The sequence below is a fragment of the Cryptomeria japonica genome, chromosome 4 (genome assembly GCF_030272615.1).
Source record: "Cryptomeria japonica chromosome 4, Sugi_1.0, whole genome shotgun sequence".
NCBI lineage: Eukaryota > Viridiplantae > Streptophyta > Pinopsida > Cupressales > Cupressaceae > Cryptomeria > Cryptomeria japonica.
In genome coordinates this window covers 494761052-494905230 of record NC_081408.1, presented here as the reverse complement: position 1 = coordinate 494905230, position 144179 = coordinate 494761052, and the positions used below count along the sequence as shown (strand labels likewise).

At 36.7% G+C, this 144179-nt stretch overlaps 1 protein-coding gene across 1 annotated transcript; it reads right to left on the bottom strand.

The window, feature by feature from the left end:
- Positions 1-45116: 45116 nt before the first annotated feature.
- On the bottom strand, positions 45117-126285 carry LOC131060375 (uncharacterized). Its single transcript, XM_057993568.2, has 5 exons — positions 125930-126285; positions 125438-125510; positions 113475-113539; positions 82416-82525; positions 45117-45715 (listed from the first exon to the last, which is right to left on the bottom strand). Exons 1-5 carry the CDS (start codon positions 126044-126046, stop codon positions 45508-45510), a joined length of 573 nt encoding a protein of 190 aa, XP_057849551.2. The 5' UTR covers positions 126047-126285; the 3' UTR covers positions 45117-45507.
- Positions 126286-144179: the final 17894 nt, after the last annotated feature.

Genomic DNA, 144179 nt, shown 5'->3' with positions numbered 1-144179 from the left:
GGTGGAGGAGTCTAGAAGGAACTGTAAGATGCTTAAACAATTCAACACGACACACATTTGCTTGATCCCCAAGGTGGCGTGCCCTTACTCCTTTTTAGATTTTCGACCAATCTCACTTTGTAACATCATTTACAAAATTGTTGAAAAAGCAATAGCATTAAGATTGGCGAAGTTACTCCCCAAAATAATTTCTCAGCAACATGGGGGTTTTGTTTCAGAAAAGGAGACTTCAGAGGGTGCCTTGATTGCTCATGAGATCATTCATTCAGTATTAGCAGATGACCATGAAGCAATGATTATATAACTGGATATGATAAAAGCTTATGACAAAGTCAATTGGACTTTCCTTCATCATACACTCCTCAGATTTGGTTTTGCCAGGAGATGGTGCAATTGGATCCTATCTTGTATTTTAGGAGCAAAATTTTTAGTCCTAATTAATTGAACAACTGCTAGTTTTTTTTCCTCCTCTCAAGGTATCCATCAGGGTGATCCTTTATCCCCTCCCCTTTCCATAATAATGGCTGAAGCATTGAGTAGAATGATCACTTTTTATCACTCTTAAGATCTATGGAAGGGAATTTCCATCCCACAGACTCAAATTTTAGTCACCCATATTTTGTTTGTAGATGATACTCTCTTATTTGGAGACCCTTCAATTAAGGAAGCTAAATTGATCATAAAATTATTAGACATGTATTGCCTAGACTCTAGTCAAGAAGTTAGTGCCACAAAATCCAGAGTCTTCTTCCTTAATTGTCATCAATCATTGATCCATAAGCTATCTGGGGTGTTGGGGTTTAAACATGATTCCCTCCCCAGCATATATTTAGGCATCCCACTTTTTGCAGGTTGCATGGAAAAAAAGTATTGGGAAAATATCATCTAGTCAATTAGAAATAGAATGAATTCTTAGAAAAATACTTGGTTGTCACTCTTAGGCAGAATTCTTCTGATCATGGCAGTCTTATCCACAATACCCAATTATATCATGGCTATCATTCCCATGCCAAAATAAGTCAAATCAGACATTGAAACCATTCTCAGAAACTTCTTCTGGAAGGGAAGTAAAAACCCTAAAAAAAAATCCATTTGTTGGCTTGGGATAAAGTGTGCACTGCTAAAATTATTTTTTGGGGGGGCATGAATCCATAATATTGAACACATGAATCAAGCACTAGGAGAAAAACTGATTTGGAAACTCTACTCTTCACATGATTCACTCTGGGCTTCAATTATCAAAGAAAAATATCTGGACTCTGAAATTCCTGAAAGAATATTCACCACTTTGGATCCCCCTAAAGGCTCCCATATGTGGAATTTTATGGTATCATGTAGATTCATTTTCTTACCAAATCTACCTTGGTTTATTCACAATGGTCAAAAAGCATTATTTTGGGAGGACTCTTGGAATGGCTACCCCCCCATGATTAGTATAGATGGGCTTCAAGAAATTAAGAGATATCTCTCTAGTTCATGGGGCAAAAATATTTGTGATTATTTCCATTTGGTACAAGGTGATAGTGCTCTCAGACCAGTGTGGAAGGATGTTTTTGATAATATTGCACCCTTAAATAAAAAACAACTTCTCTTTGCAGAACTTAACAGGAGATCTATCTCCTTTCTTGATTCTCTAGACAAACTCATTTGGCTCCCCTCAAATTATGGAAATTACACAGTCAAACAAGGTTTTAGAACAGTGGAGCAAACAGAACAAGTGCCCCCTCTTATAAGATTTCAATTTTGTTGGCAAACAGAGGTCTCCAAAAAGAAAGAGTTTTTTCTTGGTTGGCACTTAAAGGTCGGATCTTAACAAGTGAGAGATTGTCAATGCTAAATCTAGCTCCTCCTTTCAACTATGTTTTTTGTAATGAGGTGACAAAATCTATGAATCATCTTCTACTTAATTGCATTATTGCACACTAATGTTGGTCCTGGCTTCAGGCAAAACTTAATTGGTCGACCCCCCTCCCAATAGATCTTACATCAATTTTTAAGTCGTGGCCCCTCCTTCACTTGGATTCTTTCCTCTCTTGTATCAGGTTAGTGGCTCCTACAATTCTGATTTTGAACCTCTGGTGGGAAAGAAACAAGAGAATTTTTTAGAAAGCAGTCCAATAATCTCTCAAACATTCTCAAGAGGCTGGAAGCATCGGTTTCAGAAATTGTCAATGCCCATGTAGTGAAAAAGAAAGGTTTGCATTCAATCTTCACTTCTTGGGATAATACAATTCTCTCAAACTAGAAAGCTATATTATCTCTACCTTTTAAAGGAAGTCTACTCATCAACACAACCAAGGTTTCTATCAGAAGAGAGATCAAGTGGAAACCTCCAGATCCGGGTCATTGCAAATTAAATTGATGGGGCCTCAAAAGGCAATCCTGGGGTTTCAAGTTTAGGTTATGTCTTAAGAAATCATTTAGGAATTATCTCTAGTTGTGGTATGGCCAAAATAGCAGATGGTTCAAATAATGTGGCTAAATCTCAGAATCTCTTGTTCAGGATTAGACTGGCCATCACCAATAAAGTTAAAAAGATCAATATTGAAGGAGATTCTATGAACACAACTTCGACCCTTTCAACCCTCTCAACAGTTAAATCAATTGGAAAATTGAATACATTATTCAAGAAGTTAAACAACTCCTTTTTCAATTTGATGAATATTCAGTCTCTCATTGTTATAGGGAGGCGAATGCTCTAGCAGACCTTCTAGCTAATCAAGGCTGCCTTCCCCCTCATGGAGAACAAATAATTTTAGGTTCTCAGTTAAAAATGTTGAAGGGCTCGAGCTCAGAGCTAATTTAGAGGTCGTTTAAATTAGTGTTGTTTCAAATCATTGATTTAGTTTTTCCACCTTTGCGGGGAGATTATTTGCATTTCAATTTTCTCATAAAGCATTTATGAGTTCAGACTGCCCTGACACATACCATATCAAGTTTTCTAGATTATTCACCTAGCAGCATGTGTGAAGATCGGACACGTTCCATTTTCTTGTAATTCATTGGAGTCCCTTGGCGGCACTCAGGTAACATTCTCTAGTGCATTCAATACTTCAACATGTGCATGTTTTTTCACATGTGCCTAGTTTACCATTCAATGCTTTGGTTTCCTACAAATTTTGAGGTTGGATATTCAATTTGCTCTGTTCATGGCTAACAAAATTGTCCTCCACGGCCTTGTTCACACTCTTTTTCCACAGGGTGTCAACCGAATTAATCTTCATACCCTGTTCATCATACTATGTTTGAAGGTGGAAAGAGCGATTATTTAAATCCTTGGTGCAGATTGGTTGGAAGCGAATCAATTCAGTCCTCCGTTGTGGGTGATTTCCAAGTTTTCATCTTTCATTATGGACCTTTCATGGTCAATAGAGTACACGAGATTTATTGTTGGTTCTGTTGTCCAACCTAGTTTTTTCACTTGGGAGGAATTGAACTTTCAAATTGCAAATTACAAGATTTTGGTTGGGGATTCGTGGGTAGGTGGTTTTTTTGACAAAGAGGAGATTCTATAGGAGTCTTTAGCCAGGGTAGTTTACATTTTTGTCATGAATTGTCTTATCTATGACTCCTCTGCCCATTTTTGCCACTGGCTGAAACATCATGTAGATATTTTGGGGGAAGATCTAGTTTCCCAACTTTACAACAAATTTCATGGGTTTCGAGTAATTTTCAAACATGCTGACATAGATGCCCATGGCTATGCAAGCTCCTTCCCCACTCTAATGGATTTAGAATCTTCAGCAGGCCCTTCAAATGGGAAATAGTTTTAGTACTTGACTTCCAATTTTGAAATTTTTGCATTAATTTTTTTACCCTAGTAGTAAAACTATGCGAAATTTCCACAGGGTCTCGAGCAGGTATGGGCAACACAGTCATAACCCTCGTACTATAAAAAGCGGACTTATTATAGTACCTCAAATAGTTATGCATGCCTCGATTAGAATTGAAGGCTTCCCGGTATGGTTTAGTGGAGATTTTTTGCTTTCTAGAGCTTGCTTAGCCCCACTCAGCCATCCAGACATGGTTTCATATTGGTTTCCTCTTGGTAGTATTTTTCAGAATGGGTTCTTTGTGCTCAGGACTGCGGCCTTCAAATCTTTCAAAATTGGGTCATCGTTTACTCTCTTCCTCTTCGGGGTCTTAGTCTCTCCTTTGTGTTTGTCTTCATAGTTTTTGATGGGTTGATCAGGGGTGCTCGATATTTCATGTCAACCTCACATGGGAACCATTTTCCAATCACACTTCTACGATTCTTTCATGGATGGGTTCCCCTTTTCCTTTTTTGGCAAGTTTAGGGTTCTACGATTCCACATCGACATACCAATCATTATATGATAGTTTTTGAGGCCCTTCTTGTATTTCTTCTTTGGGCATGCTCGGGCTGAGCCTGATGTAGTTTGTATTAGGCTTATTTTGAAATTTTAGTATAGGATGCTCTTTTATTTTTTATAAAAATCGAGCCATAACTAGAGGTTTTCTTACTGGCTCTTTCCTCCGGTTTGCTCTTTGAACAAGTTCTATGTATTCTTCATTATTTAATATTAATATATTATGATGGTTTGCCACCTTTGCCCAAAAAAAATAAAAAATGTTTTGCAAGAATCAATCACCCTAGCAGATATCCAAAAAACAATTCATACAAAGTTAACAAAGGATACAAGTATCTTATCAACAATCTACAATCAAACTGATCAAGTTGTCTTATTAATCATTTCAACCAACCATATCAAATGATCACCATCTTGTCTTAAATAGAGAAGGTTACACTCAAAATTAGACAGATTGGTCTTAAACGAGGTATTCATTTTATGAGATTAGACATTATCAACCATCACATCAAACAATCAAAGCAAAGGCACAAATCAATATGGTTATTGTATTTTTTCCTAGTTAGTCTTTATGTTTTATCATTTAGCGACAGGTCATGTTCCTATGCTACTCAAGGATGTCCATAAGAGACTAGAAGAGTCAGGATGGGCACAATCCTTTTCTTTGTTTGTTTTTTGTGGTGTGAACCAATGGAGTTCTAGGGCAATGGTACCTTGGGTGTTTGTGTTGGTACGTTGATTCGACAAATGAGATATATTTACACCTTGGTTCCTTATACCCTGGTGTGCAAATATCCATTGTTACATAATAAGGCCGAGTGATTAAAATATTGCGCTATGAATAAAGGCACACACATTCTTGGAATTATCTATCATCATCAATCATTTCATTTCATTTTCTCATCTTATTATGTTAATTCTTTCTCAAGACCATTCTCTCATCAAGCATCTCTTTTAGAATCAATTCCATCATTCATTTAAATATTTTAATTCTTATTAATATTTCTTCTTGGTTAATTGAGTCAAGTGGTAAAAACAATGTTTTGGCATATTTCAACAAAAAGGAATTCATGATCACATAAGTCAATTCATTTATTATAATTATTTCATTTCATATTCTTTAGTCATATAATTGCATTAGTTTAATTGGTGATATTATTTCATTGAGATTCATTATCATATAATAATCATCATTCAATTGCATTATCATATAGTTGCATGGACATTAGTTCATTTCAATTACTTGCATACATTTCCTTCATTTAGTTAATATAATACATCATAAAAAATCATATAGAAACACATCGTCATCATACATCATTCCATCATAAGAGAATAAGTAAAATACATGTAAATGCATCATAGGAAACACCATAAAAATCATACAGAATCACGCATCACATAAATATAACACACACATGTAGAATTGCCACCAAAACTGCATATTATATATATATTTAAAAAATGATGTATCAAAATATAAATGATTCTCGAAGGATCATGTAACATAATGAGTGTCAACTGACACTACCTCTATCAAGAGCTAAACCAGGAGCCTGTTCGCTCGATCCTACCTCAAGATGACCCAATGGTGCTTGAGGTGGACCCATAATACCCACACTACTCATCCCCAAAGTAGTCAGTTTGCTAGATCTTATACTAGACATGTAGGCACTATAGCTTTGTACTTGCTGTCTCTTGGGGTCAACCCTCTCGTACTCCCGTCACCAATATATACACTCTTGAGATAAATGTATGAGCTGATCATTGCATGTCCTCATACCTGGAGCAAGATAATGATCATAGGCATCCTGTACTAACTATGCTCTCTATGCAACATCATCTCTCTCCTTCCGGAGATAGTCCCTCTTTGCAGTCAATGCATCTCTCTCAGCTGTCCATGTCGTTGCTCTCACTGGACTAAGGCCTGGTCATCTCCATGTCCCTACCGCTTTGTAGCTAGAGCACCCTCTAGACTCTAGATCCGAGCCCTCGTCACCTATGGGTCATCATCACTTAGATCCTTTCCACCTACCTATACAACAGGTACATCCTTGAGCTCTGGCATATATATATCCCTCGAACTCTCCTCTCTCTCACTTCTTGATGATCATGATGAAGAATCATCATCCCCACTGGTCAACTCGGCGTCTCCACTAATGTCTATCTCTGTATCCTCCTCCTCCTCATCACCCTCCTCATCCTCCACCTCTCCTCCTGCTACAGTAATGGCCACAACTACACCCCTACCACCATCTCCTCCTCTCCCACCCCTACCACCTCTCTGTTTCCTAATCTGTTGAGTTGTAATTGGAATGATCAGATCTGTTAGAGGGTTAGGATGCTATCTCACCCACCATGCATCAAACTGAGGCGTAGTCCCTGGATTTGCAACCCCTATAGCCGAACCCCATTGTACTGCGTGTAATGTATCAAACTCTGAAAAAGCAACATGTAGCTGAATACATGCCCCCCAGTCAGAAACGTCTCAAGCAACCTTGAGAAAATAAGTTGTCACATTAGACACTCCCTATACCTCGCTAAACTATCTAAGAACTCACCTAGGGAGGTGTAGCTCAATAATCCGCCGAGTATCCACAATCCTGCCAATCAAATACCTCTGTTGTCTACAAAAAGGTAAATGTTGTGCATCATCTGCCCAACTAGGGAAATCTAGATATGGCTGCCATATGAAGTACTGTAGGACATCTATTTGATGTCTCAAGTATAGGATGTTCCCTGTACCCCTGTGTCTAATCCCTGTAGTGTATCTATAAGCATAAGGCTCCTCGGCTGGAAGCTGTACATGAACCACTGGTCTAAAAATCACAATGTGCTCCCAAGCCCACACTTGGAGCAGAGTCACACCACAATTGATCAAACGATATGTCAATTAAACTATCCCATGCATTTGATAATATAGTATGGCAAGTAGGCAAGGTCCCCATGCATATATACGTCTCTTAATGATCATATCACAAATCACTCTCCCCCAACCAATCCAGAATCCATGACATCTCCTATCTGGAATAAGAGGACCTTCTATAAAGCTATAGAGAAACACAATCAAATCATCATAATCACCCTTTAGCTGTCCCCAAGCTATCTCGTATCGACCGGTCATTTGAAGATCCTACTCCCCACACTCAAATAGCTGACATACTCCTACGAAACTTGCCCTATGATCATAGATAAACCTCTCTCTGTGGATCGAGATATGAAGTATGTGCCAAACATCCTCAAGTGTAATGGATGCCTCACCTGTCGGAAGATGGAATGAGCATGTCTTGGAGTGCCATCGCTCAACTAAAGAAATGATCAAGGCCTCGTTGGCCATCACCTTTGGCAAATGAAGAACATGATAAAGTCCAACCTCTGTAATCAATGCAATATCCTCAGGAAGTAACTGAGAACGAAGATCAAGCCCACTAGGCCTAGTACCTAGCACACCAAGTGTACCCTGCATAAAAAAAATGATAAATATGTCAGATATCATACTTGCATGACGCAAATTTCAAGCATAGGACATAAAAAATCAACTAAATCAATGAATGTAATAAGATTGTTACTTTTGCACAACACTTATGAATTATGCGATGCATTTAAAACGCTTGCACAAAAATTATAGTTTATGCGACATGATTACTACCAATGCAAAAATGACAGCCTTTTGCACAACATTTATGACCAATGTGACACACTAATATGAATGCGCAACATTTATCACTAAAGTGTGAAGTTTAAGACGCACGTGAAAAGAACAAAGTACGAATGTGAAACACATAAAATGGTTGAGCTCTGACAAAAAAATTCAAAAATTCAAAAAATAGCCATTTTTTTTTGGAAACTTACCATGCCTCCAGCGCCAAGTGGTCTTTGGTATGATCGAACCTGCTCAGACAGGTGAAATCGTTCTTTGTAGCTAGCCATCGTGCTCAAATACTCCTAGAAAGCTCGAAAATCACTAAAGGAATCTATGAACTCAAATGAAAGCAAATGAGCAAATCAAGGGGTAAATTTTCTATTTATAGCTCAAAATTAGGGTTTTTCTCTCTCTGATAACCATGGTCCCCTTGAATTTCAATGCACTTGTAGATTAGACAAACGTACTCGAAATCACATGAAACTGGAAACTATTGATCACTACTATGCTATCGTTAGATTGGTCTCAATTTCATAATTTTTTGACCACTTTTCTGAGGGGGGATATTTATACTCTAAGTGTCACCGGGGCAAACAAGGCAAGATTATTTTTCATTTTCTTTGAAACAACATCTTCCGACATTGTCTCAAAGAGGGGCAAATGTAGACACCTAAAAATGTCTCATTGATAGTGTACTAATTATTCATCTTATTAGTTAAATAATTCTTTAATCTTTTAATTAAGCTAATTATTATTTTTCTGAATTAATTCATATTTCTTCATCGTACTAATTATTCAATTTTCAATTCTATCATCATTTAATCATTTAATCTCCCATTTCTTATTATTAATTAAATATTTATTATTTAATTAATTATGATTTAATACCTTTAATTGAATAATCTTTATTATTTAATTAAATTCAATTTCTAAATAATTAAATAGTTTCTTTAAATTATTTAATTACTAATTTATTCTTCAATTCCAAATCCCCAAATTCTAATTCATCTAATTTCAATATTTTTGTAATTCAGATTCAAATTAAAATTCTAATTTCAACTAATTCAGATACATGTGCATTTCAATTTCACTTTTTGAAAATCTAAATTCAATAACATGCAAAATCAAATTGAATTTCTAAATCAAGCTTAACTTACATGCAAATGGAATTGAATTTCAACTAAAAATCAATTAGCACATGCTAAATTTATATCTAATTGATAAATTGAATTAATTGATTAATCAATTATGTTAACTCTTCAATCTCTATTTCTAACTTCCAATCAACTTTTTCTAAAAAGAATTCAATCAGTCATCTCCCTAAACAACTATTCAATCTATTCAATTAACTAGTCAATCTATCCATTCATCAATTCAATCAATTGAGTTCCACCTTTCAATCATTAGTTCAACTATCAATCAAATTTTTAGCTCATTTGAGTTCCACCTCTCAATCATTCTCCTCCTAAAATCTATAAATTCAACATCGATTTTTTATTTTCAACAATCACGAACTTCGAATCTTTGTGCCATTTTGCAAGTTAGCAGCGCAATATCTGAGAGCCAACATTACTCAAGGAAGCGAAGGATAATGGAAGCGACATGCAATTATGCGACAAGGGGTTTTACTTGATTTATTTTATAACCTTGTTATCATGTTTTCTTTCTTTCATTGATATTTATTTAGAATTCGTTAGCTAGAATAAGATTCATGATTTCCTATTATTCTAGTTAGCTATGGTGAATTTTACTGATAAACACATATACATACATATACATACATATATATACATACATACATACATACATACATACATACATACATACATATGTATATATATGTATATATATATATATATACATATATATATATATATATATGTATATATATATATATATGTATATATATATATATATGTATGTATATGTATATATATGTATATATATGCATGTACACACACACACACACACACATATATATGTGTGTGTATATATATATATATACACACACATACACGTGTGTGTAATTTAAGATAAAATAATATTATATATTTTTAAACATAATATTATTTAAAAACGAGAAAGAGAAGTAGATATATATAGGTTGATAGGCACATAGAAAGATAAACAAATAATAACTCTCCCATTCTCTCAACCATCTCCTTATTAAATAAATCTTAAAAGAAAGAAATTAAATTATTAATTTACTTGACCCAGATGTCATTATATGATTTACAATCAGAAATAAGGTATTTTTTTTGTTTCAATTTTCCTTTTTTGCAAAATACACATGCCCTCTCTTCTCCTACCTCTTTAGGCCTTTTTCATCCACCTATTTCAAACTAGAGACAATGAAAGTTATTCCTCAACTATGCAATGAGAATATTTTATATACATGGGGAGAAAGAGGGAGAATTGACTCATAGGGATAAATATATAGAGAGAGAAGGATAAAGGCAACATGATAAAGATAAGGAGAAATAGAGAAATATATATATATAGAGAGAGAGAGAAGGATAAAGGAAATGAGAGAAAGGGGTAGAGATAAGGAGAGATGAAGGTAAATAAATATATAGAGAGGAATACAAATTTATATAGATGTAGAGAGAGTGAGAGGTAGAGATAGCGAGGGAGGAGAGAGAGTAATACAAAGAGGACATTGATAGAGAGGAATAGAGAGAGATGGAATGAGAGATAGAGAGAGTAGAAATAGATAAAAATATATACATAGAGATAGAGGGAGGGAGAGAGAGAGAGAGAGAGAGAGAGAGAGAGAGAGAGAGAGAGAGAGAGAGAGAGAGAGAGAGAGAGAGAGAGAGAGAGAGAGAGAGAGAGAGAGAGAGAGAGAGAGAGAGAGAGAGAGAGAGGACACAAAGGCAGTGAGAGAGAGAGAGGGACATGTTGGCCCACATCATTTCATAGTGTCCAAATTATGCTTTAATCCTAGTCCCTTAGGCATTTTGGCCTTATTTTTCTCATCACATGTAATTTATCTAAGATGATTCCTAATGGGTCTCCCTTGGTCTAAGTTTTCATAATTTTTCCCCCTCTTCATCCCCCATGTGCCTGACAATGTGTTAAAATTTACAAAGGTCTCAAAATTTCTAAGTGTGGAGTTTTTATGTTCAAATTTCTAAGGATTGCACTAATTTCATAATCTTTAAAGTTTCTCTTTTGGTTTGTCTTTCCTCTAAACTCCACTCTTTCCCTAGTCTTCCTTGTTCCTTTATCCCTATTGAGATATTACACTTTCCCATCCCAACATATCTTTCATCATTCCTCGCCTTCACTAACTCTCTTGTTGGGCCTTTAGAGTTTTCCTTCTCAACATCCCTTCCCTCCAACCTCTATTCTTTCCCATTCCTTTGTAAAATTATTAGACTCTATATTACTAAAATGCTTTATATCTGAACTCCAACTCCCTAATCCTTTATACTAAGTTAACTTTTAAAGCAAGAGCTTTGATTAACACACTAACCAATGTATATTTTTATTGGTATCCCCATTCCATATTTTTTTAATTTTTATATTTTCTTCTATATGATTTATCAAATTCAAATACGTGAAAATGTTACTAATGCATACAACGTATAAAGTATCCCCAAACCTTAATTCTTGACACTTTTCACTATGTTACCTTATCAAAATTGTGAGTTCAAATTTATCCTTATTTGCATATAAGGAAAATTTATTGGTACCTTCAATCTTAGATTCCCTAATAATTTCCCTTTTGTATCCTCTCAGAGTCAAATATTTGGAGATACCTTTGTCTATTTGATTTAAGCATGAAGCATGCCTTACTCTTAATCCCCGACTCCCCAACAATAGTATGGCTCTAAGGTATCCCAAACCCCTAATTCTTAAAACATTAAAACTCCCATATTTTGTATTTTTTTACCACCTGCCTCTCTACATGACCCAAATCACCGTTATTGACATGATTTGATCCTACAACTATGTAAATAATTTTTTCTATTAAAAAATAAATATTCATTGCAAAGTGCCATGTACTTCTAGTCATAGAAAAGAAGGGTGATGACATGCTCCCATTAATGTGATGGTTGATTTTCTAACATAGCTAGTTCCAACACAAGATCTAGGTCACAATTTTAGTAGATTTTATGGGATATAAGATTGCCTTCATACCTCATTTATTGACTACCACTTATAGCTTGATTCCAAAAGTGGCAAGGAAATAAATAGAGTGCCATATGTGCTAGTTCATTTTTCAAAAAGACGATCAATCATTTCTCCCTTCCACACAACTAAAAGCCAATGGATATTTTACGGTTTCGACTCTTGCAAATCCAATCACCATTAGAAAAGAAAATATTTTTAAATCTCAAGGAGGTGAATATTATAAATGATTGTTATAGCTAAATGTCTCCATGGTTTCATCTGTGGAATTTTTGGGAAGTCCTAGCTTAGGATTTACTCATGTCAATTCATTGGTATGAATATAATGAATATATGATGAAGGGACAATATTCTAATGCATTAACATATTTTTGTATGGTAATTTCTTCATTGCATATGAATTCTATAGTTTTGGATAGATAACTAAGATTATTTAGTTATTTTTATCATTATTTGTGGTGTATAAGTATGCACAACTCACGATTTTTAATTATTGTTCCCTATGGTATGCTTAGAATTTGTAACCTAATGAATAGGCATTAATCATAGAACTAATGATCCACCATGCATTTAAACTAAAAACAACATTCATTAATAGAGGCTGAGTAGGAAGCATATTGTATGTACTTCACGATTCAACATTATAACCAGAAAAACATTTTCAATAATCCATACCATTTATCATCCTAGAGAATCATTTTGTGCATATCCACATCTTTTTTTTCTGGTAAATGATGTGGAGAATCCATAATTATATTAAATAAAAATATTGATATAATAAAAGAGAGTTTCAATAGCAACTTAGAAGACAAGAGGCCATTTAACTAGCTATCCAAGATATGATTTAGATAGTCTATTGGCAAAAGATCCAAAAATTAAAAAAATTACATAGAGGATTTTGAGAAACTATATAAAACCTTCAAAAAATAGGGAGAGAAGCAATTCAATTTATATCATGACTACTAGTAGTTAAAGAAGAGGAGAGGATTGGAGAGGTAGTAGCAACAAAGGCATTTATATGAGCTCCCATCCACATCAACAAATAAGTCATCAAGTTGGAAACCTACCTATGGCAACAACAACACTGTTATTAACATTTTGGTGTAAATTTTCTCCAACTGAAGGAGAAAGCATAGGGAACACATTATTAAAAAAATAGAAATCCACAACAACAACACCATTGTTAATATCATTTTATTGAATAATTTCTACGTTTGGGGAAATAGGCATAAGGAATTATGGACGATGCATTGATATTTGACAATGGAGGCCAAGGAGAACAACAACTTGAGACAGAAGAATAGGAGCAAGAGTGGATTTGAATTTAGCTCTCATACATTATTCAGGCAATTGATTATGGGAGTAGATTGCAACATTGAAGACTAGTTTGTAATTGTGCACCAAACCCTTAGGCATAACACCACAAACATAATCCAATCTCAAAGATACATTGAGCATTACATGAACAAACAAACCTCCCAAAGGATAAATTCCATATAAAGAGTTGTGAAGCTCAAGGGTGCAATTTGTTTTCTTTTCAAAGTAAAATTTGTCCCAAATGTATTTATTGCAGAGGTATCTTACCAAGATTTTTTTGTTAATGATGTTCATGGTATTAGAGAGGTTAAAACCTAAAAATAGATAGTTAAGATCAAGTAGGACATCTTCATTTATCACAAAATAAATTGCTCTTTCCACATGGCACCAATTGAAGTTGAAGATGTGGTGCAATCTTGTCAAAGTAAAAGGGGGATACTATGGGGGCCTTGTCACTTCATCACCTTAGAGAAGAAGCCTGGAGTTTAGCATCTTTGGATGTGACACTAGACCAAGTGAATCAAAATAGAGGAGGGAGTAGAGAATAAACCAGCCAAGAAGTGCATATGGAGGAGCTGAGGTGGAAGAATATATAACTATAAGAATAACTATTTTGAATCAGTATGACTCATGCTTGGCAATTAATTATTGCCATTAAATGGGATATTTACCACCAATATGCCACCTATCCAAAATCTAGACAAGATAATAAATATGCCATAGAGAAAAAACTCCCAAGATGGGTTGATTAATGGTTGTACTTGACAAGATGATCAACATCATTTTGGCAACAAGAGGAAAATATTTGTCATAGTGGTGTAGAGTCTCTAGTTTAATGGAAAATGACTATCTTTATCATCGCACGAATGAAACACCTGACATCAAGATCAATGCCAAAATGGTGTTAAGAGAGTGGATGTGTGTCAAAAAATCACACAATCTCTAAACAACAGGAAGTTGGCCTCCCTTTGCACAATTCCGAAAAGACACATGGAAACTTGGTACATTCCCAAGTAAAGTGGAAGAAATAAACACTAAAAGGAAGGACACCAAGGCATAGGAACTGTCCAAGAAGCACCATTCAAAAATCCTTTCACACAACCTCTCAAAAAATAGAATAGATTATTAAGAGCTTGAAAAAGAGTTGATTAAATAGTCATCATCAACCTAAAGGTTTTGTCAGTTATAATTGGTAACCAAATTAGAAAGACTATCTATAAATGAGCGCGCTTCTTTGTAGAAAGGAATTACTTCATAACTATTAAGGTTGCTGAATAATTTGATATGGGGGATGATAAGTATTCAGTTGATAAAGCATTTCCCAGCTATGAGATTGATTTGAAGCATAGAGCCACCTTCAATTTGTAGATCATAGATATTTTTTAAAGCTAGTTCTAACCCTAGGATCAAGCTGATAGGAAGCTTTCTAAATGTGGCTATATTTGTGTTTCCCATATGATCTATTTTAAATATGCTAAATAGCTCTATTGTGATTACCTTTTGAGGCCCCCTCAAAATTTAATTTAAATTTATTGAATAGGGAGAAATCCAATTAATAAGCTTTATGTTAACCTTTGTTGTCTAAGAATATGCGCCATCAAAAGGTAAAGGTTTGATTTGATGCCAATATTTTGGGATATTATCATCTTAAGAGGTGAAAGGTTTACGGAGAGACAAATTTGAGGAGATGCTTCATGACATTTTCTGATATGAAGCTTTATATCTTAAGAAGTAGTGCTTTTAGATAATTAAACCTTCTTCTAAATAACTCTATTATTCCTTTCCAACTAAATATTCCATATTAAAATTGACATATTGATTTCCCATAATATCACATAGATAGAGTTCTAAAATAGAAGGGGCCAAGAAGCAAAAAGATGAGGGAGTTTGTAAGGCAAAGAGCCATATTATCCCAACCTCTATTGTATCCATTTCTAGTAGTGCAAGGCAAACTTGCAATTGACCAATATATGATTTTCATCCTCATAAGATTTCCCACATAGAAAACAATAGAAGAGATGAGTGATGTCCAATATATCTAGTCTAAAATTAGTCAAAATCTTATATTTTAAGGCCAACCAAGTAAAGGTGCCAGCTTTAGGGAGGGAGAATAGACTCCAACATGAATGAGAAGTCCATTCAATTTTTTTATGGCCATTAGTGAGGATATTGTAACCATCCTTAACATTATATTCTCTAGACTTAGAGGCACTCCATAACAACACATAAAAAATAGTTTGAAGAGAGAATCTATCTTTTTGATGATTTTCAAAGAGGGACTTATCCTTTTGGTCACGGGTGAAGTCAAATGCATAAATTTTCTTCCAAATAATTTTTTGCATATTAAATGTGTTCTCAATAATAAAGTAATAAACTACTTTAACTCCACACACTTTAGTTAATATGATATTTAAAAGATTCAAGATATTTTGTAAGGGTTCAAAACCATTCCCAGATCCCTCCCAGAATAGAGTTTATTCCCTTTGTGGATTTCTCATGTTAAGTATGGAAGAATGCAATCTCTAGAAGAAATTAATAAATTCCACATTTTAGAACCTTTTAGGGGATTTGCAATGGTGAAAATTCTCTCTAGATCCTCATTGTTGAGGTATTTTCCTCATTAATTTACACCACTTGCTATCAATTTTTTTGTAAGTGTTGGTGTGAATGTAATTTTACTCCACTCACATACACTTAAGTTTACTTAGGTGGAATTATAGATTACCTTTATAATGGGTAAATGTCTCATGATTAGACTATAGTCACATAATATTTAATATTTTTCATAGTGCATTTTATTTTTGTTGTAGGTGGTTAGTTTGTTGAAACTCATACCTGATAATACATTTGTTATTTGTTTGAGGTGTTTGTACATTTTGTGTCATCTCAATTCAGTTATTCAGACATTGGTGAAATACCATCTATAGGTTGCTTTTCTTTGCATTGCGAAGTGTTCCTAGCTTGCAAGTTGTGTTCTTGGGTGCTTTAACAATAAATTCTCTAGACTAATTTGGAACCCGATGCAATGTTTTTTACTTCCAAGTTCTAAATGCCTTCAGCACCTTGAGCCTTGGATTGCTATAATTTTTCCTAATAAATGAGTGGAAGTTTATTCTTGCTATGAAGATTATTTGACCAAATGAAAACTCAAAAAACTTTGTGTAGATTAGAGAGGATATTTTTAAGAATTATTAACACATATATCATATATACTGGTATAAAATTTGGAATTGGTTTCAAGAGAGTGTGTTTTCTTGCCATGGTTAACCATTTACCTTTCGACGAGATAATTATGTGGCATATTGCAAAGGATACTTTCAGCCAAAAATGCTTTCTATCTTTGCCAGAGAAGAAAGGGATCCCTAAATAATTACAAGGAAAATTATCTTTAGGGAAGCCCAAGAGATGGTAAATTCTATTCTTTACTGAGATTGGTACATCATGGAAGAATATTTTTCTTTTGTCAACATTACTCTTTTGTCCTAAAACTTTGAATTATGATTCGGTCATATTATTTATTACTCTAGCTTCTTCCATGGATGTTAGACCAAAGAGAAAGGTGATATCAATAAAGAGGGAGTGTGTTAAAGAAGAGATTTTAACTGCAATGTATTTCTAAAGATGCTAAATTTTTAGGGCTCAAATGGTTCTGCTTAGGGCTTCTCCTATGATTATGAAAATAAACAGGGAGAGGGAGTCTTTGTGCCTTATATCTTGAGACGAATGAAAGAATCCACATGGAGAGACATTAATGAGGACAAAGAAGTTTGCACCTAAAATGGCCAAGAGAAGCCAATTACATCATCTTCTCTAGAAGCCAAACCTAAATGTAAGTCTACATGTGAAAAGTGCTAATTAACTTTGTCATAAGCTTTCAAGATGTCTAATTTGAAGTTCATAGAAACTTTTTTGACTTCTTGAATGAAATGTATAATCTCATGAGCCATGATAGACACATTTTAGGTTTCCCTTCTTGACACACAACATCCCTGTTCATCTGAAATGATAAAAGGGATAACAAAGGATAGTCTAGAAGTAATAGCTTTCGTGAATATTTTTGTTATCCTCAATTTTCACATTACGAAAAATATGAGGATACTCCCCAAATTTTTAGCCCATTTATGGTTTCAAATCTCTATGCATGCTTTACAAGACATTAATGTTGTCATAAGTGCGTTTTTTCCCCTTTGATTGTTCCTTATATACTTGTGTGTAGCCTAGGTGTAAATTGGGTTCACAACCCCGATTTACACTAAGTATACTTTTAAGGTGCAAATCAGGTATATAAACCTGATTTGCACATGTTTAATGCACTTCAGTTGTTAATTGCTCACTTGAAAAATTCGAATAGGAGTCTTTTTGTTTGATTTTTAAGTCTCCCTTTATCATTTTAATCAGCATTTGGTTCATTTTAATTTCACTTAAAGCTAGGAGAGGAAGATTTCAATGAATTCCTTATTAGGGTATGTATTTTCCCCTCAATTTCTAGGGTTTTCATAACCCTTCTTTAAATTTGAATGCATTCTTTTAAATTTGAATGAATTTGGTTATACCGCAAGGGATCATTGGCCCAAATGAAATTCTATTTGAGGTGTCATCTAGGTCAGGGGTCCCGAGCAATATCATTTTTTCTCTGGTTTTTGACATGCCAGAATGGTGCGTGGTAAGGTCGTAAGTCCATCACACACCACATAGTGATGTGTGGTGTGTTTGTGACTTCACCACACACTTTGTTTCTACCTTTCATACTATACTTTGTGAAACTATCATTGTGTTGTGTGTAGTGGGACCATAGGCCTGCCAGTAGGTCTGCGACCCCATCCACCACCACCACTATCATTCACTACTTTATTTCAAAGTATTGCCAAACATGGTGCACAACGGGTTGGTAACCCCGCTAAGCACTGATTCACTATAGCCCATACAGTGGGGAGCAAGCTCAAATGCGATAGATGCAGGTACCACAATGGAGTATGGTAGATGGTTTGTAGAGCATAGGCCTATAACACTGATAGATCTAGAGATACCAATTTCGATGGTGGCACCACGATAGGGTTAGAGGAGAGAGTAGGATGGGGCAGAGGAGGAGGCCGAGGAGGATGAGACAAAGGGAGAGGAGGAGGGAGATGATGAGGAGACAAAGGAAACTAATGAGGATGATGATGATGTCGATGATGATAATGATGAGATTCTTATGTTATGTGCATGTTTTATTTTCCTATATGATGATGTTTATATGTTGTCATGATATTATGATGTGTTGTTAGGATATTATGATGCAATGTATTTAATATGATGTGATTCTATGATATCATGCAATGATATTAACATGTGTATGTAGGATGAGTTGATTTATGTACTATATGTCATGACTATATTAGATGCATGATTATGATATGTTTATACCCTAACATGTTGTGAATGAAAGAGGCATATGTTTTTGTGTACTAGAGCATGAAACCAAGAAGACCATAAGGAATGACTAAAGAAGTGTTAGTAAGAATTAAAAATTAAACATAGAACAATTAGTGACAATGAAGACTTGCTTTCATTTAGTACACTTTACCTTTAGAGATATTTATTTAATGTAGCAAATGGATGTGTTGCATCATGATGTAGTGTCGTAAATTGTCACCGGACCAATTCACACCTTATATTTGTGCCCCTACTTTATCGTGTCCTATCATCATCACCTTTTTGGGTCTGTTTTGTGCCTATTCTCCAACTTTGAGGCAATGAACAACCTTTTGTGGGTCCTACTGTGGGACATCAACCTTACTTTAACATTGTTTGGGCCTTGATTAGAGAGGGACTAGGGTGTGGAGCACCCTGGTCTAGACCATGGTGCCCCAAAATGCCATGGTCCCTCTTAATTTGGCCCCAATTTAAAATGGGGTAGGTGCTATATCTCCTTGGTAAGATTTGGTCTTTGTGGCTCTTCATGACTGTTGGAGGTCGGCCTAATCGGTAATTTACCTAGAACCCCTATATAAAGAAATTTTATCAAGCTAATTTCATCTAGGCATTCTAAGTCTCCGTCTACATTCGACTTAGAAGTATTATTGCATCCGTGAAGCATTCATTATCAAGCATTTTCAAAGATCTTCAAGGCTGCATATTCATCATCCAACCATTCTGGAGCAAAATTACTTCATTCTTATGCAAACATGTGTGTGTGTACGTGATTAGGGTTTTATCATGTTCATGCCATTTCATATAACATATGATTACATTCAAAGAACAAAGAATCATCATTAGTAATTGCAGATCTGAGGTATATCTTTCTAGTATTTATTTGAGTATTTGCATTATTTCATTCAAAGGTTAATTCCTAAACCGAGGTTTGAGTTAGGCAAACCCCTATTCCTAATAATTTCCCCCTTCTTTGTATATGCAAGAAACAAAGTTGTGTTCGGGAGGATTGACAAGATTCATAGAGATGAATAGGCACACTTTTTGACGATGAGAAATTTGGAGGAGCAGAGTGAGGAGCAGCACGATCCTGAAAAATTAGGTTGAACTTCAAGGAACACATCCAAATCATCTTCTTTTGCTCAAATCCAAATTGGTGTCTTCATAAAATGAATGTAGCTCACTGTTTATGCTTGATCTATTCAAATTTTACTCATTTACCCTAATTTCAGCATTTTCACAATTCAACTTAGAAAGAGGGACTTAAAACCCTAACCCAGGTGGAACCTAATCAGAATTTTAGAGCTTTTTTACTTAGAGGGATCAAGCCTAGATATATTAAGTCCATCCCTCTTTCAATGTAATGGTCTTTTAAGAAAAATAGTGGTTTTGTTACCTTAATTCATGAAACCCTAATTTTCACCATTACACATGACATATGAAGCCAAAGCGATAATGCAATCCTTTTACAAAAAATAGACACATTACATACAAGGAATGCTTCAATCCATCCTGAAATAGTTGTATGTGAAAGGTTGAGGTATGTGCAACAATCACAAAGTGAACGTGCCAACACAGACACCCAAGACATACTTGCCCCAGAATGTCATGAAAACATACCACAAATAGATGACAAAACAAAAGAGCATGAACCATCCCGACCCCTCTCATCACTTGTGGATATCCTTGAGTAGCATAGGAACATGATCAAAGATAAATCAATAAAAGATAAGACTCCCTGGACCAAGTGACTCAACAACCATTTTGATCTTGTTGTCAAATTGATAGTTTGTGTTTGATAGGATGATTATGATGTCTGGTTTCAGGAATGAAGTACCCCATTTAAGACAAACACAATTTGGTTTAGAGTATACCACACCCTGTATAAGATAGATGATAGTTGATAGATGATTGATGATGTTGATTGTTTGACATGACAAATTTGATCTGTTTGATTACTGATTTGATCTAATAGTTTATTGTTGTGTGATTTATTAAGCACAATGTTTTGTGTGTTTCCTATTTGTGTCTTCTCAAATGTCCATCTTGGCAAGGGTCAATTTTATTGATGAAATAAAATGATTGCTATTTTTTGGTTTTTGATAGTTTTCAAAATTTTAGGGTTATTTGATTATGAATGTTTTTGGAAGTTTATTTTGGGACATTTTGCGAATGTTTTGTTCTTTTTTTTAAGACATTTTTGTGAATGTTATTGTTCTTTTCTTTAGGATATTTTTGCAAATTTGTTTTGTTCTTTTTAGGACTTTATGCAATTTTAAGGATTTTTTTGGATTACAAGTAAGATGTATTTGTTTTCCTCTAGTGTCTAGCAAGGCAAGGAATATTATGAATAGATGAATTACTTGCTAAGATGAAGATGGATAGGAGAAAGACGGAGGTAGCTTATTATGGAATCAAAACTGAGTTGGCTTCCAAAGACTATCTTGTTGCAAATGTGACGTTGATGATTGTGTTGGTTGTCATTGATGTCAACATATGGTTTTGGTATTGGTGATCCAGAAGTTGTGTTCCAGAATCGTTGGTGCTCCGGATGATGTGTTTCAGTTCAAATTGATTGAGTTGATGGTGATGCGAATTTCTGTGTTTATCGGATATGGTGTTGATCATTTGTATTCATGAGTATTTTGATTTCTTTCTTATTTTTGTTGTGTTGGTAGTGCTATTTTGGATCCAGATTAAGTCCGGAATTCGAAGATGAATAACTATTTTGATGTTTTCACACATTGCCCTATTGCATATGGGGACCCCACTTTTTTCTGCTTTCTAGGATAATTGTAGAGTCATGTAGCTATTAGCTTTTATTTGGAAGAAGTACAAAGTTGAAAATAAAAAAATTGGCTAAAAAATGATCTAGGCTTTTAATGCTTTCGCACCCCCCTTCCAGTTTCATTGACATCCTGTAGGAAGGAAAGCAAGAAATATGATTAAGTCAAGATTGGTTATGGAAGGAAAAGGTGTCAATGTTTTAAGATGCTAGATGCAATGAATAAGGAGCCACCATGCATGCGAAGCATTCAATGACGCTGAACTTGCACGATGAGATCTTATGCAAGTAGGATGAAGAATACAAATGATGATCAAAATTCATTAAATAAATGGTCACCCGAATGCAAATATTGGAAATCAATGCCTTGTGTTATTTAAAAATTCAATGTGCATCATTCAATATAAGGCGGCCAGCATTATCATGAATCGGAATTTTAAACTTCTAAGTTGGCGATTAATGTTTGAAGACAAAATTGATGTATTTCACAATGATCATTTAATGATATGCATTCGGTCTATTGGATTCAAGAGAGCTAAATTCGAAGTTAGTAGGATTGCATTTAAGAAGATCGCTGAACAAGAAGGTAATGAAAATGAACTGGTTTGATCAATGCAATTGAGCGATTGTTTTTAATGAGTGGGATGCAAAGTTTGAAACCTTTTATTTGCATCAAGGGTGGTCATCTAATACGTGTTTCAAGATATCTACAAACGCACCCCAATGCATTTGATGAAGGCAGAGTGATTAAGTTCCTTAGCAAGCTAGTGCGATTTTGGATAAAGCTCCATATTGCAAATCGAAGAAACCATTAAATGAAAGGCAACACAGATCACGATTTTGTAAATGTAATTCATTTAATGCAAGCCACTAGCTCCTTGTGATGAGGTATCGATTTCTTAAGGCTTCAAATTGATCATTTCATTTGATCAATTTGAATTCGATTTTTGCCTTCAACAAATGAACATCAACATACTTAGAAGGGTAGCGATTTGATCAGTTATCAATCAAGGCAAATCCTCATTGACAACAAATGAATATCAAGTTCGTTCTTCACCAACAGCGATCGCATTCAAGGCACAGTGAATTCCGCTGTGTGTAGCGATTCCAAAATTACCTCCATTTCCCACGATATCAAGGTCATTGTTTGATAGCAAATGTGCCTTCATAAGAAGCGATTACGTCTTGAGAGGGTGATTTCAAGTTTTGATCAGTGATTCACACCATTTGCAAATTGATTAAGAGATGATGGTAATGCAACTTTGGAGGGTGGCGATACTGTTCAAACTTTGTATGCTCAAATGATTTTGAAGGCCTCGTTTTGACAGCGAATTCGTCCCTGCAATCTGATCATCAGCGATCTCATTTTGACCAACAATTTGGTTAGGAACGGTTTGTGTGTAAAGCAGTTATTGAGTTTATGTGATCTCCAAAACAGTGAGCAATCGGTGAAGTGCGATTCAGATTTTACATCGGCAAACATCATTGTTGATGGATCAAAATTGCATTCAAATTGGTATTGGCACAACGAATTTCATCTAAGCAAGGTGGCAATTGTGATATCACAGCGAATTACACTATCTTGGCAGTGATTTGAATTCAGATCCGCACCGCGAATTTCAGTTTGTCATAAGGCATTTTTGCAGGTTTGAAGTGGAGCTTAGTTGGCAGCTTATATAAAATATTGTGTTCAAAATTGATCTGGCTGCCCATCAAAGTTGTGTGATATTGATTGAGGAGGGTTTTATCATCTTTAGATTTTCTTAGGAGCTTTATAAGGTGTTATCCTTGATTTTTTGCATTACGAAAATATGACGATACCTCCCTAATTTTTCATCCATTTATGGTTTTAAAGTTCTATGCATGCTTTACAAGACATTATTGTTGTCATACGTGCGCTTTTTCTCTTTTAATTGTTTCTTATACACTTGTGTGTAGCTTAGGTGCAAATCGAGTTCAAATCCCGATTTACACTAAGTATATATTTTAGGTGCAAATTGGGTTTGTAAACCCGATTTACACCTCGTTTCACTTGCTTTGCCCTTTAGGTGCAAATCAGCTTTGTAAACCCGATTTACACCTTGTAGGTGCAAATTGGGCTTATAACTTGATCTACACATGTTTAATGCACTTCACCTATTAATTGCTCATTTGAGAAATTCGAATAGGAGTCTTCTTATTTGATTGTTAAGTCTCCCTTTATCATTTTAATCTGCATTTGGTTCATTTTGATTTCGCTTAAAGCTGTCCACAAATTTCATATTCGGGTATGTATTTTTCCCCTAATTTTTATGGTTTTGGAAACCCTTCTTTAAATTTTGAATGCATTCTTTTAAATTTGAATGAATTCAGTGATACCACATGAGATCACCGATCCAAATGACATCTTATTTGAGGTGTCGTCCCGGTCAAGGCTCTTGGGTGGATATCGTTTGTTTTTTATCTCTTGTTTTTGACATGCCATAATGGTGTGTGGTGAGGCCGTAGGCTTGTCACACACCACATAGTGGTGCGTGGCGGGTCTACGACTTCACCATGCGCTTTGTTTCTACCCTACAACTATACTTTGTGAAACTATCATTGTGTTGTGTGTGGCAAGGCCATAGGCCTGTCACACACTACGTAATGGTGTGTGGCGGGTCTGCGACCCTGACCACCACCATCCTTATTTCCTTTTTGCTTTGCATTACTATTGTGGTGTTGGACAGGGTCGTAGGCCCGCCACATACCACAACGGTCCACCACCGCTACTATCATTCAGTATTTTCTTTAAGAGTATTGCCAAACATGGTGCGTGATGGCTTTGTAACCCCACCAAGCACCGATTTACCTACCTTTGTTTCTGAGCTGTGAAGCGGGTTTGTATCCCCACTCTTCACTTGAATCGCACTATTATTATTCCCTTAGGTGCTTGGCGGGTTAGTAGCCCCGCCCAACACCTACTTTGTATTTACACTTTTTCAAGTGCAATTCAGGTTTCTAACCTCGAATTACACCTAAGTTTGTTCTTCCCAAGTGTAATTAGGGTTTAGAAACCCGAATTACACCTTTGATCAACACTTTTTCATAAGCGAATTTTTCAAGCATATAAGCTTGAAATTCACTTATCACACACATGTAAATTGAGATTTTATATCCAATTTACTTTGGAGATCAAGTTATCAAAAAGGGTTTTGGAAACCCTAATGGCCTAAAATACATCATTTTTTTCAAGATTGTTCATTTCAAATGAACAAAATGGTTGATCATTTGTATCATTGTAATAATGATGATTTTCTTTTTTCTTAGTGTTATTATCATATCAATGACAAAATATTCTCCAAGCAAGAGGGCGATGAAGTTCAAAAAGCAAGACCCCCATCTAGTCTTTCCACCTTCTTCAGTCACCTCCAATATTGATCATATTAGAGATACAGAAATAGGTCATGTTGACCTATCCAAGTTTATAAAGAGGTTTGAGCATCCTTCTTCCCACCATCAAATAGAATCTATCATTAGCAGTAGTATCCATTTGGTAGCAACTTTCCCCATGTCTGCTCAGGACCCTGAGTTTGTGATGGCAGTTACGAATCATTTTGATCCAAACAGTAGAAGTGTACAGGATGAAGTTGAAAATAAATTGATTAGGCTTGACGAGGAATTCTTTGATTCTATCTTTAAGTGTCCTAGTATTGAGAAGTGTTTTAATAGCACAATGCAATCGGCCATAGCCTATTTTGGTAGAAATTCTGACAAATGCAAAATGAACATGAATGACAGTTGGCTGAAGACCATGAGACCTACCATTTAAAGGTGGGCAAAGACTCTTCCTAGATGTGACTTTATTGAAAAATTCAATGATTTGATAGCTCTTTTGAGCAGGGGGAAAGGTCTTCCCACCTCTAACACTTTCTATAAATGGATGTATCAATATATTCATGTGATTAGGCGAAATAAAGAGAAGATATTTTGGGGAAAATAAATTCGTGATGCTATTTGTGTGTAGCTCACCAAGGTACCTACCACACTCAAGTTATACATGATTTCATACTTGGTGTACGTTGTGTCTTCAATGAGACATTTTCTTGGTTTTTCTACAACTAGTGACAAGAGACAAATCGAGATACATAAATATTATTCCCATTTGGTTCTCCAGAATAGTCATAGTCATTTTCAGAGAGTAAATGATGCATTCTTTGATTATTATATGGTTAGGTTGAACAAGAACTTGTATAATAAAAGAGTATCTGATCATACCTCCGAGATGGTAAACCAACATGGATGCATGTTTCTTCAATTCCCAACTTTCACATACCTGGGGGTGTGTTGTTTCACTGATGAACCTTTCATGCTTCCTAGGTACCCTTATGATAAAATTGTGTTGATGGACCTAGCTCGTGAACTAAGCTGAAGAAGGCCTATATTCATGTGCATCGAATTGAAGATGTTTGGGCTGATTACAGATCTGAGCATGATATAAGAAAAGTTGACTATTGTTAGTTGACAGTTGATCAAATCCGGGAGTTCAACCTTGCTAGTGTTCCAAATGATTTAGAGGATGATGGTAATATCCTAGATTCTGCATATGTTGATAATAAAGTTTCCTCTACTCATTTGCCTCTCATTCAATGGTCGCAAAAAGAATGTACTTCCATCAAAGAGAATTTCAAAGTGTTCTTACGAATACAAATATGTGGCTTTCAAGAAGAGTTATTCCTTTGAAACCTCCTCTTCTGGTTCTAATGATGACACTGCTAGCCCAATGAGAAGAAGATCAAAAATTTGAACCAAGAACAAATAGGATTCCACCACTCTAGCCAAGGCTCCCAAACTAAAGTTAACAGTTGGAGCTAAGAGAGGGAAAGACCAAGGAGAGCCATCGACCCCTAATGTTCGAGAGACACATGAGTCAAAATTTTTTGGTGAACAAATTGAGGGTGAGTGTCTTGATAAAGAACCAATTGATGTTGACCAATTGGAAGAAGGGCAAGAAGAAGGTTATCAAGAACATGGTGAATTTGATGAAGAAGAATTGTCATAAGTAGATAAGTCCATACCCCAAGTAACTCATTCTTCATCTACATTGCAGGTTCCTATTTCTACTTCTAAGTCCAAACCTCCAGTGGTCACATGTATTTCCCCTTCATGTGTTATTAATGTATCTTCCACTAGTGCTAGTGAGTCCTCTCTAGATACACCTCATGACAACATTGAGAATGTATTCTTAGCTTTTCCCACGTTGTCTGAAGTGTCTGTAACCATGCTTGATGATTTTAACAAGTTCATGAATGAGCAGACTCCAAGGTCAAACAAATCATCTCTTGAAAATCCCAACAATTTTGTCACCATGACCTCTCCTATTGTAACCACCACCATTCAGGACTCTATCAATCCCTCTCAAGAGGTGGTAGCAGCTGAGGATGATGATTCAAACTTACCACCTTGGTTGATGTCCAATGCGTCCAAGAGAAAGAAGCAAGTTGTCTTTCCTGAAGACTTTGATTTTAATCAACTTGTTCCTATCAAACCCAATACTGTCAAGAAAGCTAAAACTTTGTCAAGGGTAAAGGTTGACAAGTATAATAACAAGTATATTGAGGTTGTTGTTACTCCTCCAGATGCAATTATTGGTCAAGTCCAAGATTTAGACTATTTCATTTAGAGGATTGAATTGGGGAAGCAAACCCATGATTCTGCTTCAAAAGATCCAATATCAACTTTGGATGCTCTTGTTGCTAGGTATTATGAAGATAAGGTAAAAAAGGATCAACTCAAGGCATGAATTGAGAAACTCACCTTAATTCTTATCAAAGTGACTAAGTCTTTAGAAGCTATTGAACCAATAGCCTCGTCATTGGATGAACAAGTTGTCAAAAGGGCTGGGCAAGTAGGGTTATAGAGAAGAGTTGTAGGGGAATGGATGGATCAGATGCCAAGTCAAGTTATATGACTCTTAAGTTTAGCTTGCACCATTGTCAATAATCTTGATGTTGTAAGGACAAAGGTTGATAACACTATAGAGATCTTCTCCCAGGAACTTGAAACACAAGAAAAGAATTTTGAAGTCTGGTTGAAATTTCAAGACTATGATCCAGATGATCTCATCCAAAATGTTGTGACCCCCTCACAATGCATGTACATTGAGCAACGAGAAACATTGGAGCACGAGATGAATATCCTAGAACACCTAGGAAGACTCAAAAATAATGTGCAGATAAGAAGAAAAAGTGTTTCAAAAATCTCTGAGATCCCATGTGCTTTCCTTGAGAATGAAAAGGTGCTTGATGTGGATGAAATCATCAAGGAATTCGGTTTGCTTGTAATTGTTGAAGTTGAAAGGGATGACTTATCTTTGTCCTCAGTAGATAGATTACTGGATCTTCAATTCATCTTGGATTTTTTGGATTCACTCTTGAAGAAACATAAGAAGTGTTGCACCGAATTAGAAGATTCCATCACCAAGGTCAAGGTCATCACCGACAACACTCAAGGACCTGATGGAGTTCAAATGAAGAATATATGCTCTACGAGAGTTTGAGGAGTTCCAGAAACAAGATTCTGCTTGAGGGAAATGACATTTAATCATTTTCATGTTTTTCCTAGTGGCATTTGATTATGTCAATTGAAACCTCAGGTGTCATTTTGTAGTTGCTCATGTGCACCTGTTGAGTGCACTAGTCCTAAGTCAAAACAAACTCTTCTTTTGACTTAGTCTTAGAATTAGTTATAATCTCCTATTTTCATGTTGCACCTCTCTTCTATATATCTGGGGGTTATTATTGTAATAAGGATCTTTTTTCTATCTTTGTTTATGCAACAAAACTCATCCAAAGTGAAGAGCAAATTGAGACTTGGTGTTCATTTTGTAAATTTGCAATTTAATCAAGAAAGAGAAGAGCTTGGCATTCAAACTTTTTTTTGAGTACAATCTTTTATGTGGTATGAATGTTCTTATGTCATTGGTATCATATGTTCTTGAATGATTAAAGTTGGATATAGTTATTGGTGTTGAATATTGAAGAGATTTTGAGTCTTTACAAGTAATCTTTGAGTTACTTTGGAAATTAAGAAATTGGAAATTAGTTGAGAGAAAATTGCTTTAAGTCTTTGAGCTTTTACAAATTATCTTTAGAAATTGTATTTTGAAGATAAAAAGTAGAGTCTTTGTGCCATATGGGCTATCTGGTTAGAGTAGAATATATTTTAATATATTTGTGAGTCTTTGAGCTGACAATACATTTGGATTATAGTGGTTGATAGGTGTTTAGTATACAAAAAGAATATTTGAGTTCTTGGGTGTATGTAATTCTCATCCCTAAGTCATTTTTCAAAAAAGGGGAAGTAATTGAAGACTTTGTTCTTTCATGAACACTTTACTTCCTAGGTAGATTAAATTAATATTACTGCAAGTTTCAAGTTGTTTAAGTTAAGGGAATAAGTTGTTATTGTACATTGGATTAGTGTAAAGTTAGCAAGTAGGTATAATATAAATTAATTGCATTAGAAAGGGGGAGCCTTCCCTTATAATTAGGAGGGGTTATATCTTGCCTTCTGAGAGATATCATCCCATGTGCCGTCGTGAAACACACATTTTGTGAACCTTCATCAATTTACAAAATTTTCACCCAACATAAGCAATCATATCCAATCAAGGGTTAGAAAAGTACCCTAGGGTTTCAAGGTTTTTTTGTTCCAAATTAGAATTTCTTTCCTTATATATGATCAATTCACATTTGCAATCAATTATCAGTTCATAAAATTAACTTAGTCAACTCTCACAGGTGCAAGATGGCTAGAGCAAGGTGAACTCTTATCTAGAAGGACATCACACTTCAAGTCTCTATAAGACGATTGATAGGATCATCATCGAAAGCAATTAGTGTAAAGAGTAACTCTCAACATCAAGTGTTCAAGGTGGAAATTTTCACTGTCTTCAATTTCCTTTGGAAATCCAAGAATCATTGTCAGTATAGCTAGATGAAAGATCCAGAATGTCAGTGATCAAGGCAAGAGATGGTTTCAAAAAAGTTAATTAAAGTTAGAAGATTGGCATGAGAAAAGCCATCATCACATTAGGAGCTTGGATATGTTGAGTATCAAGGTATATGCCTTATTCATTCAATTACACTTGAGATGAGTTACAAAGAGTGAGATGAGGTGGTGCCTAGTCATCATTTAACCAATCACATCATTTCAAGCTAAGGCGTCTAGATTCAATGCACCTAACTCATCTACAAAGAAGGTAATTACCACATGGGAAAAAGGTTCGATGTACCTACCATCACCACCTATTGGTCGTATTTTCTAAGAAGGATATGTGTCCCATCGAATGTAAATATATCATTGGTCAAGCATTAAATGCTTTGCAATGGGTGTAACAAACCCTAATTAGGGTTTTTATTTTTTGATATTGGCCATTGATTGTGAATTGATTTGAGCCACTGAATTGTAAACGAGAGCACTATAAAAGGCCTCACTTCTTCATTTGTGAAGTTAATAGTGAATAGCGAATAGATAGAAAATAGTTAGTAGTTTATAAAGTCAAATATATAGTAGCTTCAGTAGAGTAGGAAGAGAAGGCAAATATTGTTGCCAAGACATTGTTGCAAAAAACATGTAAACTTCATTGAAGAAATGGTGAATTATATGTGTTGATTCAACAATTTGCATTGTCTCTACTTCTCAATTAATTAATATTTTGTCTCTACTTTCCTATCCCTAACCATATTAGACATAAAGAATTCATTAATATTTCGCTTTTTCTATTCTCCTCTCCAAGTTCTAATGTAGAGATTAAGGGAGCCAACCCACCACTCCATCAAGGGTTAATCTTTTCCTTCTACAATTATATTTGTAGCCTCAATCCCAAAAGCAATTAGCTTCTCACCTACCCTGATAAACCTATTGTGGATCTCAACTCTATTAAGATTGAACTGATTGAGTCCAAGGTGCATACTCCATAAAAACCTACTTCTTCTGGGAGGAAAAAAGGAAAGAAGAATGTTGTCTAATACCAAGTTGGAGGAAGATGATTTTATTAAGCCAACCCTCGAAAAAAAAAATCTACAAGTTCTAGACCAAGGGGTCAAAAGTCAGAAAAATGGAAGCGGAGTCTCAAGCAAGCAATGTGATTATTGATCTAGATAATTTTGAGAAAGAGCTTATGAAAGAGGAGAGCTCCCAAAAAGATTGTCAAACAGGAGGAAGGAAAGGGGGGTCAAAGGTCTTCTCACCTAAAATAAAAAGGCACTAAAGGTAAAGAGAAACCCAAAGAAGATGAGGAACTCGGGTCACCTTCAAAAGAGGAATTTCTCCTAGAATTTAATGATGACATCAATGATCTAAGTTACAATGATGAGGAGATGGGTTTAGAGGAAATTGAGGAAACAATGGTGGTTTAGGGGGAAGAAGAGGAGTCCAAGGAGGATGTTGTGGTATAGGAGATGGGAATGTCGATTACATAGGGAATACATGAAATTTTTTTAGCTCAAGAGAACTCCCCTTTGGATGCTAATGATAGGGTGACTAATCTCAAAGTCCAGGTGAGACTGAGGAATATAAAATTTGTTGTAAAAGCCTAAGGGACGACAAAAAGTCCTTGATCAAAGCAATGAATTCCATCACTTCGCTAACGAATGGTATAATGAGGAAGGCAATGTTTAGCATGGTCTCCAGTCAAGGAAATCTGACAAGAAAGCAGAAGAAAGGGAAAGAGATTAAGGATTGTGACCTTGTTGTTGATGATTGGAAGTTGAACGTCTGCATTCTGGAACAAAATTGGGGTTTTATTGAAAACCGTAAGGATTAGGCTACAATCTCCTATTTTGATTGTCATGTTGGTTGCTTTAGTTATGAGTTTAATGTTTATGATGATAATTTTAAGATTTATGTTATTATTAATATCTAACTTGCATGCCACCTTTATGTTAGGAAGGTTAGTTAATGACTTTAGTAGTAATGGCTAGTTTATATGCTCTGTTATTTCATAATTATTTTTGATTACATAAGTCTAATGGTCGGTAGGGGCTACTAGTTGTTTGTTATAGTGGCTATTTTGTGGCTTGTTGTTTTGTGTTATACTTGTATGGGATCAGGGACTTCTTAATTAAAAAATCTTATATCATTATGAATGTAGTTAGAAACTAGCCACATTAACTCTCCCTTTCTTCAAGAAACCAACTACCTTGAGAGTTTTTGATGCGCTAAGGATAAATATTGCATGACAAGAAATAGTTGCTTGGACATCAAATGATTCCTCATTTTCCTGATTACCCCCTTTAATATTATTTTCTCACCTCTTCTTCCTCACTTGGTCCTTCAATGTAGAATAATTTATCTTAGAACATTTATGTTGTCAATTGTAATTGTTATTATAGTTCAAAAATAATTCTTTTACTTTCTTCTCTTTAGTTTGTTGTGGAGTTAATTTGGTAGGCTAAGGAAACGATCACATGTAGGGGTGATTCTATATTGTATGTTTACAAACCCTTACTATTTATTGGACAAAATATTTTCTTCTACTTACCTTGTCAAAATAATTTCTTGGTAGATCGAATTTTAATTGAACATGTGTATCTCATACTTGTCATGGTCATTTATACCCCCTAGAAATTATTCCTTCAAAGTTTCTATTATAATATGCCTTACTCTTGAATACAAAGTTTGGAATTGTTGAGTATAGTCCTTGATCATACTTGTTTGCTTTATTTTGGTAGGCTAATTGAAGTTTCTTTCCATCATATTGCAATCATGATGTGTAATGAGTTCCTCCTGAAAAATTGACCATGTGAAAACACATGCCTCCTTTCTCTTCTCTTCACATAACCAATGATATAACATGAATTGGTATGATTCCAATTATAAGGATGAAATTACAACCTTTTGTTGGAATCCAGGATGTGATGAACATCAAAGAATTATTTTATTTGGTGATGTCAATTGGCTAGATCCTTGCAATCAAACTTGTGCATGTGAATTGTAGGCACAAAGTATTTAACTATATTATTATTTGGGTGATGACCTATCTGTAGATCTATGATATGTTGGAAATGAGATCCTAGCATAAGAATGTAAAATAAGATCTCAAATCTCCAAGTGTGCATATCATTAGAAGCATAAACTAGGGTTCAACTATACTCCTCATAGGAGAGCTAAATGCTTGTGGGTTTATGACTCCTTTTTTATTGCTATAGATTTGTGATTGTGAAGTGCATGCAAATGAAATAGGTAAAATGATAGAAAATTGACAACTTTTAAAATAAATATTAAGATACAAAACTAGAAATCAACATAGTAGCACATATTTGGAAATAAAGTGTAGAGAACTTGTGACTGTGATATGGAGTAAAAAGTGCCAAACTATGGAGAAAGGTGCCCTATTCTTGAGGGTGTCCAAACTAATTTCGAAAGGTTAAGAAATGAAATTAGGAGGTCCTCTAAGCTTGGTTCCCAAAATCTTGGCCAAAAAGCGTCAAACACTAGAGTGATTCAGCATAGTCCAAGGGTTTTTGCCTTTCCAAAGTCTAAGACTACATGTCACTATCTGCCTTGTGCAATTATGTAACTTTCTATCATTGGATTTGTACTTTCACACAAAAAAGAGGAAAACAATGGTTGTGTTGGATATGGGCTTGTCTAAGTAAAACCTTATGTTGGTGTTCTCACCTCCACAACAACAATAATGATGTACAAAGAGAGCTTATCCCTAGTAGGGTAAAGGCTAAATCATAAATTAAATGCTAAATTGACAAGATTATACCTTAGGATTGATACTGATGGTGATGCGATTAGGAGATTCCTCCAAGTGTTGATGCAATAACATGACAAAAAATAATATAATCCATCATGAAATCATACTTGAAGATAGGTTGTTGCAGCTTGTTGCTCCTTGTACTCAGATCTACTCTTGATCGGAAGGAGATAAGAATGCTTGATAATTACAACTTTGAATAAATTAGGCTTTGTGAATGATAACAAATTGTTTTATATAGGATTCTAAAGGTATTTACAATTTTAGGTTGACTTTCAATGGTCAAATGAAAATATTGAGATTGGATCACAAATGGTAAGAACTAACACTTGCACATGTTTGAATTTTGGCTTCTTTTGGAGGGACTAAGGTGTTGGGCACCTTAGCCACTCAAAAAGAGACTAGAAAGAGTGGTGACGTTGTATAAAGGCCCAAGACATAGGATTTCTAGTATTAATCTTAGCATATGATGATAGTAGGATAGGATAAGGCCTGAAAAGGCTAGAAATGACCTAGGAGAAAGCACAATAAAGAAAGTGCCTAAATAGAGTGAGAAATTGTAAAGGGATACAATTTACTAAACTACATTTAACCCCCACTTTAAGTGGGGGTATGAATTTATGCTCATACCAATAGTAAAGTAGAGATAAAGAGATAGAATAGATGAGAGCAAGACAAACTAGGGATATGATGACACTTTGTTGAGAGAAGTAAGCCCCCAAGCTTAGGACCCTATCAATCCACACAAAACATCGAATATAAACATATATAATGGAAACACCATTAGTACTAAAGCAAACGAAAGTTTTGAAGTCAACTAGATAAACATATCTCAATGTTAAGGTTGTCTCAAGTACTAGAATCATTCTCAAAATGTTATCGCAAGAGCACAAGTGGACTTCTAGAAAGAGATGAGAGCTTACATAAATTGATGAGACAAGGATCCATGATTTGCCAACTATCAATTTGTGTCATGCTAGGGGTCCATGGAGATGGGATGAATTCCATCGACCAACAAATTGTGTTATGTTGGGTGATAAATATAGTGCAACAAAATGAGCATGCTAGTGAGCCACACTATACTAGGTAAACAATGATCATGCTAACAAGTTGTGTTATGTTAGATGACCAATTCTCAAGGAGTGTAAAATGATAAAACTAGCAACGCTCGCTATACTAGTTGGCCATTGCTTTAGGGAGCATAAAACATGTTTGCTAAAGGATCAAGCCAACAAGTTTTGTTATGCTAGAAGATCGAGATGAGTCATATGGATGCTACTAGCTAGCAAGTTGTGTTATGCTAGGTGATCCATAGAACATCGATGTTGTAAGAGATTAAAGTAGTAAGCCAACCTATGTTAGATGATTGAAACAAAGGTTAAATGCAATGCAAGTTTCTAGAGATAGATTGATAACCACACTTTAGAGAGCATTATGGAACACAACACCACTACTTCAAGAGTACATCAATGAATGACTACAAGAAAAAAGGAGGCATCATATGCCCCCCTATTAAGATGTCAACATGATACTATGTTGATATCTTAAGGAGGATTTAGAGATCCATATGAAGGATAAACACCTTCAACACCAAGGAGATATCCTTTTCAAAAAAGCATGTGTTCCAAGCTAGGAAGAAGATCCTTATAAAGGATGCAATTTTTTGAGTAAGGAAGAGATCATTGTAAAGGAAACATGTTGCAACACATGTAAAGGGATCCTTATCAAGGATACATAACTATAAAAGAGGCGAAGAAAGTGGAGGATCCTTGTCTAAGGTTATCATTCCGCAAAGGAAGGAGATCTTCAAACAAGAATGTACAAAATAGAAGAAGAGAGGATCCTCAAGAAATGATGCATGCATCAAAATAAGTTATTCATGCCCCCTAGTGTGTAGGCAAGGATAACCACACTAGATATTATTATGTTGTTGACCCTTGAAAAGGAATGGTTGCACTTGAGATTAGACCACCATGAATGACGATGAGCCCTCACATAGAGCTACAAATGTCACATAGTGAGGAGAAACATAATAGATATTATGAGTGTTATTTAGAAGGGAAAAGACAAAGGTTATACTCATTGTCACTTGTCATTTGAATGACACCAAATATAATAAGTTGTTGAATTTTACATTTCAAGGCTTGACATTCATTAGTGAAATGGCTATGCATTTGATGATACACACAAAAAGAAATATTTTCTTGATTATGATTACGAGTTCTCATTCATTTTGGAAAAGGGAGAGTGAGTTAGTCTACTTTAAGAAACAAAGAAAAAATACTCTCTTGTTTAGATGAAAAGTTAGGAGCAGGAAGCAATCCTTTCTCTTCATAAGAAGAATACATAGATGTATTATGCAATGGAGGAGGGGATGTACAAAGGAGGAAGTTGGAAAACTAAACCCTCTTTAGAAAAGTGTGATGTAGCTTTTGCATTAGCCTCAATGCTTTGTTCCATACATCCTAAATCATATTCATTGCATCCACGTTTAGAAAGAATTTTAAGACCAATACCATATTGTTTTTCAAATGAAATGCAAGATCTTTATTGGGTGTTGAAATGTCAGGATGAGAAGGTTCAATCTTAGATTTAACTGGACCATACAAATTTGTGTCTAAAGAGTTTCAATCATCATCAAGACATGTGTTTGAAGAAGCTAGGAGGGGATTTAGGAGTAGCTTGGATAAATGAAACCCAAGACTCCTTCAAAATTTTATATTTGAATTCAGGGACTTTATATTCTCCATTAAAGGAGGGTTTTAAGTCTAATGGACCCAAATATTTCTCCAAGGAAGCATCATTGATAGGAGATTATGTTGTGAATAGAACCATAGCATTAAATAAAGTTATCCATCCTACTTATTTTTCAACACCACTAGACAATTTTTATCAACATCTAGTGTGTACATCTCATTGTTTTAAATGAATTTTATCATGAACTGAAGGGTGGAAGGCACTTCTTTTTATAGCATGAATCTATGGTCTACCTAGATGAAAATGGTAGGTGAGATTATTGGGAATGACATGGATAGGCATGGGTAAAGTCATAGGTCCTACTATAATAGGTAATGTGATTGTACCTAACAACTGTTTACCAACATTATTAAAGCCATGAATAGAGATAATTAGGTTGAATGAGGGAGGTATTTATATTGAGTTGATGCAACAGGTTCATGCTACATACATTAAGACCCAATCCATTGTCAACTAAGGTACACCTTATCCTGATCTTACTAATGAGCACAATAATCATGAGGGGATCATACTAATTTTGAACTTACAAAGGTGACAACTCATGTCATGGATACACAATATCCATCTTTGTTTCATGCATACGATCAAAGAAGGTTGCCACATCATTTGATCTAGTAGAAGGTGAGACAACTACCTTCTATAAGGCTTCTTGGAGCATTTCATGGTATGTAGGTGGAGTTTGAATCAAATCCCAAAGGGAGATCTTATCTGGAGTAGAACGAAGTTGTTCAACAAGATCATACTCCTTAACAAGATGATTAAAAGGATAAGAAGTAGGAAGAACATTTGAATCTTGTTTATTGTTATAGGTGTTATATGTGTGAGCCACTTATTGATAATGTCGTTGTTGTGCCACTTGTTGATTCATCATATTTTTTTGTGTGAGTTTTTTTTGTAAAGTTTAAGTAGTAATTAGGAGGTCTAGTTGGGTCCTTACCACATTTAATAATAATCATCAATTCATTTTGTGGTGGGGGGTCTAGGATTCCTCTAATGGTAAGAATAGGTTTGACTTGAGGTTAAGGCGCATCGGGACGAAGATGAACAACAATTGGAGGTTTCACATGGTCAAAAATATGATTTGCATTGACTTTGATTGGGCTCTTTGTTCACTAAGCATTTATCTTTAAAAGGGAGAGAATTAAAAAAAGTGCTAATGCTATCATCCTCTTGCTCCAAAATATCCTTATGAGTTGGAAACTTTTGGGAGAGGTATTAGCAAGATTCATCAATATTTCATCTCTAGAAGAGATTTCATCTAAGTGCATGGAAGGTAAAGTGACATTAAGGAAAGTGTTTATAATATCATCCTTTTGTGCTAAAATATCCTCATAACAATTTTGGAATAGGGACAAACATGGTTCATTAATGCTTAATCTTTAGGAGGGAGAGCATTGATAAATGTGGTAGTGCTATTATCCTCTTGTGCCAAAATGATTTTATTGGCATGCATGCTTTTAGGAGAGAGATAGAGTGATATAAGGGAGACTAAGCTACTATCACCTTTATGAAATGTCTTCATAATGAAACTAACTAATTGGACACACAATGAGATATTCACTAAAATAAAATTGATTTGCAAATAATAATACATACCATATCAGTCAGTGAAGAATTAACAATGTTGTGATTAATTAACCAATGCAAGTACATAAGCAATAAATCTAAAAAATGATTGCATCTAAACATGAAAATACTCAATTCTGAAAATCCAAATCATAAATTATACAAAATGTAGGATGAGTTAGGTTCACCAAAATGATATGTTAGTGAGTTGGCTCCCTAAATGCATGTAATGTAGCACATAAGTGATATATTTCAAAAATGATTGTAAACATGAATCAATTAAATGCATATAAATCAGATCTGAAAATTAGAATTAGAAGTTAATGCAAGCATAAGATACGTTGGGATTAACAAAATGATATGTTGGAAATGAGATCCCAGCCTACTAGCCTAGGAATGCAAATTGAGATCTCAAATCTCCATGTGTGCATATCATTAGAAGCATAGATTAGGTTTAGCTATAGTCCTTCTAGAAGAGCTAAACGCTTGTGGGTTTATACCTCTTTTTTTATTGTTATGGATTTGAGATTGTGCAATGTATGAAAAAGAACTAGGTACAATGATAGGAAATTGGTAAATTTCATCATAAATAGTAACATACATAATTGGAAATCAATGCAATAGCACATATTCAAAAATTAGATGCAAAGAGGAACTTGTGACTGCAATACAAAGTAGAAAGTGATGTCATGTGGAGAAAGGCACCCTAATTCTGAGGGTGTCCAAACTAACATAAAGGTTCAAAGATGCAATTAGGATGTCATGAAAGCTTGTTTCCGAAAATCTTGGTCAAAAAGTGTCGAACATAAGCAATTTTGCATAGTCCATGGGTTTTTGCTTCTTCAAAGTTTGAGATTCTTTGTTGTTGTTTGCTCTGTGCAATTTTGTAACTCCTAGTCATCGGATTTGTATCTATACACACAAAAGAGGAAAAAATGGTTGTGTTGTATAGGGGCTTTCTTAAGTCAAACCCCATGTTGGTGTTCCCACCTCCACAATAGAAATGATGATGTAAAATTAGAACTTACCCCTAATAGGGCAGAGACTAAATCATAAATGAAATGTTGAATTAACAAGATTATACTTACGATTGACAATGGTGGTAATATAATGCTATATAAGTCCTCCAACTGTTGATGCAATGACATAACAAAACATACTATAGTCCAACATGAAATCATACTCAAAGATAGGTTGTTGTAGCTTGTGGCTCCTTAAACTCAAATCTGCTCTTGAATTGAAGGAACTAGGAATTCTTGATCATTAGAACTTTGAATGAATTAGGATTTGTGAATAATAAAAGATTTCTTTATAGAGGGTTCTCAAGGTAATAATGAATTTAGGTCAACTTCCAACAATCAAATGAAAATATCGGAGATCATATCACAAATGGCAGGAACTAACACTTGCATATGTTTGAATTTGGGACCCTTTTGGAGGGACTAGGGCTTTGGGCACCCTAGTCCACTCAAGAAAGGAGTAGAAAGGGCAATGGCAAAGTATCAAGACCCAAGACATAAGATTTGGTCCCAATCTTAGCATATGATGATAATAGGATAGGATAAGGCCCAATAGGTTTGAAATTACCCAGGACAAGACACAATAAAGAAAGGGTCCAAATAGAGTGTCAAATTGTAAAGGGATACAATTTACCACATTATAATATAATTCAAACCTTATAGCAACATGCTCCTTAGGAGACTAATCTTCTACCTAATTCTTATTATGTGAATATGCTCCCTTAGATAACATACAACTCATAAGAGGCTCAATTATGCTTGATAATGCATTGATTTCTCATCTTGTGTTTGCCATCTCTACCTTCAGTAGTATAACATCTTCCTTAACCTTGGTATTTTTTTCCCCTTGTAGATTTAATATTTATCGAACTCATCTCTTCACTTCCTCTATCATATTTATCAAGAGATTTTCCAGGTAACATGATTCCTTATTTTCCATGTGGTAGGGCTTACCATGATGAGGATTTTTTTATTTTTTTTTTACAGTAAATCAGACAAAATAAATCCAAATGATTTTAAAAATAGATCTCACTTGTTAGAAAAAATTCCCAAGAAATTTGTTTATTTAAAACCTTAAGAGTGAATTTGGTGGAAACCATATATTCACAATAATTTTCTCAAAGATACTCAAATGACCTTAAATACATATTATATCATCTTTAATGTGTCCTTGATCAACCCTCTAAAAAATTAAAAAAACACTAACTTGCAACCTTAACAAAGAATTTGCTGGAAATACTAATCTCATAATAACTCCAATTACCTATTTTGATCATAATAGATTCAATGTGGCATTTTAAACTACTCCAAAAAAAATATGTTTTTTGTTAAATTAAAAGAGATATTCACATCACAATTCGACCTATTGAGTGAAAAAAAATGCTTCAATTCTTACCCTTCAAGTGCCAACATCATGCTTTGATACCACTTATAATGAAATAACTTGCACGAGAGAATAATACATTATGAAATATGCTACAAATATTTAACAATACTTGATAATAATAAGCCACTTCAAGATGAAAAACTTTCAAATATCTTGAATGGGACTATATTCCACAATATGATGATAAATATAACCTCCAACTCCAATACACACCTAGCTTTACCATGGATGTCATCTAGGATGACTATTTACCTATATAAGACTATATTAATTAATGTATTAAAAGTTATTTTAGTGACAAGCTGACTACTCATATTCATATGCACACTATAGGTTAAAGGTGCAGTAGTAAGCTTGGGATCTCTTGGATCAAGATGCCAATATGTCACATTGTCATCCAATTTATGCATTATCATCCAATTCACGTGTTATCATTCCAAAATTACAGTAAAAACTAAAATTTTCTCCAATCTAATGTAATAAGCAAACCAGATAGCAAAGATAGAAAGAGGAGAGTACCAAATGTAACCAAAAAGGTATATCAATAGAGGAAAAAACTAAAAATTTACTAGTTTAAATGAAATATCAAATGTATAACAAGGAATATAAAAAAAATAAAACCTCCATGCATTTGTGAGACTCCAAATATTTATTCTAAGATGGAAGAAAAGGTTAAGACTACTTAGTATTGTGCTTTTAGGTCAAACTCTTATTTTGGTATTTCAACCTCCATGGGCAATCAATACAAGAGAGATATTTGAATAGTGTGCACACTTAAGCTTAACCTTAATTATATTGAGTAATAGTTTTGTTGTCTTGTATTGTTTAGGGTAAGTATTAGCTATTAATTACCATGAAAACCAAATATTTTGCTAATATAAGAGGAGTTAAATGATAAATAGATAGTGAATGAGAAACAACAAGAAGTGATGGAATTGTTTACCAATGTGAACAAGTGACTAAAATTACCATGTTGATAAGAATAAAAAGCAATAGAAAATAAGAAATTGCATACAAATTCAAATGTTAACTAAATAAAAAAAAATTGCTTTACATGAGATATTTTATTAGCAAGAGATAGTGTACATGATCAAAAATTTAAAATGTTCACAACAACGCATTAACAAAATTTGAATCTTTAATAATGAAGTGACCAATGAAGTTCAGCCAAGATAGAAGAGAAGAGTGCATGTGGATAGATTCTTTTCCAAAAGATAGTCTTTGAGAGGGAAGGAGAGGAAAGTGAAGGGTTGGATTTAAGAAAAAAAACATTTTTTCAATAAAAGGTCATTATAGTTGGTAAGAGTAGGCAACTAGGTACAAAGCCAACATCTTAAATTTCAAAAACTTGAGGGATAGTAATGCATTGTGTAAATGTTTGTGCATAATGTGTCGACTTGGAGAAAATATTTAAAATTTAAGATAAACAACTTAATGTCAACATCAAGTAGTAGAATTTGATATAGAAATTGGTCAATTGTGAATGAGAAAGGATGAGGCTTTTAACTTAGTGCGTCTTGTAAAATGCTAAGGGAGTGGACACTAAAGAATGTGCAAACCATAGTGCCATATTGTAAAGTACAATATATGACATTACATTTTTGCCCCACTTTGGTAGGATTATATCATTAAGTGATAAATTTATGAAAAGTACTTGTAGCATCATAAATTTTATCCTCACTTAGGCCTCACTTTGGCATTTTGGCCTTCCATGTTTTGACGATGTTTGATTCTTCTCACACCCCCTTCAAATTGCAATCTTCACCTAGCATCTAGTTTGTGGACCTTTGTTTAGCCTTGATAAGCTGGACAAAGGTACCCTGAGTGCCATAGTCGTTGTACAATGGCACCCTTGTCCTGCTTAAAGGGGCCCAATTTTGGTTGCAACAACAGTCATAAAAATTGGGTGAGAAATCCCTTACCGTGTCGGACTATCTCAAAATTTCACACACATTTTAATGTAGTGGGGTATAAAAGCAAGCCTTACCGAGATTTTTCTTTTTTGGCTGATCCAAACACTCAATATCTTTCTACCTCTCCCTCTTCATCATCTTATCTCTCTCTATTTTTATCTCCCCTTCTACCTCTATCTACTTGTCTCCCTCTTCCTCTCACTTTGTTTTCATCTATACCTCTATCTTTCTTTCTCCCCCTCTACCTCTACACATATCTCCCTCTCTCTATCCATCCATCTCTCTCCCCCTCCCTCTTCCTAGACCTCTATATCTATGGCATTTTCCCTCATCATCTCTATCTCTCTATATTTCTTCCTCCAATTGAGCTTCATCTTTCTACCTCTCTCAATATATCACTTCCTATCTCTATATTTATGTTTCCATATCTCTCCCCCCCCCCCTCCCCCCCCCCTCTCTCTCTCTCTATGTGTGTGTGTGTGTGTGTGTGTGTACCTTTCTCTAACTCTCTAAAAATCACTTCCTATTCCTATCTTTCTACCTCTCCCCATTCTCTCCCCTTCTATATATTTATCTCTTTCATCTCTATCTATCCCTCTCCTTCAGTCCATGTCCATCTCTATTTTCCTAGTCCTATGTATCTTTATACCCTTATTTGTATCTCCTTGCCCCTCACTTCTACCCCGCTCTATCCATCCCTCATTCAATCCCTATCTCTTCCTCTCTTTCCCTCTCTCCCTATTGATTGCAAACATAATATCAACCTATTGTTGATGGAGCCTAATTATCATCCTAATTTAAAGGCTTTGTCTCACTTGTGTTTGGATCTGGATAGTTGACCTCTCTCTCTCTCTCTCTCTCTCTCTGTATATATATATATATATATATATATATATATATATCTCCCTCTCCCTGAAGTGCTCTAAATATCCCTATCTCATTCTCTCTCTTTTCCCTATCTTTATCTTTATCCCCCCTCCTCCCTCTATATTCATCTCTACCTTTCTCTATCCACCCATCTCTCTCCCTCTCCCCCTTTATCTCTTTTTAGGCCATTATATCTATATATCTTTTCTCTTCTATCTCTATCTCTCCATGTTTCTTCTTCAATATCTCCCTCTATCTCTATCTCTATCTCATTATCTCTCCATCTCTCTCTACCTCTCTCTATATATCACTTCGTTGATGGAGCCTAATTATCATCCTAATTTAAAGGCTTTGTTTCACTCGTGTTTGGATCCCTATAAGTGGATGGATAGTGGATAGTTGACTTATCACCTCTCTCTCTCTCTCTCTCTCTCTCTCTCTCTCTCTCTCTCTCTCTCTATATATATATATATATATATCCTTATACCTCAATCTCATCATTTATATCAATCTCTATATATATCCTTATACCTCAATCTCTCTATCACTCTATCTCATCATTTATATCAATCTCTCCCTCTCCTTGAAGTGCTCTAAATATCTCTATCTCATTCTCTCTCTTTTCCCTATCTTTATCTTTATCCCTCCTTCTCCCTCTATATTCATCTCTACCTTTCTCTATCCACCCATCTCTCTCCCTCTCCCCCTTTCTCTCTTTTTAGGCCATTATATCTATATATCTTTTCTCTTCTATCTATATCTCTATCTCATTATCTCTCCATCTCTCTCTACCTCTCTCTATATATCACTTCCTATGCCTATCTTTATCTCTCTCCCTCCCTCCCCCATATATATTTTTTCTCTTCCAACTCTATTTGTCCCACTATCCTCTATCTCATCGATCTCCATATGTATCTATATCTTCCTCTCTATCTACATCTCCTTATCCCTCTCTCTCTCACACACACACACTCCCATCTCTCAGTATGCAAAATAATAGACCAAATTTTTTCATGATTGTCCTTCCAAACCTATTCAGCGTACCCATTCCACACCAAGGTGCCATTGCTAGTTAATAAAATATAACTTTATTACTGTCTGGGCCATGGGGACTTCTTGGCTATTCAAAGACAATAGAGGGACTTCTAGAAGTTCCTAGGCTATCTCAAGGACATCACGACAGGGTGGAGGGGGGCTGAAGGGTGGTCTTGAAGATGTCCCCTGCTTATGTAAGGCATCCCAGAAATGTTCCTGCTCTGTTGGTGGTGGTGGCAGGGAGGTAGCAAAGGGATGTCCCTATCCCCATCCCCTTCACCAAGTCTCTAAAACGACCTGCAATTAGAAACAAGGGTTTTTTAGGGGGATGCAGGTCCCCTTGGAACTGCGGTAATTAGTCAAATTAACACTTAAAACATGTAGTTTGCATATTTGAACATGGATAGATACTACAAAAGCTCACTGATTTGCCACTTAAGCTCACCCCAGTTGACAAATTTAGGTAAACTTGATCAACCAGATGTATCATCATCCTAATTTCTTTGCAGATCATGTTCTCAATCAGTCAAATTTGGAGAGAAGACATTAGCTAGGGAAAAAAAACTATATCATATTCATATACAAATAAATCAACATATCAAAGAGTACTTAGAACACACCTAAAATTGCCCCAATGTTTGGTTGTATTGAATGACAAAACCACCTCTAATTACTAAAAGTATAAGGTTGCCGGCAGATACCTAGTTTGTGAATCTGATATGACTTCTAAATTACAGGCTAAGAAATACCATCTCACTCTAAAAATTCCAAATTAACGAGATTTCTAAAAAATTGAGCAGAAATACCGAATCATATTCACTGGTTCAATGCAATCTAGAATGCATTGTTTCAATTTTCGAACAAGAACAAAAATATCCAATTTCAAGTTATCAGTGACATATATATTATTAAGTAGTAAACTTCAAAGAACCAATCATTTGAGAAGGCATTAATTGGATGAGTAGATATTAAATTGCAAATTTCTGACGTCTTGGTATACAAAATTAGTTTGCCAGTTAGTCCCTGCCCAGAAATGGTCTAAGTTGTTTCGATTATTAAAATATTTCACTCATTCAATTTAACATAACGTGTAAGCATTTCATGTCCGGAACTACTTCACATATCAATAAGATAGATTACCGTGCATTTATCTCTCTATTTAGAACTAATACCATGAATATCCCAACTCCCAAGGCACCGTAAGAACATTGAGATTCACTTGTCTATGAAAGGAGAAGAAAAATTGCATATTGAATGATTTTCTAAACAATTGCAAACCGAACAGCAAGTTGTTTCCCATGGAAGAACTTTTTATGTAAGAAACATATATATTTGAAACTTTGATATTACTATTGCACTGGAACAGCTAGTTCACGGGCTATGTTCTGACAAATTTACCTGATTGTCCTAACTTTTTGAGTGTGGCACTTTTTCAGAAGGAAATAAAAGGATAGGCCGGAGAGAAAATATTTGGAGCACTAACAAAATGACTTTCAAGGATCTATCTCTAATTCCGAAAATAGTCCCTCGTAGAAGTCTTAGGAGACATAAATGGAAGTAAAAAATAAAAATAAAGTTTTGCACTGACAGATTAGAAAGGAGATTCCCGATTAGGATAGTTGTGCCTTCCCAGAATTGGAAGCATTGACGCTTGTGACTCTGGACTCTACCTTAGATTCAGAATTTCTTAGCTGTAAAAAAGGTTTTCTCAAGAACCGCCACTTTTGAGGCTTGTTTGATCCCAGAAGCTTCTGCTGCTGCTGCTTACGGAATATTTTGTTGGCACGCCATTTACCACCTCGCCAACCAAGCCCATACCTGTCACGCAACAACCAAGATGAAAATTAATTCCATTCCATTGCACAACAGAAGTACAAAATGACAAGACATACATGAATAGAAGAAACCAGAAAAATTACAATCTAATAGTATACAGGGAGACAAGAGCTTGTCAGCTACAGTAGCAGAAGCACCAACCAAATTATAAATGTGTTCGAGAAAAGAAAGGGCTACTAAAGAATATGATTGTTTTGAATTTCCTATCAGATTATCTGATCTTTACTTTATACCTGTACCATCAGAAGCGATGATCCTATAGGCAAACACTATACAAGTAATCTTTTTGTATTATTTATTATCTAAGTAAAACTTTTAGCACATGAAAATCACTCGAAACAGGTTTTACTTTTAATGCACACCGTTTGATTAAAACAATATTTATTATAAAATCAAAAGTCAAAGTAGGGTCGATTAACAAAACAAATTTATCACACTGAATAGTCAAAAGATAACAAGAAAGGTGAATTATTTAAACAATGCTTTTGTTAATGAGTTGGAGGTATTTTTGTAATGAGATTTTTATGATTCAATTATGTGCTTTTTGAGTCAAATTCATTGATCCATATTTGATGAGTAGTAGTTCATATGAACCCATTTCTCATGAGTCATGACCATGAATGGTCCACTTAGCATTCATTGCATCTAGGTGATATTCATAGGGTTGAACCATCTAGATTTCCTAGCAAGTCACCTATACTCAAACATACTTGACCATGGAGTTTCCCCAAGGTCAAGCTCAAATAGGGTAGCAAGACAAGTGGGTTTGATATTGGGGAGAACTCCATGGTTAAGTGCATTTGAGTCAGATTAGCACTTAGATAGGTGACCTTCTAATAAGTCCTAATATATCACCCCTATGAGCATCACCTAGATGCAATGAGTGCTAAGCAAGCCATTTATGGTCATGAGAGGTTTGTCCATATCGTAGTTATAGACTTGGACTCACCTTGGACTTGGCAAGCTGATTTTTGACTTGGCACCCAAACTTAGCATATTGAAAAAACCATGAGATATATAGATTTCGAAGGATTTCAAACTTGTTTCATGCACCTTTTATTAAACAAACTTTAAAGATGCATAAATTCATCAAACAGAAGCTACTTTGACCATATACATGAGTATACATCAATCACAAGTCTAAAAATGAATTTAAATTTTTAGCTGAAGGAAACAATATTATTAGATGTATAAATTCAAAATTATAAACATTGTCAAATGTGTACAAATCTCATGGATTATGAAATCCATTGCATCAAAACAAAAATCAAAACTGAAAATATAAGTCTATGGCTCAAATAAGCCTGCATCACTTGTCTAACATCATGGAAATTCCTGCATTGGTATCTAATATAACAATTGGATGATGATGAAGCCATGATATATGCATGTCTCAGTGACAGCAAAACCCAAGGGGTCTCGTCATAATCAATCTATTCGTGCTCTATCCTCCTCTACCATGGATATTGCCTTTGCCTCTCAATCCACCTAATCAGCCCATGCAAGATCCTCATCACTGAAGACAGAATCATCAACCTCAGTGATCCAATCTGACTATGGATAAACCTCCTCTAGACTGATGGGAAATAACTCAACTCTCCCAAGAGTGATGGAGATGAAGTTTGTAATGAACATACACAGATCATTCAACCTTTGCCCTACCTCATTGCGCTTATTGGAGTCTATGTGCTCAAACATACTCCAATTGCGTTCACGTCCTGAAGCATTGCATGGTTGGCTCAAGACACAAAACTACCATCCTCTAAAGATTTGGCATATTAGCACCAAACCTTTCCAACAATAAATCTAAAATGAGAAGAAATACAAATCGATCTCCTTGTCTAACTTTGATTTTCACTTTCAATATTAACATAAAAGAGGGAAAAGTTTTTATTTTTAAACTTAAATTATGCCTTTAATAGATTTTTACATGCTGCAATGTCATCTGAGTTGCCATGTCCTTGCCGAAACAGATCATAATCTGTGTCATGCCCCTGCTTGTACGATAACAAAAATAAAATAACATATAATAATTGCAGCCTTCACAATTCTATGATTCCGAATTTACATTATATCCTGGATGGAAGAATATGGCCAATTTCCTTAAAGAATTCGATTAAGATTAATTGGGGAACGATTACCAAAGGTCTGAAATAATAATTAAAACAAACATAAAGCAGTGATAAGCATTGAGTTTCCTAAGGATGGTTAACAAAGGGACACCACCCTTGGTGAGAAGTCGATCCTGAAGCCTGAAATATACTGTGATATCTCTGTATCCTAAAAATTCCCTGGCTTATAGAATTATTTTTCCTTTCCAGAAATGTTATTACATTCAGACTTGAATAATAGATAGGTTTTGAACTACAAACAGATTCAACACCAAACAGTTTGGAAGGCAACTATCATTGATTCTTATTATCAGTGAATTCAGGAATACAGCTTTATAGCTTCAAACAGACTTACATCAACATAAAATCATAGCTCTTACAATGGTTCATGAGTCAAGGGCAGATAGGGGTAGATCGATTTATTGGCGTTGGGAGTCGCCAATCTTTTTGCCTCGCTCTGAAAACTATCTCGCGATAGATGTGTGTCCCCTGCGAACTGAAAGATATGCCGCCGCCGCCAATAGTCTGGTATTCTTCTCCTCAACTATCACTCCCGCAATAGCTACCGCCGTCAAGTATAACATATATAATTTCCAGCAAACGGACTTTGTGCTTTTTTATTATCTCAAACTTCTTCTATTGCCCGATGAAATATCGACCCTTTGCCACTATCACAGCTTCCAAATAAGGGTCAATGATAATAGCATTTAGAATAAAATAACTTTATTTCCCCAAACCACCTAGAGATATAGAAATCTGCAACTCAGTAAATATCCTTATTATTAGACCTTATCTCTGCAAATTTGTCTCCACAGGAGAGACTTCACAAATTTGTGCAAATGTGAACTCCGTCACGAATCCACTCTCAGGAAGAGTCGGGTTTTCGTCCAGCCCTTCTGTCAACTCCTGAATGTTATCATCACTAGAAATCACAAACCGTTTATCAAATCATAAGCATGCCTTACAACTCCCAGTAAGCCTCCTTATAAAGACCTCCAAGAACTTTCTAGAAGATAAGGCTGACTTGAACATTGGAAAACTTTATTTAATAAAGTGACATTATAATATTTTATTTTTTAATTAAATTAATTAATATTAAGTCATCATATGAATATTTTAATTATATTTTGATAACTTAATAAGAATCAAATTTATTAAATGTCACCTTAAAAATTGGGGACATTACAATACCTCCATTCATAAAGGTATACGATGTGATATTACAGGGAAATCCATTCATTGGAGGAGGACATCCATAAAGGATCAAAGAGAACATATCGAATGGGAAGCATCTGATTTGAATCAGAAAATAGCAATAAAGAACTGAAATTCTGATTTATTATCATCAGCCGAAGCTAGTAGCAGAATGAGCTCTTTTCTTTTAGAGCAATGATCACATTGTCAATCTGATAGCACAAGATCAATGAGATGGGATCTGATATATATATATATATATATAGGTATGCAATGTGATTGAGTTTATTATTTAATATTCTCTTATGTATTTTTAAATTAGTTATTAAGGGAATTGCTAATCTATTTAGAATCATAATTATTGGTTTAATGTATCTATTTTTCCTACAAACAATCGTATATGGATTAATAAAGAAACATTATAACGAGTGGCAGAGACTGGTTCCCCCAATATAAGTATACCACCCCAAATTAAATGGTATTGTCTTGGTTGGATGTTCCACGCCCTTGGGCTTAGTTGTGACGAACAATCTCTGGGCGCCCTATCATGTTTTCCCCTCTAATCCATAGTATGGTTGATTGTTGGAAGAGAAATTAGAATAGATCCAAATAGGTGATACTAATCATCATTTCATTAATGTCAATCATTATCTGCTTAAGTTCAATATTTATTATATGACTTGGTTATAGAACGCTGTTGTAAATATATCATATTATTGGTTTTTGTTACTTCTGCACAAAATTCATGTATAACCCATAAGGGGACATTACACTTGCATAAATTAATTATTTAATTAGTTCCATAATTTTGGAAAAGGGGATATGAGAAAATCCACTTTGATATCCTTCTACGTTACCTAGTCCACCACTTAGAACCCCCAAGTTCCAATGCGGTTCGAACCGTGTCCATGTTTGGATGTGGTTCACTGTGGATCCGAGCAGGGTCTGGCCCACTGACTGTAGGTTTGGTCCTGCCGAACCCACGCAGACCCAAGGAGAATTTCACGATCTGCTGGTGAACCCAAAGGCAAATTTGCCATTTTAAAAAAAAAATTGAAGTGTTTTTTTTTGCATCCTTTAAGAAGACTTAAACAAATTGAAACTTCAAGGAGTTATTATGAATGATTTAGCAATAGATAGCTCTTTTGGAAATGTTTTCTCAATAAAATATGCAGAAAGTAAATGGGAAAGGGTTTAGAGAGATTCTAATCTAATCTAAGGATTTCAAAAGATAACAAAGGCTCGGGTGAAATCGACCACACTTTACTTCGCCAACATCAAACAACTACACAAAAGGAGGTGCAATCTTCAAAGGTTGTGCAAAAGATTTTCATATTACCAATGAACACCATCAAAGAACAATGTTCAATCAATAATAGAAGTTAAAAATACACATTCAAGGCTCAGTCCAACCTTACACTGCAAATAAAAATCATCTACCTGCAAAAGGTATGAGCTAATGATCTCACTATGAAACAATGCTATCTATTTCATTCATCTAAGCTCAAAAACAAATCTAATCTAAGTGTGGAAGAGAAACCATGCAACTTCAAAATAACTCAAGTAATCACCAAAATCAATGAATCACTCTTATTATCTTGACAACTTAAAGAAAAAATTTCTTACAAATTCTCCCTCTTTTACAAATGAAGGGGTGAACCCTTTTTATAGGCCCCAAAATGAAAATGGACTGCCCAAATTACAATAAGATCAATGGCTAAGATTTGCCCATACATAACCCTAATTAGGGTTTGACCAAGAGTGACCACATGTGGCGCCAAGTAGTGGGCATGGTCATAAATAAGGAATCATGCCCATTTGCTTTTAATAACCCATCACTCCTAAATTTGGCGTCCACCCTGCATTAAATGACCCTCTAATCCATCAAAGCGCCCACTATGCAATAAATGACCCATTTCTCCATGCATTTAATAGATTCTCGTCCAAAATAGGACAACCATTATTTCTCTCCTTGACGGCAAATGCGATGAATCTAGTCATAATGGCCTCAAGCTCTCCTACGGAGACACTTGGCAAAGTCTCCAATTTGAATTCCAACATAGCAGTATCCTTTTCACAATTAGAGAAAAACTTCTCCCATCTTGGCACAGTCTCCTGAGTCTTGCGCATTGTGCTTGAGAACAAGGAAACATTCTCCAAATGTTCCTTCGAGAAGGATTCCACGAAGAAGAATTCATGCAATCTGTCTTTCAAGTTGTCCACTATCAACTCCTCGTCAGTTAGTCTTTTTGCAAACAATGCTTCGACAATATTGAGGATTTCTTTTTGAACCTTCTTGACCGTTGTCCTCAATAGAGTTGACTCCATATTAGATCTTTCGAAGAATTCCTTCCCAGTACTTATTGCATAGAACCACCGAGGGAAGTCATATGCCTAATTTTCCCTGATGACCTTTCCATCTATTAGCACCTGCCTAGGAATCTCCATGAGTGCCTCAAGACATGGAATAGTCAAGTCTTGATAAAGATGTTTATCCTCCCATGAATTGTCCACGCTTTCCAATCTACCAAAGATAGCCAGGATCCTTCAGTAGAAATGGGCCAAATCCTCAATGAATTTGTAAGTTGTAGTGAAGATGTCTTCTACCCATTCCTTAGAACATTGAGCCATTTTCCTTATTTCTTCAAGTCCATCCATTGACTCCTTCGGAAGAGAAGAGGGAGGAACAAAAATCTGATCTTCCTCTCTAAATGGACACATCAAATGTCGTACATACTCACATAAGGCTTTGTTTTCACTCTTCAACTTCTTATTTTTCTCTTCCACTTTCTTCATCCGCTCCTTGAAGGCTAAGGAAGAATCATCAAATTCTTCTACCACTTGTGCCTTGGTAGCACGCCCCAAGTAAATTGTTGTAACATCATACTCATCTAGAGTAATCTCATTTCTATCCATGTCGACTTTGGGCACAGCCACATGCAAAGTCCTGCATCCTGATTCATCTCTTGTAACGTTAGAGAATTTCTTCGCCACCTTCTTCTCTACTAGCTTGCTTATTCTGTTCAGAAATTCAACAATCTCAAGTGTGGGATCCATTTCTTCCTCTGGCTCCTTCCTCATTCTTTCTTTCAACCAATTTGGAGTGGTTTCCTACTAATCCTATTCTTGTGTAACTTCCTCAAAAGGTCCTACGTCTCCAATTGTTGTTTCCTTGAAACAGTCTTGAACATGTTGTTTTGTATCCAGAGGAAGTTCTTGTCCTTCATTCCTTTGCTCAACAGGCTATCGGGAGGCACTGATACTGAGAATATCTCGTGCTTGTGAAATGTCTTGGTCTTCTTCCTACGACTGATTTCTTGTTACTTCCCTTGTGAAGATGTCGACATACTGCACACTTGAAGAGCTATCAGGCGACTTTGCTTCCTCCAACCTTGGCCTCTTCTATTGTGGTTCCTCCATTTGAACCTCCTCCCTTTTCCTTGCCTGTGAATTCCCAAGAACACTTTTCTCCTTTCCACGTTCTATCCTTTCCTATGGAATTGCTTCTTCTTGGGCCTGAGCTCCTAATGATCCTTCAATGGACTCATCTTGGGATTCCAAGTCTCCCATCAAATTGTAAGTTAGGCAGGCATTCTTTGCCTTCAACTTAGCAATGAGACGTTCAACCCAGTGCCTTGTGAATTTCATAACTGGTCAACTTAAGATATCCAGATCATCAATTTCTGATTCTAACCAGTTAGGTGCTTGAATTGGCTTATCTTTTTCCTTTTCATAATTTGGCTGAACAGTATTCACATCTTCTTCTATCTGGTCTAGCACTTGAATGATTTCACATATTCTTATCAACTTAAGAGGCAATCTGGAAAACACCCCTTTTCTGATTTCATAGTCATCCTTGGTGTTAGCCCAATAATCCTCCAGTTGCATCCTATGCCCGTGCTTCATGCCAGCTATCATCCTTATCATACGAATTGAAATCCGTCCTTGTAGTGTGATGTGCAAGGTGGTAGAACAACAATTCATTCGCTAACTTCTCTATTGCTGCCAATGATGGGCACATTTCATCATAATCTCCCATGATGATCGGAAATACGAGCCCAATCTTCTTCTTCTTCTTAATTTTGTCATAAGCAGTCAACTATCTTGTTACTTCCAACAACACCATTTTATCTATTGGATATCTCAGGAGTCTATAGAGTTGGGCAAAGAATCCTTGGACCTAGATGTAAGTAAATTTTGGAAATTGAATGTACAAGGCCCCATACTTCTTTACCAACTTCCTTGCTTCTTGTGACAACCTTATGTGAACAGCTCCTTGCAAAGATCTGGCAATGTGCATGGTAAAGGTATCACTAGCTTTCTTGAAAGTAGTGTCATACAAGTGCAATTATGGATAGCACTTGTAGACTTTCAGCTATCTTGGACCGCATCCCATGGGTCCTTTGCCTGATAATCTACTGAACTTGCCCATTCTAGACAACATGTAGACAATATAAGAGCTCATGTAGAAGGACTGAGACTGCTTCAAATTCCTCAGCTACTCGTCCAGGTTGTTGCTAATTATTCTTCTCCAATCTACCACCTTTATGGCATCCATTACTTCCTCAACGAAGTAAAACATCTAAGACTCGAAGATGTAAGCCTGTGGACATCCCATAACCTGGCTCATCATCAACACAAGATCACCATATTCTTGCTTGAAGTCCATGACAATGAGCTGCTTGGGCATCTTTGAAATGCAAGGCTTCAAATTTTGCATCCATTTTTAGTTGACAATTCCAATTGCGAGAGATAGACTTTCCAAAACTAGATTTAACTAAAACTAGTAAGTTCTTCCAAACTCCAAATTAGGGCAACTCGGGACACAATGACACTAAAAATAGACACTGCTAAATATAGTAAGTTTGTTTAAATGCAAAACTAGGCCAATCCAGGCGGCAATGAAACTTACTAAAAATAGTAAGTCCTCAGAATTCACTCAAAATTCATTGGTAGCTCCTTTAAGGGTTCTCATTTCAATGCTTTGCTCAAATTTCACAATGCCCTAGGCTACTGACCTCATTTCTAAGTTTGAAGGATAAAACCCCAAAATAGACAATACATGCTTCCAGACTAAGCCAAATTTCTCAAAAACACTTGCAGACTTGGCCAAAATTTCACCAAAACACTTGGGGACTTTGCCAAATTTCATCAAAACACTTGGGGACTCAAGGAGATCGAAGAAAACTGTTGCCAAACCCAAAAGACCAAGTGGACCAAAATGTAGGGGGTCCCCATTTGGAATGGGGTGATGTGTGATTAGGTCACAATAGGACCCTTGGAAACGACATTTCACAATGAGAGTAGAGAAATTGTCGAGCACAACATAGCTAGATGTATCTATGCTAATGGATTGGCATTTAATGTTGTTCGCTCACCTTATTGGCAAAAAATGGTGAGATCAATTGATGAGGCTTCAAAGAGGTTTAAGGGCCTAGGTTATGAGACTGTGTGTACTTCCTTACTGGCAGGGAAATGAAACATGTAGAGGACTGCTTGAAGCTCATCAAGGATTCATGGATTGAAATAGGGGTGTCAATCATATTTGATGGATGTTAAGATGCAAGAAATCACCCACTGATCAATGTTATTGCAGTGTCTCTTGAAGAGGCAATGTATTTTAGAGTAGTGGATTGTGAAGGGCAGGTGAAGGACAGTCCATTTATTGCTAACATTTTTTGCCAAGTTATTCAGGAAGTTGGCCCTCAAAACACTGTTCAAGTTGTAACAGACAATGCCAAAAACTGTAGGGCTGTTGGGTTGTTTGTTGAGGAGTGCTATTCACACATTTTTTGGACACCTTGTGCTGTCCACTAACTCAACCTAATGCTGCAAAAAATTGGCAACAAAGTTGAATGGATCAAATAGGTATATGCTAATGCCGAGAAGATCCAAATGTTCATCACCAACCACCACATGTCACAAGGCATATTTAGACAATTCTGAAGATTGGAGCTGTTGAAGGTAAGTTAAATAGCAAATATGTTTTACTTTAGTTTAACTTTTTAATTTAATTTTAATTTTAATTTTTTATTATTTTGATTTTGAAATAATTTGTTGAGACTTGTTTTGCCTCCAACACACTTGTGTTGAGACAACTTGTTAAGGTTTGTGAGGCACTATCTAGCATGGCAATCAACACTAATTGGAGCATATGGAGGCAATCTAGCACTACAAGGTCAGCAAACATTAGGAGAACGATACTAGATGACACTAGGTGGGATCGTGCTAAGTACCTCCTGAGTATCATAGAGCCTATATCTAGCATGATCCGTTATATTGACATGAATACACCTTGTTTGGATGATGTAGATGATGGCATTGACTCAATGATTGAGAAGATGAAAGTCATCATAAATGAGGAAAAGCAAGATCCCGAAGAAACATTCATCAAAGAACTAAAACAAATCATGGTGGAGAGATGGAACAAAATGACCATTCCATTGCATCTTGTTACCTTTGCATTGAGTGCCAAGTATTATTGTCAACAACTTCTTACTAGCACAAGAGTTGCCCCATATAGAGATCCTGAAGTTGCTCCATATAGAGATCCTGAAGTTGCTCAAGGGTACAATGCAGCACTTTGCAGACTCTTTCATCGTAACATGTGGCCTGTAGTGAGGGCTGAATTCATGAGTTTTGCAAGAAGCACACATGATTGTGGTCTTGAAGCTCTTTGGGACTAGTAGAGGGTTGATGCTCACAGTTGGTGGTACTTCCATGGAGAATCATACCAGCACCTACTATAAATGATATTCAATTCTAAATTCAAGATGCAAGTTATATTCAAGGTTATCTTTTCTTTTAACTATGTATTATATATTTAATATGATAAATCTGATTATCTTCTTTTATATTGCAGGTGAGAGGAGCATGTATTGATTTCGATGTCCTTCTCACAAATGTCGATTGATATTTATATGTAAGCAGGGAGGATCAAGCAATGCCTTGACCGGTCATGTCTTTTAGACATGATCGATCAAGACATTACTTGATCGCACCCTTTGGCTTATCGTAGCATTTACCAATCGATGTATACTTAACTAACCACCCGATACTTAATCGGCGTGTCTATTATATGCAAGACAACCGATACTAATCGGTATGTATTAGTTAATCTCGATAACCATCAATGTTCACGGTTTAATATATCAATCGATATTAATCAGTATTCTATGCTATGAGATTTGCAATCGATGATTATCGATAGTTAAGCATTGATCGAACTTTACAAGTAGATTGAACATATACAAATGAAGAATGATCATCAAATGAAGGAATAATAGCTTGAAGTTTTTCATCATAGTTTATCGATAGGATAAATGATTGAATGAGAGACTTCATTTATCTCTCATTCAATCATTTATCTTACCGAAGCTATCATGCATTAACACTCCCTCTTAGCTAGGTAAGATAAATGAAAACAATATATCAAGCATCACAATTCAAATGATGGTTAGTATTCTTTACACAATTTGACTCTTCAGAAAATCATATCACCTAATCACATGACATGAAAGATAACCTAAACACATGATACAAATGTTCATCACATCAATTTTGTGATGACAGGATATCACCTAAGCATGTGATATCAGTATTGCCTAAACATGCAATACTTAAGGATAAGCATATGAGGATGACTAAATTCTCATCTTATCCAAGTTGTGGTATGTGCACTAACATCTTAGACAAATGTTTTACCACAACACAATCATGGCACATCCATGACATACCAGAGATCCAACATGATAACTGGTTTGGACATCATAAGATCGTCACCTTATAATGTTTACATACAAGTGTTCATTATCTTGAGAGATCATCACCTCTTAGATATGAACCCAAGGGATAAAATCCAAAATGTCCCATCATGACAAAGAAGTTTACACATTAAACATCTTATTGATATGTAAATACAGATTACAAAGCAAATTACCTTTCTATCATACCTAAACCTTTTCTGAAGTGATCAACCTTCACTCTGGAAAGTGGTTTGGTCAGAATATCTGCAATCTGATCTCCTGTACAAACATATTCTAATTGGATCACATTCCTGTCTACCATATCTCGCACATAGTGTTATGGAATCTCAATATGCTTGGATCTATCATGGAACACTGGATTTACTAAAAGCTTTATGCAGCTCTGATTGTCACAATGTATGATAGTAGGTTTCATACGCTCTCCAAACAATCCCACAAGCAACTTCCTAAGCCATACTGCCTCTCGAGCAGCCATGGAAGCTGCAATGTATTCGGCTTCGGTGGAACTCTGAGCCACAAAAGATTGCTTTCTGCTGATCCAGGATATCATGGCTGAGCCTAAACTGAAGCAACACCTTGAAGTGCTTTTCCTGTCAGTCACACTTCTAGCCCAATTTGAGTCTGTAAATCCGTGTAGGTCTAGATCAACTTTCTCATATTTGAGACCAAGGTTTAGAGTACCTTGTAAGTATCTCATAATGCGTTTTACTGCAATCAGGTGGATCTCCTTAGGCTCACACATAAACTGACTCAAGGCATTAACTGCATAACATATATCTGGTCTTATATTTACAAGATACATCAGAGACCCAATCATTTGCCTATATAGAGTAGGATCTGATGGTTGTCATTTTGTTGCTGCTTCCTTAAGTTTATGAAGGTTTGTTTCCATTGGAGAGGTCATGGGTCTACAGTTTAGCATTCCAAATCTCTTCAAAATGTCCAAGGTATATTTACCCTGGTTTAGTATAATGCCATCAGTATTCTACCATACTTCCAACCCTAGGAAGTAATGAAGGAGTCCCAAGGTCTTTCTTACACTTATCTATAAGGTGATCTTTTCCTGTGATTAACAAATCATCAACATATAGAATTAATATTAGCATATCACCTTTGTTTTGCTTATAGTGGAGATTAGGATCTGCATCATTCTCGGAGAAGCCTAATTTTGAGAGATAGATATCAATTCTTTCATACCAGGCCCTGGGAGCCTGTTTAAGCCCATAGAGAGCTTTCTTGAGTCTACACACATGTGACTCTGCATCATGAATCTCAAACCCTTCAGGTTGCTCTACGTATACCTCCTCTGAGATCTCACCATTAAGAAATCCTGTCTTAACATCCATCTGATGAACTTTCCATCCCTTTGATGTTGCAATGGCTAAGACTGCTCTTATTGAAGTTTATTTGGCTACAGGTGCAAATGTTTCCTCATAATCAATTCCTTCCTTTTGAGAAAACCCTCTGGCTACAAATCTAGCCTTATGTTTCTCAATGCTGCCATCTGCAACGTGTTTGATTTTAAAGAGTCATTTGGAGGTGACAACAGATTTCCCAGTCGGCCTAGGAACAATTTCCCAAACATCATTTTTCATAATGGATTGGTATTCTTCAGACATGGCATTCTTCCATACTTGATGTTTAAGTGCATCTCTGCTCTTGAGAGATTATTCAGGAGAGCGACATAGTTGGTCAGTTTGTTAGGCCTTTTGCTTTCTCTGAAAGTCCCTAAAGGGGCAGCATACTTCTGAGCTTCTTCTATAGTTTTGGTGGCCCATAGTGGTCTTTTCTTGAAATTTTCTCTAGGTGGGTTTTGAGTTTCATTTTCATTTTCCTCAAGACTCTCCCTCTGAAGCTCAAGAGCAAGGTCTTCATCTATGCTAGGGGTAGGGATATAGACTTCAGGTTCTAGTGAGCTTTGGGCTCTTTTGAAGGCTAAGTCTTCTTCAAAGATTACATCCCTACTTAGTTCAATATTCTTTTGACTAGGTATATAGATCCTGTAGGCCTTGGAGGTTTCACTATATCCTACAAGTATTCCCCTTTTTCCAGAAGGCTCTAATTTAAATCTTTTCTCCTTAGGTACATGAATATAGACAGGGCACCCAAATATCCTAAGGTGGCTGATATCTGGTTTTGATTTAGTAAAGACTTCCTCAGGGGTTTTATCTTCAAGATGGGAGTGAGGGCATCTGTTTTGAATATATACAGCAGTGCTAGTCGCTTCTGCCCAGAGATTTACATTTAGATTCTGATCAAGAATCATAGCTTTGGCAGCTTCTAAGATTGTCCTATTTTTCCTCTCACCTACCCCATTTTGTTGAGGATTATAAGGTATTGTTAACTCCCTCTTAATCCCTGAATTTTTACAAAAATCTTTAAATAATTATGATGTGTATTCCCCCCCATTATCAGTTCTTAGGGTTTTAATTTTATTTCCTGAGTAGTTCTCTGTTAGTGATTTGAATTCTTTAAACCTATTGAGGATCTCTTCTGATTCTTTACATTTCAGAAAGTAGATCCAAGTTTTCCTAAGTAGTCATCAACAAATATTACACAATACAAAAATCCCCCTAAGGAAGGTACGGACATAGGTCCACATACATCAGAATGAACTAACCCTAAAATTTTACTTGTTTTCCTAGTACTATTTTGAAAAACACCCTTAGTATTTTTACCTAGGGCACATCCTTTGCATGCCCCTGAATGATATTGCTTTAACTTAGGCAGGCCTGTGACAAGGTTTCCCATTGATGATAAAACTCTAAAATTTAGGTGACCTAGTCTTCTATGCCAGACTTCATTAGCATCTGTAGTTTCATGGATTAGGGCTAAGTTGGGCTCTGTGCACAGCTCATACAAGTAGCCTTGTCTTTGACCAATGGTTTTAGCTTTCTTGATGGATGAATTCTTTGGCCAAGCCAACACTCTGTTGTCCATGAAGGTCACTCTGTATCCATTATCCTCTAGTGCTGATATGGAGACTATGTTTCTCTTGATGCCTGGGACATATAGTACTCCTTTAAGTTGTAATGATACACCTGACTTTAGTTTGATGGTGCAGGTTCCAACTCCTCTGACTGGATGTGTGGAGTCATCTCCGATAGTCACTTCCTCATTATTCTCCTCTACAATGGAGTCTAGCACTTCTCTGAATCCTGTAATGTGTCTGGATGAGCCACTGTCGATCACCCAGGAGTTAACTTTGTTTGATGCTTGGTTTGTAAGTGCTGAATAGAGTACATACTTCTCGAAGTCTTCTTCCCTTTTAGATTTTCCTGTTTTGGCAAATGTGGCTTGTTGTTTGGCTCTTTCTGGACATTTGGCAACATAGTGCCCAAATTTGTCACATCTGTAACATTGAATTTGTGAAAGGTCCTTCTTGAAGGTGTTATTGCCATGACGACCTTTTCTCTTCCTAAATTGTTTCTGCTTGCTTTTCTTGTTTGAGTTTGTATTCATTTAGAACTTGAAGATCTTCATCTATATTCTTTTGCTTGATCCCTTTCTTATTTAACCTTGATTCTTCTTGGAGACAGTCTGCCTTTAGCCTATCGAATTTTGGAAATTCATCCCTTGCACTGATGCTTTGGACGAATGTTTCCCATATACTAGGCAACCCATCTAGAGCAATGAGTGTTAATTCTTTGCTTTGGATCTCATATCCAAGAGTTGCTAGTTCATCCCTTAGGGCTGATATTCGCATGAAGTAGGCATTGACTGATTCTCCTTTGATCATGGCTATGTGATTTATTTCTCTTTTTAAAGCCAAGGTTCTACTGGCATTGGATATCTCAAATGCATCTTCAAGTGCTTTGAACATGTTGTAGGTCGTTTCATGTTTCCTTATAATGGGCATAATATTATTTTTCACCCCATCAATTATGATTTTGATGGCCTTTTCATTTCCCTCTCTCCAGGTTGTTTTGTCAGGTTCAGTATCAAATTCTGCAGTTTCAGTTTTTACAAATGATTTGACTTTATTTTCTTTTACAATCATCTGAATTCTGAACTTCCATGCTGAGAAGTCATCACCTCCTCCGAGTCTATCTTCAAATCTGATAGCGCTAGCCATTAGAAGAATTGTGATGTTGAATATATGCTTGTTTTGAATTTTTCACAAAATTGAACAGCCTCAGGTTTGATTTAACCTGGCTCTGATACCATGTAAATGATATTCAATTCTCAATTCAAGATGCAAGTTATATTCAAGGTTATCTTTTCTTTTAACTATGTATTATATATTTAATATGATAAATCTGATTATCTTCTTTTATATTGCAGGTGATAGGAGCATTTATTGATTTCGATGTCCTTCTCACAAATGTCGATTGATATTTATATGTAAGCAGGGAGGATCAAGCAATGCCTTGACCGGTCATGTCTTTTAGACATGATCGATCAAGACATTACTTGATCGCACCCTTTGGCTTATCGTAGCATTTACCAATTGGTGTATACTTAACTAACCACCCGATACTTAATCGGCGTGTCTATTATATGCAAGACAACCGATATTAACCGGTATGTATTAGTTAATCTTGACAACCATCAATGTTCACGTTTTAATATATCAACCGATATTAATCAGTATTCTGTGCTATGAGATTTGTAATCGATGATTATCGATAGTTAAGCATTGATCGAACTTTACAAGTAGATTGAACATATACAAATGAAGAATGATCATCAAATGAAGGCACAATAGCTTGAAGTTTTTCATCATAGTTTATCGATAGGATAAATGGTTGAATGAAAGACTTCATTTATCTCTCATTCAATCATTTATCTTACTGAAGCTATCATGCATTAACACCTACAATCTCTTGCCGTCAAAATTTTATCGCAAGTTCTTAGTTTTATTTTAAAAAAATTATGTTGTGCTTTTAAGTTTACTGTTTTATTTATATTATAGTTGTATTTATAACTCTTATGTCTCTAATTTCAAAATCTTGATAGGTTGCTAGTTCATCTTCATCTGAAATGAATTGAAGCACATACTCCTTCATCCACTAAATAAAGTGCAATAGACTACACTCCAAAAAGGCAAAGTACTTGGTGTTTGTACCTTCAGCTCCTCATACACAGAAAAATCCTACAAACAAGGGGAGACAAAGCAGTGGATATTGATTCAGAGCATGCTGAGTTGGATGATTCAGTTTCCTGCCTTGCTGCACTTGGAGGTGGCGATGACCATGAGCTACCTAGTGGTCATGAGTCTACGAATGTTAGTACTACTGCCGATGCTAGTGTGAGTGCCAATGCCACTATTTGCGATTCTTCTAATTTACCACTGCATATGGAGGATGATGATATTTTTGATGACCCATATGATATTTGATCAGTGATGGCTGATTTTTTACGCTTGATGTTATTATTTTTGAGCTAAAACATTAACATGGTGGTGTATTTCGCTATGTTATTTGAACTAAAACTTTAACATATATCATGATAGTAGAATTTTGACTATTAATATGGTGGTGTATTTTGCTATGTTATTTGACTATTAGCATAGTGGTGTATTTTGAACTTAATTACTGCTGCATATATGTACATAGTTTTTATTTTTATATGTTTTTGTAGAGTCGAACCCAGAATGTATCCAACCTCCCAAAAAAATTTTTGGCCAAACCCGTGAACTGAACCCAAGCCCAAAACAGAACCGGCAACTTAGATATCCTTCATTAATTGTTTGAGGACCCAATTATAAAGAAGCCGAAGCGACAATCCAGAATTACAATGACCACAAAAAAGAATTTGATCATTGAAACAGCCATTCCATCAGAATAAATCCATTCAAGTTTCAAAGCCCACCAATTTTCAAATTATCAAGATAAATTTGGGGCCAAGTACTTGTCATGGAGATGTGAATATGTTAGAGGTGGTCACGAGGAACATTAAGGAGAAGGCTATTTAAGATGGAGAGGATAAAGCAGCCTTCAAGGATGAAGTTAAGCATCTCAAAATGTATATCACTCATCTTTTGCAATCCACTTAGAAGCCCACAATGTTTGTGCCCCAGGTTATGAACTCTACCAAAGATCAAAAGTGGCTAGATCATCTAGTTGTGTACAATAAGAATTTGAAGAACTAGCTTGAAACATTTGTCGTTAAGGTACAAAAGTGTTGTAAAATTTGTACCAATTGATAGTAAGTACAAAAAGGTTATTCAAGGGATTGAGGATAGTGAAAAGTGCATAATAGAGACACTTCCATTATGAGAAAATTGCCAATAAAACTTAAGCAAAGCTAGGCTTTGAAATTGAATAAAGAGAAAATAGATAAGGTATTTATAGAGAAAGGGTTATTGAAAAAAGGCAGGTTATTCCAAGTAGAAAAAAATATTTATGGAGTTGCAATTCAAATTCCATCTAAATGTGTTGTTGAGTCATCCACAACATAGATCAAGTGCAAGGAGAATCCCAACAATTTTTTAGAGAAAAGTTTCGCAAGGATTGGCATGTGGACAAATTGTATATTTTAAGTATTAAAATTCACTTCCAAAAGGCAGAGAAAAAATTAAAGACTTTGAAAAATAAATTTTTGAAGCTGAGTTTATTCTTCAAACTCAGATTGTGCAAGTAGATTCGATGTTAATTTTGGGAGAAGCCAAGGTGGATCAATTCCTTCAAAATTTGCAAAATCTTTTAGTACCAAAGAATTCCAATGGGGATGTTGGGTAGCTATTTTTGGCTATCCTTATTTTTAGCACGATTGGCTATTTCAAAGGAAATCCATTTTTGGGAGAGATTTATGTTTTTGAGGAAAATCTATTCCTAGATTTCTTATCACGCAAATGGCATTAACTTTGGGTGATATTTTATTAGTTTTTGTAATAATCTCAACTATCAGTTTAATTGATATGTTACATGCTTTAGAATTAATTTTAGTGGCTAAGATTAATTTATAATTAAGCTTGCATTTATGCAAAGCAATTCCTAGGATAGAAAAAGCAGTAAAATTCTCTTAATTAATTCTCATGCAATACTTTGTTAACAATATAACTAAGTACCTTTTAGCAATTGGTTAATGGCAATTTTCTAACCTGCTTATTGCTGAAATTGTTGTTTACAAAGTTATTAGCCTTGCAGTTGTTCAAGTTGTGATTTTAAGTGTTTTCTATAATTTAACAAGCTTTATATCACTAAAGTTATTGGAAAGAGTATTGTGGCTTTGTACACAATCCTTCATATTTAATTCATTAACTGTGTTTATGTTTGTGTATTTGTTCATCAAATCCAATTTTTTGCAATTTATGGTTTATATCTCTACAATAGATAGAAGTATATAAAAGGAAATTCTTATCTAGTGCAAATGTGTTGAAAATGCTTTGCACTCTAAATTAAGAATACAAAAGGACAAATTTGTAATTGCGTTTGTTTGTATTGAATACCTCTAAAATCCTTAGATTTTAGTACACAAGGAGCTGCCCCTTACAAATAGAAGAACAGTTTGCCATACATGCTATTCCATTCTGTATTGTATTGATACATGTGAAATAAAATGCAACACTCTGCATCTTGCTGACTTGCTCTATACCAAAATAGCTTTGTTTGCTTTATGCTTGTTTGATTTAGTGCACTTTAGGCTAAGATCGCTAAGAAGAAATTTGCAGAGCTTTCCAAACCAAATTTTGATCTCCTTGAATCGCTCAAAATCCATTTTTTAAGAAATGATTGTTGTTCCATTTCTATATTCAAGTCAACAAAGATTAGGGTAAAAAATTGATGATATTTGTTGGTGTTGGAAATAAGCCACACCCGGACCGACGATGGACTGGTCCAAGAGGGGCCAGTAGCTTAGTGGTAGAGCACTCCAACAGCGTATGGAAGGTCCTAGGTTCGAGTCCTAGTTGGTCCATGTCTCAACATGATATCGGAGCAACGCTGATCGAACCTAAGGCATTCAAATTTGAGAAGTTCAAATCGAAGATATAAACATCACATTTTCCATGGCTAATGCTATCAGATTTGAGGACAGACTTGAAGGAGGCAATAATTTCTCAGCATGGAAATTCAGAATTAAGATGATTCTAAAAGAGAATAAAGTTGAATCATTTGTAAGAGTTGAATCTAAAGAACCAGAGAATGAACCTGACAAATCGACATGGATTGAGGAAAATGAAAAAGCCATGAAGATCATAGTCGATGGAGTGAGAAATCACATTATGCCAATAATAACAAAGCATGAGACTGCCTACCATATGTTCAAAGCACTCGAAAGTGCATTCGAGATGAACAATGCAAGTAGAACCCTAGCTCTAAAAAGGGAAATAAATCATATAAGTATAAACAAAAGAGAGTCAATCAATGCATACTTTATGCGGATATCAGCCTTAAGGGATGAACTGGCAACGCTTGGATATGAGATCCAAAGCAAAGAGCTAATGCTCATTGCTCTAGATGGGTTGCCTAGTACATGGGAAACATTCGTCCAAGGCATTAGTGCAAGGGCTAAATATCCAAAATTTGATAGGCTAAGAGCAGATTGTCTTCAAGAGGAGTCAAGGTTAAACAAGAAGGGGATCAAGCAAAAGAACATAGATGAAGATCTCCATGTTCTAAATACCAACTCCAACAAGAAAAGCAAGAAGAAACATTTCAAGAAGAGAAAGAACCAACATGAGAAAATGTCATCTACAGCAATCTAAAATATAAGAAGCAACAGTCAATAACTGTAAAAGAATATCAAACCTCCTACAACTTAGATTTGAACATAAGTTTGAATAACATTCACATGGTATCAGAGCCAGGTCCAAGCTAGGATCCTCAAGCACACTAGAGGTGTGGCTTAAGGGGGGGTGTTGGTGTTGGAAATAAGCCACACCCAGACCGACGATGGACTGGTCCAAGAGGGGCCAGTAGCTCAGTGGTAGAGCACTCCAGCAGCGTATGGAAGGTCCTAGGTTCGAGTCCTAGTTGGTCCATGTCTCAACAATATAACTCAACAATGCAAATTATCCCTCATCAAATTTTCCAGAACTTCAGTCAGTCCAGCTACCAATATGTTAGCTGACCTTTATAAAGAGCAAAGGTTAGCTTATCAAATCTCTCCTTCCTTTAATTATGAGCTTCATTAAAAAGCCCACTTTCCATGTATTGGACTTTGATTTGAATTTTTTATTTCATTTACTTATCATCAATTTCCAGTCCTCTTCTATAACTAAATTGGGAATTCCTATATGTGAGAAACTTCTAGCAAGGCTATCTTTCTATGAAATTGTTAGAATTGTCACCAAGACTTAATCATCCTGGCTTTTATAAAATGTCCTTCAAGGTCTTCCTATGATATCCCAATCCTACTATATTCTTGGTTGTGTATGCTTGCATCATCAAAATTAAGCTCTAGAAATGGGGAATGGGGTGAGTCCATTTGCATCATAAAGAGAGGAACTTTTGGTAGGGAGAAGCATGTTGAGAACCATAAAGGTTATTAGGTTTGTGGACTAGCATTATGTTCGTAAGCTGCATGATATGGGTGACTTTGGATATTTGGTCTTCACTTTCAGATATACAAGAGTCCTGTTCAACCCATATATTCCAACACAATATAGTGCGATCCAGGACACTAACTGCACATAAGAGTGTCGCCTAATTTCCCATAGAGTGACTAAAACTAGATTCTAAAATATTCTATGCTACCAATTTTGATATTCTTGCTCTACTTGAAAGTAACTAAAAAATTATTATGGTAATGTTATTTGTTGTTTCTTCAATTTTCTCATACAAAACAATAACCCTACTAGGGACATGTTGTGACCATTTCACACATCGCCCCATTAGAATGGGGACTCCCTCTTTTTGCTTGTTTTTCTCTCTGCTTTTTAGGTTTTTGAGTGAGTGAGTGGTTTGCCTGGGTTGGTTAGATTAGGGCTAATCCTTGGAAGCTCGTTTTAGGGTTTCTTTCAAGCTGAGTCTAGCCTAGTTTTGGGAAGTTGTTGATCGTCTGCCTGAAACCTCAAGTTTACCATAATGAAGCATGCCTTTCAGGAGAGTCAAGTTGGTTAGATCAAGGAACAGGGTGAATAGGTCTCAGGTCAAGTTAGGTCTTGATTGAGAGTTTTCTTGTCAGAGTCTTGTTTGTCTCCCGGTTTGAGTCAATGAGACAAGGGAGTTGATTTGGTCAAGTTAAATGGAGAATGAAGTGAATCAAGGTAACATCTAGCCTGAAAAGGGAAATTTCGCTCCTGACCCTTCCAAAGGGTCTAGAGCAAAATTTTGAAAGGTTCTCATTTTTGCCTAGTGAAAAGCAGGATCTTGATGGAGATACATGAGGAAAGTCTATGTTTGCATTTCAAAACGTCCAGAATCAAGCTTAAGACAAGATTTTCGCTCCTGACCCTTCCAGAGGGTCCAAGGCGAAAATCCTTGTAGACCTCCTTTTTTCTTCTCATTTTTGACTAAGTAGGGCATGTTTGAAGGTGAATTGATATGTTCTTTCCTGGAGAGGAAGTTGATGGATTTTGAAGAGCAAGATTGATGCCTAAAGGAGATTTTCGCTCTTGACCCTTCCAAAGGGTCTAGAGCGAATTTCATCCTAAACCCTATTTCTTGCCTTGGATAGACTTGCAACCTTGTTCTTAGCTTGGAAAATGACCTAACTTTGCCTTGTGAGGTAGTTTGAAACTTGAAAACTGAGCAATTTGGCCTGGAATGGAGATTTCGCTCCTAACCCTTCCAAAGGGTCCAGAGCGAAAATCTCTATAAGAGATATTTCTTGCCTTGTTTGGTCAAATTGAGGTGTCTAAGACATGATGAAAGGAAGAATCAACATATTGAAACCCTTGGGCATGTTTAAAAATTGTGAAAATGAAGGATTCTGGCCAGGAAAGGAAATTTCGCTCCTGACCCTTCCAAAGGGTCCAAAGCGAAATTCCTTGTAAATCTATTTTTTTAGCCTTTCTTGGACATGAAACCTTGTTCCTAGGACAATAAAAGATGAAATCCCACCTAGCAAAGAAGTTTCAAGAAAAAAAAAAATGAAGATTTTTGGTCAAGATTGAGAATTTCGCTCCTGACCCTTCCAAAGGGTCTAGAGCGAATTTTCTCAAAGCTTCTTTTGGCTATCAAGTTTTGCTAGGACAAGTGTGGGATAACGTAAAATCAAGAGGGAATTGCCCCTGGGAGTGACTTGAAGTGCTAAGAAATCATTGAAAAGTGAAGGAATTGAGCCAAATAGTGAATTTCGCTGCTGACCCTTCCAAAGGGTCCAGAGTGAAATTCCTAAAAACACCTATTTTCATTGCAAGGTCAAGACAACTTTTTGGTTTTTATGGGCTTGAATGGGTGTGAGGAGGTGTGTTTTTGCCTTTTGAAGATGATTGAGGTTGAAAAAATGAAGGAATTGAGCCTAAGAGAGATTTTCGCTCCTGACCCTTCCAAAGGGTCCAGAGCGAAAATCCTAAAAACTATCCTTTCTTTCAAATTTTGGGCAAAACTAAGCTTAGACAAGGGTGTGAGAAGGTATTTGGATTGCCTTAGAGTGGAATTGGGTTGCTAAAAATGCAAGTTTTGAAGACAAATGAAAATTTCGCTCTTGACCCTTCCAAAGGGTCCAGAGCAAAATTTCTAGATCCTCCTTCATCCTTACAATTTAAGACAAGATTTTGGTTTTCATGACTTGGAGAGAAGTGAGGCAAGATGTTTTATGCCTTGGAAGTGATTTGAAGATGAAAGGATCGGAAAATTACCCTAAAACCTAATTTTCGCTCGACCCTTCCAAAGGGTCCAGAGCGAAAATCCTAAAACCAATGTATTCCTTTCAAGTTTATGCTAAGACAAGACTAGACCAAGGTAGAAATTGTCCTTGAGACCACCTTTGAGTGGATGTTTGTTTCAAAAAATGATGATTCTAGGTCAAAGAAGGATTTTCGCTCCTGACCCTTCCAAAGGGTCCAGGGCGAAAATTCCTAAATACCCCATTTTGCCTTGCAAGAACAAACCAAACTTGGGTGGAGTGAATGAAGAAGACTATTGCCTAACCTTGTGAGGTCGATTGAAGTTAAAATGATGGAGGAGTAAGCCCAAGCAAGGAAAATCGCTTCTGACCCTTCCAAAGGGTCCAGGGCAAAAAACATCAAAGTCACCTTTTCCTCCAAAGTTTAAGTAAAACTAGGCATGGACTACAATGATAGAACCCATTTAGAATGCCTTGGAAAGATTTGGATTTTCAAAAAATGAGAATCTTGAGCTTAGGAGAGAATTTCGCTCCTGACCCTTCCAAAGGGTCCAGAGTGAAATTCCCAAAAAGGTGGTATTTCCTTCAAAACATTGATGAGTCAACTCAGTGATTGAGATGAATATACACTGGAGATTGCCTTGAAGGAGGTTAATGATCAAACTAAGGTGAATTTTAAGCTAAAAAGTAAAAATCGCTCCTGACCCTTCCAAAGGGTCCAGGGCGAAATTCACATTTTCACCTAATTTCCTCATGAGAAATGCTAAAATTTGAAATGCAAGACTTTGATTAGGTCAAAACAAGCATGAGCTCACCTTCCGGAAGATTTTGGAGTCAAGAAAATGAGATATTCAGGCCCAAATTTGAAAAATCGCTCCTGACCCTTCCAAAGGGTCCAGGGCGAAATCATCAAAAAGCCTATCATTCAACCTTGTTGGATTAAGTCAAAGGCAAATTGCAAGATTGTGAAGACAAGGGCATGGGAATTTGCAAATCTAGGTTGGAAAATTTTGGGAAAATTTTGACTCATGAAGTGAGCAAGTCTGGATGTGAGGTTCAAATAAGTCTTGAAATGGTTTAGGCCTTCATCACTCTAGATATTTCAATACCTAAGGAGGAAAGAAGCTTCATTGAGCCTTGATCAAACCTCAATATTCCTCAATTTTCACTAAATTTGCCAAATTTAAGACATTTTGGGAAGCTAAATCAAGTTCGCATAATTTAAGGCCTTTATAATTGAATTAATTAATTTTCAAGCCTTAAAATAAACAAAAAATTCACCTTGGAAGCCTTGTATTTAATTTTAAAATTTTAAAAATTGAGGTGAGCGCTCAAGCCTTTTATTTTGTCTCTTTAGGCAAGTTGGCCTCCTTTTAAGTGGGATTGTATTGTATTTTATTGCTAAATACCTAAGTCGGCCTCAAGGATAATTAGGGTGAGCGCCCTATATATGGGAGGTATATTGTAGCATTTTCAAATCATTCATTCATTCCTTCTTATGAGAATTTGAGGAGCAGATCAGAGGAGCACATTTTTATTAAGTTGGAGGCTAATTTCTAGGATTTGCTAAGTGTTTGGAGGCTGGTGGAAAGCGAAGTTCTTTGAAGGCTGATTGAGGCATAATTCATCCAAAGGAAGACCATAAATTCAGTCCTTATCCAACGAATTTTGATCTCCTTTTCTTCATTTTCCAAGGTTGATAGTTAAGCTTTCAAAGAAGAGGTATGAAGAATCAATTTTTTTTGAAGTTCTTATTCAAGACTTATTTTGATTTCATAGCAATCTTTTAAAATTCAAGTCTTGTAAAATCTGATTTCATTCATAATTAATTTGAAAGTTTATAATTCTTGGATTTATCATGTCATTTTCAAATTAATGTCTAAATTATTGCCTTGAAAGGTCTTAGATCCTATACTTTAAGATATTATGCTCAAAGACTAATTTTAAGTTTTTGTGTAGGCATCAAATGACGACCCCCAAAGCCGGAGGATCTACTACTCGCCAGGCTCTCGTCAACGGAAGATCAGAGGAACAACGAATTGGAGACCAGGATCATGTCCAAGTGGAGTAATGTCGGAGACACCAACCTAGGAAACTTCAATGTGAGGAAGTTTCGAGAGGCCCCTTACATCGGAAAGCCATCACCTGTTGCAAAGAAGATAATTGAGACTGGCATCATCAAAGCTGCAGGTTTCCCTCCCGCAGTCAAGTGTCATGAGTTGATGATCGAGTGCGCCCGGCACTATGATTCACACTCAAGAACGATCGTGGCCGATGATGGAACTATCTTGGCCTATCTTTCGGAGGAAGCTATAAGTGAGATTTTTCATCTCCCGGAACATAAAGACATGGTCTACAAAAGTCTAGAAGGAGCTAGGTCGATCTATGAGGATGATCCTGATTCCTGCCTGAACTTCATCAACAAGAATTGGCTACTCAAGAGCAGGCCTCGCTTGAACAAGATTCCAAATACACCGCACAGAATCGACTTCCAAGAAGAGTTCAAGGATTTGATAACCTTGCTTAATCGGGTCACAGGTGCTTCTCAAGCTTTCTTCTTTGATAAATGGATGTTCTTCTTCATACAACTGATTGTCCAAGGAAAGGGAATGCTCAATTGGGCTAGAATCATTAGCAACAGTCTGGACATGCAGTTGAGAAGACTAAGGCCTACCAAATCATTCCACATGAGTTCATATGTTGTATATGCCTTGATCAGAGGTTTTGAGTATGCAGGACTACCTCACAGAGGAGTTGTTGGAAGAGGACCCGGAGAAATAAGAGTTTGTGATTCTTATGATCAACTACATCATCCGCCTAGAAGTGACTACAAGTTAGTCAATGATACCCTCACGATGAATATTACTAGGATATTGCAAGGTGGGATTCACAATCGACTGTCTATGGACGCACAAGAGCTTGTGAAGAAGCATGGTGCATGGTTCATTCAGTTTCCAAAATTCACATACATCAGAGTTCATGGGTGTCCTTCACCTCCCTACATGTTGCCAAGATATCGAACTGACAGGATAGTACTACTTGAGGTGACTAGACAATTGGCAGCTTATGCGAAGGCATCCAGACACAAGCATGGAAATGGAATTCCCGTGCCCATCATACTAGGGAACTCAGTTGAAGTGTGTCCTAATACTCAAGCCGCGGAAGATGCAGAGAAGGAATTATCTCTATACTCATTCACATCCTTTGCCTCAAGAGAGAATTTTGACCCTCATGGTCATATAGAAGAAACAGTTGGGAAGAAGTACAGGCATGAATCTCAGGTGGAGGACTTTTGGATGAATGTCCAAGATGATGTTGAGGTCAAAAGAAAGATTCATTCCAAGTTGCCTTTGGATCTCATCAGGAAATGCAAAATTTATAGAGTAGCCGATCAAGCCCAGGATAATGGTAGATACCTCCAATCATCCTATGAGAAGGAAGACAAAGAAGTGAAGATAGATTGGAATGAGCCCGAGGTCTTAGACTTGAGAGCTTTGATGGCTCCCGTTTTATCCTGCACTCGCAGATGGGTGGATGTACAGCATCAAAAGTTGAAGGAGCAGAATGTATCTATGACATTCACCTTGGAAGCAAGACCAGAAGAAGGAGAAGCAAGTGTGAGTGAGAATACTTCTCATTCCAAAGGCTCAAAGAGGAAAGAAGGATCTGAGAAGAGAGAACCTTCCAAGAAGAAGCAGAAAACGAATCCTGATCGCCCACCAAGCACATCTTCTAGGCATGAAAAGGAAGCAAGTCAAGGGGAAGATCAGAGGCAGAAAGTATATGAAATTGATGAGTCTATGGAATCCATGGTACAGAATGATAAACAAGGGAAAGGACAGACACCTCAGCATTCATCAAGTCAATCTCCCCAAGTTGGTGCTAATGAGCGGCATGAAGAAAAGAATGATGATGAAGCAACATGTCCTTTCCGGGAAGATAGACCTCTACCTAAAGAAATACAAGTGAGGGAAACAAGATCTGCCATTCCTGATTGGTTGAAAGAGAGGCTGACAAGGGTAGTTGTGGTTGAAGAGGAAGAAGATGTATTTGACTTGGAAAGCCTTATAGGAAATTCTCATGAAGTAATAGAGAAGAAGAAGGCCACGAAGATGTCAAAGGTAATTAGAGATGAGACAGGATCCAGAAAATTGCAGATAGCTACACCAGTGGTGGACAAATATGAGGATGAGATTTTAGCAGAAGAATACGATCTAGAAACATTTGATCTTGGTCCACTTACCACCGAGCAGGCTATGGAAGAAGCAACCGATTCACTGAAAACACTCAAAGACAAACTCAAAGAGGAAGTGGAAAAGAATAAGAACCTTGAAAAGGAGGTCAGTGCTTGGAGGAATTATTTTAGCCATCTTAACCAGCCTTTGAGACGACAGGATCCAGCAATATCTCCTTTACATGCACTTCCTCTTGAATCAATAAGTGAGGCAGAAAGGGCGAAGAACCTAGTTCAACTCATGAGTTCTTGGATTGATGAATCTCACAAGGTAGCCGTTGAATTTGCAACAAAAATGATGAAGACAGTTCATCGAGCTATCCAGGTCCTTGAGATTATCCATAACCTAATGATAACTGTGGCTGCATTCACTCACCCTAAAAATGTTATCATCCCAATCTTACAAGTGATAAGAGAAACACCAAGACGGATTCTGACGCAAGAAAAGATAATGGATGGAGGAACCCATAGCCTCCTGTAATGGTCAGCTCTGCTCCAGATGAAGGAAGTCCTTTTTGAAGACGTCAACACACCAGATGCAGCCAAGTTGAAGGCATCATCCATCCAATTCAAGACAAGGTGTTCGAGGGGTTGTGTACCATCCTTGACAGGCAAATCGAGATCGAGACAGATGTGGACATCCAAGAGTTGGAGGATAGAATCAAGGTCATCTTTTGCAAGAAGGAGAACATCATCACAGAAAAGCAACAAGATCAAATGTATACTACTATGTTCCTGATTGAGAAGACCAAAGAGCTTGAACCTGGATGGGAGACGACTCTTCTCACTGCTTTTGATCAAGTCCTTCACTTGGAAGAACGAATGAAGAATCTTCCTGAGATACCCATTGCTGAGATTGAGGGAATTGTGTCCAGATTCATTGAATATGCTAAGAAAGAGCATAGGAAAGGGAACAAAGTTCTAGATGAAAAGTTGTTATAGGATGATGTGGCAACTTAATTCCTATTGGTTTGTCTCCTTGGTATTTGTGCCAATTTTTTATTGGGTATGGATTAGTAATGTTTATCTAAATGGGGACTTTTTTGTAACAAACCCTAATTAGGGTTTAGGTGTCAGAATCATAGCCATTGATCTTCTTTCGATCTGGGCCGTTCATTGTATTTGAGGATGCTATATAAGCCCTCACTCATTTCATTTTTAAGGGTTAGAGAGAGAGTTTATAGAGTAAAGAAGAAAGTTAGAAAGTTGGAGAGAAGTAAGTTATTGTTGTAGCAAAATTGAGTAGTGAGGAGAGAAATTTGAACAATTGTTGTCCATTTGGTTATGAGATCAATTAAATATTGAAGTTATGGTATTTTATTGCAATACTTGTGGCTATCTTCATTATCGTTTATCTTCTTGAATCACTTTCAATTGAAACAGCATTTAAATTTTAAGTTTGAAGGACGAATTGTTGTGCTTGATCTTTGATAAGATTCACATTCCAAACCACTAGCTTCTTACTGATTGTAAGAACACTTTGTGTGGTCAACTAGAAACACTGAGATTGATTAAGAATTCAATCATCATTAGAGGTATTGATATATATCTCCTTGATGGTATCTATATCCTTGATGATTTGAAAGTTATTGAATCCCCATAGAAAATCGCATCAATTCCAGTAGAGTTGTAATCTCTTGGCGATACTGAAATTGGTAGAATCTTATCAAGTCTAGCCTTCATTGAGTCATTCTTAGGAATAGTTTACGTATCTCTTCCTTGAAACCCTTACCTTTTGATATTTTTGAAAATCTGTCAGCATTAGGAAAATTGTGTTCCCTCATTTGAAAGGAAGTAACACGGACAAGCTTTCTCTGAAAGTACGTAAGGCCCCTTGAAGAAACAGCAAACACAACGACCACTGGTGCTTATCCACAAGTAGAGATCCTACAAAGCAAAACCTTGAAGTCATCCCGATTGATCCTTTTGCGACATCTTCAGCATTCGGAGACTTTATTCAAGAGAGGATAAGATACCTTTGGGTATTTTATTCTATGTTTGGTCGTGTACAAAAAACACATCAACAGGACACTACCCCCAAACTCCCACCAGGCTCATTTGATACATTTTCTGGCTTTATTTTTCAGAAATTTTATATTTGTTTAAGAAATTTAAGTATTTTTTAAGTTGCCAAGTTTTGCAGAGTCGGAAAATTTTTAGTCTGCCAATTCCAAGTTGAATCCAAGAATGCAAAATGGTTGACCATGCTTTACTATTCCATAGTTTTTGCCATGATGTGTATGTTACTTTCTAGCCTTACTATACATAGAATGCTCATTTTATGGTACACTTCCATCTGAAATCAGATAACAGAGCTGAAGAAAACAACAAGAAACAGTATCTATCAAGGAATAGAATTCCACCCACAGCTATGAGTCTACAAAAAATTGGAAAGAGTTCCATACAAGGGTCTCGTGCAGGAAACAAAGTAGAGATGGAACTTGAGACATCAGAGAGAAAGGACTTATGGAGGGGACTGAAGAGTGTTAGTGAAGATTAACTAAATATGGAAAATATACCAAAAGAACAATTTAGGACTATTTTATGATTGTGCATCAAAAGACCAGGATTTGGGTTGACTTTCTTTGTTAGTCCAAGTTCTCACTCGATACTCTTGAACTAAACATGCACCTACATCTTTGCATCAGTTAAAGAATCATTGACCTTGATTTAAAAAAGAGTGGTCACTGTTACAGCATGTAACTGATATCCACCATGAACATAAAACAAGATTCTTGGCACAAATTCAGCCTAAAAAGACTATACAATTTATGAGATTAATTGACAAGTGATGGCATTAAAAGTTTTGTTGTAGTCATGCTTAAACAATGTATCTCATAAAATGCTGTTATCTTCTTTCAGTGCTTTTGATTCATTCATAATTATCTTGATATCACTTCAACACATGATGGAAACACTTTTTTCGTTCTGCTTCACTGCATTAAAATTGCATGTATCCACCAAGCCTACCAAATATTGTTGTTATTAGGAAAACCTATGTACTTCCTTTCTGTTTTCTTCTGTTCTTTCTTTAACCAGACATTTCCATGTTATAGACTACAATTACCTGTTAGTTGTTACAAGGAAAATCTATAACAAACATATTCCATTAGATAGTTATGACAATCAGTAGTCCAAGTTCTTAGACCATGATGTTATGACATGGGGAATGCATCTACACCTGTCATCATGCTGATTTGTGTCCAAATTTGGTACTTGAGGTCAAAGTCTAGTATTGTTGCTAGTATGAAATCTCAAATGGGAATTTAGAGATTTTATGAAGCTGAGTAATATCAAAACTTGAAAATGTCAGTAGGGAAAAGGTACAATACATTTAAATTTTTCCAAGGTGCCAAAAAGGAGATTATTGACATAAATTCCTCAGGCATCTCTAATGGATTGTTTTAAAACATCATCATGCTAGTACTGAATTTAGAGGTTTTACAAGTAGTTAATTGTTATGTAAAATAAATGGAGGAGTTTTAGTGGGGCCACTTGTTTATAGAGCCCTATTTAGACCTTTTATAGAGGCAAAGACAATAAATGCATTAATAATGTCATAGTATCAAAGCATTCACCTAGGGTGGAACGTGTAATATGATTGGTATGTTTGTATGCACGGTAGGTAAACTAAAGAAAATAGGGAACATCCTAACTAAAGCTACAGATTTATCAGGGAAGACAAATAATCATGCCAACGGAACATACAATTGAATTGCTAGGCACTTTCATGGTCAAGAGTTGGAAATTTTTAATATGCTTTTCACTTGTTTTCACTTCTACATTGTAACCTGTCACAAAAGCAGGATAACAAAGCTTCATTCATAAAAGAGTACCACAACCAAAAAGGACATACATAGAGAGGATTTGCCTATATCTATCTTAATCTTGAGCTTCATTTATATGGGAAAAGAAAGATGAAGGATATGCAGGAGGAACCAAAAATCCCCCTAGTTTCCTAAAGAAAAGGGGCCAAACTTTTCTCCATTAGAAGAAGACTTCTCTATTACTTTTAAGAACTAAAAAATATTGTTCTTCTTGGCTGCCAAAATTTGGTAAGAGATAAGAAATACTTTGGTTGGATAGAAAGCACGATTTTATCCTCTAATCGGGCCATCTGATAACCCCACAGAATGTTTTTCTGTTTGATCCTCAATTCCATGACCCATACACCCTAAAACCAAATCAGCAGGGAAATGTTTGAGATCAGTTCTCTGCAAAATATTACGCAACCAACATTGCTAAGGGTTCAACTATATTTTGAGGTTTTAATGGAAAGAGTCCTACAAACTGCTACCATTAAAAAAGCAATAAAATAGGAACCAGCAAGCATATGGTGTCTTCAAAGGACCTACACTTGTTGGAACTTTGTTTTCTAGATCCTATCATTGCCTTCTTCTATTATGTTTTTGATTAAGGGTAAAATAGGTTTTGAAGGGACCTAAAACCCTTTAACAAAAGTCAAAATGCTGCCATAAAGATAAACACAGCCAACGACTAGAAACAAATCAAAAGCACAAAAACAAAGAACCAACACACGAGAACAGGAAGCAAACCAACAAGAAACTACTAGAGATTTTTGAGGGCTTCTGCAACCTCAGCCTCCAACTGATCAAGATTTTGAGCCAAATTCTTCATATCATTAATATCCATCTTAGCTTGCTTGCACACAGACCCTTATCATCCAAAACCTATTTACCCTTATCAACATTGCCCAGGTCAATATAAGTACTATTAGAAGATTTGGAAACCTACATCTTCTACCATTTATCCACCAAGGTATTAATGGTGTTAGCAATGCTATGGATAATCTTGTAACTCATATTGACCAGATTAATGAGATTATCATTAATAGTTTTCATGTTAGTCTCCAGCGCACCAATATGCCCTTCATAGTCAATTTTTAGGACATTGACATCCTTGGCCACATTTTCCGTAATCATCAACATTTTCTTCTCCTCCTTCCCTGTTCTAAAACTAACATCTCCATTTTCAAGAGATTCAATCTCGCTCTTCATGGAATGGATATTAACATTTATTTGGTTGATTTCAAGAAACAACCACTTAGATATTTTGAATTGGCCTGCCGCCGCATCCTTGGCAACACCAAGCAGGTCATCCAAGTCCTCTCTTTCAATGTTTAGAATAGGAGAATTCTTCTACATGTTTCTAGAAAAAGGAGGACCTAAAGCTCTTTCCTCATCACCCCAAGGAGGAGATGGAGGGGAAGAGTGCACCCCCTAGCTGCCATTACCAGAAATTTCATGGTCTTCTCCAAAGCAACCTTTAGCAGAATTGTCATGGCCTTCCCCATTAGGGTTCTGATCCTCATCCCCTGGGAAATGCTCGCTAGCAAGAGTCTCATCTCCAAAAACTAAACCTCTAGAACCCGAGAAATCCTCATATGTCCTCTTTCTTTTCTTGCTCTTGCCTCCCCCAGTAACCGCACCTCTAAAACCCCACTCACCCTCATTCTCCCTCCTTTTGTTATTCTTACCCTTCACAGCATGGGGAGGTGGGAAGCATCCTTCTCCTAAGAAGAAGAAGCATTGCCCTCAGTAATCCACTCCTCTTCCTCTGGGTCTTCATCCTTTGTATTTGTATCATACTCAGTATCAAAACTCGGCTCCTCATTCACTTCTAGAGATGGCGAGATAATCTTCTAGCTTTTCCCTTTCAAAGGAAATGGTGAAAGTCACACAGATAACACTGAGGGGGGGGGGCGGGTGTGAATCAGTGTTATAACTTTTAATATTTGTAGCAAACTTAGAAATCATCAAATATAGAGATATGAAGATAACAGCATAGCACACAACAAGAACACAAAATATCTATACCTTTTGAAATGTGCGAGAGCAGAAGCGGACTGAGGGTTTCGTCTGAGGCGGCATAGGACTCTGCGGATGATGATGGCGAAGGGGAGGAAGATCTCCTCCCATTGTGGGTCGGTTTCCTTCTTCGACGTCCTTCAGTTGTCTACCTTGCTGCTAATGGGTCTGCTTCTGCTGCAATCTTTGAAGGCTTTGCTTGCGGCGGGAGAGGTGTGGTGGTTCCTTTGTGTGGGGATCGCATTCTCCTTGTCGATCATGGCTCTTGAGGTGTTGTGTGCCTTGCTTCTGCAGTTGGTGTTGCCTGTGGCTGGCTTGCGAAGACTTCTTCCTGTGTGGAAGGTCTTTGGAGGGGGTCTGGCCCTTGCGATTCATCTGCAATTCTGCAGTCTCCAGTTCCTCTGTTTTGCTGTCGACAGAGACTTTTACTTGTCGATGTTTTCCATTCTTCCTTGTGGCGTTGGTGCTGGTGGGAGTGCGAGGTGATGCTTGGCTTCTACAAGCAGTGCGAAAAGGTCTTTGTCTTTTCTGTGTTGGGTGTTGCGCCGGTCTCTGCTTTGCTCGGTGATGCTGAGGTTTTTGTAGTTGCTTTTGTTCCTCTCCCTTGGGATGTGGTGGTGGTTCCTCTTGTCTCGGACCCTGGCAGTATCTCTCATCTTTTCCCTTTGGGATGCCTTGTGCCATGGGAATTGGATTTGGTTCTCTGGAGGGGGTTTTATGCCCTGTTGTGGGTCTTTCCTTGTCTGTCCCCTTGGTCCGGCTCCTGTCTCTCACATCTCAACCTGTTGGGTTGTTTCCTACCAGTCCTATTGAGGTGGATTTGAAGGTTGTGATGTCTGATGGCAGGAGTAAGGGGAAGACCATGGATTACCCTGGTCGTTGGTGGTCTGCTTCTGGGTTTGAGCATTGGATGTCTTCAGTTTCAGAGGTTTATTTTCTTGAGGCAGACGATATTCTAGTTGATGGATCCTTGTCTTCTCCTATTGAGGTGGGGATTTCGGGGATGCTTGCTAGCTTGGATGTCGTTATACTTAGACCTCAATTTCGGCTCAAAGTGGTTGAGGGAGCCACTACAAAACCCTTTTTTGTGGTTCTGGGAGTCCCTTCAAAACCCAGTTATGAGGTTAGGGAAGCCTTCCGAAATCCCCATGTTTCTATTCAACTTATTTTGCTTGTTATGTGTTATCTTCTCTGGCTAGAAGTTGATAGTTTTCAAGGGCCCAGTTCAGATTGTGGTTGTTTTTGGTTATGGGCTAGATTTATTCTTTGTTGTCTTAAGTCTTTATCTCAGGTTAAGGGAGCCAGGAACATCCCTGTAGTTTGGTTGAGGGTGCCTGTTGACCCTCGTCATTTGTTCTTAAGTTTGAGACTGTAGCTTAGTCGGTGTGGCCAGCATGTTTTGTATTGATCATATCTTAAGTGTCTAGTTGGCTTTTCCTATCTAAGGCAGTGCTGGTGTCTGGCTGGCTTTTGTCAGCTCAGTTGTGTTTGGGTTGCTGGTTTTCATGGATTATTCTCTATGGCAGCTATGATCTGTGGGTTCCAGATCCCGGCAAAATCTGAGGGTTTCAGGTCCCTTCAAAACCTGTTGTGAGGGGTTTCAGGTCCCCTTAAAACCTGTTTTTCCCATAATCAAAAACAAGAACACAAAATATATCACATGGAAAACCCTTTCAGGTAAAAAAACACGTTTCAAAGTTTCTTCTATTTCAAAAAGGGCACCAACCCAATGGGCTACAACCCAGATTACAAACTGAGCACCAACTCAATGAAAATGAGACACCAATCTCTGATCAACTAAAATTCTTGAAACAGAGGCTCCAACCTCTGTGAGAGCTCCAACTCTCATATACTGTTAAATGTTTTTTTTTAAAGAAGAGATTCTGACCCTCACTTGAGTGATAAGCATCAAATTTTTCAGGTCTGCATGACCAGAACAGCTTCCAGAGAAGCCAATCACCCTCTTAATGACAGCAACCCCAGATTTTTAAATTAGACCCTGCTGAATATACACAGCTACTAAAGAAAGAATTTTTTTTTCACCAAGGTAGACTATTCTTCAATTCCCCAATATTGCATACACAATAAAAAATCCGAACACCTTCAACACTCTCACTTATTTTCCGCATAACACACTCTACAATAATATACTCTGAACATTACATACCCCTTTTTTAGCGTGACTTCGCAGATAACACAAAAACGGCTCCTAGACAAAACGTCTTCTGCCTGATCTTTTAATTGCTCCTATTTTCAACAACAGCAAACACCACATCCATCAAGAAATGCCCTGAGTTTTTTACCGCATAAAATGATTGTTGTGTGAAATAAAAAGTCAATGTTCTTCCTCCAGAAATGGCTCCTGACAGCAAGAGAATCTTCAGCGCACTTAATAAATAACCACAACTCCTCCAGAAATTTTAATCTTCAAGAAGTTTTTAAGCCGATATCTGCATTACAGCACACACTCATCAAGATGACTGCCTCCAAATGATACGATTACAAAATAGAGACCTGCTCCAAATTGTACATAGCTGCCCAAAAAAATAAAAAATCAGTGCACCTCAGCTCGAATTTTTATCTCACTGCCATAAATTAACACCAGTGCTGGAAAATCATCGCACCACTGCATGCAGGCTACGCACAGAATCATGGTCTGTGAGTTTAACTCCATGTCTTTTACCCACCATTGCAGGCTCCTTAAAAGTTGATGCCATCTCATTATAAAAACATCAAAGGCAAATAAATTAGACGCTGAAGAAAAAACGCCCAGCTGCAGATAATTAAAAATGTCGAGCCACCACAAAAGGAATTCAAACCATAAAATGAAATGGACTTCATAAGCTCCAGTCTCCGTAAAAGAAGAGACGAGTCTGAATGCAAATGAATAAATGGCCTCATTGTGTATTTGAGGAACCGCCAACTATAATGAAAAAGATGTTACAAAAAAATGGGACACAATACAATTCACCCTATAGAACACAATTCGTATTACTCTGCCAGCTCCACGTCTTCACATGAATATTCAGTCATAAGAACTTTGTAGCTTAAAAAAGAAACAGGTCCCACAAGACTATTCAAAGTTTGGCAGACATAAAAAATAGCACCCAGCACAGAGAATAATAGGGATAAAAGAAAGTAGACCACTATTCTTTTGTTGACTATTCAAGGCTGATTTGGCACAAGTTCTGATGACATAGCAAGAATTTTGAAGTGGCAGCTGATAAGGAACAAATAAGTACTCACACTTCTGAAGCAGGCACAAAGCAAATAGCTCAGACTAACATACGAGCAGCTCAAGCACACACTCACACAGCTGAAGCAGGTTAAGCTGCTCAAGCAGCTCAATTGACATCAATGACTAAAACTTCAACAGATGGGAGGGCCTTAACATACTCCATATTTAAAAGGATTAAACCCTCATGCAGAAGTGGGTTTCTGTCATTTTTTCTATGCTCCTTAATCCCTAACTCTAGAGATGATAACAAATAAAAAGGAAAAGAAAACCATTTCTATTATGTTATAAAGCCAGTAAACCAATAATTCATTTACATTTTTAAAATATCTTTTCTTAAAAAATAAATTGATGGTAATCTGACAAGTAATGTATTGTTTAAAATTGGTGGTGATTTGGATCAGAGCAGAAAAAAGGGGCAATATATTCAATAACTAATCTCACAACTAACTTAACACAAACCTTAAAGCAATCCAAGAGAAACATCTAGAAAGGATCTTAGCAGACCGATATCCATTTTAGTCCCATATATGAAAATGAATGAATGAAAATAAACTCTCAATGCAATAAGGATATTGGAAGCTACAAATTGGTCCTAGATAATATCTTGGTAAGAAATAAAATGTATAGAGATATACCCAACAATTAGAGAGGTTGCTGCAGTTGCTGCAAGAGCTTCATAGCTAATATGTCCAGCATTGACAATTTTCTTGATTTGTTCCTGCTCCACCTGATAGGTTTTGGTCATCTGCATGCAACCATGTATATCAGTTTTCTTTCACTTTTGGTATCCATACAAAGAGCTAACAAGGATCAAAATACAGAAGTGCTTCATTCCATACAAGTTTCTCTAGCAGTCAATCTAGACTATAACCAATGCTTCTAGCTTTACAAGTGCAATCTTCCATTCCAAAGAAAGATGCAGAAAATCCTGCATTGCTTACACAAAGAATACAGATTAATAGGGCAAAAACTCTACCTTGTTGAATGAACCATATGGTACAATAAAAAAATCATGAAAAAATTTATATTTGTGTACATAAATTGGACACTTTAAATAAACAAGTAAATATGATTTAAGTCCATTGACCTAGAAGTTTTCGACAATTTGGTTGAGCCATTTACAATGCTGATAGTCTCTTTAAGGAAACAGATATCAAGCCTTTGAGCTTGAGAGTATGCCACAAACACCACCCATTCTGTGCCTTGAGTTTATTAAAAAGGCGGGACTATAATTGGAGCTCTATATCACTTACATTGCAATAAGAAGATAAAACCATATAAAACTGGATAAGATTAAACTTGCTCTGTTGTTTGTAACTATAAAGAAAATAATTACCCCTTTTAATTTTGTTAAAAATTACATATAATAAAAAGCATTATAAATATATAGAAAATAATTTTTCATTAAAAATTAAGTCATTTTTGTATATATATATATAAATGTACAATAATGCATATTATATATTTTAAATTTATCACATTTTATTGTACTCATACTTTAATTATATCTATATTATATCATATATCATATAACACTTAGTGTTATATTTATATAAATATAATATAGACATTATTAATAACACATACTAGATATATATTATACTATAGAATACATAATACAAAGCATTATTATATTATTAAAAAAAATTATTTGAATGTCAACAGGGTTTTATACCCTAAAGATTTTGAAAGAGATTCATTGCTGGGTGGGTATAGCCTGCAGCCTAAACGGCTTTAGTTACATTTTGCAAGGCCGAAAAGCATATTCAACAACGGTTGACATTCATACAAAGGTTGAACAACAATGGCAGCCACAGTGCCCATACTCAATGGCGCCCACATTATTGGTAAAGGCCACAACCCTTCCCAGGTTGTGGCACTTTGCCTTTTTGATCTATTTTGCCCTCTTCTGACATGGTTTTAAAGGCCATTCACACGCTTGCATTTGTCAGATATAATATTTTTTGTAAACATGGGCCAAGTCATTTAATTTACAAGACATCTTAATGTGATTTGTAGCCTCCTAGGACTGCCATAGCTATAAGGTATTTCATATCATTTGGTTATCACATTCCATGAAACCCAATTTAGGACCAAAAACATCCTACATATTTTTATATATTTCATTAAGCCAGAATCATATGCAAACAAAAAACAACATAAATTGTTTTATAGCAACAAGATTTATAGTTTGCAGGAAGAATCGTAATGGCTTGGAGGAAGAAAATAACAAAATTGTACATTTTCTTTTGTAAACTCTAAAAAAGTCCCTATCCGTGCTTCAAAGAATTATTTTTATTATTTTTGCAACGTGATTTTTGTGCAATTTTTTTGTTCTGTATGCATGATTTGCCCAACTTCAAGTGACTCTTACCTTGTTAGAAATCCAAGATGATGAAATTTAACCAAAGTAACTATTAACCATATCAATTTAAATAATACCAAGGAAATAAAATGAATAGAAATAAATGAAACAATATTACACAATACATAAGAATTTGTTGACTTGGTGGTCAGCACCTCCTTCGGGGTTCGCGACATGGCTTAACCGCCTCCTGTGGATCTGGGTAAGTCTAGCATATGTAGCGGCATTGATAGCTCGAGCTTTTGGCACAACGACAAACATAGCTACAATTGGTATCAGAGCCTTGGGTCACGGGTTCAAATCCTGAGAGGTCTCCTTCATTCCATCGATGCAGAACCCTCAGTCGTGACTGAGGGGGAGATCGTTGACTTGGTGGTCAGCACCTCCTTCGGGGTTCGCACCATGGCTTAACCGCCTCCCGTGGATCTAGGTAAGTTTGGCGTTTGTAGAAGGCATTGATAGCTCGAGCTTTTGGCGCAGCGGCAAACATACCTACAGAATTATGTAGGGAAAACAATACAAAAAAAACCTCACAAAAAAGTATCATTCTTTTATTTGAGAAAACTTACATTGTCTGATATAAAGATTCTAGAACTTGGTTTTCCAACATCTCCTCCCCTCCTTTCAAATGCCTCAACACCTTTTGTAGATTATATTGCCAAAATCACATATATCCAATGATATGTGATATTGAATTATTAATTAATAATCATCCAAACTTCAAAAGGCCATTTATGTTGTGTATATAAGTCTAAACCTTATGTTAAAATAGAGCCTTATTAATGTTACTAGGCCACTTATAAGTGTGGTCCCCTACTAAACATTATACTCTAATTTTGGGCGACTAGCGAAAATCCATCTCAATTATAACAATATTACTTATGCTCAAATCTTGGATTATAAATACATGACGGCAATTAGAAATGTAGCCAATTACTCTTCTATTCCATCTGTTGCTACTATAGGATGAAAGGAAGACAGCAGCAAGAAAATGGAAAAGGAATAGAAAAGTTGGATAAGCACACACACTTAAAGGTTAGCTTGTTCGAGCTGGCCGTTGCTGGGAAAGATATGGTTCATCTTGAAGATGATCTAGATCAAGTTGGATGCCTAGCTCATCTTTCTACTTCACCAACATAAGGCCATGTGGAAATAAATTTTTTGCTTCTATAAAGATAATCATTATTTTATAAATTTACACCTTCCAAAAGGGCATTTGACTCAACAATTATTACTAGTAAGAGCTTATATTCTTGATGGCACCAAAGCAATGGATGGAATATATATCTGAATAACAAACTTGGAAAATTAATTGAGAAAATGGCAATACTTGAAGATTTGGTAAAAAATGCGTTGTTATTTACAAAAAAAACAAGAGTACATATAGCATTTACAAGAGATGATGTTTCCTTAATGAAACAATCGTTCACAAGAACCAGAATTAGAAACAATCTAATAAGACTAAAAATACAATATTGACCATTAATAAGATAAACTAATATTATTCTAATACCCTCCCTTAATGGTCAATTTGTCAACTACACCAAGTTGCCTCTTAAATTTCACAAACTTGTCCGGGCTCAAAGACTTGGTGAGGATGTCTGCAGTCCGATCCTTTGTTGGAATATACTACAACTGAACTGATCCGTCTTCAACAAGTTGTCTAATGAAATGACAATGAAACTCAACATGCTTGATTCTTCCATGGAAGACCGGATTTTTGGCAAGTTTAAGCACCCCTTGATTGTCACAGAAGAAGGGTGAAGGCCCTACTTGAGACATTTTGAAGCCAAATTGCCTCACAAGCTACTTTAACAATTCCTCGATACTTTTCTTTGGTCGAGGAAAGAGCTACCGCCTGCTGCTTCTTGCTGGTCCATGTGACTGCACCTGTTCCTAGACTGAAGATATACCCAGATGTAGACTTTTTGTCATCAACAGAACCTGCCCAATCCGAGTCTGTGAAACCAATGAGTCTAGGATCTTTGCTTCTGCCATATAGAATGCCAAAGTCAGAAGTGCCCTTCACATATCTAAACACACGCTTTGCTGCAACCCAGTGTTCAGAGGTAGGGGTTGTCATGAAGCACGAGAGGTAACTCATAGCATAACTTAGGTCAAGTCTAGTGGCTATGAGATAGATGAGACTTCCCACTAGTTGCCTAAACAAGGATTCATCCACCACGGGTGAATCTAACTTGGCTGACAACTGCAGCCCTTTCTCTATAGGTGTAGAGGCAGGATTGCAATCTTGCATCCGAAACTTATCAAGCAAACTCCTAGCATACTTCAACTGAGAGATAAAGATACCGCCAGTTGTCTGACAAACCTCAACACCCAAACAGTAATGCAGAAGGCCCAAGTCTGTCATGTCCCCATCTTTGACCCAAAAAGATAACAAACAAAGAACAATTGTGGGATCAAGACTGGTAGCCTTGGTAGCGTTTTCAATTAATAAGTTACATAGTACCAATAATAGGCGAAAGGGAAAGTTTAAAATATCTTATCCAATTAACATCCATATGGTTACAGTAGACAGAGCAAGTGATAAATAGGAGCATCATGAACTCAACAAGGAAGATAGATGAGGCAATGAGGGTGAGGACGGACTATTAGTTTATACACAAATTTAAGATTATAAACCTAGAGATAGAATGCCCAACTTGATCATGGGCCATTGATCAAAGATTGAAATTTGAGGATATATCTTTATATTAGCAACTTCAAAGGAATGACAAATGATTACACATGAAACTATATCCCAGCGATGACTAAAGAAGCAATGCTAAATTAATTAAAATTAAGGTGCTGATTTCATTAAAGACATTCTCACTTGGCTCAAAGTGATGATCATATTGAAGACCTTTGCTTATTACATAAGGCAAACAGCATCGAGTAAGATTATCAAAGACTAATATTTAATACAATATAGTTTCAAAGTGGCAAGGTACAAAGTATCATAAGTAAGACCTTAGCATCTAATAATAAAGATAACACTCATTGATATCTCCATTACCGATCAGAAAGTGACAAAAGAATAATCACTATAAATTAGCGATATAATGGGAAGGAATTGATTAACATCCACAGTCAGTATACATCAGCGAATCTCTCTATACGATGATCATCAGGAACGAAGTTAGTATCAATAAAAGGATACGATGATAACATAATTATCATCGATGATGAATTAGGTACTAATCCTAACCAATGCCAAGGATGCCATTAATAAAATATTTAATTTATCGATATGTTATAGAAAAGATGTAACTACTTCAAGGCAAATGCACATGGGTTATGAAGAGGAATGAACACTATTGAAGAAATGTGATCTCTTGAGAAGAGATAGAAAGGAGGAATGGACATGTTTATTGGGAACATTTTCATATCATCTGTAAGATATATAAATGCACTCTTCCCACTCCATTCGGGATTATTCAGTGGCAAGCAATAATAATGCAAATCAAGGATGACACTAAGAGATGGTAGAAATTGAAGCTATACATCAGAAATAGCATCTATTATTGAGTTGTTAGCTTTTATATATAAATTGGAAATACCAACATATCACCGTTAGCGGTACTTATACATTGCGTAAACAGATTGACATATCAGACCATCCTCATTGCTTTATCACTCTGAGTGATAAAGTAATATCATACATAGTATATCGAACATTATATATATCAGACATTGCTATCAGTTCAATACCAATCTTACATAAATTTACTAACATATGACAGAAATATCAATTGAGTACTTGTGGACATCTTTTTAATTGATCTTAATTGCAATTATTTGGATAGAGGAAGAAGGTTAAGATAGGTAATTGTTCATGTAATGTCCCCTACTAGGTCTAGGCTTATTTTCACCATAATTAATCCATTCCAATATACTTATGACTTAAACTTACTTGATTAGGAGTCAAATCTATCTTAGCATGAATCAAATCTGTGATATTCTAGAGTTCAATTAATTTATCAATTATTAATAAGTGAATCGTTCCTCAACCATGTTAGATAATTAATTCTATCATACTAGATAATTAATTTTATCATCCATAATTCTTAATGCGAGTGTCGATCTTTGTTACTTAGTTCTAAGGAAGAAGAGGATGTCTAAGTTACCAAAGTGCTTGAGACCAAAATGCAGTAGGCTCCTCAAGGTTTACGGATCCAAGCCCTTACCCCATCTTGCTAAATCATCCAATATTGACAATCATTGTATACGAACATATTCTTCTTACTTTCATTAACTTAAGAATTCTTTCAGATTTAGATTCTGATATTGTTATTTGTCTGATATATATATATATATGTTATTTGTCTAATCTAATATGTATATAAATGTGTATATATATATATATATATATATATATATATATATATATATATATATATATATATATATATATATATATATCTCAAAAATTATTATAACTTTATGTAACTGCAGAACAGTTTATAGAGAGAAGCATAGATTCTGTAATAATACATTCTGCTGGCAGCACCACCCACCAATCACAGCTTTTCCTTTTATTTTCCTTCGATTTCTCCCCCTCCATCCCATCGTAGTAATGATGCTATATTGCTGAGCCTGATTTTGCTATGGGAACCTGTAGCTGTGATGGTGCTGTTCCAAAATAGTTACCTTTTAATATATTGAACCTGTCTGGCCTTTTGAATATCAATCCTCCCTCCTTCCATGAGATTCCCCCATTTTCTCCTTTAATACTTTATTGAACGGTATCCTCCTTCAATCACACTCTTCCATGTGAATCTCTTCTATTCATTAAGCATCCTTATTCCTTAATCAGACAGCTTCTTAAGACCAAGTGTAGTTTATAAACTAAGCACACTTATTTATTACTTCTTAGTTATGAAGCACACTTTCAAATTATATACGAATGGTGTCTCTTCATGATTAAGAATTTATATGAAGTCTTAACTAATAATTCCACCACATTTGTTATTTCATCCTTAGTCGATATTCCTTGATGGATATTTATTTAGTTCTACTCGATTAGTCTTATAGACAAAGTCACTATTCTTTATCATTAATCGATGATGACTTATTAATCGTTCCATTCCTTTCCCAGCGATGTGATGACTGGATTATAGATGTTTCAATAACTTGGATATGTATCATCATTTTCGATAAACATACTCCATTCCCTTTATCGCATTTGGGGAGATCGATCTCAAGCACCTTCCTTAACATATATGATATTTCGGCTTCTTTATGAAGCATTAATAATTTATACTCTTTGTGATTATGGTGTTTATTTGCATTTGACAACTTCTTCAGACTTGGTCGATCTGTGTTTCTTAGTATTATCGTAATATATTGTATTGTTCCATTACGATGTTACATATTTCACCATAATGAATGTGCTCAACAATTATATTGGTCAGTTATCACCCCTAATTTTCACAATTATATATTTATTATTTTAAATATATCAATTGTATTTACAATTAAGAATACTTAAATTATGTACTTAATTATATATTTGTTATTTTAATAATATTTCAAAAATATTATTAGTAATAAATATTTAAAAATATTAAATATTAATATTTAATAAATAAATAAATTTCAAATAATCATTCGTTGATCATTATTGTATAATAATAATTGCTTCATTTAAAATATATATAACGATCAAGGAGGGGACATGATAGTTCCACTTTCCAAGTTAGGCAATAAGGGGACATTACACTGGCACAAACTCTATTTGATCTGCTTGATCAAAAGTGCTTAACTACCAATGATAATCAAATCATCAACATAGATGACAAGCAAAAAAATATCATCACCAATAGTTTTGAGATAAAGATTGGAATCAGAAGGACTCCTCTGAAAACCTTGATCACTGAGGTACTTATCAATTTTTATGTGCCAAGCCCGAGGAGCCTGTTTCAAGCCATAGAGTTCTTTTACCAATCTGCAAACCTGGTGTTCTTCACCGGTAACCTTGAACGCTAGAGGTTGCGTCATGTAGACCTCTTCCTGCAACTCACCATTGAGGAATGCACTCTTGACATCCATCTGATGGACTTGCCAACCAAACTAGGCTGACATGGCAAGGACGAGCCGAATTGTGCTCATTTTGGTTGTAGGAGCGAAAGTCTTCTCATAGTCAATGCCTTCTTTCTGTGTGAACCCCTGAGAAACTAACTGTGTCTCATATTTATCAAGGGTTCCATCAGCCTTATACTTAACTTTATACACCCATTTGTAGCTAATGGGCTTCTTCCCAAGTGGAAGATCAGAGAGAACCCAAGTGTTGTTCTTCAGAAGGCTATGACGTTCAGCTTCCATAGCTTGTTCCCACTCAGGTATACCTTTAGCCTCTGCATATGTCTGAGGCTCATAAATGCTATAAATGTTGGCCATGATAGCAAAATTAATTGTATGCTGATGTTTGCTCTTGTTTCTAGACGATATACCCTCAATGAGCTCATCATCATGATCACCAATAGTATTGGCCCACCACTTAGGTCAAAGAGTAGAAGTACCAACATCTAAAATAGGTGGATCAACATCACCAAGAATGTCAATAACAAAGTCATCAGGATGCTACTCAAGATTCTTCTAAGGAAAGTTGGGTGGTGCAACTACCTATTTGGGAGACCCTATAGGGGAAGTGATTGTAAGAACCTGTTGTGACCATTTCACACATCGCCCCATTGCAAATGGGGACCCCTGCTTTTTGCTTTCTAGGGTTTGTTTTTTTAGGGTTTTGTCTGTTAGCCTTTGCATTTTGAGTGTTGCCAAGGGGATCACTTGGATAGCAGGTTCTGCTTGAGTGTCAAGTTGATGAGTGATAAAGTCTGGAATGTCCTGATCTTGAAATTTGGCTAAGTCTGGAATGTCCTGATCCTGAAATTTGACTAAGTCTGGAAAACTGAAGAAACCTCCAAAAACTAGATTTTGCAATATAACTCCTGGAGGTCTGAAACCACTCTCAAACATCCTGAAAGTATATATGGAATTCTTATACTTAAATGTTATATTCCATAAAATTATCCTGACGGAGAGTTCAAAAAGTCAAATTTCGCTCCTGACCCTTCCTGAGGGTCCAAAGCGAATTTCGCTCCTAACCCTCTCAGAACGTCCAAGGCGAATCTCGCCCCTAACCCTTCCAAAGGGTCCAAGGCGAAAATCAACCTAGGACTCATTCCTTGCCTTATTTGACCAAATTTTGATTTGCAAAGCATTTTGTTTGGACTTTGGAATTGATTGAAGACCTTGAAGAAAATGATGGATTTTAGCCTGGAAGAGGAATTTCGCTCTTGACCCTTCCAGAGGGTCCAGAGCGAAATTCATTATAAACTTCATTTGCCACCTTGTTTGAGCTTGAAAACTTGTTCCTAACTTGGAAAACCATCTAACCTTGCCCTGTAAAGTGGTTTGAAACTAAAAAATTGAGCAGTTTAGCCTGGGATGAAGATTTCGCTCCTGACCCTTGCTGAGGGTCCAGAGCGAAAATCTTATTGGAGCCTATTTTTCACTAATTTTGGCTAAATTGTGATGTGTAGGGTACCTTGGAGGGAAGCTTGGACATTCTTATTGCCTTTGAAAGGTTGGAAAGCATTAAAGATGATGAATTTTGGGCAACAAAGGTAAAATCGCTCCTGACCCTTGCTAATGGCCCAGGGCGAAATTTTGAATTTTCCTTATTTTGTAGTAAAAAAAGATCAAGTTTTGAACATGATTGAAATAAGGACATCTCCCTTTACCCACCTGAGAAAGTGTCAATTTGAAAAAGTGAGGGATTTTGTTGAAAACTTAAAATTCGCTCCTGACCCTTGCTGAGGGTCCAGAGCGAAAATTTTATGGGGGATGTTTTTGCTTAGTTTTGGAATGTCAAAGAGGTTTCAAGGTGAAAAATGAAACATTTTGAGTCTAGATTGCAAAATTCGCTCCTGACCCTTGCTGAGGGTCCAGGGCGAAAAGGCTTAGAAGGAGGCTTTCTTGCTTGGTTTGGTTGAAATGAAGTGTCAAAAGCATGATGAAAGATGAGAACCTACCTTGCAAAGGAGTTTCAAGTTGGACAAATGAAGATTTTTAGTCAAAATTGCAAAAATCGCTCCTAACCCTTGCTAAGGGCCCAGGGCGAAATTTCCAAGTTCTTCCCTTTTTTTTGCAAAATTAAGACAAGATCTTATGATTTGGATGGAATAGAGGCATGATGTTCTTTGCCTTAGAAGTGATTTCAAGTTAAAAGCATGAAGAAATATGCCTAGAACCCAAAATTCGCTCCTGGCCCTTGCTAAAGGCCTAGGGCGAAAATTGCAAAATCAACCTATTTCCTTTGAGTTTTGGCTAAGGCAAGGATGCACTAGGGTAAAAATGGCCTTCAAAAACATGATGAATAAAGATTTGCTTCAAAAACTTGATGATTCTAAGCCAAGGAAGAAAAATCGCTCTTGACCCTTGCTGAAGGCCCAGGGCGAAAATTTGAAAAACTCTTATTTCACCTTGCAGAAACAAAGCAAATTTGGATGAGATGAATGAAAGGGATCATTGCCTAACCATGTGAGGTAGATTGGGGTAAAAATGATGGAGGAGTAAGAGCAAATTTGAAAAATCGCTCCTGACCCTTGCTGAGGGTCCAGGGCGAAAAAATCCTAAATGCACCTTTCTTCCAAAATTCAAGTGAAATCAAACCCAAACTCCAGTAAAGGATGCCATTTAGAATGCCTAGGTGAAGTTTTGGACTTGCAAAAAGGGGATATTCAAGGCCTAATTTGGAAAATCGCTCCTGACCCTTGCTGAGGGTCCAGGGCGAAATTATTGTCAATCTTCATTGAAGCCTTAATCAAACATTGATATTCCTCAAATCCCCCAAAATTGCTAAGTTCGAGACATTTGAAAAAACTAAATCAAATTCGCATTAAATTAAAGGCATTTTAATTTAATGAATTAATTTTGACCTTGAAATAATCAAAAGGGGATCTTAGAGGCATCTAAAATTAATTTTTTAAATTAAAATTTGTTAATGACCGCTCAAGGCATTATTTTGCCTTTACTTGGCAAGTGGGCCCACCTTTTTTAAAGGTTTTATTTATTTTTTAGCTCTTTACTAGCAAGTCAGCCTTGGGGATACAAGAGGTGAGCGCTCTATATAATGGGGGTGTATTGCTTCAAGTTTCAAATCATTCATTCATCCTTCTAAGTGCGAAATTGAGGAGCAATTTGAGGAGCGAAATCCAGCAGAGTGGAGGCAAAATTTTGCTAAGTGTTGGAGGCTAAAGAAGGAGAAGCTCTTTTGAAGGCTAATGGAGGCGTAACTCATCCAAAGGAAGACCACAATTCAACCCTTGTCCAGCAAAATCCGGTCTTCTTTCTTCATTTTCCAAGGTTTTATAGTTAAGCATTCAAGGGAAGGTATGAAGAATCAAATTGTTTGGAGTTCTTATTCAAGACTTATTGTGATCTCATTGCAATTTTGTAAAATCTAAGTCTTGAAAATCCAATTTCCATTCATAATTAATTTGAAAATGTATAATTCTTGATTTATCATGTCTTTTTCAAATTAATATCTTAAGTTATACCCTTGAAAGGTCTTAAATTTCATGCTTTAAGGTTTGATGCTCAAAGACTAACTTTAAATCTTTTGTGTAGGCATCAAATGGCGGCCCCGGAGTCGGAAGATCAACTACTTGGAGAACCCTCATCAAAGAAGATCAAGTCAGGACGAGGACGACCTCCCCCAGTCTAGCATCGACAAGGACGGCCTTCTTCGGTCAAGCATCATCAGGAATAGCCTCTTCCAATGCAGCGTTCCAGGGCGAGGTACATTATCATCCTGCACATAAAAGACAAATGAAGTTAGAGCAAGGGTTCGTTGAAGAAGCAGATAGTTTCAAAAGAGTTAATTAAAGCTAGCTTCTCAACAACATCAAGTTGAATATCTACCAAGTTACAAATGTTAGACGAGGTGGCATCCCAGTCATCACTCCTCCAATCGGATTGGTCCACCTCAGCATGTCCAAATTCAATGTACCTGACTCATTAAAGGTGGCACAAACTTCGATGTACCTACCCCAGCTATCCATTGGTCGAATTTTCCAAAGAAGGCATGTGTCCAATTAATACAATTATTTCATTGGTCGGAATTGAGTTTGTTGTAACAAACCCTAATTAGGGTTTTCATTGTAGAATCTTGGCCATTGATCTTAAATTGATCTTAGCCATTGAATTGTATTAAGGGCACTATATAAACCCCGGCTCTTCATTTGTAAAGGCTAATAGAAAATAGAGAGTGAATAGAAAATAGTTAGTCAATAGTTAGCTAATAGTGGATAGTCAGTTGATAGAATAGCAATTAGAGTAGAATAGAAAGAGAAGGCAAAGATTGCTGCCAAGATGTTGTTGTAAAAGACTTGTAAAACTTCATTGAAGAAATGGTGAAATCTATGGGTCGATTCAACAATTTGCATGGTCTCTATACTTCTCAGTTTTGATTTCATGTTATTAGATGAGTGGAAGAAATGTGTTTGATTGATGGTGAAATTCGTATATCCATACTACTAGCAGTTTGTTGATTGTAGACTTGCCTTGTGTAGTCGACTGGAATCATTCAGCTTAAGCTTAACTTCAATTGTCGCTTCTTCATTGATATGCATCAGCCTGATGGTGTCCATGCATGTAGTGATGATCTGAACATCATAAAGCTTTCCTTAGAAGATCGCACTAACATTGTGGAGATGGTCCTGCGATGTCAAAACAAGACTTAGTTAGAATTTCATCAAAGATCATTCATTGCTCCTACATTCTTAGTATCAGAATTAGATCCTTTCCTCGCCCTCGTCCTTTTTCTTTTTTTCAAATCTAGACCAGTAAAATCTTGTGATTCCAGCAAATCAGACGTATAGGTCATCAAATGTAAGTCCCCTTGTGATTCCAGCAAATCACATCATACCACAGAGAGCTTATCCACACGTAGAGATCCTACAGAAAAGAACCTTGAAGTCATCCTGATTGATCCTTTTCGCAACATCTTCAGCCTTCGGAGACTTTATTCAAGAGAGGATAAGGTACCTTTAGGTATTTTATTCTGTGTTCGCATGTGCATAAAAACACATCAACAGAACCCTACTGGTTCTTTGCTTCTATACTGCTCTACTACTGAATGCCCTATATGAATTTGTTTTGGTGTTTTGAATAGATATATTGTTTTTTTGTATTTTGAGAGTTTATTGAAAACAAATAACCTAAAACTGAAACTAATTACAATAATCTGAAAATTTTGAAACAACTGAACTACTGCTGCAATGTATCTTTGTTTCTCAAGAGGATGGGAAAATACATTATTTTTTAATAATAAAATCAATGGCAGCAACAACATGGAACCTGATTTTTATTTGATTCTTCTTTGCCTTCAACCGGAATTGAAGCATTTTACTATTCACGGCAGCACTGTAGCGCGTCACTATTCATGGGGTACTGTAGCGCGTCACTATTCACGGGTACTATTCACAGGTACTGTTCACGCGTCACTGTTCACGCACACTATAGCAAATAACCATTCACAGCTGCACCTTATCTCTCCCTTATTTTGTGAATTCGATGAACACTGAAATAAATATTGTTGCAGCACAATCAGAACCTCTGTATGAGATTCTCTCAGAATTATCAAATTCACCAGGTATTTCACTGGCTCAAATGATGATCACATAGAAGAACTACGTTCTCCAATGGCAAAGCTGTAAACCCTTCTCAGAGTTCAAAATCACAATGATCAAATATATTTTTTTCCTCTCCAGAGAATGAGCTCTTAAGTCCCTTTTATTCTTTTCTTATGAGAGCTCACACACTAACCCGGCCAATGTGGGATAAAAGATATATTCCCACTTTCAAAAAAAAATTCATTTAAAACTCCATAGTTGGTGCGCCAATAATCCTTTTACATTAATTGTTCACTTGGCCCCATCTATGAGAACTTGACCCTTCACTTAAGTGATTTAAGTTATAATATAAAAATCATATTATAACTTAATAATATGAGCTCAAAACTATTAATATTTATTTAACCAAACAAATATTAATATCTCTCTAAATACTCATCTGTTTTGCACACCGTCTGAACTGTAAACTGGCATGAGGATTCTGCGTACGACCAACCCTTATTTCTAAAAATAACAGGGGTCCATCTCGATCACCAATTGTCTTACTATAAATAGTAAGTTCTGCATGCGGGGCCCAAAAGACTTCAAACGAACACCAATCCTGCATAACTCTGACCATTGAAGGAGAAGCTCCCCTCAAATGACCCTCTATCCAACCTCATCAGCCTATGAGGGTCTAGGCCAATCTACTTAACTGACATAATGTCAACTAGAAGGGGACATCACAGTCCGCCCTTCCTGAAATTGCTTGTCCTCAAGCAATCTCAATTCTGGATGCTGTAAAATTTCTTCGCTCTCCCAAGTAGCATCCTCAACCGGCATGTCCTTCCATTTGACCAAGTACTCTCTGATAGTGCGCCTCCTCAAATTCCTTTCCCTGAACTCAATGATAGCCTCAGGTACTAACACCAACTTTCCCTCATCATCCAAGGAAGGAAGCACTGTGGAAGGAACAATCTGATGTCCTAACGCCTTCTTGAGACGTGATACATGAAAAACATTATGCACTCTGCTATCTGCCGGCAAATCTAACTCATAAGCCACCTCTCCAACTGTCTTGATCACACTGAAAGGCCCATAATAACGTGGCTTAAGTTTCTCAACACCACTCCTTTTGAGAGTGGACTGGCGGTAAGGCTGCAACATCAAATATACCATATCACCTACCTCAAAAGTCCGCTCAGTCCTCTTCTGATCAGCATATTGCTTTTGCTGATTCTGTGCCTTAGTGATATTCTCCTTAAGAGCCTTTACAATGTCCTGGCTCTCCTGTAATAAGTCTCCAGCACTAGGCACTCTACTATTTGATAGCAACAAATCCATGAAACTGGGTGCCTCATAACCATATAATGCCATGAATGGTGACATCTGGATAGACATGTGATAAGTGGAATTATAACAATACTCACATAGATATATCCACTTAACCCAAGCCTTCTGCTGCCCTGCTATGTAATTCCTGAGGTATCCCTCCACCCATTTGTTCACTATCTCTGTCTGACCATCTATCTGAGGGTGGTAGCTAGTACTCGGAGTGAGCTCTGTCCCGCGCAATCTAAACAACTCTTGCCAGAAGTGACTCATAAACCTGCTGTCCCTGTTGCTGACGATGCTCCGAGGTAAGCCATGCAACCTGAATACCTCTCTGAAGAATAAATCTGCCACCTGCGTAGAAGTGTATGTAGCAGTGATCGGGAAGAAGTGGGCAAACTTCGTAAGCCGATCAACAACAACATATATACAATCTCTGCCCTGGGCTCTCGGCAGTCTTGTGATGAAGTCCATGGACAAACACTCCCACTTCCTGTAAGGAATCGGAAGTGGCTGAAGTAAACCGGTTGGATAAGAGTGCTCCTGTTTATTCTGCTGGCAAGTAGGACACTCTCTAACATACCGTAACACCTCAGCTTTGAGCCCTTTCCAAGAAAAACGCTCACGAATCTACCGGTAGGTTTTATAAAAACCTGGATGTCCTGCCATAGGTGAGTCATGATAAACTCTCAACACCATCCTCCTCACCTCTGACCCTGGCACCAAATAAATGCGCCCTTTGTAAATGATGAGCTCACTCACAAGGGTGAAATCACTATCCTGGACCGATCCATCTATAAATCCTGATGCCCATGTATCCTTTGCATACTCTGCAAGGATCAAATGTCTCCAGTCCTCTGATATATCAGTCATCAAGCTCAAGTGGGGTCTTCGTAACAAGGCATCTGCTACTACATTTTGTGTCCCCTTGAAATAGGTAATATCAAAGTCATATGCCTGTAATTTACTTACCCATATCTGCTGCCTGTCATTAAGATCACGCTGCCCCAGGAAATGTTTCAGGCTATTGTGGTCGGTTTTTTTGCTGAATTTGCTGCCCACTAAATACTGCCTGAATTTGGCCAAAGCATGCATTATTGCCAACATTTCCTTATCATAAATGCTAAAGCTCCTCTCAGGTCCCTTGAGCTTCCTACTTTCATACACAATCGGATGCTTGTCTTGCATAAGCACTGCTCCAACGCCCTCACCTGATGCATCACAATGAAGCTCAAATGGCTTACTGAAATCTGGTAATGCTAGCACTGCACAAGAAGTCATCAACTCCTTGAATTTATCAAAACACTCCTGTGCCTCAGGAGTCCACAAGAAAGCCCCCTTTCTCATCAAATCCGTCAAGGGTGTTGCATGCCTGGAATATCCACTAACAAACCTCTTGTAGAACCCACACAACCCCAGAAATCCTCTCAACTGTGTCAGGTTCACTGGAGTAGGCCACTCAACAATAGCACGAATCTTTTCAGGATCCATGCGTACTCCCTGTGCACTGATGATGTGACCCAAATACAATAACTCTGATAATCCCAAATCACATTTGGACTCCTTTGCATACAAGGACTCCCTGCTTAGAATGCTCAACACAGTGTCTAAGTGTTGCACATGCTCATCCCATGTCCTACTATACACCAGGATGTCATCAAAGAAGACTAACACAAATTTCCTCAACTGAGGCTGAAAGACCCTGTTCATCGTAGACTGAAAAGTAGCTGGAGCATTAGTTAGCCCAAATGGCATAACTACAAACTCAAAATGGTCACAATGACACCTAAATGTCGTCTTCTCTATATCCTGCTCTCTGACTCGGATCTGATGATAACCTGATCTCAAATCAATTTTGGAGAAGAAACACGCTCCATGTAACTCATCTAATAACTCATCAATCTGTGGGATGGGGTACCTGTTTTTAATAGTCTTTTTGTTCAGAACCCTGTAATCTATGCACATCCTAAGAGTACCATCCTCCTTCTTCACCAAAACCACAGAAGAAGCAAAAGGAGACTTACTCGGTCTAATGTGCCCCATAGCAAGTAGTTCCTTGATGGTTTTCTCAATCTCATCCTTCAATCTCTTTGGATGCCTGTAGGGTGTGATCATGATGGGTTTAGCCCCCTCCTCTAACTCAATAATATGCTCAATACCTCTATCTGGAGGTCTACTTGGTGGTATGTCACTGAAAACCTTATAGTGCTTGATTCTCAGTTCCTGTATGTCCGGATGGTATTTGGATTCTTGCTGCCCCTGTGATGGCATCAATGTGCAACGGGCTGCCCACTCAACTTGGTTATGACACAACAAGCTCTCCCTGCGCTTGCAAGACATCATCCTAAACTCACTGTCTTGGATGGCCGTAAGAATGTGAGTTTTACCATCAATCTGAAATTTCATCACCATTTCTCTCAAATTGAGAGTGAACTCTCCAATATCATGTAGCCAAGTCATGCCAAGAACTACATCCGTGTCACCCATGTTAACCACATAGAATTCAGCCTTGAATTCAAAGTTATTAATTTTCAATGGCAAACCTGGAATCTTTCTATCACATTTGAGGACATAGCCATCCGCTACCCTCACTCTCAAGCCCTCAAACTGCTCAGTTTGGATCCCACGTCTCTCAACCAACCTGGAATCAATGAAATTGTGTGTGACACCTGTATCTAGCAATGTGATAACTTGCTGTCCAGCCAACACTCCTCTCATCCGAAACGATCCCTCCTGCTGCACACTAGTGAGGTGGGCCTCCTTAAGCCTACCTTCAACCTTCTCTTCATCGGTAGACATTTGCTTGAACTTTTCATCATCTAAACTTTCATTTGGTTCACTAGGTTCCCCATTTTCAGTTTGCTGGTCCGAATTTTCAGAATCGGAATCATCATAGTAAGCCCACATAACCCTGTTTGCTTTCCCCTTTGGTCTCAAAGGACAGTCATGGTTCAGGTCATAGGGCCCTTTGCAATAAAAACAAAGTTTTTTCTTCCTTAAATCATTCAATGTCTCTCTATCCAAGGGAGCGAATGATTTATCCTTATTTTCAACCTTTGTTTCATTCCTCTCAGGTTTCTTGAAGAATGGTTTGTTGTCTTTGCTAGATGATGCACCCTTTGACTGAAATTTATTTATTGGGGCTGCTTGTTCCATACTTCTAGCCTTCTTAATTGCTTCTTGCAAATTGAATGGATCAAAGGCTTTTACCCAACCTTTCAGTGGTTCAGATAATCCCTTAGTGAACAAAACAACCAATCTCCTATCTGAGATATCTGGCACCATAACGGATAGCCTCTGAAAGTCACTAATGAAATACTCCAATCCGTCTGTCTGTCTCAACTGTGCCAACTCCCTGAAGTAGACTTTTGGATCCTTCTTATCAAACCTCTCTACCAACCTGTCCACGAAGTCTTGATATGAAGTCACTTGGTTATGCTGAAGGGTAACCATCCCATGGTACCACCAATCATGTGCAGCTCCCTCTAAATGTAGCGTGGCATATTTTATTGCCTCCACTTCTGTCATAGGTCTCAGTGCTAAGAAGGTATCAAGCTTGTGAATCCAAGCCTGCGCTGTCATTCTGCTACTACCATCAAATGTAATCAAGGAAAGCTTGCCTGTAGCACGCTTTAATTCATTATTCTGGCCACGAGGTCTCCTATCCTGTCTTGCTGCCCTGTAATGCTCTCTCCTCTGATTAACAAACCTCTCGAATGTCATCCTCTCTCGCACCTGTGGAGCTAATAAATCCCATTCATCATTCGCAGCCATGAGGATTTCTGCGAACATCTCCTCTCCCGGTTCTTCTGTAGGTGCTACCTCAAGCTCATCTCTAATGAAGGTAGGACGTGTAGGCCTATCTGCTGTCCTGGAATGAGTCCTATGAGCTCTAGGTGACCCCACCGCACTCCTGTTATCTCCTTGCTCCTGATTATGTCTGTCTTGTGGGTTCATGCGCTCAATCATGTGGTGAGTGCCTGCAAGGCCTAAGCCATCTGCTGCTGTCCTGAAGACATTGCTCTGAAAAATTCCCTTGTTTCCTGCTCCTCATTCCTATTGCCTCTGGGTGGGCTACCCTCTTGCCTGTCACCCATGGTGCCCGGCTGCCTGTCAAATTCTTGTTCCCTGTCAAACAAAGCTCGCCTGCGAGTGTAATATCTGTGAGAGCCAACCTCAGGCGGCTGCATGTGATTGCTAAACCCTCAGGATGGCAGGATTCGGCTCTGATACCAATGTAAGAACCCTACTGGTTCTTTGCTTCTATACTGCTCTACTACTGAATGCCTTGTCTGAATTTGTTTTGGTGTTTTGAATAGATATATTGTTTTTTTGTATTTTGAGAGTTTATTGAAAACAAATAACCTAAAACTGAAACTAATTACAATAATCTGAAAATTTTGAAACAACTGAACTACTACTGCAATGTATCTTTGTTTCTCAAGAGGATGGGAAAATACATTATTTTTTAATAATAAAAACAATGGCAGCAACAACATGGAACCTGATTTTTATTTGATTCTTCTTTGCCTTCAACCGGAATTGAAGCATTTTACTATTCACGGCAGCACTGTAGCACGTCACTATTCACGGGTACTATTCACGGGGTACTGTAGCGCGTCATTGTTCACGGGTACTGTTCACGAGTACTGTTCACGCATCACTATTCATGCGCACTGTAGCAAATAACCATTCACAGCTGCACCTTATCTCTCCCTTATTTTGTGAATTCGATGAACACTGAAATAAATACTGTTGAAGCACAATCAGAACCTCTGTATGAGATTCTCTCAGAATTATCAAATTCACCAGGTATTTCACTGGCTCAAATGATGATCACATAGAAGAACTACGTTCTCCAATGGCAAAGCTGTAAACCCTTCTCAGAGTTCAAAATCACAATGATCAAATATATTTTTTTCCTCTCCAGAGAATGAGCTCTTAAGTCCCTTTTATTCTTTTCTTATGAGAGCTCACACACTAACCCGGCCAATGTGGGATAAAAGATATATTCCCACTTTCAAAAAAAAATTCATTTAAAACTCCATAGTTGGTGCGCCAATAATCCTTTTACATTAATTGTTCACTTGGCCCCATCTATGAGAACTTGACCCTTCACTTAAGTGATTTAAGTTATAATATAAAAATCATATTATAACTTAATAATATGAGCTCAAAACTATTAATATTTATTTAACCAAACAAATATTAATATCTCTCTAAATACTCATCTGTTTTGCACACCGTCTAAACTGTAAACTGGCATGAGGATTCTGCGTATGACCAACCCTTATTTCTAAAAATAACAGGGGTCCATCTCGATCACCAATTGTCTTACTATAAATAGTAAGTTCTGCATGCGGGGCCCAAAAGACTTCAAACGAACACCAATCCTGCATAACTCTGACCATTGAAGGAGAAGCTCCCCTCAAATGACCCTCTATCCAACCTCATCAGCCTACGAGGGCCTATTATAGGCCAATCTACTTAACTGATGTAATGTCAACTAGAAGGGGACATCACAATGATAGGTGCAAAGCCTGGAACAAGTATATCCCTCCCATCAAGTGAACCTAACGGAAGACGGACACCCATATCGCTAGCCTTCAGAGGCTTATCCTTAGGGCTCAAAACAGGAGAAGAGAGCTGAAAAGGCGCTCGTTCTTCATCAAAAACAACATTGCGATTGAATATGAGACGATTAGTGTCTACATCAATCAACCAGTAAGCTTTGTGGTTATCATTGTACCCAAGGAACATGAGTTTTTAACTCTTAGAATCGATCTTTGTGCGCTTGTCATCTAGGATCCAAACATATGCAAAAGAGCCAAACACTTTCAAATGATTGATTTTGGGCTTCCTACCAGACCAGGTTTCCTCTGGAATCTTCTTCTTAACGTCCTTTGTGGGAGACCGGTTCAGAAGATATATAGCAATGTAAACTGCTTCTGCCCAATACTTCTTTGGAACATTTCGATACTCCATAAAATGAGCCATCTCAGTTATTGTGTAGTTTCTTCGCTCAACAACACCATTCTGATGAGGCGTGTCGGGTGTAGTAAGTTGACACTTAAAGCCATGTTTCACACAGAAATCAGAGAAAGCAAAATAACAAAATTCCCCCCCATTATCTGACCTAAGAGTAATTATTTGTTGACCAAACTCTTTTTCTACTAAGGCCTTAAACTGCTGAAATATGCTAAACACCTCTGATTTTTGTTTAAGGAAATACACCCACATTTTGCGACTAGAATCATCAACAAATAACAAAAAATACCTAGACCCAGTAACTAAAGGAGTGTTCATCAGACCACAAATGTCAGCAAGAACCAATTGTAATACCTTAGAAACTCGCCAAGAATCACCATCAATGAATGGAATCCGATGCTACTTTCCAGCTTGACAAGCTTCGCAAACTCCCTGAATTTGAGTTTGAATCTCAGGTAAGCCATGAACCAGATCCTCCCGAACTAGCTAGGAGGGATAATGAATGTTTAAATGGCCATACCGTTGATGCCAAAGATTGCTGATTGAAGAACTTTTGGTTGCCATGGCACGCTCTTGAGAATCACCCGTGTCAACAAGTCTAATAAAGACCATGATCCTCAATACCCACAACAACTATGATGCGAGTTTCCCTATCAACAATGTTGCATTTGTGCGAACTGAATACCACGTCAAGTTGAGGAGAGTGTCTCATTATTTGACTGACAGAGAGAAGATTGAGTTCCACTCTTGGAACATAGTATACATTGAGGAAAATTAAATTCCTCCCACCAAACTGAATTTGCACGTTGCCCTTGCCGACAATAATATACTCTTCCCCTCCAAAAATCACAGAATCAGTGAAAGGCTGAAATTCTATGAACCGGTCACGTTGATGAGTGAAGTGTCAAGAAGCACCTGAATCAATATACCTGGCAGAGGACTTCACATGATCTATAGGTCTTTTAGCCATGAAGGCATAAAAGGCAGATTCCTTTTGCTCAGTGTGCTCAGCAACATTAGCTTTTGGCTGAGACCCTCCCCGCTTCTTCTGTTCAGAAGCCGAGCGTGATCAACAATCCTTCTTCATGTGACCATATTTGTGGCAATAGTTGCATTGAATATTCTTCTTCTTCGAGCCTTCTGATGATGAAGTAGAGTTCTTCTGCTGAGAAGACTGAGATTTGCCTTTATCCTTGTGAAAGGATTTGGCTGCAAAGGCTTGTTTTGTGGAGGATGAACTGGCACTACTACCAAACTGTTGTTTCCAATGATCTTGCTACAGAAGTTTGTTGCACATCTTTGGAAACTTCAAGTCAGCATTAGTCAAGGTAATTGTTGATGTGTTGCTTAGGCACATGCAAACTCAGAATAAAATACCAAAGTATCTTACCCTCTCTTGAACAAAAACTTTTGGATGCTAAAGATTAGGCTTAAGGATCACCCAAAAAGACTCCAAGGTTCATGTATGTAGGATCACCACGTGTGGATAAGCCTAGTTGGTCGTTGTGATTGTTGTTTCATCTAGGGGCATTTATGGTTTGAAAAGTTCTCATGAAGTGGTTGGCAAATGGCATGGAATGGATTTCCTCCTAAGACTACTAAATGATTACTCAAAAAAATAGCAAAAGGATGAGGGTTTAAAAGAATCCTAAGCTATTCTAAAATGAATGAAATGAAAATAATTGACACAAGTGAAACTCAACTAGTTACAGCTTCACCATATACAAACAACTCCACTAGAACTAGTGCAATCTTCTAAGGATGTTTGTAGATTTTCAAATCACCGCTAACCATAGACACCATCAATTGAATGCATATCAATGATTAAGCAATAATCGAACTTAAACACTTCCAAATGTTCCAGTTGACCACACAAGGCTCGCTTACAATCAGCAAGAAAGCTAGAGGTATGGATAACGAGCTTCACAATACATCAAATGCAAAATTCCATCATGTAATCTAGATACTAAAACTAACATAAAAGATTGACTAGAGATGACGAAAGAACCATGCAACAAGCTTTAAGGATTGAGCAAAAGCACCATAACTTCAATGTTTCATTCATCCAAAAGACAAACATCAACAATTCTTTGAGTCTTTCTCTTGCCACTATTACTCTCTCTTCTACTCTATTGCTATTGCTATCACTATTCTCCAACTATTACTATCAACTATTAACTTTTACAAATGAAATGAGTGACGCTTATAAAGGACTCCAAATACAATGAAGGGTCGAAATCGAATAAGGATCAAGGGCAAAGATTTTGCCACCTAATACAAATGAAAACCCTAATAAGATGATCATCATAATGAATGAACCAATAAGAAGACAACATGTGCTGACACGGAAATTGAGGAAGCATCCTCCAATAGGAACATGAAATGCCACATGGGATCATAACAAACTATCTTCTAGAATTTGGTTCCCTTTCTCACTTTCCTTTCTAGCATATTCGATGAATGTAGACACCATCTCCTCTATCTCAGTCATTGGGATCTCAGGTAGAGATTTTAGCTGCTCCTCTATATGCATGACTTCGTTGAAAGCTTTGATGATGGCATCTTCCCATTCAGGTTCGAGCTCTTGAGTTTTACTTACCAAAACTGTGAATTCAAACATACCACTCATTTTCTCTTTGGTTACCATACCATCTATACCGTAGAAGATAATTTTTTTTTTTGCAACTCCTTGGACTCTATGATTGTCCCTGGATCAATCTTCCTTCTCAAGACAGTCTGCGCTACTCCCACTATCTTCTCATGGATCCGGCGCATATCATCCTGAACTTGACCACATCTGTTTCCAATCTCTTCAAAGATAATCTTCTTCGTGCGAAGCAGGCTACTCCATTGTAGAAGATTAGGGGTAGTTCCTTCTTTTCTTACCTTCTCTCTTGATAGGATCTCTCTTGGTGTCTTCCTTATCACTTGAAGCACTGGGATGACAACATCTCTAGCATGAGTAATTGCATCGGAGGCCTCTATGAGTACATAAGTTCTCCCAAGGACCCTTATGACTGTATCAAGTGTTTGCATGATGTCCTTCGTGAACTTGCTCACTCTAGTGTAGGAATCCTCTATCCATGTATCCATCAATTGTGTTGAATTCCTCATTTTCTCCATATGATCAACCGTTTATGCGGGAAGTAAGGGAGGTGGTGTAGCTGCTAGACTTTGATGCATCAAAGGTTGCTAAAATTGTTCAATGTGGTTCTTCCATGTACTTATCTCCTTTTCCAATCTCCTATTCTTCTCTATTTCAGCTCTCAACATGTCATTGACGGCCTTCACTGAATTAGTCACATCATCAATAGCCTGCTCGAAGGTGAGTGGACCCAAGTCGATGGTCTCCATATCATACTCATCAGCTGTAATCTCTCCATATTTCTCAACTCTTGGAGTTTCTATTTGTAGCTTTCTTGATCCTGGGTCATCTTTGATTACCTTTGAAATTTTTGTGGCTTTCCTCTTCTCAATAACTTCTTGAGTCTGGCTTAGAAGACTCGCTATGTCATATGTTTGTTCTTCTTCTTCGACCACTATCACTTCTTGAGCCAACCTTTCCATTAACCACTCCGGAATGGATGATCTCCCTTCTAGAATTTGTGCTCCTTCGATCATTTGCTCATCTCTCGGTGGTGAAGTAGTTTCATCATTATCTTCTCTGCCTTCTTCAATCTCCAGAATGAAGTGTGTGAAATCTTCTCACTCTTGAGATGCCTTCTCTTTGTCTTTAGCATTTTGGATTGTAGACTCAGCTGATTCATTGGCTCCTTGACTCAACTCTTTTTCTATCCTTAGTTCTTCTGGTCTGGAAGGAGGATAATTCATACTTGATTTATGCTTCTTCTTTGCGGGTTCCTTTTCACCATGTTCTTCCTTCCTTTTTGATCCTCTTGAATGAGATGGTTGTTGTGGTGAGTTGCCATTTGCACTAGCTTCATCTTCATCTCTTCTTTCTTCTAAGTGAAACATTGGTGTTACATTTTGCTCCTTCAACTTTTGATGTTGAACGTCTACCCATATGCGAGTATAGTCCATGACTGGTTTCATTAACTCCTTCAAATCATCAATCTCCAAATCTGCCCATTTGAATTTGACCTCCTTGTCTTCTTTGGCGTAAGCTCCTTGAAGATATCTACCACTATCTTGAACTTGATCGGCTACATGAAACAACTTGCCTTCTCTGATGAAATCGAGTAGTAGCCTAGAATACATCTTCCTCTTTACCTCTATATCATTTTGAATATTCATCCAATAATCTTCAATATGGTATCGATGCATGTTGTTTCTTCCCAAAACATCTTTCACCTTGCCGTATGGATTGAAGCACTCTCTCATTGTGAATGGCTTGAAGTGCTAACTCTCACTCGGCATCTTCAGCTGTATGAATGGATGGGCATGACTCAATGGAATCTCCAAGTGTGATGGGAAAAGAAACACCAGCTCCATGTTTATGTCTATATGCTTTGATGTATGCCAATAACTGTCTCACCACCTCGAGTAGCACAACTCTATTTGTTGGGTATCGCGGCAACATGTATGGAGGAACAAGAGATCCTTGAACTCTGATTGTAGGTGAACCTCGGAAACTGAATGAACCATGCACCATGTTGCTCTACCAACGCCTGCGCTTTTGGAGAGAGTCTTTGTTGTGATCCGCCTCAAAATTTGCCTCGTGATATGCATAGTAAATGCATCATTCACCCTCTTGTAATGTTGTTTTGGTGGATGTTTGAGTTGCAGATAACAATCATACACCTTGATCTCTCCAAGTCTCCTTCCAATTACGCCTGTATACATGAGTCTAGGATATTCAAAATTTCTCGCAATGGAGTATATGACATAATAACTCATATAGAACGTCCCAGTGCGCATTAGCCTCCTTAATTGCTTATCAATGTTGTTGCTAATAAGTCTTGCCCAATTGATCGCCTTCTTGTCACGGGTGACAATTTCAATGTAGTAGAACACCCACTCCTCAAAGTATGAAGCCTCAGGTGCACCAACCAATCGATGGAGCAAGGTGATGAAATCTCTATATTCATCATTGAAGTCAATCCTGTGCAGTCTATCTAGCCATCTGCTTCTTCCTCCACTACTCTTCTTCAACCAAAACTTGTCAATGATCTTCGCGCAAGCATCAAGGTCATCATCATAGGCTGATTTAGCTCCTTCCAAGGTTATGTGGATCATTTCATTGGACTCGGGTAGATGAAATGTCTCGCTGATTGCTGTCTCCGAGAGATATGCGAGCACCTTCCCATCCTTCGCCACAATTCTCCTCGATTTCGAGTCATAGTGTTGAGCACACTCCACGATGAGCTCGTAGCGTTGCACCGCGGGAGGAAAGCCAGCTGCGTTTATGAGTCCACTTTCGATCATCTTCTTAGCTGTTGGTGTAGGTTCGTTGATATACGATGGGTGGCGAAACTTCTTGGTGTCGAACTTGCCAAGATGAGTATCTCCAATTTTGCTCCAATTCGACGTGATCCTACTCTCGAATGCACTCCCCTTCATATCTTCCTTGATGAGCGATTGGCGGGAGAGAGTCTTGTTTTGTTTGGAAGCCGTCATCTTTCACCTATAAGAGATGTTCAAGTTAGATTAATGGTGAAAGGTAGGTGAAATGAAAATTCAAATCAATCTTCTTAATGAACATGATTTTAGTGACTGAAAAAGATTGATTTTGAGGTTAATGTAGATCTGATTTAATGAAACCTAAGATGACACTTCTATCAAGCAAGATGCTATACTTCACCTCAGATTTTACTGATTTCACCTTACTTTAAGACTAAATGATGATAAAAATCTGCAAGAGCTGGGTAAAGATGAACAAATTCGACCTTCAAAGGATATACTTGCTGATCTTTTGTGTGAATTCACCTTAATGAAGACGTTGCTGCTGATCCTTTTGGAGTATATTCGCCTTCTTGCTGGTAAATTCGCTAATCCACTTATGAAATTCGCTGGCTGCTGATGAAATCTGCTAGCTGCTGATGAAATTCGCTCAAGAAAGAAGAAACGATTTGTTTGATAATTTGATTTGATGTTGAAATGATTGTTTCAATCCTTCCTTTATAGGCATTCTAGGTGAATGGATGTGTCTTTTACCCTAAGGCCGACTTGTCATGAAATAAAATTAAATCAAAAACTTCGCTTGGCCGACTCATCTCTAGATCAATTTTGAATTTGTTTTGGGCGCTCAAATTTTGCATTAATTGATTTTTGAAAACATGAACTTCGCTCCATTTTGTTAATTCATGAAGTTCGCTTGAAGTCTTAAACTCATGAAGTTCATTTTGTATAGACTTCGCTCCTTCTTGATTCATGAAGTTCGCTCCAATCCCTCAACTCCCGAAGTATTAACTTCACTCCTACCTCTCAATGCATGAAGTATGTACTTCGCTCCTATCTCTCAAATCATGAAGTTGTTGAATTTCGCTCCAAGTTGAGAGATCATGAAGTTGATATTCTTTAAATTTGCTTCATCTCATTTTATCAACTAAGGCTTGAAGATATAATCTGTTTCAATCTTCTCTATTCATGAATCTTGCTGCTATCCATCAGCTTGTGAAGTCCAAGTTCGCTCTCCTAAGTCAATTTATGAAGTTTGCTTGAGAAGTGCGACTCATGAAGCAATGATTTCGCTCCAAAACCTTTGAACCTGAAGTTCGCTCCAATCCTTCAAGTCATGAAGTTGGAACATCGCTTCAAACCGGCAGCTCATGAAGTTCATTTGGCATTGTATTTACTCAAGGCGATCATCCTTCATCTCTCCCTCAACTTCTCTCATGTTTTGATTGCTTATGCATCGTCATTGATGAAATTCGCTCCAAGAAGTAAAGTCATGAAGTTCACTCCTCTTGGTGGAATCATGAAGTTCGCTCCTAAAAGAAAAGTCATGAAGTTCAAACTTCGTTCCACTCTTGCAACTACCGAAGTTATCAACTTCGCTCCAAAACCCAAACTCATGAAGTAGCAAACTTCGCTCCAAAACTCAAACTCATGAAGTAGCAAACTTCGCTCCAAAACTCAAACTCACGAAGTTGGAAGTCCGCTCCTCTTGGTCAAGTCATGAAGTTTGTATTTCACTCCATCTTAGCAATTCATGAAGTAGAGGATTTCACTCCAATTTGCTCAAACATGAAGTTGACATTCTGCCTTCAAACATGAAATTCGTTTTGATCTCTTTGCATAATCATGGAATTCGCTTCAAATCCCTAACTCATGAAGTAGGAGATTTGCTCCAACATACAAAGTCGTGAAGTTGTCAAGTGATTTGCTTCAAATTGCCCATATATGAAGTTCGCTTCAAGTTATTGACTCATGAAGTAGACTCGAGCATGAAGTTTATTATGATCATCTTGCATCTTGATGAAATTGTAAAATTCGCCTCAAATGTGCAACTCATGAAGTTGATTCTTGATTCCCCCAGCATGAAGTGAGTGTTCAAACTTCACATCTTTCTCTATTCTTCCATTTTCACCATGAAGAAATTCGCTTCAATCTCCTCACACTTGAAGTTCGCTCCAATCTCCTTGAAGCTGAAGTTTGCTCCAACATGTGAAGTCATGAAGTTAAAACCTAAGATAGACTCAAGGATGGGAGGATTACAAATGATCATTTCATTACACATTCAAATGCTCAAACTTATTCTTTCACCAATTCTCAAGCAAAAGACTCAAGGAAAATTCACTCATCAATTATTCAACATGAAGCGGGCAATTTCAATGAACTTCTTAACTAGACCCTTAATTATCTAACATGGAATGCAAACCTTAAACTCACTCATTTCATCCTGAAAAGCAGAGAGAGGGGCAAGCCTAAGCAACTAGAAATCTAAAAAAAAGGGGGGGGGTCCCCCATTTTGATGAGGCGATGTGTGAAATGGTCACAACAGTAATGTTGAGCGTTTCGATAAAGTGCTCATAAGACTTCAGTAGACTTTTCAAAGTGCTGACTACCATGTCTTCTTCCTCCTCTTTCGTCCAATCGCCTCTAGCTGATCACGGATGTCCTTAATCTTTGTCAAATGTTCTTGTAAGGACATTCTCTCATTCATCGTGATGGAGAACAACTGGTTCTTTAGAAAGAACGCACCACTCGTGTCTGATGTTTCATGCAGATCTTTTAGATGAGTCCAGATCTCTACAGTTGTCTTGCCGGATGACACTTGAGGCAGTTGATCATCAATAACAAAGAGTTTTATCAACATCACGACTTCCCAATTGCAGTCATCAAATTTAAACTAGTCTTGTCCAGTTGTTGGATGAGTTTCCTTACCCAAAATGAGTGCATCAAGGCGGTGATATTCAAAGATAGTCATCATTCGCTGCTTCCAGGTGTTGTAATTTCTGTCATTGAACCTCTAACTGCCTTCATAATGACGCCATCTTGTATGCTTTTCGAGGCACGAAAAACGAGGTAAACATAAGAGGTGATAATCTGATTAAAATTTTGAGTGAATGAAACCTGAGACACAAATCCCAATGCACAAAAAGCTAAGGCAGATGCAGGCACAAAATCCAAGGCAGAAAATGACTATCATGAATCCCAATGTATGAATTTTTGAAAGCCCAAAATAATTTAATGAAGACCCAAAAAGATTTGATGCACAAAATAAAAAACGGCTGATTATAACAGAGGGTTTTTACAAAACCCTAGCCACAAAAATAACCCTAGGTCGAAATGCAACAAAACCATAAAAATGGGTCAAAACCCTAGCTGGAATTGAGGGCAAAGCCAAGGGTTGAAGTTGAGTCGCAATCTGAAAAAACGCGGGCAGAAGAAAAAACCAATCGTGAGATGAAAATCCTATTGTGAAATCCAATCAAGGCCACGAAAAAAACAAGTCACAAATCGAGAAATCGTGGCATGAGGAGACAAACGCAAAAGAAACCCACGGATTTTTTTTAAAAAAAAAAAACGGGAACAAAAAAATATGGCTCGTTCATCGCTGTCACTGTGAAACCCTACACTGAAACGCAACTTCGAATAGAGAAAAAATGGCCACGAACTTAGTCTGCTAGACCCATCAAGAAAAGAGTCGCGCATGAAACCTTCTCTCATAGGCAGAAAGCCCTTGAAGCAGAAGGGAAAACATGAACTAAGGTTGTGCGTACAAATGGAAAACAATGGCGCCGAGATTGCAAACAAAAAACGGGTTGAAAGAAAAACTCAAAAATCCTCCAATAAGCCTATGATTTTGCCTTGAACGAAAACGCTCGAAGTAAAACACAAGCTCAAAAACGAACAGAAAAACCCTTGTCGGGTTTTTTAAAACTTTTACCAAAAAAAGGGTTATTTGGAATTATAAAATTTCCTTTTAACCTACTATGATACCATGAAGATTTGGTAAAAAATGTGTTGTTATTTATAAAAAGAACAAGAGTACATATAGCATTTACAAGAGACGATGTTTACTTAATGAAACAATCGTTCACAGGAACTAGAATTATAAACAATCTAATAAGACTAAATATACAATATTGACCATTAATAAGATAAACTATTATTATCTAATAATACGAGTCTCAGCCATTTAAAAAATGTAGGGTCTTGGTTATGGTAGTCAATTACTAAGAACATTAGCATGCTTTTCTACTTTTCTATGACAGATGACCAAAGAGCATTTCATAAGTGTTTTGCTCAGCATAACAATGGGATAAGTCAACTTATGGAAACATGCTTTTCTACGAGAGATGTCCTAAGAGCATTTTATAAGTGTTTTGCTTAGCATCACAATGCGCGAAATCAATTCACAGAGTAGAATCTTTCCATGACAAACATCATAGGACTAATTACTTTAATGAGATTTAGATGAAAAATGATTCCCTCTCATGTCAAGCACTAGTCAACCAAAATTAAGCAACCTTTTAATATGCAATCAAATGTTTAGCTCATTTCTCTAGATTCCAGATAAAATCATGTTCACTTAAAGAAAATCTTAAATGCCACTATTTCAAAATTTCCAAGATAATAAGCAATATTATTTATCTACCTAGAATCATGACATAGGTAGTCAGTTTAAGACTCGGCAATGAAGAAAAACACCCGCAACAATATCCAATTACAAACAAAGTCTGAAAATTGGTAAACAAGATTTTCTAGTTGTGTTTGTCAATATAGGCAAGTGGATACATATTCTAATACCATGCCTATAACCCAAATTTTTTGCATTTTTGGATGATCTATCAATGCATCTGAAAATATTCAAAACATAGAAATACAATCAGAATTTTTCCTGCATGTGTGATAACCTAGTCCAACCATCACATCAATGTGCTGTCAAACAATCCAAAAGGAAGATAAACTATAAGCTATGTTTCTTTGCAAGTTTGATACAAATGGCTGAGTGGCACTCAAAGCAAGATGCAGTAGAGACCTACCGCTTGCTCAATTGAGTTGAGACGCTCTTCAACCTTTGACTGATGAAGATATCTTAAGGAATACCCTGCAACAAAAGTTACTTGTAGTCAAAGAAATGTGCGAGTAAGAGGATATAAGTCTACCAACTATTGGATATATTGAAAAACAATAAGGAAAACAATTAAATAAGTTTTGAGCCTTTACCCATACCACATCCAGAAAAATCAATTAAGCATATTGCTTGATGACAGTTTTCTATTAGGTAATATTGTTATAATGGTCATCTTAGTCGTCTAGTTTCTTTTTAAAATATTTCCTTTCTTGTTTCCGTATTCAATCGTTTCCATTACGGAAAGATCCTCTTGTAATATTCTATATAAGGAGTATTCCTCTCCTTTGTTTAATAGATCAATCAATTATCATTTCATGGTATCAAAGTGGAGAAAGATTTTTTTGACGAATTTTTAATAATATTCATGGTTTGTGGTTTTATTATGTGGAATTCATTTCTGATAACCCTATCCAGATGTGTAAATTATATACAATAATTGAATACTTTCAGTTAATTGCATAAATTTGTATACATGAATTCGTATCTAAATTTATTATTTATTCTATTGAATTAAACTTGTCACAATATATGTTACATATGTATGAATATCATGCTATTGGTATATTACATACACCTCTATTGACTATTGGTTGATTATGACTACATTAAGTTAATCACATAATGAATTGATTAATATCGGGTATATATTAAATTGGATTGATCATAAACCTTAGACGATTCATTATCATCGCTGTTTATACATAGAGTTGCTAATGTAATTTACTCCCACCGATTACATTAATAACTAATCACTGATAGAAGATGCCTCTACATAAAGATGTGTTTCTTATTAGAGTCACGACTTATGAAGAAGTCGTTGGAATTAATATATCTTATGGTGCGTCTTCCTTGGAAGGGGTTTAGGACGGATTAGGAGACTGTTATGTCTGAGGGAAAACATATATCTACAGTTCAATTCATCTAAGTATTGAAGACTCGGGAGGTCGATAGATTAATAACAATAAGGTTAGAAATCAGATAAAAACACCCAAGGAAATATAGACGTGAGAATTCTTCATAGGAGGTTATGTTTTCATATCCTTAGGTACGAACATCATGATACCACCAGTCGTGGGCTGCATCCTCCAAGTGCAGGATGGCAAATTGGATTGCATCTTCTTCTATCATAGGATTGAGGTTTAACAATGTGTTTAACTTCTGCAACCATCCATGGATGGTGATTTTGCCAGACCCGTCAAAATTTGGTATTGTGACCTTATTTACCTTGTGTTTCAAGTCCTTATTAGGTTGTTCCCTTTCTCTCCTAGGGGCTTCTAGTCTCTTTGCTTCACAATAGTCCCTAAAAGATATAGTTCTCCTTATTTCTGGATTTAGTTTTGAGTAAGCCTCTGCTAGTTCTTCTGTGCTGCTAGGAGGCTGGTTATTTCCCTCTTCCTCCCTCAAATGTATTTCTTTTTGGTAGGAAGGATGGGTTGTTCCTCCTGCGTGTGGATGACCTACTATTATTTTCGAACTGATTTGTATTAATGTCCCTTCCACTAGGGTGTGGTCTAAGATCATTAATTGAAGCATTCATGTTATTCAAGGTTTCCATGAGGACTTGGGCTCTTTCATTTTGTTCCATTAGTGTTTTGGTTGTTATTTCCATGAATGACCTCATTTCCTCACCGGTTAGTTCTGCCATTGTATTGTTTCATTCTGAGTTAGATTCTGTTACTAACCTCCTTTCTCTTTCCAATGCCCTTTGGGCCCTTTGGTTAGTTTGCATTAACTACTGTCCACGGGATGGCAGGATAGAAGCTATGATACCAATTGTAATGTCCCCAAGTAAGTTTAACCAATTTAGACATCACTATTACTATGTTCATTGTACATGAATTGAATATTTGAAAGTAATATATTAACTTAATTCAAGTGGTAATACAAAATGCCAATTATTTGTAAACTAATAAATCATTAGAAACATGCCAGTCTTATTATCACTCCAGTCTGAGAGAAGATACAGGTTGAAGACAGGTTGCTTTGACACCAAACTCAATGGCTTCCCTCAAGTTGTCAGATCCAAGCCCTTAAGCCTTTCTTGGGCCCTGCCCGCAAGGTGCTCAGGGTCACTGATCCCTACACTTTCTTGGGACAGCCCGTTGGCTGGATTTACACAGGCCTTTCCCTAATCACACCCCTGCTCTTCTCCTCAGAACCGATAATAATAAAGTTGGTGCATATTTATATATATATTTGATTATACAAATAGTCTGTTCATAGTGCTGTTTAAAGTTGAGAAGGTATTCTTCACATACCAGTTAATAAGTTTGCCAAGTCTGACTTCTGTTCTGTGTCTTCCTTTCACAGTACCTCTACGGGTGTATGACTGAAGTGTTTCAGCAGATTGCTGAGATTAATAATCCCTGAATATCAATCTCTGATTATTCCTGCAGAGATTCTCGTGTCTACATTTCCTTGGGTGTTTTTATCTGATTTCTAACCTTATTGTTATTAATCTATCGACCTCCCGAATCTTCAATACTTAGATGAATCGAACTGTAGATATATGTTTTCCCTCAGACATAACAGTCTCCTAATCAGTCCTAACCCCCTTCCAAGGAAGACGCACCGTAAGATATATTAATTCCAACGACTTCTTCATAAGTCGTGACTCTAATAAGAAACGCATCTTTATGTAGAGGTGTCTTCTATCGGTGATTAGTTATTAATGTAATCGGTGGGAGTAAATTACATTAGCAACTTTATGTATAAACAGCGATGATAATGAATCGTCTAATATTTATGATCAATCCAATTTAATATATACCCGATATTAATCAATTCATTATGTGATTAACTTAATTTAGTCATAATCAACCAATAGTTAATAGAGGTGTATGTAATATACCAACAGCATGATATTCATACATATGTAACATAAATTGTGTCAAGTTTAATTCAATAGAATAAATAATAAATTTAGATACGAATTCATGTATACAATTTATGCAATTAACTGAAAGTATTCAATAATTGTATATAATTTACACATCTGGATAGGGTTATCACATTATTTCCAAAAGTTTTTTGACATCGTGGTTTTCTCAGACCAAGGTTTTTGAAGGTTTTCATAAGAAAATTTTGGCAGATTTTTTGTTCAACAAAAGTTTGTCATTTGCCTCAAAGTTTTTTTTGCAGAATTTTTTAAAATGATTTATTAATAAAAATCATGGGCTTCTTCAAGCTGGAGAAATCACGGAGGTTTCCTTTAAGTGTTTTTGTGGGCGTTTTAAGGTGAAAAACAACAGGTCTAAGGTGAAAAATGCAATTCGCTTATTTGCAAAATTGCGGCATTTCTTTTGCCCTAGAAATCGCGTCTTTTTTCTTCAAGGCCCTCTCTCTCTCCGGATCGCATGACGTGGGTTTTTTTTTGTTGAAGAAACATGTGGGTTTATCACCCCGTGACGTGGACTTGTCTTTATTCTTTTGCAACGAGTTTGAGGGTTTTTTTTGCTCATGCGAAGTCTATTGCCATGCAAAGCTTTTTTCCGTTATTACTTTTTTGTGTTTTTTCGACCCTATTCTCTACACAACAGCTCTAGTCTTCTACCCACGATGTCTCTAGTGGGTTTCCAAAAAAAATCAAGGTGGATTTTTTGCTTTATTCCAAAAATATCATGGTGTGTTTTCTGTTTTTTTTTTCTAAAAAAATATCATGGAGGGTTTTGCATGATTTTTTCCCAAAAATCATGGTGGGATTTTCCATGATTTTTTCCTAAATATTGTGGTCTTCTTTTGTTGTGGCATGATTTCTAAACTTTTCTGAGCATCCAAATTTCCAAGATCATGGGTTTAATGTTTTTTGCACAATTTTTTCCTACAAAATTGTGGGTTCTTTTTCTTTAGATTTTTGAGTTTGTGGGTTTTTTTTCATTTTTTCCACAAAATGAAGGATTTTGCTGATTTTCTAACAAAATCGAGTGTGATTTTAGCATCACATCAAGGGTTTGACGATTTTTTCACAAAATCATGGTGCTATCTTGTAGCAGCTTTTTTTGACAGGTTTCAATATTTTTGCCAATTTTTATCAACCAAAATCGAAGTTTTTTGAGAAGCCAATCTCAGTTTCCATGTCCCTAGATAGAGGTAGGGGTGGCTTCGTTGCCCAACATCATGTTGGAAGGATGGTTTTCATTTTTTGGTCATCTGAAGTTTTATACAGAGCGGTTGGCTGATCAGAAGTCCAACTAGGGAGGGTCTCAGCAGCAAGCTCATGTTGCAGAGCGTTTTGAAGAGGAGTTAGCCTTCTATGTATTTGTGGCCAAATGACCTGCAGATTATGTCAAATGTTCTATAGGGTCGTTAGTAGAATGACCATTAAGGGAGGGTATTAAAGTAATATTGTAATATTGCTATAATGGTCATCTTCGACATTTAGTTTCTTTTTAGAATGTTTCCTTGTTTCCGTTTTCGATCATTTCCATTATGGAAAGATCCTCTTGTAATATTCTATATAAGGAGTATTCCTCTCTTTTGTTAAATAGATCAATCAACTATCATTTCATTTTCTAGTGCACCTTTAGCATATTCCTTTGTGATTCATGAATATACAATAGAGGCTCTGTAGATTGGCAAGTCTAGAAGATTAAATCAATTATTTACAAATATGTATTTGTCATATGTACATTGAGAAAGATACCAACTGATAGATTAATGCAGTGTATTCAAAATGATCCACATTATGAATACTAAAGCATAGCCAAACAATACTTAGTTAAAAGAAAAAACTGAAATATGTAGAAATGAAATAAACCTCCCTAAAAGATAAGAAAGGACAGAATGAAGAAAGAAAGAACAAGATATATTGATGCCCACAAACAACCAAATCAGGTCAGTGGGACTCGTCACTAATGCCAACAAGTGACCAAAGTGGGTCAATGTGACTTGTGAATGCAAGAAGCTATAGCAGCAAATAGTTGTATTAAAATAGCTCCCAAGAGGTGAAGAAGTAAATCATCTCTAGAACAATGAAAGACCCAAACTAGATTAAGTGAGCAGAATATGAGGAAACCCAAGAGAAGCTGGAAAAGATAATGCCATATATGCTACAAAAATAATTAACAATGAGAAAGGAAGGCCCCCTAATTAAAAGCGGTTTCACTTGGTAATGAAGTCTAGAGCAAATGAAGGACCAACAACTTCATCGTCAAACACCATGAGGGAACCAATAAGGGTCAAATGATGTAAATAGGAGAATTACCTTAGCTAAGGGGTCTGAGAGATCAGTTCTAAATAAAATAAGGTATTCTCTTTAGAACCTCTTAAAATCCATAATCACCAAACTTCTGGAAAACAAGATAAAAATTTGTAAGCGTACCATTGACTCTCTATGATGGAGATCAGCTAATGCACCACATCTAGGGACCTCATGAAGAAGGATGTCATTCACTTACATGACCACCTATGTGTGAAACTGTTATATTAAAAACAACACTTGATGATCCCAATGGCTGGAATACAAAGAAATGTGGTAATCAACCTAGTAATCCTAGAAGCCCCATAAACCCTAATCTCTAAAAGTGACCCTGCTGAAGATAAACAGAAAAGCTTTTTTAGTCAAGGTTAAAAAAATTGGGTTACAATGGAACCTTTTGATATTATCTCCATTTCCTAGAGCGCCTTGACCAATGGTGGTATGTCTAACTACTTGGAGGAAAGATACACTCGACTAGCCAAGAAGAATCATATGGACATGTGACCAATCATGTTGGAGATAGCAAGGATGGAGGATAGTTCTGTTAGCAATCTACAAGAAACATTTGTAATAGATATCCTATCTTGGGCTTGAGAGGTTGCAAGGAAGAGGTCCAAGCTACCTTAATATATGTCCTCATTAAAAGCTCCTTTGATCTCACCCTTAGTGGGGAGAAGGTAGGGAGTGGCATCCATGGAGTATTTTAGTCAAATCAGTCTATAAATATATGAGTTGACTTAAGAAGGAAACCAGTCCAAGAATACCAAAATTGTCACGCCCCTAGGAGACATGGGAGTCAACCTTTTTCATAGAACAATAGGCTAAATGTGGATATCAATCTATGGCTAAAACAATTAAGGAAAGCTAAAAACAATCTCAAGCTAGAGGCTGGTACATATATTCATTTTTCACAAAGCATAAGGAAGCGTCCTTTCATGGTCAATCATGTTTTGAAGCAAGATAACTTGTACCCTCTCAATATATGCTAAATCAAAAAACTTGATTATGGGGCACCAAACTCGAAACCATAAAGAACACTAAAATTTAATGATTGTGTTGAAGAGATTAGAACTTGGAAGTGTGGTACCTATAATACTAACACTCCAAAATAGAAAAAAGTGTTGGTAAAAGGACACCCTTGTCATGCTCCAACAGCTGTCTCATATAAGCAAACAATCTTTGGAACATGATGTTCAGTCAAAAATAATTTAGGCACTTATTTGACAATCAATGTCATTGAATGCACTTTTCAATCTCGTTTGCCTACTTGGTTTTTTAATGACAATTATAATTTCTTTCTAGAACTTGAAACCTAATGTCATTTGTTGCATTGCAAAAGTAGGAGAATAATGCTTGAACATTGATGTTGATTATACACAAAAGTAAGACAATAACACTCAAATGGATTATGCACAAAAGCAAGAGAATAACACTCAAATACCAATGTTGACTACTGTTTTTTTTGCTGAGAGAAATTGGGTTTTTAGCTTGAGACCACTTACAAAGGATCTCTTCCCACTTTTACTACCAGGACCACATCGGGGGGCCTTGGTTCCCAATTCAACAAAACAATTTGTTCACACCTGTGAGCATAACGGCCCAAAAAAGGCCCATAGCTTGCGAGCACAATGCCCCAGCAAGGGTTTGAACCCTAGTGGCCACCACAACAATGTTATGACTTGACCACCATGTTACAATGGTAATTGCATTATTTTATTCAATGAATGAAGATGTACATATAGCAATTACAAAGACGTTTCCAAAATAAACAATTGTTTACAAAGGACGGAATTAGAAAGAATCTAATCTAGCTAAAAGATTACACTAAAAATACAATATTGACAATTAATAATAAGATATACAAATATTATTCTAATACCCTCCCTTAATGGTCAATTTGTCAACGACACCAAGTTGCCCCCTAAATTTTACAAACTTGTTCGGGCTCAGAGACTTGGTGAGGATGTTTGCACTCTGATCCTTAGTTGGAACATACTGCAATTGTATCAATCCATCTTCTACAAGCTTGCGAATGAAATGACAATGAAGCTCAACATGCTTGGTCCGCTCATGGAAGACTGGATTTTTGGCAAGTCTGAGCACCCCTTGATTGTCATAGAACAAGGGTGAAGTATCTGCTTGAGACATTTGCATGTCAGGAAAGCATCCTTTGAAGCCAAACTACCTCACAAGCTACTTTAACAGTTCCCCGATATTCTGCTTCGATCAAAGAAAGAGCTACCGCCTATTATTTCTTGTCGGTCCATGTGACAACACCAATGCCTAGACTAAAGACATACCCAAATGTAGACTTCCTATCATCAACATAACCTGCCCAATCTAAGTCTGTGAAACCAATGAGTCTAGGATCTTTGCTTTAGCCATACAGAATGCCAAAGTCAGAAGTGTCCGCATATCTCAACAGATGCTTCATTGCAACCCAACGTTCAGCTTTAGGGGCTATCATGAAGCGAGAGATGTAGCTCACAACATGAGGTCAAGGCTAGTGGCGGTGAGATAGATGAGACTTCCCACTAGTTGCCTGAACGCTAATTCATTCACCACAGGTGAGTCCGATTTGGCTGACAACTTCAGCCCTTTCTCCATGGGTGTGGATGCAGGTTTACAATCGTGCATTCGAAACTTATCTTGCAAACTCCTGGCATACTTCAATTGAGAGATAAAGATACTGCCATCTGTCTGCCAAAACTCAACACCTAAAGCAGTAATGCAGAAGTCCCAAGTCTGTCATGTCAAAGGACTAGCACAAACTTTGTTTGATCTGCTCAATCAAAAGTGTTGAACTACCAATAATAATAAGATCATCAACATAGAAGACAAGTAGAAGAATATAACCACCAGTAGTTTTGACATACAAATTGGAATTGGAAGGTCTCCTCTCAAAGCCTTGATCACCGAGATACTTATCAATTTTTATGTACCAAGCCCGATCCGCTTGTTTTAGGCCATAAAGTGCTTTCACCAGTCAACATACCTGGTGTTCTTTACCAGCAACCTTGAAACCAAGAGGTTGCATCATATAGACTTCTTCCTGCAACTCACCATTGAGGAATGCACTCTTGACGTCCATTTGATGGACTTTCCATCCAAACTAGGCTGAAATGGCAAGGACAAGATGAATGGTACTCATTTTGGCTATGAGAGCAAACCTCTCCTCATAGTCAATGCCCTCTTTTTGTGAGAATCCTCTAGCAACTAGTCGAGCCTTGTACTTATCAAGGGTTCCATCAGCCTTTTACTTTATTGTATACACCCATTTGCAGCCAATGGGCTTCTTCCCTAGTGGAAGATCAAACAAGACCCAAGTGTTGTTCTTCAGAAGACTATGGTGTTTAGCTTCCATAGCTTGTTCCCACTAAAGTATACCTGTAGCCTCTGTATATGTTTGAGGCTCATAAACACTGTGAATATTGGCCATAAGAGCAAAATTTACAGTATTCGGTTGCTTGCTCTTGTTTCTAGACGATCTACCCTCAATGAGCTCATCATCATCAAGATCACCTATGGTCTTGGCCCACCATTTAGGCCGGAGAGTAGAAGTACCAACATTTGATTTAGAAGGAGCAACTGGACCTGGGATGGCTGGAACAAGTTCATCGAGATGTAGATCAACATTTTCCTAAGGAAAGTTGGGTGGTGCAATAACATGCTTGGGAGACTCCACAACTTCAGAGTCAGTCGACTAAATCCCTCCCATCACGTGGACACAAGGGAAGATGAACACCCAAATCCTTAGCCTTCAGAGGCTGATCCTTGGGGCACAAAATGGGAGAAGAGAGCTGAAAAGGCCCTCGTTCCTCATCAAAAACAACATCCCAACTGAATATGAGACGATATGTGTCTACATCAATCAACTAATATGCTTTGTGGTTTTCACTGTATCCTGTGAACATGAGTTTTTGGCTCTTGGAATCCAGTTTTGTGCACTTAGTATCTAGAATCCAAACATAAGTTGTAGAACTAAAAACTTTCAAGTGACTGATTTTGGGCTTCTTGCTAGACCAAGCTTCCTCTAGGGTCTTCTTCTTCACGGCCTGTGTGGGAAACCGATTCAGAATATAGACAATAATGTAGACTACTTCCGCCCAAAATTTCTTTGGAACACTTCTATGTTCCAACATAGACTGACATTTGAGTTTGACTAATGGACATAGTAATACTTTTTTATTTTTATTGTGGTGTTATTTATTATACAATATATGATGCTATGTGTGGTATTTTGAACTTAATTACTGCTGCAAATATGTGACCAAACCTACAAACCGAACCTTGAACCCAAACCAATACTAGGACCCATAGATGAAATACTCGCAGAGTACTTGGCAAGTTTTGAAAAACTCGCGAGTTTTTTTGCTCAACGAGTATTTACGCCATTTACACAAAACAAGTTTTTCACAAAAACTTGGCGAGTCTTTGGCAAAAACTCGGCTGCATAAAAAAAAAAGAGGCTCAAACACATCAAAAAATAATCAATTTTTTTTTCAAGTCAATGTAATTCTCTTCATCAGAATATATACATGAAATATAATATTTAAGTTTCTTATACTTTTAAGTTATATTTCATGTATATATCGACAGGATGTTTGAAAGTGGTTTCAGATCTCTAGGAGTTATAATGCAAATTCTAGGTTTTAGAAGATCTTTTAAATTTTCAAACTTGTCGAATTTCAGTAATCAATAGGCTCCTATCAGCATTCTCTCACTCTCTCTATCTCACTCACTTTATCTACCCCGAATTTTAGACCTATCTATCTCCCTATCACTCTTCCTCTATTCCCTCTCTCTACCACTATCTCACTCTCTCTTCTCTCCCCCAAGATCTAGACCTATCTCTCTACCCCTCGCTCTCTCACCCTCAAACCCTTGCAAGGGGTGCTACCCTCAACCTCATTTTGGGGAGGTGGAGGAGCCAAATCAGACTCCTAGGACTAGATCCTCTAGTTCTATCTCTCCCCAGGATCTAGTCCTATCTCTCCCCTAGTTTTCACTAGGGCTGGGAAGAGTAAGATGTAAAATGTTTCGATGTAATATTTACTTTTAGTTTTACAAAAACAATTTGCTATTTCATTTTGTTTCAATTTGTCAACCCTCAGCATTCCACAAGAGGATGCCATTTTGTACCCAATCTGCATTTAAATCAATTGAAAATATATCTAGACTCAGCTTGTTTCTTTAGAGTACTCATTGGATGCATCTCCTCATTGACTCAGCTTGTTTCTAATTAAATTTAAGCAATTTTTAAAATTGTCGAGTTTTTTGCCGAGTTTTCGCTGAGTTTTCACCGAGTTTTTTTTCAGGCCTTGGCGAGTTTTTGTTTTTGGCAAGTAGTTCAACTATGCTAGGACCATAACTTAGGTATTCAATCCTAGGTAGGGCATATTTAATTGAAGAAAGCATGTAAGTAGTCAAACTTAGTAAATACCAAACGCCATTTTGAGTTAAGCATTTCCCAACAAATGAAGAGTGTATGTGTCTAAAATTCATGCACATATCATATCTAGTTCTAGGTTGACCAAACCTTAATAAATGAGGCACGTATATGAATGATAGTGAGTGACATATTGTATCCAATTTTGGGTAAGGGTACATCTAAATAGCTAAAGTTCACATATAAATTGATTAAATATTGCATCCAATTTTGGGTAAGGGCATACCTCAATAGGTAAAGTTCACATATAAATTGATTACCGTATCACGTCCAATTTTGGGTTGGCCATACCTCAATGAATGAAGCATGTCCATTTGTAAATTTGAATAATCTATCTTATCCAATTATGGGTATGGCATACCTCAAAGGATAGAGCCCATGAAAGTGAGTAATATACCACATCCAAATATGGGTAGGCCATACCTCCATGAACAAAGCATGTTCACATATAAAATTGAATAATATACCACAGTTAGTTCTAGGCATGGCATAGCTCAACAAACAAGGCGTGCTCATGTAAACTTGGGAAATATCTCACCTCCAATTCTAGGCAAGAGATGGCTCGACAAGCATGTCCACATGAAAAACGAAGTAAAATATCCATCCAATTCTAGGTAGGGCAAGGAATGTTTATATCATCCAAAATCTTAATAACTAGGATTGTCAAAGTAATGAATAATATGAATTATTGCTTGAAATGGATGACTCGATAACCAATATTAGAAGAACACCCTAGATATTGATATAGATAATAATTATGTCGATCCACATGACCATCAAAACTGAAACACATTTCTAAAATAATATATAAAAATATTTGTAGGTAGTGAAAGGCATGTTCAAGTGCATAATTGAGTACTACCCATCCAATTCTAGGTAGGGCATCTCAAAGGGTGAATAATCATCTGTAAAATTTAAGTTTCATGTCGCATCCAATCGTAGGTAGCGCATACCTCAAAGGACCAGGCATGTTCATGTGTACAATTAGTTATGCATCCAACATTGTGTAGCATGATATGTCAATAGACAAGACCAGAAGCATGTCCTAGGAACTAAACAAAATACATAAACCCCATTGTAGATAAACAGAACCATATGGTAATAAACAAAACAAAACAAAAACTTTGAAAATGGATATTAACTACTCAAATTTGTTTAAATTACTCTTTGCATGGAATTATATTATTCAGCACCCCGTGACAAAGAAAATAGCAAAAACAAGTACCTGCCCATGCAGTTGCTACTGATGCTATGGATGTCCCGACAGTGAATACCACCCGGTGCCTCTCGAATACGTCCTGCAATCAAATGGATACCATCCCTAAGAGAACATTATAAAAAAATTCTAGGGCAACCATGAACCGAAGTCGATTCAAAATAATCCATCAGAACATATTTCATAAATGGGTACCATTCCTCAGGAAACAATTCATAAGAATTATCCCTCAGAATATAATTCATAAATTCTAGGGCACTATGAATCAAATCACTTTGGAAATCAAATATATTAATACTTTCCCCTGTAACATAGTTCACGAATTACTACTTATCCATCAATGCTTAATTCATAGATACGTATATATCCCTTCAACATACTCAAAAGTAGGTGCTGTCCCCTCGGAACAATTCATGAATTCTAGGGCTCCGGGAATCCAAAAAAGCCACAGAGATTGAGCCAGTGATCGAACTAAGACGGGTAAATAAATGAATGAAATACCTTGGTAGAGAAATAGGTATCCTGAACTGCAGACCATGTATTGGAAGCTTTGCGATTCAGCTGTGGAAATTTGAATGATTTGAGGAAGGAAGGAGCGGAAGCTCTTAGTCTCTGCATTTTTCACTCAGTCATTCAACCCAGGCTTAAGGTGATTGCTCATGGTTTTCCTATCAACCAGTGCAGAAGCCTTTTTTTTTTGGATGACCCAAAATTATTGAAGTAATTTGGAGTTTTTAGTAATTCACTCGCTACGTTAAAGTGTATCGTATTTGTACTCCATGCATTCCTTAGAGAACACGCAAATTACTGGATATGCGAAAATACCTCATAGAGTGCTTCAATCATAATTAGCACTTGCGAAGGTTAAAGATACGCCGATAGGAAATCAAAGGTAAAATATAAATAAATTTTAATATTAATTATATGAAAATATAAATCTTTGCATGTATCATTGTATAATTTAATTAGATATATAATATTGTTGAATTTTTTTTTAATTTAGTTAAACAATAAGTACTTACTTTATATTAATCAAAGTTAAATAAGAGTGTCTTTTTTTTAATAGTTCTTAAATAAAAAGTTATTTACATTAATCGAAGTTAAATTAGAGAGTCTCTCTTTTTTTAGCTCTTATTTAAAAGTTTTGACATTTGTTTGCATTGAACAACAATGTTGTCAATGAGAAAACCAAAATTTGTAACTATTTTACTACATAATGATAAAAAAATATGTTTTTGAGAAAGAGATTAAAACATTAATTTTTTATTTTTCTTGATCATTGATTGTCCAAGATAAATATTGTAATTTATTAATTTTTAATATATTTTTTTATTAAAGAAAGAAATAGTTAAAAGTATGTAATTTTGAGAGTGTGCAACTAATTATACATATTGAACTTGCTATTGTGAGAGCAATTAGAGGCAAGTTGTTTCTATATTTTGAAACATGGTGTATGAATTTTTTTAATTTTATAATAGCAATCAAAGGAGAATGTAGGCTCTATGGGGAGGCCTGCATTGTTTTAAATGTGAGGCATTGTCTTTAAATATTAATTGTGACTTTATTTTGCAAAGCCTACAAGATTGATTCTAATTACTCATTGAATAATTCAACTCAAAACCTCTAAGAAGATGCACATATTCAAATTATTCAAGTAAATAAAATCATTGAAAAAAAGAGCTATTAAAATTTTATTAGGCATCCTTTTAGTATTCCATGCGAAATAAAAATAGGAATTAGGACATTCCATGATTACTAGATCAAGAAAATTAAAAAAACAAAAACAAAGTATTCTATTACACTACATTACTTAAGGGATTTTTAAAATGGATTTCCATTTTCCAGTTAGAAATCAAGAATATTTCACCATGCACAAGCCAAAGCTATAGTTTGATTTTGGTTGTTTCTTGTTTCTCTTCTTTTTTTTGTTTTGTTTTTTGCTTTTCTAGTATGGTGTTATGTTGTGTAGCTACTATCTAATTTCTATTCCCTACTTGCTTTTAATTTAATTTTAAATTTTTATTTATCTTTTTTTGACCTAATTAAAATGATTTATATGTTGATTGATTTGGACTTTCTAGATATCTTTGCTACCTATTTTTCTTTTTATATTCTTGATAGACTAATGTCATGGGTGAAATCCTCACTAATATTCCATCTAAGTTTGTAGATCTATTTTCATGCCTAAGAAAAAGTGTGTCATTAGAAGATGTATCTTGTACATTTCATCCATCATTTTTATAGTTTAAATATTCTTAAAATTTTAATGACAAAGCTAATATAGTTAAAATATCAAGTGTAAAAAATAAATTGACTACCAATGTAGACCTAAACCTAGAGGTGGACTAGAGTGTTTGTCAAATGAGGTGAACTAAAAACAAAATAAAATGAACAACATCATTCATTCTAGGCAGCTCAATAATTTTTTCATTTATGAATGCATCTTCATGTTGTGTTCTATGTTGCATATCACTTTACATGCAATAACTTGTTGCATATTGTGTCATAAAAGAATTAAATTTTGTATATTAAAAGGTTTTGATTTAATTACTTCAAATTTAATTTCTAAACATTTTTTTATAAATGATAATAGATTAAATTTGAAAAACATTTAAATTTAAACGTTAATGATTAAATGTTAATTTTTAAAATTAAAATTAATTTTACCAAATCAAAATGAAAATTTAATATTAAATCTTTAATTTTGATATTTATATTTAAAATTCAAAAAAATTGTTCAAATTTCTTAATTTTTTAATATAAGTTTTGTCTTGCAATATAAAATTGAAAACTATTCTTAAAATAGAAAATTATGAATCATCATCAATTTTCTAAACTACAAATTACAAAAAAATCTCTAAAATGTTAAAATGTTAAAAAACTAATAAATTAAAAGAAAAACCTTGAAATACAAATATCTGGAATTGAATTTCAGTTACAAAGTAGACTCTACATCCTAAAGTATACCTTATATTGCATATTAGATTCTTAGTCAAATTTCAAACTACACTAACATATTTACAAGCTCATACTCCAAATATTTACTCTCCCATTAAAATTATAAACAATAAAGTGCAAACGCTGCCCCAAGATTGAAGTTGCTAACATCGTAACAATTTATTCAATTGAAATTAACTAAAAGTGAACAATTTAAATGGGTCTAAATGCATAATTGATAAAAGAATTCGATGGGATTTTTTTAAAACAATTTTTCCAATAAATCATGTGCTACCACAAAACTTAAATCACCATATATAAATTGAACATTAATTTTATAGAATGGGTGAGTGGGAAGCCCAAAAAAAACATATTACTTAATGAGGAAACTAAGCACAATTAAGTTACCCGTCGGTGCTTGTTATTAAGGTCTTTCATTACAGCGGCCTTATCATTGGAAACCATGCTCATTGGCTGCAATAAATTGGATTTTGAATGGTGCCAATTCATGTATGTGAAGGTGACGAGGCACAAGGATAGGGCATCTATGAGTGGTAGCGAAAGGTGCTTTCATTTTCGTCCATGTGGAGCATGATTTAAATTTTTTAAATAGTTTCATTTTTTTCTGTTTATCTGAAAATGATTAGATGATGGGTTAAGCTTGTTTACCGGCGTGAGACAGGTTTGTCGGGCATATGTGGACAGGGAAGTCCACTTAAAACAAAGTCTATCAGCTAATTATTGTTTTAAAGTTATTATTAGACTACTATTTGTAATGGGGATCTCATTCTTGGTATAAATATTTTAACAATATACATCACAATTTAACCATCATTTCATATCAATATTAGCAAATTAGTATATTTATATTTTTATATTAAAAATATAATTATTTAAATATAATATTTATTTGTTAAACATCAAAATATCAAATCTTTAAAAATATCACCTTAAAAAATAGGATGGCGTGAGTAGGGATCCGCAACTGGGTTGCAGAGCAGAGGCGTGACCCACAAAGGGAGCAGGAATAGGGCCACAATCCATGAAGGGAACAGGAACAGTGGCGTGATCCATGTCGGGATCTAGATTAGAGGATAGACATCGGTGGGTTGGATTCCTAGCAGGAGCAGAAACATACAAAAAATTGGGGTGACGAAGTGGAGCAAGAGGTTCCAATGCAGGATTTCAGGAATAAGTTCCTTAATGGTTGGTGTGCTTATGGAAACCAAGCTGGAGTAAAGCCAAATCAAAACAGATCGCAGTGGGTTTTTGAAGGGGGAAGATGGGTTGACAAAGCTTGGACCAATCAAATTAGGCACCGAAGGTATGTGCCACCATGGAGAAACAAGAACAAACGATACCCTAACCGATCTACCAACCGAAATCAACAATTCAATCTCTGTGACAAAATCAGCAAACCTAAGCGCAACAATAGAAGGTATGGGCTACATGGGCAAAATGCAGATACTTCAAATAATTGGCGGGAAAAAAATCCTTCAAATTCGAATTTGCAAACCAACAACAATGGGAGCCCTAAACCGGTGGTTGATCTAGTAGAGCAACTGAATAACTCGGGTAAGCCAATCTTCACAGACCATGTTCCCATTAAGCTTAGGCAAGAACATATCAAACAATCAATCGACAAACTCTAAGATACTGGGATTATTTTGAAATGGAACGTGGGTTCAATCGAAATTCGCAAACTGCACAATTGGTTATCCACGAAATGGGGAAGCGATTTCTAGCTCCATAAACTACCAAACAGCTTCTATCTAATGAACTTGTCATCAGCGCCTAAAAGGGAGGAAATATTAAGACAAGGAAGCCAAATCATGGATGGGTACCCATTACATCTGGACAAATGGATACCGGATTTTAACCCATGGAAATTTGAATTCTCCAAAAAAATCATCTGGATCAAACTTTATGAATTGCCAGTAAAATATTAGGATCGAAATGTGCTCAGGGAAATTGCCAATGGGCTAGGAGAAGTTCATGTAATTGATGGCATCATTGTAGATGAAACTTGGGGGGATTACGCTAGATTCTGCATCAGGGTTTCCCCCTACGACCAAATCCCAGGGGAAATTGTGATCCAATCGGAATAGGGGAAATGGACACAATGCCTGTGTCAAGAGAAACTGCCTTGCTCCCAATCTGAGGCATCTACGAAACCTGAAGAGGTCACAACTGAGATGGTCAACTCAGGTCAGGAACCAGTGAATGCAGAGGAATTGAAGGATGGGGAATCAAAGGAAGGACTCAGTAGATTCTTTTGATCCTAAATCCGGAGAACCTATAATTGAAGAAAATCCAATATCTCCAACAACAGCCAAAATTGTCCAGAATATCCCTCTGGTCGTGCCTCAACCCAAGGAGGACAACAAAACTGAACAGAAGTTGGACCTGGATAAGGCTCAAAGTGGGGAAGTTGGACCAGGATATATATGGTGAGATAGAACTAGAGATTTAGAGATATATAGAGAGGAGAAGAGGGAGTGAGATAAGTAAATGGACAAATAGAGCTAGAGAGAGGGTGAGAGAAATATGGGACATAGATATATATTGGAAGAGAAAGAGAGATATAGAGATATACAAGAAGAAAAAGGGAGAGAGGTAGAGAGGTAGAGATAAAGAGATAAATAGGGGGATAGGGAGGGAATGAGGGAGGGAGAGATGGGGAAAAATAGAGAGGAGGGTAAGATAAAGAGAGAGATGGACGCGAGAGAGAGAGAGAGAGAGAGAGAGAGAGAGAGAGAGATGAAAATATGCATGGATAGAGAGGGATATAGAGAGATAGAGATATATGTATATAAAGAGATAGATAGACGAGTTGAAAAGAGATGAAGAGAAATATAGAAAAAGATATATTGTGCAAGAGATATGGAGAAAATGAGAGAGGGGGGAAAGAGTGAGAGAAAGGAGCTGACAAAGACACGTAATAGAGAGAGGGAGAGAGATAAAGCTAGGAAAGATAAGAGAGAGAGAGAGAGAGAGAGAGAGAGAGAGAGAGAGAGAGAGATAGAGATAGAGGGATAAAAATGGAGTGTGTATATATATTAGAAAGAAAAAATAGAGAAATATAAAAGGAGGAAGTGACAGGAAGGTAGGGAGAGAAAATATAGAAAGAGGGAGAGAATCAATATATAAGGATATAAAGAGATAGATATAGGGATAGAAAGGATCTAGAGAGAAAATATAACTTGTAAAATATAGACGGAGTCAACGAGAGGGAGAAATGGAAGGAGAGAAAGAGGGGGAGAGGAAGAAATAGAGATAGAAAGATGGTGAGAATTAGAGGGGGAGATAGAGAGATAAAAAGATAAAGATATAGGAAGTGATATGTGGAGAGGTAGAGAGGGATATGAAGAGAGTGAGAGAGATGATAGAAGAGGAGTGTATAATATCTAGAGACAGTGAGATAGAATAGAGATAGGGAGGAATAAATAGGTTGGAGTGTGTGTTTGCGTGAGTGAGAGAGATATAGATATAAAGATAAGGAGGGAGTAAGACAAAATATGTGTGTGTAAAAGATATATAGAGATAGATATAAAGAGGAAGAAAGAAATACAAAAAAATAGAGAGGGGGAGAGAGAGAGAGAGAGAGAGAGAGAGAGAGGGAAGGGTAGAAGGGGAAAAGAGAGAGATATAGGGAGAGGTAAGGAGATCTATAGATAAAGGAGAGAGATGGAGATGGAGATAATAATCAAATGACATGCTACCATCAACATAACTCCCCAAGGACATATCATATCCTTAAATTATTGGTGTAGACGTATAAAAATGACCATATTCCTAAATGAATATTTTATGTTCATTTCTCTATTTAATTAAATCCAATTTAATTGAATAACCCACATTCCTCTATTTAATTAAGTAAATTACTCAATTTATGTAAATTAAATTCACTATACCTCTTTTACCATTTAATAGAATAAATCATTTTATTCAATTAAATCCCCTATCCACTTTTTAATTAAATTCAAATTTAATTAAATAGTTATCCTAAATTGAATAAATCTAATTTATTTAATTTCCCCAATTGCAACCAAATTGAATTAAATTCATTTTATTCAATTAAATCCTATTATCCCTCCATCCACTTGCAAAGTCCTACACCTCCCAATTGCCTCCTAAACCCTATTCTGAACCCCCCTTCTAGACTCTTCTAAACACTTCTAATTAGCCTAACCCATCTCCTAAACTTTGTCACATCCCTAAGCAAGGGAAGGTCACTTCTCAAACCCTCAAAGTCTTTGGAAACCCTTAAAGGCTTCAACCACTTAATTTTCCAAGTCTTCCTGACCATTAATGGTTAACTCAACCCTCTAGCATGATTAAAGAATTTCTTCTAACTCAACCTCCACGCAACCCAAGGGTCTCATCAAGAATTCATTGCTTTGACCATGGTTATCCCTTAATCATTTGCACAAGAGTTTATCCTTTGGATTAAAACTTAATCCAATGGGTAACCCTAACTCAAGCTTAACCCTTACCCCCTAAGATAACCATGAGGCCTTCTCTGGCATTTAATGTCTCCATCCCCTTTTCTCAACCAACCTTATGTTGACAATTGTCACCATTTCATTGGTGCAAATTGCAAACATGGATTCCCAACTTTCAAACTTGACCCTTGATTAAACCTTTTAATCCTGGCCATCCATTGCCCTATTTTTGCTATAAATAGAGCTCTCATTCCTCCATTTTCATATCCAAGTCTTTAAGCATCACACTTATACTCAAATCCATGCAAGTTTTAATATCTCATTTATGCTCATCATTTAGCCTCTCTTTTAAATAGGAATTAATCTAAATATGCATGTTTAGAGTATTTTCCTTATCATTCAGCTTAATCATAGACTAATATATCATGTTAGAATAGTCTTGCTACTAATCTTGTCATCTTATAATCTAGTTTATTGCATTTATAGGATCATGCATAGCTTAGGATGCATTTCATCTTAAAATCAACCAAAGCATCCCTCGTTCTTGCATTTGTCATCTCTAAACCACTTTGCTCAGTGATCTGAGAGCAAAGACATTGGTTTGAAGGACCTTGTGAGATAGAGAACCATGGAACCAACCTTGGGAAGTTGAGCCATACTTCATGACTCCATAGCTTGCACCAAGAAGTCCTGTGGGTGTGTGAGCAAGGCTCCCTAGACTCCATTTTTCACATATTGAGTTCTATCGACCCGCTTTTCCCGCATACATTTCTGGCGCCCACTGTGGGGCTCAACCCCATATATCAAATCGGTTTTTAAATTTAACCTCTTTTGCAGGTACACGGGAAACAGGAATCAGCGCGTGGGAAACATTCTATAGCGCTTCCGGTTAACAGTATATCGCATCAAGCTTACTGTTTAGCGCGTGCAGTCTATCACATAGTGCGTGAAGCCTTTAAATTAGCGCATCATCCCACTAATATTTTTATGTAAGTCACAGTGCAGGAGAAAAACAACGCGGCACATCCGAAAACTAGTTTAGTGCTTCTGGAAAATAGCTTAGCGCATTGGGTCTGTTTGATAGCGCATCTCGCCCATTCTATAGCGCATACAGTTTGTCCTGTAGCGCATCACCGACAGAAAATAAAATAAAATAAAATTGTACCCGAACTTAAAAGTTAGACTTGTAGAAGTCCACCAGATCCAAAATCTTTCTAACTATTTTGAGTTGATGTTTTGCAGGATTTCTAACATCTTATTGCAGGGTTGAGCTTAGTTATTTTTAGAGTTATACATAGTTTAGATTTTTACTAACTTAGTTAAGTTAGTTAAAATTAAAATTTTATTTTTAACTCTTGTTAAATAAAATCGAACTCACCTTATTTGGGCTGTAAAACGAACCACAACAACAAATTTTCTTATTTTTCTAGGAGAGAAAATTCTCAATTTGGATTATAAAAAGAACAAAACAATCTTTCTTTTTGCAAAGATAGCTTTAAGAAGAACTTCACCATCCTTTGGTGCATAAAAGGATTCACTTCATTTTTGCAAAGTAAAAGAATCACACTTGTCCTGTTTTGTTCAAAATAAAGAGGGAAGTTCTTCCCCTTTTCCGATTTTCTTTTGTTGACCACATCGAAGTTTTGCTTTGTTGACCATGTTCTTTTGCTAGATTAGATAATCATTGCTTTGAGGAAATAAAAGGAACATCATGCTTGTTGGAGCAACATCTCCAAGTAGAAGTTAGCAAATCATTAACTTGAAAGGTAAAAAGAACTTTGTTTGCCTTGTCTCGAAAGTGGAAGGTATATGCTCTCCCCTTAACTGGGTGACCAAAAAGCCAAACCACTCTTATGCTTTCAATATTTCAAACAATAAATCCTTTAGCAGGCCTGCCTTCCTGAGGAGTTGAAATCAACTCTTAAAGCCATTTATGGTTGGTGTGAAGGGAACAACCTAAGTGGGAAACGACTTTGATGCCAAGTGTTCCAACCCACTATAATCAAAAGTGGAAAGTGACGAAAGTCCTTTTCAATGGTTGTGCGCAGCGATTAGCCTTCCTCCAGTATCTTTGAGATACGTAAAGCCTTTGTTCTAAAGGTTGGGAAGCCTCCTGAGGGAGTTTATCACTGACGGCCAAACAGGAAGCCTGATTATGAACCATAGAAATAGAAACCTTGAGCCGAGTCAGTAACCAGACATTTGTAATATCATAGTGCAAGGGTGGGGAAGAATTCGCCCCCAATATCGCTCACCATATATCTCCCAAGATAACTACTCAATTGTGAAGCAATTCACTTTGAGTTAATTTTTGGCAAAAGGCAAAAAAATGAGTGCCCCTAGGGGGTGACACAGTTGTTTGAGCTGACAGAGTATCGAGACTAGTGCGCTATGATATTACTTATGACCTTTGAATAAAGAGTCTTCTTGAAGTGTATTATTTGTATCCAAACCTGTTAAAACATTGGGGATTTTAACACATCCTCGCAGAACATACACTTTTTGTTAGATTAAGCAAAATGGTTGTCTCTTTGGTGCTATGTTTGCATTTATTACTTCAGAAAATCATCCACTAAAACTGAAAAACTCATAACAAAAATCCAAAAATTGCAAAAAACTAACCAAAGGAAAATATCAGGACAGTCTAGCGCGTGAGAGCAACCTCTTAGCGCGTGTGGTACATTTTTTAGCGCATCAAAACATCAAGTTAGCATGTCCTGTTGAAACAGTAGCATTTTACCAAAATTTCAAAACAGCATTAAACAGTTAGCGCATCCGAAAAATAGCTTAGCGCGTTGAAACATCAGCTTAGTGTGTAGGAGTCAAACAATAGCACGTAAGGTTTAACAGTTAGCGCGTAGTAGGCCCATATTAGTGCATAACTTTTTGAGCAAAACAGAAAACCAGATAAGCAGTCTAAAATAGTTAGCGCGTAGCCGGGGGCAGCTTAGCGCGTGTGGTCTTTCCCTTAGCACGTTGAAAACTTTCAGTAGCGCATCCCGTCTCTGTTTTAGCGCGTGACCAAACCCAAAAAAATAGGGGGCAAAACAATGAAGAATTTTGAAAACTTAGAAGACATTTTTGGAAACCTCTTTTCATCAGCTTTGTTTTTCATCAAACCAAAGTATCGAAAACAAAGCTTTAAAAACTATTTCTTGAGCAAAACTTGTGTCAAACAAAAGTTGTAAAAATCCAAAACTAGTTGCGCGATAAAACATATCTATCCTATCAAAATCAGGAAACATCATCACAAGTGACAAATAGGTCCTTTATCATCTCACGGATTTTATCTCAAAAACACTTGTTTAAAACCTCAGGTTGTCAAATCAAGTTTCCATGTCGGGAGACTTTATCCATATCATTTGACACGCTTTCTCATGAGGGGGAATCTAAACCTTCACTTTGATAAAGTAAAACTTGAGTTTTCAAAGCAAGATCAACTGAATCCAAAACAATTCAAAGGAAATCATTGATCATTTATGCATGACTAATCCCCATATTCTAAGAAGAAAGAATATTTATTGTAACACCACGTTGAAGAAACAACAACCAAGTTTTTCCAAATTTATCAAAAGAAATAAATTTTTATAATCAATCGTCAACTCTTCAAATCTCATCGAACATTCCTTCATCACGTCAAACTTTTTATCCAGAACAAATCCAACGAATTTGACAAAGAACCTTTGAAGACTAGGGCATATTGTCAAAAATCCGCCTTCAGTCAAATCATAACCGTGGAGGCAAGATAAATCCAACATTCTTTCCCAAAGACTGCATCACTTACAACTTCCCACGATTACCACCACCAACCCCCGAATATTTCTAAACATGCATGTTACTCACTCTCAACACAACAAGCAAAGCGAGGTACAAGCAGAATCCAGTATGAATTGGAGGTTATCAAATCCTTTTGAAGGTCCACATCTAGAGGATACTAAAATAACTGACGGAATCCTTCAAGAATGCCAAGAGAGTGCTTCGTTCCAAAAACTCGTAGAAAGATTCATGGAAAACGATAAAGAGAAATACTTACTCATGCTCACAAGCAAAGGAGTTAAAATTCCTGAGGACCTTGACCTAGACATTTTTCAAACAAGATCTCAAAATTATGAATATCAAGAGAGACAAAGAGGAGAGGATATACGTGACCCTGAACAAGAATTTCCTAAACAAAACATCCTCGAGCAAAACATACCGTTTCATACACCATTTCAACCTAGGATTAATACAAGAGAAGAAGTCTTCCCTCGGCAAAACAATGTACCTTTGGTTGCCCGTACTCAACAAATGCAAATGTTACAAAGATAAATGCAAGACATGTAGCAAGGGACAATAGTACAGTATTCACTCAACGAAATTTGTCCTTGTCCGTTTGACAGAAGACTACACATGGTCCCTTTTCCTCCAAACTCAGATGTTCCTAAATTTGATAAATACGATGGAAAAAGTGATCCTCGTAATCACGTTAGAGAATTATGTACCATGAGTCTTGAATTCGCTCATGATGATACCTATCTGATGAGGTTATTCCCACGAAGTTTGGGAGGACAAACAATGGAATGGTTATCCAAAATCACACCTCCTGTCAAATCATTTGATGAACTAGTCAACAAATTCATCACTCACTATTCATATAACATTCAACATGCTATTACCATGCTAGATGTCTGCAATACCAAATAGAAAAACAATGAGACATTCATGGTATTCCTTCAATGTTGGCGACGAATGGTTTCACGATATCCTAGAGATATTCCTGAAAAAGAGAAAATGGAAATTTTCATCGATAACTTGAATAGTGAGATGAGTTACAGGCTCAAACTCCAATGCATACCATCTTTCACTAAACTGATTGAAAATGACATTCAAGTAGAAGAAGCATGTGTCAAGAAAGGAACGCTCAAATTCTTCAAAGAAGGCGCAGGTTCATCAAACTACCATAACCAAAACAATAACAACTTAGACAAATCTAGGTTTTGGACCAGAAACAAGAACAATGGAATCGAAGGAAGCAATGAACCAAATGATCCAAAATCTAAACAACCTGTGCTCGCCTTATCAGGAAATCCACAAGCTACAAAAAACCCCAAAGGTGCTAATCCAGACACTAACACTTATGCACCGAACACCAATCAAGGTCAACCTAGTACCAACAACGCCAATAACGCCAACAATGCTCAAAACAATCACACAAATCGTGGACCTAATAACAATTCCCGAGATAACACCACAAATTTTCAAAAACGCATCTACACACCTCTGGGCCAATCACTAGAGTCAGCATTTAGAGAACTCCTGGCAAACAAGATTATCTCTTTGCCCGCAATTAGCAACTATGAACCACAAATCAAACCACCTTGGTGGAATGACTCGCACTTTTGTGATTTTCATCACAACAAAGGTCATCAAACAAATGATTGCATGAGATTGAAAAACATTGTTCAAGACATGATTGATAGAGGTGATTTAACAGTAGATGGTCTCAAAAGAAATGGTGACCATGGAGCCTTTAAAAATCCTCTCCCAAACTATAACAAAGATGGAGCTTCAACTTCAAACGATACCCGTGGGGCTCATATCAATCATATCTATAATAACACCATCAATCACATATCAACTGTAGACAATCATGTAAACGTCATCACAATCTGAGACCAGCATGATCATGAATCTGTCAATGTCACAACTAGAGCTCAAAAATATGTCTTGAAGGGACATACATCGATGACAAACACTATACCCAAAATCCAATATGATTTAGTTAGCCAACTGCGCAAAACTCCTGCTCAAATATCTATCTTGGAGTTACTGAAACTTTCACCAAAACACAAAGACATATTGGAACAAGCGCTATTAGAAACAACTGTACCTCAAGATTTGGATGCTGATAAATTCCAAGCCATGGTTGCTCACATGACAGGGCCTCATAATCTCACCTTCTCAGAGCATGATAATACTTCCTCGAGTCGTCTGCATAACACTCCTCTCCATATTGAAGTCATCGTCTATAAACACCGAGTAAAACGAGTATTGATAGATGGAGGAGCTGGACTTAATATATGTACCTTAAAACTTATCCATGCATTAGGCTTCTCAGAAGAGTCTATTGATCCACACAAGAAAATTACTATAAAGGCATATGATGACGAGGAAATATCCTCTAAAGGAATTGTATTGTTACCAATATAGGTTGGTCCCATACAAAGAGATACTTTGTGTCAAGTCTTAGACATCGACCTTACATACAATATCTTATTAGGTCGACCCTGGATACATGAAATGCAAGCAGTGCCTTCTACGTATCACCAGTGTGTCAAATTTCCTTATAATAGACAAGAGGTCTCTATATCTGCTGATCATAATCCATTTCAACATTGTAATGCAATGGGGGCAACCCAGGACAGTTTGGTTCCCCATAATAGGGAAAAACAGAAATTCTCCACATCAGATCTACAACAGGCAAAGTCTGAATCATTACTTGGAGATTTCAAACAGAAAATGCAAATCAAAGAACAAGGCATGGGGGAATACTCTTTGGAACCCATGTGTTTGGCTAATTTGCCAACATCACCCAGATCTCATGGATTACCTACAACATCAACACAACAGGTAACTCAGCCCATCACCAAGTTTGAGGGGACATTCATCCAACTCAGCACTCTAGCACATGAATCAGAGGAAAAGGACATCCTTAGCTGGCTATACAAGGATGAGGAAGAAGATAACAGAGCAGCTACTCTGGACATAGTTCCATCGACACACCTCTATGGAAAGGGCTACTTAATCATGCAACAAATGGGATACAATGGTAAAGGACCTATTGGAAAACACAAAGAAGGAGTCACTGAACCAATATATCTTCATTCGCAGTTTAGTCGAATCAAAACAGGGTTGGGTTTTGAACTTACTCTCCCACCAAGAAAGACATCACACAAAAAACCAAAAACTCAGTGTACAAAGAAGAATCCTGGCAAGAAGCCCTATTTGAGTCAGCATAAACAATCCACAAGGCACGTGAACGTCAAGAACAGAAGCAACATTAGGAAAAGCTCCTCATTCATAAGAAGGCCATATCTGCAGCAGTAGCTCATGTTCAAGCACCAATATCTAAACAAACAGAATCATCTCCTAATACCGTTATTCCTCCCCAAGGAGGCACAGATATGAGCAAATACAAAAGGTAGAAACAAGATCCGACACAGAATCAGAGAAAACTATCAAGATGGTATCCATCATCAAGGACCTATTCTCACCATACAACATACCAGTTCACAACACTGATAAAATCTAGGATGATACCTCAGAGACTGATTCCAATGAATATGAATGGGGCAGTTGTTCTAATATTCCTGATGATATTGCAGAAAATAGCAGTCATACACCCATTTCTGAAGAAGCATGCAACACAGAATATCAACCTCTTGAATTTGGTCCACAAAATATCTATGATGCCATGTCAAACGAGCAACGACATTACAAACAAGTCTATACGGAAAATGATACCATCGAAGACCTCGACGAAATCCTTAACTTCTTTAAAACCAAAACCAATCATGATGAAACCTCTGTCTTAACACTTACAGTAGCAGAACTTGATCCACCAAATGATTCCTTACCACTTGTCTTTCCTGACCTCATCGACTGGGACGAACCCGAAATACATGATATACCAATTTTCCCAGATGATGAATCTATTATCCACTATCTATATACTGTTAACCCAGAAACAAGCTCTACTAGTGAATGAAGTAATGATGTCTGCAACCCAAGCAGTGCCAAGTCTCTCAGTCGCAAAAATGAACCAAATAAAGGATTTATGGCTAAAAACCAGTCAATGGCAGCCATAGATCACAAAAAAGTAAAAATAAAGGACGCATCTAAGGGTGAAAACCTTTTTAAGGCACCTGAAGATGGGAGACTTGACACTCTTCCTGAACACTTTCATGAGTGATCACCCATATTGATTGAGCCCACTCAATCAATCAACATTGGTACTATAGAAGCAGTAAAAAACATACACCTAGCAGAATCTCTAACAGAGGAAGAAAGATCAACATTTATCACCTTTTTTAAAGAAAAGCAAATCAACTTTGCTTGGTCATACACAGATATACCCAGAATTGATCCATATTTAATCATGCATCACTTGTCCATCTCTCCAGGAGTTAAGCCAGTCAAGCAAAAACTACGAAAGATGAATCCGCAGGTGGCACTCATGGTCAAAGTTGAACTAAAGAAACTATTAGATGTCGGATTCATTCAACCCATCGACTATGCAGAATGGATTTCCAACATAGTACCAGTATCAAAACCAGACGACAGTATCAGAATCTGCACTGATTTCAGAGATGTCAACAAAGCCTGTCCAAAGGATGACTTTCCTTTGCCTAGTATCGACATAATTGTAGACCTCACAACAAGCCATGCAATGCTCTCACTAATGGACGGTTTTTCAGGCTATAATCAAATAAAAATAGCCCCCGAAGATCAAGATAAAACAACGTTCACCTATCCTTGGGGAACGTACTATTGGAATGTTATGCCTTTTGGCTTAAAGAATGCAGGGGCTACTTATCAAAGAGCAATGACAACAATCTTTCATGACATGATGCATACCTTCATGGAAGACTATGTGGATGATTTACTAGCTAAATCCTTCACCAGAGCAGAACACCTCGGCATCCTAACAAAGATCTTTGATCGATTGGAGAAATTCCAAGTCAGGCTTAACCCTAAGAAGTGTGTCTTCGGGGTTACATCAAGCAAGTTACTAGGCTACATAGTCTCAGCTAAAGGTATTGAAGTAGATCCCGCAAAGGTACAATCCATTATAGAGATGCCACCACCAAAGAACATCAGCCAACTCAGATCTCTACAAGGCCGACTTCAATCAATCAGGCGATTCATCGCTCAACTAGCCGATAAAAGTCTACCATTCAATCACTTGCTACATAAGAATGTACCTTTCAGATGGGAAGCCAAGCGTGCAGAATCTTTTTATCAAATCAAACAGTATCTAATGAACCCACCAGTTCTAGTACCACCAATAGCAAGAAAGCCACTCATTCTATACATTTCAACAACAAATATATCACTAGGGGCACTATTGGCACAAGAAGATCAACAAGGAAAAGAACGAGCTATATACTACATCAGCAGGACATTGAATGGCTATGAACTCAACTATACATTCATTGAGAAGGCTTGTCTAACAGTAGTCTTCGCTTCTCAAAAGTTCTGGCATTATATGCTAGCACACACAATTAAGCTAGTGGCAAAAATTGATCCTCTCAAATATCTACTCAGCAAGGCAACTCTTACAGGCTGATTGGCTAAATGGGTCATGATTCTCAGTGAATTTGATATCCACTACACAGAACGAAGAGCTATCAAAGGACAAGCAATTGCAGACCAACTAGCTGAAGCACCACTACCAGGAAAACAAACTATGGAGATTGAATTTCCGGACAAGGACGTTCTTACTATTTCTACCAAACAATGGACCCTATACTTTGATGGATCCTACACACAACATGGTTCAGGTGCTGGCATTCTATTCATCACTCCTAAAGGGCATACTATACCAAGATCATATAGGCTTATGTTTCCATGCACAAATAATGTGGCTAAATATGAGGCATTGGTTATAGGCATCAAAATGGTCATAGAATGGAAAATCATAGAGTTAAAGGTCTATGGAGATTCGCAACTAGTTGTCAATCAAATCAATGACGACTATCAGACAAAGGATGACAAGCTGCTACCCTACAAATGAATGGTGGATGATTTCAAACAATATTTTGTACACATCGCCTTTGAGCAAGTACCAAGGTTGAACAACAAAGCAGCCGATGCAATGGCTACTATCGCTTCATTACTACAAATTCCAGAGCAACAGAGTTGTTACGAGTTCCTGGTAGAGCAACTATTCTCCCCAGCCTATGACCACTCTGAATCCCATGTTATCTATGCCTTGACTGGTTTGGATTCTCCTTTATATGGACCAATATATGATTATCTAAAGAACAATATCCTCCCCATTAACCAATCCCGTAACCAAAAACATAATTTTATCCAACAAGTCACCCGTTATAATCTTACTGCTGATACTTTGTACCGTCGAGGTCTAGATGGTACTCTTCTTCGTTGCCTTGATCATAATGAATCTGACTCCACTTTACATGAGCTTCACGAAGGTATTTGTGGTACACATTCAAGTGGTACAACTCTTGCTAAAAAGCTTCTCAGAATGGGATATTACTAGCCGACAATGGAAAAAGATTCTTACCATTTTGCCAAAAAGTGTCCTAAATGTCAGATCCATGGCAATCTGATACATGCACAAGCACAGGAACTGCAGCCATTTACAACATCTTGGCCCTTTTGTCAGTGGGGACTAGAGTTGGTTGGCAAAATTCATCCTTCATCTTCAAATGGACACAAGTTCATCATAACCACAATAGGATACTTTACCAAGTGGATAGAAGCAGTCCCCTTGACCACAGTGACTGGAAAACAAATTGCCTCTTTTATCCTAAACTATCTGATCTACAGATATGGTATTCCAAGCTCCGTCATCATCGATAATGGATGACCTTTCAAAAACCAAGATGTCCAAGAACTATGTGAACAATTCAAAATACAACGTCGTTTCTCTACTCCATATTACCCATAGGGGAATGGTCAAGCGGAAGCATCCAACAAAACAATATTGAAAATCCTAAAGAAAACAGTGAATGATGCAGGCAAATATTGGCATATCCAACTCAATCCAGCACTTTGGGCATACAGAACTAGCATTCGTACACCTACAAGAGCGACACCATTCTCATTGGTATATGGATCAGAAGCTATTTTACCCTAGAGGTAGAAATTCCATCTCTCAGAGTCTCTCTAAAAGGCTTAATCCCATGTGAAGAGTATCGAGTCAACAAATTGCAAGAACTGGAACTATTAGATGAGAGACGTCAACATGCTTATACTCATCTCAAAGCATATCAACAACACATGTGCCGAAGCTACAATCACAAGGTCATTCCCAGAAAATTTAAGATTGGTGACCTAGTCCTCAAAGAAAATCTGAGAAATCAGCAAGATCAAGAAAAGAAAGGGAAATTTGAACCTAACTAATTAGGTCCCTATGTCATCGTATCAGTCTATGGATCAGGTGCTTATCAGCTAACAACTTCAGAAGGAGATGTGCTCGACGAACCAACTAACAACATTCATATGAAGAAATACTACACTTGAGTAGTCTAATGCATGGAAAAAGTAAAAAACAATCAAAAAATTTAAAAAATCAAGAAAAAGCAAATAAAAAGGTACAATAAAAGCAACTGGTGAAAACTTGGTAACAAGCGCTATTGTGA

Excerpts from the sequence above, each read along its gene's own strand:
- LOC131060375 (XM_057993568.2), bottom strand. The coding sequence starts at position 126,046 with ATGCAGAGACTAAGAGCTTCCGCTCCTTCCTTCCTCAAATCATTCAAA. Across the intron at positions 125,511-125,929 it reads ATACCTATTTCTCTACCAAG|GACGTATTCGAGAGGCACCG; the intron begins GTATTTCATTCA and ends ATTTGATTGCAG. Across the intron at positions 45,716-82,415 it reads GCAACCTCTCTAATTGTTGG|GTATGGGCTTGGTTGGCGAG; the intron begins GTATATCTCTAT and ends GTTGCGTGACAG.